The sequence below is a fragment of the Symphodus melops genome (assembly GCF_947650265.1).
Source record: "Symphodus melops genome assembly, chromosome: 8".
Taxonomy (NCBI): domain Eukaryota; kingdom Metazoa; phylum Chordata; class Actinopteri; order Labriformes; family Labridae; genus Symphodus; species Symphodus melops.
This window is the reverse complement of record NC_136698.1, coordinates 6,392,753-6,536,931: the sequence shown is the minus strand read 5'-3', so window position 1 is coordinate 6,536,931 and position 144,179 is coordinate 6,392,753. Positions and strand designations below refer to the sequence as shown.

Sequence of the window (144,179 nt, the reverse complement as noted above, 5' to 3'; positions counted from 1 at the left end):
AAAAGAAATTATGAAAAAAAGACAGTTAGGCAGCAATATTTTGTGACAATGATTCCATGATAAAATATGTTCAGATACTGAGTCATACTATCTCAACAATCCCAACTAAGCAGAGTAGTTCAGAGGGTTAAGTGTATATAAATATTATAATAATACATTTTATTTGTATTACATAATATGTATAATAATGAATACAAAACTCAAAGTGCTTCAGACTCTAAACAAAAGTAAACAACCACAAGGGGGTAAAACAACAATGAGAGCCTCAAACAACAAGTGAGAGTGTGCAGAAACAAAAGAGAGAAGTTTGGTTTGGTTTTTATTCTGACTTTAAGATAGCTAAAGTTAGAATTTGTATCACAGCTGCAAGTATCACGATTTGGTTCTGTGTTTCGTCTTGTTTTAGTTTTCATTCTTTCCTTAGTTTGTTTCCTAGTGTTGATTGTTTCCCTTGTGTGTTTTCATGTTTTATAGTGTTGTTTACTTTAGTCTTGAGTGTGTTTCCCTGTGTCCTCCTGTGTTGCATGTAAGTTTATTTCCTGTGTTGTGTTTTAAATCTTGTCTTTAGTGTTTCCTGTTTTATTTTGTAATATCTGGTTTAGGTGGTGTTGTCAGTGTTGGGTTTTACTTTTCACTTATCCTTAAGTGTTCTGGTCTTGTGTTCTTTGTTCCTTGTGTTTCCCGGCTGTCTGATTGCCCTGATTGTGCTCACCTGTGTCATTAGTCTCACCTGTGTCTAATTACCTCATGTCTATTTAGTCTCTGTCTTTGTTACGCTCTGTGTTGGTTCATTGTCTTTTGTCTGTGTTAGATGTTTCCCTGCTTTCCCCTCTCTCTGGATTTAACTTATTTTGCTCCTTGTGGTGTTTTTTTGGACAGTTTGGATTTATTATGTTATTATTTATTAAGTTTTTGTTTTGCCTTTTGTTTAATAAATATTTGTTCGCTGCACTTGGTTCCTCCTATACACTTACAAAAAAAGACGAAGTCTATTGTCTTCAAAGCTGCATTCTGACATAAATGATCAAATCCAGTCAAATCTCATCCTGCTAAACATGCGAGCTGAGTGGATGTCAGAGTGAGTGTCATCTCATCAGACACTGACCCAGGGGAGGCGGTAAAAGATATTATGAAAAATCTTCCAGCTGATGATGTGGTTTACTTTTGATTGTCATATAGAGACATCAGTCTGTTTCATGACCAGCTGACTCTCCTCACAGGAGCTTCGGCTGAAAGAAAACCTGTAGAGCAGAGGAACCTGACTGCAAAGGGTATCAATGATTCAGAACAAAGCTTAGTTTTACAAGCATGAAAAACATAATTGAGGCTCTAAATGTGACGGTGAAATGAGGGTTTGCATTTGGGGAGACTCAGTGGGACTGACACAAATTAACATTTTTTTTTCGAGAGAACAATAACACGTCCTTACTTTGTAAAAAAAAAAAACGTTTAGGGGAAAATAAAGATGTCTTGATGAATGGCAAGGCAAGTTTATTTATAGCGCACATTTTAACAAGGCAATTCAAAAATGTATAAGTAAAAATAATTAAAAAAAAATTTTGACCCACCTAGAATAATCTATGACTTTTTGGATCATGGAAGTCTCTCAAACAGCCTTGCAGATCTCAGAAAGCTGTTGAGACTCTTTAAGCTGTCCTTGGTCTCGAGACAAAGCTGAACTGTATCAGGTCTGACTGACATCAGCAAGAGTAAATTACATTACACAATAAGTAATTACGGAAATTCTATAACACTTTTGTACACTGCGATAGTATACTCAAATAAAAGAGGAGAGATCAGAGAGGCCAACATCTGAAGCAACAACCTTGGAGATGTCCAAGCCCTTGGAGATGATTAAGTCCATAGTGTGTAATTTTGTTAGGTAAACAAGGACATGGAGGTGTACATGTAAAACTCTCCTCTAAAAACATATTGGACTTTAGGATCTTACTTGAATAATTTGCTCAAACTCTAATGTCCTTGTTTTGTTATTATAAATAAGAAAAAAATGCCAAAATGTGTGTATATTTGATCATTGCACTTAAAAAAGGAAAATAAAAAATCATATTACTGTTGTACTATTCCACGCTCTCTCTGCCCCCTAGTGTTCAGATATTTCTAAGTGCAGCTTTAATACAACATATGCTCCGTTTGATATTGTTTCTGAAAGAGCATGTTTGTAGATTTTAACTCACTCACTTTTGAAAATCCCATGACCTGCTCATAAAGACAGTCATGCTGCATGTTTTCTTAGAGGTTATTTCTTCATTCTGTAGCAGCTGAGTTTGATATTTGTTTGACTGTAACTTTCCCCTGTGATTTCAGTGACGGGTGGTTTGTCTAAATACCTGAATTAGAGAGAAACCCAGAAAAGAGGCAGAAGGAGAGAGAGGTAATTAGAATCCAGTGATTAATGTTCTAATGAGTTTATTCTCAGAGGGGATTAACATGAAGGCTAATAGCTGCTGTGCTAAAAACATCCCAAAAAACGGAGACACAGGAGACACAAACAAGCACAGGATTTACCCGTCCGAGAGAAGATACACATTAGTTTGTTGTTGTTGTTTTAGAGTTTTTCCTGTTATTTTCCCATCTACTTGGCAACCTTGAAACTACCCTCGCTCAACCACTGACGTTTATCTTCTACTTGCAGCTTTAATGCCTGTTCACTTTTTTGTATGAGTTAAAAATGTTCAAACAACCATCTTTGAGGTTCTTGTCTAATGTGACATGCAGCACGTTGTTTTCTCAGATGTTACAAACTAATCCGATTCAACAAGGCGAAAGGCTGCCTGTTATTATTCAACCAGAAATTATTGTACAGATTAATGACAACAGAATTGCAGGGAGAGAGAGAGTGCAAAGAAGTTGAGCTAGAGGTGAGCGAAACTGATATGAAAGCAAGAGAAGGGGAAACTATATATCCTTGTAACCAATTGGTTTTCATAGTGATAGGAAAAGTGACATTCGGGTTGGCTTAGCCCTTTTTTCTGAAGGAAAAGGAGAGATTAAGACAATCCGCAGCGAGCCACCTTCCCTACGCCAAGGTGCTTAGGGGCCTAGGGAGCAAAGAGGATTGTGGGAGAGAGAGGAGGCTTCTGGGATAGCGCTGCAAGGATCTTAGAGGGCATTAGTTGTAACGTACTCTACCTGAGATAGACAAGAGAGGAGACCACACCAGCAGCACTGGACCCCGTTCTTGACTGGTTTAGTTGTCCTTTCTCTTTCTCTCTCTCTCTCTCTCTCTCTCTCTCTCTCTCTCTCTCTCTCTCTCTCTCTCTCTCTCTCTCTCTCTCTTGGAAACAGAGAGAAACACAAGCATGCATCAATGCAAATACCCTGTACAAACTTTTAAATCTCAACATTTCTGTTTGCAAGCGCTGAGAAGAAGATGCACATTCAACTACACATTTTCACACTCACAGCTGGCTGTTGTGTCTTTGTAGTTTTCCATCAGCTTCTTTGATAAAAGACTAAGGGAAACTACTTATATATAATGCAGTCAGAATTAACATGGTTTTTCCATTTTTTAAATTAAACAATATAGAAAGGATAACTCATATTACGGTGGTTGAGAAACACAGTTGAAAGCCAGTGTACAGACCTAACATGAATTACAAGCAGCTGAAGATCTATTGGCAACAAAAGAAAAGATTGGACAGATTATTCCACCGTCACAATGTGATCACATAAATATACACTTTAGACCTTTAAATGAAATGTCTGCAAATCGACGAATCATATTTTTTTTTATGTACACTATATTCTCCCAAAAGGACTCTATGATATGAAGAAATCTCAGCAGTACACATCAGACTGGTTGGTGTTTTCATCTAAACCAACAATTTACAGTATATCTGTGCAGTCTGCTCTTTTTACTTTACATGCAGAAAAGATCACATTACATCCTGACACTGTGTAATCGCGTTGGATTTACTCACAAATCTGATGCAAATGGTTGACTCAGTATTTTGGTTTAAAACATTTTTTTTTTTTTGCTGTAGGTTGGTGTTTTCGAGCTCTGCAAAAGTTGTTGGAGTGCAGACTAAATCTAATCTGGGTTCTGCTGGCTTGTACCTTTGCCTGAGACATTGAGGAATTAGGGGGGAGATTAAGGTGTGTGTAGTAATCTATAAGGATGTGTTGATTTGTGAGCTGCAAACAGGGATAAGCATGAATGTGTATTTGTGTGTGTGTATGCGCATGTAAGTGTCTGTGTGTGTGATAGAGAGGGAGAGAGAGAGAGAGACTTCAAGATATGACATAAGCAGAAGTTTTACTTAAGGAAGCGATCTTTTTTTTCATTTGAGGTAAGTTGTGTTTCTGACTGCTACTCAGAAACAAACTAAACAAACACACACACACACACACACACACACACACACACACACACACACACACACACACACACACACACACACACACACACACACACAGATACTGTACGTACACATACATGCATATTAAAAACGTGCACAGATGCTCACTAGTCGTTGCCATTCACTCACACTGTGATTTGTCGCGTCCGTTAAGATTTGATGTCACTCTCTTTGTTAATGGGTGATTTATGTGTTAGTTACAACGTCCAGTTTCCTTGTGTGTGTGTGTGTGTGTGTGTGTGTGTGTGTGTGTGCATGTGTGTGTTCAGCCTAAGGGTTAAAGTAATGTAACAGCTGCAGGAGGCCTCAAACCATTCATCCTTCCTGCTTGGCCTCCCCAGTCCAGCATGTTATAGCGAATGAGGCCACTGAAATCAGCTCCTCTTTTTTACCACTTGGTTCAAACAACATTGCAGGTTTAAAGGTTTTCAAAGTGAGCATCGACACTTCTGCTCCCTATGTACTATTGGTTTCAGCGAAGTCAACCAGTGATTCTTACTGTTTTTTTTTACAGCTGCAGAGACATACTCTTTATAAAGGACAAAAACTATCCTACAAAAAGACGTTCACGCTGTCCAGGGTGCTGATTCAGGAGTCGACCAAAAACAAACAAAACCCGGTTTAAGTTATCTGATGTCAATAAAAGAAAATGACCATAAGACTTCAAATCAAAATCAACCTGGCTTGTACTCTTTCCCCGTTGAAGCTTTAAGTCTGTCAATATCTGCTTGGCCAGTTTGGTTTTGTGGAACCAGAAGTGATCATATGTGCTTTTTTTGTGTGTTTTGATGTTTTATTCATTCTTATATGGCTGTAACAGGTGGGCGCAAAAGCTGATCCTCACAGGGGGATAGAGAGAGAGAGAGAGAGAGAGAGAGAGAGGGAGAGAGTATGATGGATTGATGGTGGGCACAGCTGATGCCAACCTGTTTGAAGGAGAGGCAGCTGAAACAGACGGTCCCCTCCCCTTCATTTGTGTAGTGTTTGTGTGTGTGTGTGTGTGTGTGTGTGTGTGTGTGTGTGTGTGTGTGTGAGTGTGTGTGTTGCTGCGCTGCTTTGGCAGGGGTGGGTGGCACAACCATCTGCCTGGTCTGGTTGGCGTGTATTTATGGGTGTGAGGGTGTTGTGTGTGTGTCTGGGGGAAGACAAGCTGAGATAAACGGGTGATTGAGTGTTTGAGGCTGCTGAGGGGAAGTGCATGGACTACTGGCACATGCACACACGCACACACACGGACACATGGTCAGCTGTATGCATGGGACATTAGGCTATAGTTGACCTGTTTGGAGATGGTCTCAACAACATGTTTGTTTAAAGCTTAGTGTGTGTGTGTGTGTGTGTGTGTGTGTGTGTGTGTGAGTGTGTGTGTGTGTGTGTGTGTGAGTGTGTGTGTGTGTGAGTGTGTGTGTGTGTGTGTGTGTGTGTGTGTGTGTGTGAGAGTGAGTGTGTGTGTGTGTGTGTGTGTGTGTGTGTGTGTCAGTCATATTGTTGTACCCTTAAGGCTCCGTATGGAAAATAAATATTCCTTAATTCCATCAACTGTGTTGATACATTAAATCTGTGACCCAACAACGGCAACAGATCGAAAGGAGTAGTTCAAATGTGTGTGGTGTGTTTGTGTGTTTGTTTTCTCCTTGTTTTCTCCTTTGTCAATTTCAAGCAGTGAAATAAAACAAATTCAGAGGTAGTTAAGTGAAACTCAAAAGATTTTCCCAGCAGCAAACCTTGACACTGATTGTGTATTTGTGCAGAGGACGTTTCACTCGAGCTGAAAAAGAGAGAAACCCGACCTCCAGTCCAAGGTAAGAGCTCTGAAAAGTAGAAGAATAAGCAGAAATGTTTCCCCCTGATTTGAAAAAGAAATATACTTGAATTTAAAAAAAATAAATAAAATATGCTGTATTGTTGGTAATGTCTAACTTTCAGGTGTTTGGAATCAACAGAGTGGTGTATTCAGGGAAGGAACTGTTATTCACCTGACTTATCTTCTTCAATGCTATGATTACTCTTGTGTTGAACACACATAACAACAGAAGGATGCAAAGATTCGTAACATTAGTGGGAGAAAAGAATACTTTACTGTAGTCTTTCATAGTGTGCACACTTATATGCCATGTAGAAACAAGGCCCTGATCCCACTGTGATAGGATAACCCTTTAATTCAAGTTGGCACATTTTATAATAACACATAAAAAAAGAAAAACAATAGAGCTACATTTAGGCCAGGTTTTTGATAATGAATATTAAAGGCGTATAACAGTTCAATTAGGTGCTATGTTGCAGTATAAGGTAACGAGCTGAGATTATTATTTCAACATGACCTCCCAATTATTCCATTAGATTCTTTTGAAATATAAGTGAGCGACCCAAAAAAACCTGTCTGCACTTATTTCTTCAAATGATCACTGCACCCAAAACAGCTTGTTTAGCAACTGATTGCTTGTATGTCTTATTCTTATGAAATATGTGTAATATATGAACTGTATGAAGCAGCACTGAAGAAGAAGGAATCGGTTTGTTATAGGTCTCATGTTTGAAACTAGAAGTTGAGAGCTCGCTTAACAGTGACAGGAGAGCAAAAACAACTTGTACCCTCTTTTTATGTCTCTCTCTCATTCTCTCTCTCTCTTTCTCTCTCGTTCTCTCGCTGTCATTCTCTTTCTCTCTTTCTCTCTCGTTCTCTCTCTCTCTCTCTCTTGTTCTTTCTCTCTCTCGTTCTCTCCCTGTTGGAAACACAGAGAAAGAGAGAGAAACAACAGAGCAGTGAGAGCAACAGTATCTGCTGTAATCACACATGTCTGTCTGCAGCCTATTCACTATCTGGTTAACTGAGACGCTGTGTGTGTGTGTGTGTGTGTGTGTGTGTGTGTATTACATACTTTATATCAATATGTAATACATAATAATTGTTTTGATGTATTTTCTTCCTGTATGTCTCATTGCTGTTTACTAAAAAGCATTTTTTATATTCATTGCTGTTTTATACTCAAACTTTAATTTAACAAAACTTGTTTCATAAAAGGGTTTTTTTAAGCTTCTGGCATAGCAGCCAATTACAGAGAGTTGCACGAGGGAGTTTCGATCATTGTGATTCTTAATCTTGTGTTTAGATGAGAGCATATGAAATACAGCTTAATCTTCTGAACTGACTGTATGAAATCACCACTGTCCATAACAGCCCCTTTAAATATGTTTTCTTTTGTCTTTTTCCAACCTGTTCTAAGTCGAAACAGGGATAGGTGCATCATTCTCTGCTTTTACTTGGGTGAAAGAATTGCGATGGTTGTGGGTGACAGTCTATGGTCTTCACTAACCCTGAATAGTTTTTCGTGGATTAATACAGTAATTATTTTCTTTGCCTTAAGTAAGATAAAAAAAATATCCTTCACATTTGTTCTGACAAATTTTGTGTCGTAACTTAAAATATAATTGGGGTAGCTGAAGTTGCTGGAATCTGCTTCCTCCATGCCTCTGCTCATTTCACCTTTCCATCTATTCCTCTTATCCTTCTGCCTCTCTCACTTATCTCCTCCCTCCCTCTCTTCCTCCCTCCCTCTCTTCCCACCTGCCAGCTGTTGCTCAGGGCCTCCTGGCTCTTACAGTTATTTCTCAGACAAAAGAAAGGATAGAACTACAAAAAAAAAAACGAAACGAGTGACAGCTATGAACTCCTTTGTTCCCTGAGCCACTCTGTCTCCCTCCATTACCTTGTTTTAGTCCAGTTTTCTGTCTCTCCTCTCTGTCTCATCCCTGAGGGACTCTTCGCTGTCTCTGGTGTCGTAGTCTTGTCTAACGGTCACTCCAGACTGTCTCGTCTGCACAACTTCCACTACAATGGCCCGCTTTCTAACACAAGGCTTCTGAGGCCTGTTTTTTTTGTTGTTGTTGTGAGCGATATTAAAACAAATGTGGCGAAAGTTTCTACTTTACTGCGCTACTTATCCAAAGGTTTTAATCAAAGCCTTTAAATTGATTTTAATCTGTTAGGGACGGAAATGTAATTTTCTGAATGAATTATTATCACTGCTGTTTTTTTTTTTTCTTCAATGTTTAAGTTTGTTTACTTGCTGTAAGTCGTTTGGATAAAAAAGGGCAGACTTTGCCCCAGCTGGACACAATTTAAAACCTCCATCTCAGATAAAAGAGATATATTTTTCAAAGTTTAATTTGATAAAGTGCATCCTCTCTCCTCCTCGCTCTTTCTTAAGTGAAATTGTTTGAGAGTGTACATCATCACTTTTGACCCATTATGTTGAAATACCTTTAAATACTGTCAATGAAACTTGCTCTCAGTAAGTGCGGGTAAGTGAATCATATTCTTATTCAGAATGAACAAAGTAAGTGTAGAAAAGGCCCAAAGTTAGGGGTATGTCTGATGACCCGAGAAGTGAGCCTGCCCATGTGATGAGTCATAATATGCTAATTAGTGTCACCGCAGTATCAACAGGCAGACGAGAGAGCTTCGGTTGTGCCGTTTTAACTCTATAGAAGCTGTGTGTGCGTAAATGAAAGTGTGAGTATTTACCTCTTGTATAGTTATCACATTGTTACTCATGTTGATGTTGTTGGTTGATGTTGTTGGTTGAGTGAAAGTCGAAGCCTGCGTGCTCGCGGTATGATCGGTCCCGTTAATGATAGCTGATTGCATGCAGGCTAATTTACGTCCCTCTGCTCACTTGACTCTGTGCGTCAGTGTGAGATGTGTCATGTTGGAGGCATGTCCATTATACCCTTATTACGTCGTATTAAGACGGTTATGACTGAGCCGAAAGTGTTTAATGTCAATTGAGTATTGTTATTAATGTTGCGTTCCAACTACGCTAATTTGGTAACCGGATGTAGCAGCTCGTCTGCATGTTTCAAAATAAAAGCATCCTGGTTTTTGTAGTTAGAGGATTTGTATTGTATAGACTGAAATGTTAAAGAGGCCTGTACATTCTGTGTTTATGTTTGATAGTTTAAGTTAGTGTAAAGAGAAATGTGATTTATAATTACTGAATCGCTTGCTGTGTTATATTTCACTGATATTCCTTTATATAGGTAAAGTCATTTATGTTATTCTGTATTATTGATACTGTATTTTGTTATTCTTTCTGTTTATAGAAACCACACACACACCCATTCACGTTCAAATGCATAACTGAAGCAACCAGTTACCACTATTTGTATGTGCTGCTCGGTTGGAAGTAAACAAAGCTGAACAGTGAAATCTCTCTCTGCCTGTCATTCATCATACTCCCTGGAACCGTGGCCTTAAGTGGTGTTCTGGCCGACACTTTGGATGTGAACCTAGTGATTGAGACAGAACTAGCGCCCAGCCTGAACTATTTTCATTATCTCTACTACAGTAAGTAACATGCAGTTTCTCCCCATTAAACAACAATAATACAAATCCATACAAATCTGATGGATTTTCAACTTTTAAAAGGAAAAGAAAGGGGTCAGAGATTGCTCTGAATAAAGACAGAAATAGATCATGAGTAAATAGAAAAATTAATCATACACAATATAAAAAAGAAAAAAAACAAATTAACATTAAAAAGAGTTTCAGGCAAAGTTCAGCAGACATACTTAAAACTCCTCATGTTATTCTGGCGTCATGAAACCCAGATTGTCACAAAGTGCAAGGCTGCAGCGAGTTTTAGCCTTCAATTCAATTCAAATCCTCCAAAGCACAACACTGCACTGTAACAAGAGGAGATCTGATTGGCTGTAAGGAATTTCAGTGTCTTGATATTATCCTTGTTTTTTTTGTTTACAATTTAAATCTATCTGTGCAGTGAAATTTGTCTTACCTCTGATTGTAGAAGACTCCACAGCTACCAAGGCTGCGAAACCTTTGTGTGCTCAGGATGGACAATAAGTTGTCTTCTGATTTATTTTGCCTTCTAAAACTTGTCCTGCCTCAGAAGGATGGACAGTACGTGAGAGACTCTTAAGTTAGATCACAGAAGTATGTAGGAAAGACCTGGTCTCAAACAGTCTCCAGCACTTTTCTTTAAGTGTTAGTTTTGTTCAGTGTCTTGCTTCTGTCATGTTTTGCAGCGTTTGAGCTCCAAAACACCTGAATAAAGCTGCAAATGGCATAATGTTTAATGAAAACAATCTTTGTGCTTTTTTATTCCTTTTTTGATTGACTTTCCAATAAAGTGATCTCATGATAATAAATAGTTCCACTGGACTCAGATATCCATTGAAAATATTGCAATAAACATCTTTCAGGACTTTTTTCAAACTAATCAACACCTGCATGAATCAAAAAGAGAGAACCATGTTTTCAAATTTAAAACGTTAAGTTGCCATGAAATTTGCCTGAATTATTTTTCTGCATAGGCCAAGTGATTTCACTTAGGCGAAATATTCAATCAACAGACAATGACCTTCCTCCATTCCTCAGCTGACACAAGTATTTCATGGTCATGGAGGAATAACAAGAAGCACTGAGTGTGTAAATTACAAGTTCGTATTTTTTTTACCATTTCATACTTATTAGAAGAAAATATGGCAGATTGGAAAAAGTTGTATAACTATGACAAAACAATCTATCTATCTATCTATCTATCTATCTATCTATCTATCTATCTATCTATCTATCTATCTATCTATCTATCTATCTATCTATCTATCTATCTATCTATCTATCTATCTATCATTACAGAGTTCCTCTTATTAACCTGTTGCCCTCGGGGAAGTTAATAATGGAGGAGGAACTAATTCTGAATTTGACACCAAGGATTGCGGGCCTTTAGCTTTACAAAATACCTCCCGCATTAATTATTAAAGGAGCAAATCTAGTATGGGACGGACTGAAACAGGCACAGAATGAAGGATGGACTGACAGGGCATTTGAGTGATACACAAAGAGGCAGAGAGGCAAACACAGGCATGAAGCAGTTTTCCATCAAATTTGAAAGCAAATCTTTGCTTTTCTTCTGCAAGAGAAAATCAATGAACATTTGAATTTATGTATGCATCCATCAGTTTGTTCTTTGTTATCATGAAAACGCAGTACTTACAGAGAAACAGCAGTTTATTTTTCAGTTAGGTGCCATTAAACCTGTGCAGAAGAGATTTTATGTTCTAATGCTGGCTGTTCCCATTGTAGTTGTTTGACTCAACCAATATTGTCAGAGTTCATTTTTCAGTTTTTTGAGTACAAATTAAAAACACAGTTGTGATAATATCTGTTGATTAAGGTCCTGGGTCATACATCTCAACAACATACAGGATTGTGTTTTTTTGTATTTAAAGTAGGCTGGAGTATAAGTGTATTTTTTTTAATTGAAAAAAAAAAGTGCATATGTTGCTTTTACAGTTGTCAGCATTAACGTGTTAATCACATGCTATTTTGTCCCCTTTTGCGCACCATAGATAAGCTGTCACAACGTCTTCCTGCTGCAGCAGTAATGGAAAAGAACGATACCTCTTCTGAAAGGCTGATTTCACTTAAAGAAAAAAAAACTCCCAGACAGCTCAGATGACAAAGTCAAAAGTAATATGCTCCTGATGTCAAACTGAATTAAAGTATCACCAAAGTGCTTTGAGTTTGAGCTTCCACCTACGAGCTCAGCATACAGGTGCAGCTAATCAGATTTGATGTGACATCAGAGAGCAACAGCATCACCAAAACCTAGTTACTTTGGAGTTTGCAAATCGAGCTGTAGATGAAACTGGATTTTTCAGAATAAGTGAGAAAGTTGTCTCAGACCATGACCTCCATGTCAAGGTTTTTTTTTCCAGTCTATAAGTTATTGAATGATGATTTTTGGTATTTAGACATTTGAATTTACAAACTGTTTTAAATTTTTGAAGTCCCCACAATCAGATATTAAAGATTTGGCATCAGATTTGTTGTTTGATGAATCATTGTGACGATCATTAGCTGCTCTCCGGCCAATCTAAAGTAACTCGCTTAAAGTAATATTCTTGAGCTTGTGCTGGGATCAAAGAGTTCATGTTTTTCCTCTATGACTTGAAGTACGTTAGTAAGTAAGAGTCCAACATGGCTGACAATGCTTGTCTTATTTAACCTGTGTGTTTTTGGCTTTTCATGTACAAGTTGTGAAAAAAGCAGGACAGACCAAAGGCTGGATGTTTGGGACTGGTGCGTGAGTACGATGTGGTGCGAGGATTATGGAGCTAATACCAGGTGTTAGAGAGCGATCACTCTGCCCATACACACACGCACACGCACACACACACACACACACACACACTCACAAACAAACATATACACGTCACAGCCCGTCTCCAAGCACCTCAGTTCTCTCCATCAGCACACAGATAAGACAAACAACACACCCACGCACAACTGTGTGACTCACGCCACACAAACACAGGCACGAATACGCACACCTGCGAGCAAAAATGTGTACATCACTGTCATCTCTCTCTCTCTGTCTCTCTCTCGCTCGCTCGCTCGCTCTCTCTCTCTCTCTCTCTCTCTCTCTCTCTCTCTCTCTCTCTCTCTCTCTCACACACACACATTACAGTGCATTTACAGAGCTGGCATGCTGCCTAAGCTGCTAATTACAGCTGTGTGTGTGAACTCTCACTCTCACTGACTGAAAAACCCGACATTAAAGAGCAGAGAGAGAGAGAGAGAGAACCTCGGGGTAGTTCACTATAATCCATATTTAATGGCTTATAATAGGACAGCTTGTGGTTGTGTTCAGCTTGTGTTTTCATTAGGCCGATTAAAGGGATATTTACAGAAACCTACTGTTCTGTAAATAGTTGGTGTATGTGTGTATGTGTGTGTGTGTGTGTGTGTTTGAGGATGTTCCCCTCAAGTTGAACAGTCTTTGACCTCTGTGCCCTTTACTCTGCGATATACAGTCATAAAGAAAGTTATACGAAGCTAAAAGCCCTAAAGCTACAAAGTGCAGCAGACTGAGGAAGGCTTGTGAAAACATACATTATTCTCTGGATTACGCAGAAATAATTCAATTTAACTTCAAATAAATGACGGTTGATTTATAAGAGGCTAGTTCAAATACAGAGCGAGAAGTCGAAAGAGTTACACTGGTGTTTAAACAGGGCACATGGAAAACAGAACAGCAAGCCATGTAATTTGATTTTTATTTTATTTAACATGAAAAATTATACCAGTTGCGATACAAGATCTTTTTTTCAAGAGAGTCCTGACCAAGATGGGAGCATAACGGTTTCAGGCATAGAACAAAGCATCAATCCACCAATCAGCCGTGCTGTTTCCAAAGTCTGTTGTGGCCCAAGGCAAAAAAGCATTAGGGGGCCCTCCAAACCAGCGTTACATATATTACCGAAATACCAAAATATTTGATCTGTTTTTGTCTTCTTGTTTATTGCTTGTGTCAGCGTTTTGCTTTATTTCTCCTCTTTGTTGATCCAGTTGTATTGATTTGTTACCCTGGATGCACAGTTTTATAAAACCGAAAAACAACTTTCGAGTGCAGTCACTGTTCAGAAAAAAATGGGTTACAAAGATCAACAGTTTTTAAAAAAAAGTAAGAAGTATGGAATACAAAAAACAAGCCTCTCTAAGCAGAGTGAAGTCGATTTCAAGAAACAGATGATACAATATAAGCTCAATGTGATTAAAGATGGACGCTTTTGTTCTCTCAAGTTCTTAATACAAAGTGTGGTTAAAGTTCAACATCTCAAAATCCTTTTGTTAAAAACGTGTTGTATAGCTCCATCCTCTCCAGCAAAAGATAAAGGTGTTAATTTGTTTTCCTTCCTTTCTGTGTTCGTCCTTCTGTTGCTTTGGAAAGTTGTGGACAAACTCAGACACTTCTAAGTGATCGACTCTGACTCCGGGTAATTCAGTTTCTCTTCTGTCCAACCTGTATGACCTTCTTCTGAGGAAACATTTTTTAGGAGGAGTCATAAGGAGATGGAATGATGTTGAGAGTAAAAAATGTGAAATAATTCAATGTGAAGCAGAAGAGAGGTTTGTCCTTGGAGTCGGGACACAATAGCTGCTCGGGCCTATTCTGACAACACAGAGCTCTGCAGATATTTTACCTGAAACTCCTGCTGTAAATTATAAATTCACTTAATTTGTGATAAGTTTTGTTATAAATTTTTTACTCCTTTCTTGTCGTAAAATATATTTGTATAATTTATGCTTAAAGTGTATGTTCTTGCCACAGTATGTGCCACATTAAATCCATGACATTGAAAATCAAAGTAAACTTTCTACAAGCCAATTGAGCAGCAAAATAGATGAATATTTCACAAAGTCTCAAATCTATTTCTGCTCTAGGTCTCTTTTTATTTTCTGAACAGGAATTTTTTATGGCCTCATTCTTAGACCTCTGTCACCCATATTTGTTATTCTGTTTGGACTTCAAGTCTGGAATTTTTGTCATAGACAGTTTTTTTTTTAAGTTTGATAAAATAAGACACTAACCTGAGATTTATGTGCCAGATAAATACTTTCCACAATCTCTCTCTAAAAAGCTGATAATTCACCAAGCTTTATTTATGACACCCAAACAAACAATAACAAGTGAAAAGGATAAGTTGTTGTCAAATACCACAATTAGTGACCCATCCATCCATCCATCCATTTTCTACCGCTTATCCGGGGCCGGGTCGCAGGGGCAGCAGTCTAAGCAGAGACACCCAGACTTCCCTCACCCCAGACACCTCCTCCAGCTCTTCGTGAAAATGTATCTGTGACCAATGTTAAAAATATTATTTTGTCCAAGCAACTGTACGGAGCCTAATCAAGCTCAGGTAAGGAAAAGGCTGTTTAAACTCTTTTCCTAGTGTTCACACATCTATGTGCCGTGCTTACAGATTGCAAATTACAGTTTTTTATTTTGTTATTTAACCTTTATTAACAGTGCATGGATTTCCATTACATTTAAGAGAATATTGGTTATGCTGGGAAAAAATACAATACATTTTCCTTCCTCCAAAGTTTGAATTTTGAAAACATTTACACAGTTTTTATTGAATCAAGAGGAAAATATGATAGAGTCCATTTGTGGGGCTAAAAGTTGTGAATCAACTTTAATTTAAGCAACTGTGTAATGCAAGTAAGCATGTTAGAATTTGCATTACATCTCTGACATCAAGTAAAAGAAAAACATGATCTTAGAAACTTTTCTACATTTTTTTTAGTGTTCTCTGTAATTGGTGTGCACAATTGAAGGCTTTTAATAGCTCTGATCAACCAATTATTCCTCCATAAGATAAGTAAAGAAACATAGTATTGTTTAAATAAAAAATGACATCAGATCAAAAATCTCACACACTGCAAACATTTTACACAAAAGATTCCAAGGTCACTTGTTTGTTGAAGAAGAAAGATTTGATCACAGATTATAAATGTCCTAATTATTTTCGCTGGTTTCATAATGTCGCAGAAGATAGGAGACTTCTTGCACTGTAGTTCGAACACTGAATATGCAGTTATGATTTAAAACAGTATAGTTTTGCACACGTAATGCAATCAGAGCACACCTACCGCGCACTGTGTATCCACCCTGAGTGGAAACTTTACTTTCGAGCTGTTCACTCACTCCAGTATTTCCTAATTACTTAGTCAACACTTAAGCTATCTGCATGCATACCTTGGTGTGTGTCCAGGTTTGTGTGTGTGTGTGTGTGCGTGCATGTCTTCCTGTGCCCTGGTGATCCAGCTAAGCTCTCACCTGGCCACAGACACGTGTGGAATTTTCCCTTTATATGAAAAATAGTGTTGAGGAAACATAGCCTGTTTTTGTGTTTGATACATGTTTAAAATGATGGAAATGTGACCAGATGCAAGAAAATCTCAATAAGGGAATTCCAGCATAAAACTCATATTAACTGTTTTGAGGCTGCACCCGTCATGTGTTTTATTTCACAATGTAAAGGGTTACTTTCTTGTAAGAAGAGTGAAGCATTTCCCCAGTGTAAAGTTATGTTTGAAACACTGCAGACTGAAGCCGTTTAGTGATAGTAACAAAGAGCCTGCAGGGGCGCACATAGCCTAGTGGTTAATTCAATCAAATTCTTTGTGTAGCACATTTCATACAAACATAAACCCAATGTGCTTTACAAAAAAAGATAAACAAAAACAACACAATACAAACTTATTTCAAATAAAAAATAAAAACATAAAAATAAAATAATAATATATGAATAAGTGGATTCAAGAGCTCACTTTAAACCAAAACATATTTGTAAAATGATCATGCATCATCCTATACAACACACATACATACACCTGTTTCTATAGAGTTTTCACATAGAGGCCACGCATCAACCAGATGTGCACGCTCACACACATGCAAAGATGAACTAGCAACCAAAGGCACGAGAAAAAAGCAAAGTCTAAAGAATGCTCTTCAAGAACTCAAAGTTTCTAAAGACCTGGCAGATAGTTTGTTCCACAAAACTGTAGCATGGTAACTAAATGCACCTTCAAGTTGGTGCGCTCCTCCCATGTCCAGAGGCCTTATTAAAACAGTCCGACCAGTGGCTCTTTCACTGCGTGTCATTCTCATCTGTCTCTCTTTCCAAAAAGATCAAACATACACAGATAAAATCCCTTGCATCAATAAAAACATGGTTGAAAAACTAGGAGAAAAATACAGTTGGTAAAGGGTTGATAATGAAGTGAGTTTTAGGAGGATTAATAACTGGTCCATGCATAGCCACTAACAAAAAAAGTTTTCAAGGAAGAATGTGCGACTCTTTGATCCAGTAGATGTTGCCCTTGAACACCAGCATCAATCCAAAACAAACTGCTGTTTGGCAACCCTTCCACCATTCTGAACCATTAAGCGCAAGCAGCGAACAAAACCTTCTTTTGTACTGTACGAGCTACGATTGCCCGTGGTCTGCATTGTTATGTTAGCAGGCTAATGTTAGCACAATTTGGTTCACTCATATCTTCAAATTGCACATGAATTGACACTGAATTATGGTTGCTGATGCCAGAATAAAATGCATGGTTGATATTTATAAAGTCATTTGGTGAAAGAAGTCTCCTGATTTTGACAAACTATCTCATTTGAGCAAAACCTCCTACTTAGATCACCTGGGTATCATAAAAACCAAGGTCTGAGTCTAAAACGAGTCATGAGTATTTAAGTTTGTTGGATATAGTTTGAATGGGCTAATGTCTCAGCAGCTGTCATTAAGATGGTATCCTTACACAAAGATCTAGCATTTCTGCAGCAATGTAGATATATTAGACACACCTACAAAATATACATACCTACACACATATTTGAAGGATCAGTTTGAAGTCTGATGCATGTCATTGTCGAGTAAAATAACACCCTTCAGTATTGCAGAGTGTGTGTTCATTAAACTTATAAAGCGGATGTGTCCTCTTTTCTTCCAATCGCCCAGCCTGTGTGTGTGTGCAAGCATGCGTATCCTGAGACTATGCCCGCTCTGTCTGTTTATGAGTGTGTGTGTGTCTGTGTATGTGGGTGGGTGTGTGTGCCCACAATACAGTTAGCTTGAGGTGATGACAGAGGAGGAAGGTAACAGTTTCAGAGTTTTCCAGATGACTGCATTCACTGATGGCTCAAACTGATATAATATCATAATGAGCAGACACACTGTGCTCAGCTGTCAAACCAAGGAGCAGAGACTTTAAAGGAGTACTCTGCCAATCTCTGTGTAACCTCCATATCTGTATTTAAATGACTCCATGTTGTCCTTAAACTTCATGCACATTTTAAACCAGTTTTGTAATGGACCATATTAAAGTGTGTAGTTATCTGCCAAATTAATCTCTGAGCAGAGCTTTTTTTGAGATCTTGTATTTTATTGCCCACCATCATATTTTCATCCAATTTTGACTTTTGTCTTTACTTTGTAAACATTGACACAAAAAAATGAAGAATTAATCAGACATGCATTTTAAATTTGATTCACGCACTTATTCTGTTTTCTGTATTTCCTGTTGGCTTTGTTTATTTTCTGTTGGTTTTATAAAAAAAAACAAAAAAACGTATATTTCTGCCAGATGAAATCATTTCAGCTATTTCATCAAATTCAGTCAGCAGGCAGGATAAGACCCAGTGCAGCAGCAGCAACAACTTTTACATCTAATCAAAGAACATCAACAGAAACACCAACCTACCTGCACCTTTTCACACTCTGCAAGGGGAAATCAGTGTTCCCACTGTGTACCACACACCTGTTGGTGTGTGTGTGTGTGTGTGTGTGTGTGTGTGTGCGTGTGTGTGTGTGTGTGTGTGTGGGTGTGTGTGTGTGTGTGTGTGTGTGTGTGTGCGTGTAACCCTCCTCTGAGCAGTAGGGTTTAACCAAGTGCATTTAGAGATCAGAGGTTTCTCAGGGCGATAATACAGAAAACCCCACCCCCTCCCTCCGAACCAAACCAAACCAAATACACCTGAGAACACTCACACAGGTGTGCACGTGTGTGTCAGTGTGCTTGTGTGTGTGCATGTGCGCATGTGTCAGGCAAGGAAGGGGTGTGGAAGGGACGGGAAAGTGAACACAAACTCTTGCTCTCATATACCGAAAACAAACACACAAGCTCGCTCTCATATCTCATATTCTCTCTCTCTCTCTCTCTCTCTCTCTCTCTCTCTCTCTCTCTCTCTCTCTCTCTCTCTCTCTCTCTGTCTCCCTCACACACACACACTGATCCTGGGCTGCAATGCAAAGGATTACTGCTCTGTGGTGCAGCTTAGCTCCGATGTGAAATGTGAGGAGGCCTTAGATTGAACTTTCAGACTAATTCAATAATTACAGCTGTTATGAGCAAGAAGGCCAGCCAACCTGTCTGTCTCTCCATGTACCTACCTGTCTGTCTGATGACCCTGTCATGTCTGTTCGGTACTTTTATGGCCTACATGTCTGTCTTACCCACCTGTCTGACCTAACTTACTGTTTTTTCTGTACCTCACCTCTCATCTCAATGTCTGTATTTATCTGCACCTGTCTCTCATCAATTTGTCATCTCTGTCTATATCTGTGTACCTGTCTGTCTCACTATTTTGCCTCTAACTTCCTCTTCTGTCTATCTTTGTACTTGTTGATTGTATAGTTATCTGTCTCATTGTCTTAGGTCAGGTTTGTTTCTATAACCTCTACCCGTCTGTCTCACCTCTCATTCTCTGTACCTCTCTTTCTTATTACCTGCCTGTCTGGCCTACCTCTAGTCCTCTGTACTTGCCTGACTTATTTGTTTGCATCGATACCTTTTTGACTCTTCCTGTCTTTCTCTGTCTTTATTTGTGAACCAATATGCCACTTTGTCTTTCCCATTTTAACTTATCTGTTAATGTATCTGTCTGTCTCCATACCTGTCTTTTCTGTCTTTCTTAATAAGCCATATGTTCCTAGATACTGTATGTCTTTATTTGTCTGCTGCGTTATCTTTTTACCTGTCTTCTTGACCAGTAGGTTATTGTACCTGTATGACCCAATGGAGAGAAAGCTGGGTCTGACAAGTATACAGTCTAACAGGTAGGTTACACAGAAAGGAATAGAAAGAGATTGAAACACATCCATTCATAGTTTAGGTCTCCTTATCTAACTGTTGATTCTATCTATGTCTGTTTTCTGACTCTGTATCTGTGTTGCCAACTTCTCTGTCTCATCAACCTGTCTCTCAATATATCTGTTCAATGTATATTACTGACCAACCTATGACTCTATCATCACTGCATGTCCATCTGTCTGAGTTCCTAACCTGCTTATTCCTAAACCACCTGACTAACTTCTGTTCACCTGGCCATCGTCTTTGTGTGTGTGTGTGTGTGTGTGTGTGTGTGTGTGTGTGTGTGTGTGTGTGTGTGTGTGTGTGTGTGTGTGTGTGTGTGTGTGTGTGTGTGTATGTGAGCTGGTAATCAACAGGCCACACTGGATTTAGATGTTGGATGCTAGAATATTAAGTGCACTGTGGATGCAGCTGTAATATAATATGTCGAGCATGCTGAGGGTTTAAGCCCCGCCCCCTTTCAGACCTCAGCTGTTTTTATTTTCTGACAAACTTTGCATGTGGGTTTTTGTGTGATCAGGTTCAAATGACAGTTACAAATTACTGTCCTGGATTTGAAATGCCAAGTCCTTTTACCACACATGCAAAGGAAGCTTAACCCTATCACAGGAAGTCTGTTAAAAAAGAACGACTAATGGCTCAACCTTATCTGATAGAGGAAAGGTCACACACCTGGTGCCATCAAGGAATGTGGGTCCTCAAAAGGGCAGACATTTATATTCCATGCAGTAAAAAAGTTTCTGTTTGTTTAAATTTGGAGCTACTAAAATGTTTCGACAATGAAAAAGTAAACAAGTCAACACATTCCCTGCTTGATAAATATGACTGATGGTCAGTGGGTCTAAGTGTCAATCTACTTATTATGTAACACTTTACTTTGAATTTACTTAATAGTCAAATGAGCAATTATTGATGTTCACTTAGACATTTGCAATACATCTTCCACTCTTCCACACATCTTCTACTCTCCCAAAACAGTAGTTAGTAGTTGATCTGAGGTCATGGAAACCTTGTTCAAAAACAACAACACAAGTAGGATTGAGCTCACATTGTTTGTGTTATTACAGCAGCTTTGTGGTCTGAGCATGTGTGTTTATGTAAGTGATTTCATGTAAGTGTTTATATATGCGTTGCCATTTAATGCATTGAAATGTGTGTGTGAGTGTGTGTGTGTGTGTGTGTGTGTGTGTGTGTGTGTGCGCGCGCACGGAAGTATGTTTGTGTCTGTATGAAATCAGATGAGCTCATTGTAGCACTATGAATGGCAATCATACGGCCCCCTCTCAGCAGCCGTGTGTAGCCTACTGAAACCCAAACAAGAGATAAAGTGTAAGAATACACACACTCACCTGCACACAGACAGACATGCAGTATGATAGGACTATTGTGGAACCTGAACCCCCATGTCTCAGTGCCAGATGATCTCATGTTTTTGGCCCAAATGACAAAGAGTTGTGGGGGGGAGTTTAGGGATGGAAAAAGGGTCAATTATTGATAGATAAACTTAGCGATACATTAACATATTTTCTGATGTTAATGTTTCTATATAAAATGTTAAAGGTAGGGACAGTTATTTCCTCCAGATACACTTTTTAAGATGTCAGCAAAATGAATATTTTATGAGCTCTGAAAAAGAAACAGAAATCCATCATCTGTAGCATTGTAAGCACGCAAAAACTTCGACCAATGTCTGCATGTCTGTTTTATGAACCAATCAAGCCTCCTTCTCCCTGCTCATTCTGAACCCCATGCATGCAAGAGCCCACACTTAAAGCGTGAGCTGAAATCTGCTTCTGGACCAATGGTGCTAGTGCATGTAAGTGAGCAGCGTGGCTTTTAAGGGAGAGGGTAGGTGAAAACGAAGCACTGAGCGAATGCTACTTCCAACATCATGATAGTTTTTGAAAATGACCAACCCTGCCTTTAAGTTGATTACATTCTGCCTGATAGCACACAAATGTTCCCATAAAAGCTACAAAAACCTTTATATCCGTAAATACAAGTAGTTCTCACCATGGCCAAATTAATATGATGCTATCAAATTATGACTAATGCAGGGACTGCAGGTGGAAATTAGCACTAGTGCTACAACCTGGTACAATGCATCTCTCCTTTCTGAGGTTAATGTATATTGTACACTGCCCCTGTTCAAATAAATAAATAAATGAAAAATAAATGAAATGTATAAACAAAATAAACCAATGAATGACTTCAAACGAAAAAAAGCTATTGCTGAAAATAGTGTTTACTAATTTAGTGTGAACTGCTAACTTACCACATGCTATAATAAAGCATCTTAGAGTCAAGATACTGAAGGAAATGTTATGTAGCAAATTAAACCGTGATGTAGCTCAGTTCCCTTTTCTGTGATGAAACCAATAATACAGAAACAAGGACTTTAAGAGCATTTTAAATGTTACTTTACACATTACCTTGCTTGAGCCAGTTGTCATACATCCAATGTTTCTCTTTTTTCCCCCAGAAATGTTAGCATTTATTTGGGTGAGAAGATAAAACACCATTCCGTATTACTTAAATAACTTTTACCTTTACTCTTGTTTGATTAATTTAGGCCTTAGAAGAGGGCAGAGGCTATTTAAAGTCCCACCTGGTAAAACCTCCCAGTTATTTTCCCTGATTCAATCCTCTTCTCAGGGCCGTGTTTGTGACACCTCCCTTTTTCTTGTTACTCCTGTTGCACCTGTTAAGGCAGGAAATCATTCCTGTATGAGGACTACGTTGAGTAAGACCAAGCAAAGCTCTGTCTGACTTAAACTTGAGCAAATATACTCTGACCAACAAGGAAAGTTGCAAACATCTGCGTGGCACAGCAAGGCAGTTAAACTTTGAAATGAAATCAGATATACATTCAGTCATTATAATTATAATAAGCTAAACAATGTTTATGCAGATTCATAGATTAGAATATCTTTAAGGAGAAAATCATCAGGCGACGTCACTTTTTTCTTACATAATGCCACCTATCCTAAAAACCCCAAACGCACACACAAAACACTCACACACACACACACACACACACACACACACACACACACACACTTTGTGACCCTTGCGTGCCCCTCAACCCCTTGCGTTCCCTGTTCACCCCTGCTCTCTGACCTTAAGCTGTAAACAGGTGGACGATGGGACATAAGCAGTTGCCGGGGGAGGGAAAAGGGCAATATTATTTGCTCTAATAAGTTTGATGTCATCAAAAAGTTCTCAACCTTCACTGACTTCTTTTATAAACAAACAAAAAAAAAAACGTGCAAACGAAGATTTGGACACATATTAATGATTCACCAATACAAGTTATACATGCCATGACTTTGATTTTTTAAAGTGTTTAGTGGTGCAAAAATGATTGTCAGGGTATGGTTGATTTCAAAACGTATACAGATTTCAGGTTTTAATAATATTTTGCCTTTAAACAAATCAATATGTTTTGTTTTTCAGTGTACACAATCTTTCCAAACGCCAGCAGCATCTCTCACAGTTGCTTAGAAACCAAACACATTGTACAAAGATATACTCTAAAATTGATCTTATCATCCATCAAATTAGTTTAGAAAGTCTGTTTAGAACATTTGATAAAAGTACATCCAAACTATGAATACTGACAACATTTTAAGTTCAGCCAAACTGTTCTCATAAGGAATGAAAAGAGTGGGGGTGGGACCAGGGGGAAAAGAGTGGAGTGGGAGGCAGGAGGGATACTGGGAGGGATGGAAGGCAGTCACCTGTGGTGTGGGAATGGAACAGTGCTCTCTGCGGGGGTCAGTGGTTTCTCCTGCTCCCCACTCCTCTCCCTTTCCCCCCCTCTCCCCACTTACCTCATCCCCCCTTTTAACTCCCCCTCCTCCCTTTTGGATGCAGCTGCAGGAGAGGAGGGATATGGGAGAGGGAGAAAAGTTGGCAACGAGGGGAATGTGAGTGAGAGAAAAGACAGAAAAGGATGATGAGTGGATCACAGGTGAAATAAACCTGCTTCACTAAGTGTTTGTATGAGAGTAGCGGGATGATTCTTTTTACGTTATTTAACTTAGCGTTTGATTTCATTTTTGAGCAGCTTGCTGGTTGATCATTTACTTTGATATCAGATTAAAAAAAACTACTTCCGTCACTGTGTCTAGGTACACTCCCTGGTAATATCTTTGTCCATGTGTTGAATCAGCATCTTTATTGGCAGCATATTTTTATTTATTTATCCAGAAAAAAAAAGACCTTCGTTAATACAAACATGCTAAATGTGTTTTCTGTCACTGAGAGTCTTTGCAAATGTTTCATGTCAACACATGAAATTATACATGATGACATACTTGTGAGCACTTATGTGTGTGTGTGTGTGCTAATGTGGTTTGTGTGTGTGTGCTGCCCTCTGTCCCCCAGGCAGCTGCTTCCAGATGACCCCCAGCTGTGAACTGTCACTGGACATCTGCATCACACAGACACACACACACATGGACACACACACGGACACATGAGTCAGTGTGCCTGTGCGTGTACATACGAGTATGGTGGCCTCTTTTCTGCTTGGTTGGGATTCTGTCACAAGTATTTGAAGCGTCTCAAAGCCACACACACTGACAGTCCCTGACGCTAACTACAGGAGACGGACAGACAGATGTAACTGTGTGTTAGTGATGTTAACGATCAGGGAAAGAGTTGTGTTACGAGGCCTACAGTGCCCCCTAAATCACGGCCCCCTGTCAGTGGACACATTCATACAAAGCCACAACTAAAAAACTTGATCCCATACAGTATTCATTTTAATAGGTTTCACTGCAGCAGCTATTTACCTTTCAACCATCATTTTGGAGCTTCGCCTGCTCTTTATCTAGAGACTAGATGCTTCCTGTTTCATTCACACTCTGTGTCCTAAATGTGTATGTCTTACTTTTTATTTAATAGGTAAAGCTATAAAATGAAGCTATAGCTTTGCATTCAGTGTACGAACATTGGGACAAAGGAAAAGAGAGAGAAGACGAGGTTGACAGATTGGGCTAAGAAGAGAAAAAAAGTGAAGGAGTAAAGGGACAGATGGACAGAAAAGAAAAAAAAGCTCAGACTTTCTCTTAGATTAAAAGAACTTTGATAAATTAATACAGTACAGGACTGTTGCTTAGCAAGACTTCTTCCTGTTAATAGTTGCCTGTTCCATATATTTTGTTAAGCTGTGTTAGAAAAGTTAGAATCTTGGTTTTATTGTACATTTTGATGCTGTAATTGTATAGCCAGATGAAAGCTTTATGTCTGTTTTTTTCTGTTGATTCCAAATCCTTAGGTTGTACAATTATTATTATTATAATTATTATAAATATTATTATAATTATTATTATCATCCCTTTTCTTAAGTTGAAAAATAACAATTATTTTTTGAGTTAAAGAAAAAATGGTGCTGTTTCTCTTTTGTAAAACAATCATTATTCTAGGTATACTAAAAATTACTCTAAAACTTAACGTGACAAAGCCATCAGTGGGAAACAATGAGGAGAAACAAGCACAGGCAGGCAAACAGACAGCAGACAGACAGGCAAACAGACAGGCAGACAGACCAAGGGACAGGAATTGGGAACTTTCCTTCCCACTCCTCTCTAACTCTTTCTGCTGTGCACACAAGCTGCATGTCTGACAGAGTTTTCCGGCAATCTCCTCTAATCTGTTGAAACAATGTGCGGAGGTGTGTGTTTGTGAGTGTGTGTGTGTGAGGAAGGCTAGGTAGGGTAGAGTAGGGTCCCACACCACTGTGATTGGGGTCAAAGGTGGTCAGGGAACCAGGGAGATGTCATGCACCATTACGTCGAGCTCTGGGACAGAACTAAAACCAGAGTGAGTGAGGCACACCAAGAACTTTTTTAGTCCACTTAACAGCCCCATTTTACACTCATCTGGACACTTACAGGTTCTGCATGACCACACACACACACACACACACACACACACACACACACACACACACACACACACACACACACACACACACACGTACACGCACACACAAATACAATTACTGTATTTTGAATATTAATTCATTTAAAATGTAAAGAATAGCTTGCACTGTACTAATGTGCTTGATCTCAAGCAAACAAAGTGAAACATTGATTTTAAATCATATCTTAATCATTCTTGAAGAACTTCAACAGTCTCAATAAAACAATAGAAGCTATGTTTTTGGAGTATTTCGTGACAGTCTCCTTTCATTACCGGGAAAAAACATTCACAAGCAAAAGCTATGAAGTAAAACTATTTGCAAAAACTACTGTTTCATTGTTTTCTGTCAAATCTCAATCTGACACCCTCCTGATAATGTAAGTGGTAATGCCAAGTGGAAACCTCCATTCTTGAATAAAAACAGTTTTTATAGCACAAATTAACATATTGACAGCCTGATATGGCTGGTACCAAAATAAGTCTGATTAGTTATTGTCATCACTAGTACACACTGCACAGGTCATGCATTTTTCCATGTTAGTTTTGAAAACGATACGTGTTATCCAGGCGTGTAGCTGACATGACTGATGGGTGGGCGTGATGCAGTTCGTCAAGAGGCTTAAACCCGCTCCACCACTGAGCCGATAAGCATTTTTGGTGAGTCTGAATAGTAGCTGACAAAAGCTAAAAATATTAACATTTGACATGCAAAAACATTAAATCAAATATAGTAAAATAAATATGGCTTTGTTTTTGCAAACAGGTTCTGCATTGGTGCAAAAATATAAAAGTAAAAATGATAAGTTGATGCAACAGAGAAGCTGTAAAATGCATGATGAGCATGACACCTTTGAGGTAAGCAAACAAAAACATCACATCTGTGCGGAGTAATAAGGAGAACCAATAACTTCAATCGAGTTTTTTTTTTTTTTTTTTTTTTTAAAAGATGTTTAACAGTGACTCGCCTAATGCCAATTTCAGCAGCTGCTGTTCTGGACTGAAAACAAGTAAAAACACTTACGCTTCCTTCCCCATTATATCTGTACCTTTTTTTTTTTTTTTTTTTGGACTTCAGCAGTAGACTAGATCTCTGTGAAGGTGAAGTCAGAATACCAGAAATACCAACTAGGAATTTCTGACTTCCTTTCTGACGCAAGTTTCAGCCACGCACTGCACTGTACCTTGAAAATGACCAGCGAAGAATGTTGATTTGAAAAGGTTGTAATGGGTTTTTCCTTCCTATTCTGAGGCAACTTTCCACCTTCTACATACAGACTGTTTCCCTGACAGAAGCTGCTCTTAGCTGTCTGCAGCCTATTCATCACTCGTACAGGCCCGGCTGACTTCATATCTGCGAGCTATAGAGAGAGACACGTGATGATGGAGCACTCTGTTGACCTGGACAGCAGTGAGTGTGTGAGTGTGATTAAGGGGAAGCACAATGAGCTTCTGTTTTGTCTTTCATCCTGTCTGGTCAATTCAAGATATGATCGATATGACTGGATTTACTATTAAACTACAAATACTGTATGAGTGTTGGATTTGTTTGCTTCACTGTTGCTCCAAATTATAATGTGATAAATGACTCCATTCAAACAAGATGTCCCTAACTGCCTCCTGAAGTGTTGTACAACTAGACAAACGCTTTATTAAAGTGACTTAATCATCATGTTGTATTTTTAAAGTTCATTCTGTTTCAGTCATTGCAATGCTCTGAACCAATAAATAAAATGTTTTCTTTAAAACATTGCTATGAGTTGAAGACAAAGGAGTGGAAGACCTGCAGGGTTTTTGAGTTAACATATGCAGGTGCTCTTCTGGTACTCTGGGTTTTCTGTGGTTTATTCATCTCTTGAAGGAATTGCATGGGTAAAAATGAAAAAATACAAACTATAATTTGTTCTTCAAAAACAAACCAAGGCCGCTTGTAGGATTTCTGTAGGATTATTGTAACTCCCTACAAACTAGCCCAAGCTAACTATGACTGTTTGGCACCTGTCTGTCCAACAGAAATCCGGCCAATTCCACGTTCGTAGTTGAAAACCAATCCAAGTTTCAGCAGTCACCAGGAATCCAGTCCATGACTCATATTTGCAATTAACATTTGACAAACTGAAATGGGCAAAACAACTTGAGACCGTTCTTGGACTGTACTCCTCCAGGCTCAGGAAAGCCAATGTCCCAGCATTGAGTAAACTTGATCTTTTAGTTATTTATGTGTTATGTTCTTTCTCTGTTAAAAATAAAATGAAGCATTACCAATGCTAACATTTTCTACTTGCAACATACCTTCCAACTGTTTAACAACATTGCCCTGTTAAGAAACTTGTTGATAAGGGGACACAAAGGCAACTTGAGAAAGGTTGACGTTGAGAAGCTGGGATTTCCATCAGTTCTGTGTGGACTGGGTGGTGGTGGTGCAAGCTGCTACTAAACAAGCAGTTCATGTTTATTCCCAGCATAATGGAAAAAAACCTGCCTAACCTGTCCAGTACTCCCTCTGCTATGCCAGTGCCTGCGTGTGTGTGGGCTACTTACCTCATTGGGTGCTGTCGGAAAAAACATCCGAACATTCATCAAAACAGTGAAGCACAGATGAAGATAAGGCCGTTGTGTTTTTGTATGACAAGTCTGTTTCGGAGTGCGTGTTCCCCTTAGAGCGGCAGAGGAGAGTTTTATGTGAGTGTGTGAGACGCAGTGTGAGGTATATTAAGTGTTTTGGAAAGAAACAAGACAGGACATAGAGACAAATAGCAGATTTCGGCAAGAAATATTCTGCCTCCTCGACAAACATCTGGCTCTGATTGATGCCCTCTTGAAGGCCCCTGATAGAAAACTCTGTAGTGGTGTGTGTGATTGTCAAACAAATCTTTCATTGCATCTGGTTTCCCCTGATGTCTGATAACACATTTAAGGGCTGTATAGCCTAAACTGATTTCATGAACGTTGTAGGTGGGCAAAGCATTCTGCCGATAGAAACCAAAACGTGGAAGACGCTTCCCTAGTTAAGGTATTGTTAAAGTCTGGGGTAGACGAAAGGGTGCAAATGATACATGTTTTACAAGAGATTTTGCAGCATATAACCTACATTTACTTTCATTTGCCCTGAAATAAGATGCTTCTAGTAAGTGAACTGTGATCTGAGGTTATATTGGTTCAAGGGTTAAATTTTCTTCATGTGCCTAAAAATATACATTGTGTTGTGCAGATAGGGGATTCAGCATTGCACTGATTGCAACAACCCAATACAGCAATATGAATTCAGAGTTATAATATAATATAATAATATAATAAATATCCAGGGTGTTGGTGGGCATCCCTTATACAGAGCCTGCAGTCTTTAAAGCAGATAGCCCGGGTTCAAATCAGAAATTTGGCTCTGTTGCTATATGTTCCCTCTCTCTCTCTCTCTCTCTCTCTCTCTCTCTCTCTCTCTCTCTCTCTCTCTCTCTCTCTCTCTCTCTCTCTCTCTCTCTCTCTCTCTCTCTCTCTCTCTCTCTCTCTCTCTCTCTCTCTCTCTCTCTCTCTCTCTCTCTCTCTCTCTCTCTCTCTCTCTCTCTCTCCTGTTTGGTGGCCCTGAAGGTCAACTGTCTACTATACATTTGACCTGCTGCAGATAACCTTTCACAAGCCGGAAAGGGTTGGCCCATACTTCTGTGATTGGACAAAATCCAAGGCCTCAGCAACAGTTATACATCATTTCTTGTTTACTATAGGCAACTGTTGTGTCCCTGCTGGAAGAACTGTGACCAAAACATGGAAGAGGAACTTGAGCTTATAAGAGAATATTTTAACAAGGGCAATACATATGATGTCTTGTTATTGTCAAAATAGCAAACCCATGAATTTCCAGATCCCAACAGAAGGCAAAGGGGTCACTCATCATTTCCATGAACAATATGTACATGAGTGCTTCAGAGAAGAGGTGCAGATATGTGTGTTTCTATTAACAGAGCTTATTCTGTGTCTGTTTGGAACTACTTGGTAAACAGACCCATGACATGTGTTCATGGCCTGGGCTCTGATAATATAGATAGAGGTCAGGTCTCTGAATGGTGATCTCATTAGAAGACCTCTGGGAACTTTTGTGTTTTAGTGCAAGAAATATGGCACATCTTACACAGTACACACACAGTGTTGCTCTTTGACAATCACAGGCAAATCTACACTGCTTATATACTGTATTATGGCAGAGCAAAGGAATAACACGCATAGGATGGAATCGAGCGGGATTTTAAATATCCACATGAATTCTCTCCCCTTCTTTTAATTAAAGCTAAACTTATAAGTGAGAGTGTTTAAATGTTTGACGAAGGACGGGTTCTCCACTTGGAAGTGTTTAATTTTGTTCCCCGAGTCTTTCATCTCTCCCTCTTAGCGACATTTTAATATGTTACACATTAACTGTACAGATGGTGTCGGAGGCGACAGACCAACGTGTGTGGCAGAGGCGTATAATTGTGCCGTCGCTCGACTCGGCAGTTTGTTTTTCAAGCTAGGAGATGATTAGAGCCGATAAGACGAACCTCTAAATATAAAGTTGTGGAATCATTAAAACCATGTAAATATTCTCCTCCAATCCCTTTACACTAATCCTCCCCATGACCAATGAAACCATTCATTAGAAAATCATCAGCTTTGCTACATTCCAGGATTTTGACTTTGTGTGTGCATGCGCGTGTGTATGAAGGCATATTATTTCCTCGGTGTGTGAACTGCTTACTTATGTAAATAACTATGCCACTTGTATTCATGTATAACTGACAACATCTAATCCTAGGGAGAACATTTTCACATTGTTCCTGGTCCACTCAGCTCATTGGTTTACATGATGCTACCTGACTGACATTTTGTTGCAGAACTTCAAAGTCAGCTTATAATGAAACCTATTTAGATGTTTTTTTTTCAGATTGGATATGTGTCTTTAACTTCAGTGTGTTTAGCAGTGTAAAGGCCAGACACAGCTGAAACTGTAGACACTACCTGAGCACATATGTTTTCTCTCCTCACAGTTTATGTACATTTATGCTATATAAGCATAATTCTAATGTTAGAATTAAATCTTGTTTGGGGATTATTGTATACAGAGGGGAGGGGGACAGCGGGTGTGTATTGTAACTATGTCCTGCTTGTCTTGTATACTGCTACTGGATGCCTTGAATTTCCCTCGGGATCAATAAAGTATCTATCTATCTATCTATCTATCTATCTATCTATCTATCTATCTATCTATCTATCTATCTATCTATCTATCTATCTATCTATCTATCTATCTATCTATCTATCTATCTATCTATCTATCTATCTATCTATCTATCTATCTATCTATCTATCTATCTATCTATCATCTGATGGGTCACTTGTCTGCACATTTTGTTTGCATTTTACGTTTACCATTATAAACATACTGTTGCTTTGAGTACAGCTACATTTCAGCTTAATTATGAAGGTTAGAATATCATGTAACTATAAAATATGTCAAACTTTGAGTCATTGACTAGTTTTGTTCTTTTCTTATTTAGATTTCTTTTAAAACGTGGTACAACTAAAGGGAAATGATAAGAATTTAAAAGGACATTTAAAAATCATTGAAACAAGTATAAATCAAAGACAGAAGCTAAAATATAAATTGGCCGTTTAACAATATACAGATGATGTGATTATTTAATAAAAGGCAGCTGTAAGCTGGTGAGACTCTTACTGTGGTTTAAAAGGACTAAGAGTTTCAGCAGAGCTGCAGCTTTCTGGGAGTTTGTTCCAGATATACGAAGTATAAAACGTGAAAGCTGCTTCTTCATGTTGGTTCAAGGGACACACCTGGCACATCTGGCCAATACGACCTGGTCTGGCTGTTGATCACTAACTTACTATGTATGTAACGAAAAAAATAAAACACTGACCAAAATGCAGTCTTCACTTTCTCATCTCTGTGCTGAACTCAACTTTATTAAAAACCAAAAAACTTTAAAAAAAAAATCAAAGTCTGAGTGAATTTCCTCCCTTCATTTAATTTTTTTCCCCACTGTAACATACCACTATCATTTTGCACAATTGTGTTTGCAGTGTTTCAAGCAGAGACATTATGTCTGTAACATTGAGGATTACTTTTTGAGGGTGTTTTCTGTCATATTATTTACAAAAAGTGATTGTCCTCCTTCAGGGCAAAGCCAGTACCATGGATTCCTTAGAGTTAACCAACACTTTGGGTTTGGAGCCTAAGGTAGGTCTGGTGCTCAACAACATCAGAAACAAACACAAGCTATACCTGCCAGTAAGATGGAGGAGCGGGCCTCCATTTCAGGCTGGGCGGTGGGTATCGGTGAACCTTCCCCCAGGTGTGTGTGAGAGTAACACAGCGCTGAGGCTCCCTGCTTGGCAGCCAGTTTGAGGAAAGATTATCTTGACAAATTGGATAAACATCTTGTGTGTGACAGGATGCTGATGGAGGGTCCGCCTGCCCAAATACACACACACACACACACACACACACACACATACACACACACACCTGGGGTTGCTGGTTTGTTTAGCCACAGACCGAGTGTGTATTTGCGTGTGTGAACCCAGCCTAAAGGCAGGTAACAACAGGTCTCCCTCCTCAAACAGAGCATGCAGGTTCTCAGGTGTGTCTGCCTGCTCTGCCTCGAATATCTGACTCTACATTGTGCGTGTGTGTGTGTGTGTGTGTGTGTGTGTGTGTGTGTGTTTGCGCAGTGGTACTCTGTAGAGAGGTTAAAGTGACTTCATTGGTGTTTTCCTCTTACGTAAGTTGAATAAATATTTTTATAATAACCTGAGATTATGTTGTAAAACACATCACTAAGGTGTGTTTTTGCCTCCTCTGAAATGATTACAAACTCTGTCTTGTTAATACCCTGTGTGGTGTATATGTCATAGCATCTATCATTAGGGAATGTAAGCTTAAGTTAGCTTGAAGTCTCCTGTAGTTTTTTAATGTCATATGTCCCTAGCTGTGTTAGGGTTTCCATGAAGGAGAAGAGGTGGAGTTTTAAGCGACAGCTGACAAAGCAACAGAGACCGACACTTTAATGAATGACAGTTTACTGCAAATATGTCAAAGTTACGTCTGATTGAATGTATTTACAGTTTTTAAAAAAACGAGCTGAACAGGGCATGCTGACGAGTAGAAAAGAGGTCAAAGCAGCTTTGTAATGCGAACAAAGATCCCAGCAGTCACACACCAGTCATGTGATCTAAAACTTCTACTCTACTCTACTGTGTTCACACATCAGCTCACGTCACAAGGATATTTGGCTCTGGGCTAGCTGAAAATAGTCTGGGTAAAAAATGAATCTCAACCTGAAACTTTTTGAACATTTGGTATAAAAACAGCTGTTATGTCTGGATGATGGTCACTTAGGGTTAGCCTATAAAAGCGTGCAAGTCTGTGTGCACTATAAAGCTAGAATGATTGCTTTTGCTTTTTAGAGCAATGTTGGCAGTGCCCACAAGTTACAGGGTGCAATATAAAAATCTTTTATGGTTCAAATTTCTGTTTCTTTGCTAAAGTGAAAAACACCATAATGCTGAATAAAATAAACATACTGTGCATTCACAATGTATTTGTTTTATGTTTTCCATTTATATTTTATATTTTTTAACTTTTTCATGAATTTCATTTATCCACACAGCATTTTTGTTATCCATCTAAGACTTCCACACTCACCAAGTATACTTTTTTTTTAAAATGGCGTGAGGTTTATAGGACTTTGACGTCAACTGAAGATTCACACAAATGTTATTACATTTTAGATGGATTATCCTATCTTCATGACGTGGTCCAACGTGAACAACTTGTATTTTATCCTTGATAGTAAACTTGACTGCTTGAATGTTTTCTCTGTACTTTATCCCTTCCATGTGGTGTGTGGGATATAGTTTAACCAGTCACACCCTAAGAGATCGGTTGTTCGCATGATGTTAAGTATTCTTAAATGCACATGAAGTATACAGACATTGGTGTAATGGTTCATTTACCCCCTCCCACACTCTTTCTCCTTGACGGGTTCAATCCTTTTTTAAACCAGGATTTGGTGATTCGTTATCGCTCTCCCTCTCTTCTTCTATCTTTCTGTCGTTCTTTGCTCTGCGGGGGGTTTGAAGCTCGAACATTTGTAGGATATTTTGTGTTAATTAAACCAACGGCGTAGCTCCAAGTATCAGCAGAAGAACAGGGAGATTACTGTGGTTCACAGAGGGACACTAAAACACTGTTGTATGTGTGTGTGTGTGTGTGTGTGTGTGGTTGGGGGGGGCACAGAGAGGTCACAAGCTTCACTGTTAGCAAAGCAGTTTCATGTCTGATGCTCTTATAGTCCTACTTCCCATATTAGGCATGTAGCGAGTGCTCTTATCCAGAGTGACATTAAATAAGTTAAAGTCAACACTGCGTCCCCCCACCAGGCCTAAAGCAGAGTTTTTAAAAACTACAAAGCTGAGTTTGACCAGCAGGGCGGTGCTCTGACTGGAGGACTCTTTGAAGTCAACACTTACAACCTTTTCATTAAAATAAATCTTTTTACTTTGATAGCTTTATCATTTGAACAGCTAACAATTTAGATTTTAAACGAGGTCATTAGTATGAAATGTAACAGTATCGGTTGCATGAATAACAAAAAGTGTTCTCATGATGGGTTACAATTATATTTATTTATATGTTAAACCAACTCTGTGCATTACTTGTTTATTTTTTATTTAACCAGGGGAAAAGTCACTGAGATTAAACTAGTAACATTTATTTTTGATTAAGCCTAAGGCAGTTGGCACCAGGATTTCTCAAGCCAATATATTATAATTGTTTACCTCTCAGTATGGATCTTTTCCCCTCCAACAAACAAACCACTGTAAAGATTTATAATGTCAGTGCAACTAATACAACTTTATTATTCTGTAGACTAAACACAACTGCCTAAAATATGCTCTGATGTGAAATACAAAATAGGCAATACAAACTTATAAACGATTGAAATAAAGTTAGTGTTATTTGTAAGGGCAATGTCAACATGAATGCTGCTACTGTCAAATTGAAACAACCTCTTTCTGGCTGCCGGTTTAGAGGGAAAATTCAAAAAAAATAAATAAATAAAAAAAAAAACCTATACAAATATTAAGCTACTGCATTGCACTTGTTTCTTTTTAAGAGTTTAGATTTTATGCCCAGTTGAAAAAGAGCGTATTATACATTTTATCAGATATATTAAGTTTAATTTACATGACTACAGAATAATTTATTGCAGTGTATCAAGCCTAGATGTTTGCATTGGCAAAATTGAAGTCATTCTTCATTAGGGTATGTTGTTCATTGCCACATTTTAGTTTGTTTTTTTCTGTTAAGAGTTAATTTTCTGAAATAATACAAAATCTAATTGAAAAATCTCATCTTCTTGTGGAGGGAGCAAAGGGCCATGTCTCCACTTCAGTCTACAAACCTATATCATCTCTGCAGCTCCTTTTTCACTTTGCTATACATGTGATTCTATGACACTCACCACAATTGAGCAATCAAATGTCACTGTCTCATATCAAGGCCAAATTGGGCGTATTGTGTGATGTTGTGGAAATGCCAGTGGTGGAGTGGGGAGGTTACAGAGTGCTGGTGATAGTCGCAACATCCCATAGAAAGAAACTCTGTTCAAAGAAGACAGTGCTAGCCAAGGGTTTTTGTCGATCAATGGTCTATGTAGTTCCTTTACACACAAACACTCAAATCTTGTACATATTCACTTGTACCCTCACATAATCTCTCTCTCTCTCTCTCTCTCTCTCTCTGTCTCTCTCTCTCTCTCTCTCTCTCTCTCCCTCCCTCTCTCTCTCTCTCTCTCTTGCTAAATAACACCACTGTTGTCAAAACGTTCTCAGTACAATGATGCCAGTCTGTGATTTGCTAAAAATACTCCAAACAAATAACCTACTCTGTCTCGTCTGTGCGTTTTTGTGTGTGTTGGATGTGTGTTAAAGTGTGTAGAGAAGTCAAAGAGGCCACAAATCAACCAACAAAGAGCTCATGGTGGAAAAAAGAGAGTGAGGAGAGGATAGAAGTGACAAGTAGAAACAAAATAAGAGAGACAGAGAGGATAATGAATGAATTGAGTCACAATGATAAAGAACAAATGTACACTTAATATGTATAAAAGAACTTTTTAGTGTATTTGATTATAATAATACATTTTATTTGTATAGCACTTTACATTCGTCAATCTCAAAGTGCTTACAGAGTTTCAAATAATAACGCAATTATGATTATGTACTGTACGTATATTACACATGAATCTATTAAAGAATTACAGTCTGGTTTGAAGCATGCAACACACAGGTTAAGTTAAAGGATGAATGTGCAACTTTTTGATCCAGTAGATGTCGCCCTTGAGCACCAGCAGAACCACAAACCAAAAATAAATACTTGAGCTACATTGAGCTAATACAATTGCCTGTGGCCTGCATTGTAATGTTAACACACTTAGCTCGTAGCTTCACTTTGCATGTAAATTGACAAGGAAAGACCGGAGTCTAAAAACGCATACATGACATTCAAATAAGCAGTGAGCATGTTGTTCTCCTTCTCTTGAGTCCTTGACTAAAACAGCTTTCATTCGCAAAGGCGGTGCCAGCTGTCCCATCAATGTACACCTGACGTAAACACGGGTCCAAAAACACAAACAGCTGGACTCACGTTTCTAGCGCATTGTCGACAGTCATGACTCAGAGAGATATTTACAGAAGATATACTTGTTTTCTGCTGTATTTATGTTTAACATTTCACATTTCTTCCTTTAGATGTTTTGTTTATAAAATGTCCTGCTGTATTCATTTAGCGCTCACACGTACAAACCATAATTACCACTTTTACCATAATTACCACTAACATTTATAGTTAGTGAAAGAGCTCACTTAACACATGAATAACTTTTGGACGAGTCGCCACCTTCAAAAAAAAATCAGCCTCTCATTATAACTAAATGCATCATTGTACATCAGCTATCTGCAATGCATTCTGGCCTTTTAAAGCTCGTGTAAATTGAGCTTTGCTGGTTTGTTTGTACTGGCTAACTTCTTGTGTCCCTTATGAGACTAAATGATAGCTCTTGTGATCTTTTACCTGAGAGTCTGACACCAAATCCTTGAGTTTTCCTCTTTTTATTTGATTGAAGCATTTTCTCCCCTTAAATTTCCACAAAAATAATAACATGACCCCAGAAGTGTTCTTCACTAGGATCAGCTCTTGGAGGAAAGTGTTTCACGATTCAGTTTATATAAACGGCCTGTATATTGTCTGTATAAATTGGATTTCTGTACATTAAGTTTAGCAGGACTTTGGTATTGGCTCTGTTTTCCCCCAGTGGTGCTGCAGGGCTCATTTACAGCTTATAGACAGGAAATGACCATAATCCCCCGAGCTTCCTTTAATCTGCAAACTCTTTCTGTTCTTCATGCTTCAAATGATCAGGCAGTACACTCACATACACACTCATGCCCACACCTACACACACATGCACACACATGCTGATGGCTCAGTGGTCAATGGTAAAAGAGAGCACATCCAAGGTGATTAAGCTGTCTCTCCAAAATAACAAGAAATAATCCTGAACACTTGACATGACACCCTGAGGGAATGTCAAAATGGACTTTAACGTGTTTCCATATGTCACTCTTTGGGTCTGTTCACACCTCGTTAAACGTGGGTTCAGGTTGATTAAATCAGAAATGGACAACTGTTTAGCTTAACATTCAATTGGAAATACAATGCAAATCAAGTGATAGAAAAACTAGACTCACAGTCTCCGTTCAATAAAGGGTTCAAGTTGCCCCTGTATGTCTCTTCCTTTCTAAAAAAAAAAGTATGGAGGAAAAAGGTTACGCCAAGTTGTTCCAAGTTGTTTAACATGGATGAGCAAAGATTGAGGGTAACCAGCTACAAAGTTGTTGTATCTGATCTCTGATGAGTACACACCTGACCCCGCACAGACAAAAATTTTACTAATAGACTTTGCAAACTTTCAAGTTTGTTGAATTGATGTCCTTCCACATAAGTACACGACAAGTTTAATAAGGATAACTGCACGAATGTGGCCCTGAGGGATCATGGGTGCTTTTAAATCTTTTCTTGAGGGTTTCCACTTCTGATAAGATCACTCAGGACACAAAGCAGTTCTGGGTGTAAACACAGCCTTTAGCATCTCAACCACTGTGTATGTGCATTATTTCCCAGGATTTGAGGAGATGCCTTCCTGTTTATTAGGTGAGCTGGAGCAGTTTGTATAAAATATTGTTTGGCTTTCAGTGATGTCCTTTGAACCCAAAAACAAACTGCTGATTGGTGACCCTGTTCCAGCACATTTTTCGGATGCAAGCTGTCTCACCTTGGTGATGATATGGAGGATGCTGTTAGGGCCAACTACACTTAGCTCTGAGTGCTGCCAAGGTACATGGCGTCCTCCTGTGAAATGCTTTCCCCCTCCATTTCTAAGTGGTTAATGTGCTGTCTGTCACCAAGGTAACACAACACCAACCAAAATGATGTTTCAGATTTTTTGGCCACATATAAACATCCATTTTGACAAAATAAATACAAATATTTGCAGTGAAGCAGTTTAGTCCCCCCCACCCCCCACTGAGACACAAGGTCGTAACTTACACACATCTCGCTGTTATGATGAGCAATGTGACACCAACACTTCTCTCAGATGTTCAGCATTTTCACACCTTAGCCGATATGTCTTTTATGGACAAGTGTGCTTTTAAATTACGATAAATGTCACTCTGCTGGCACAAATTCAACATCATTTGTGAAAATCCACTTTTTGTGTCAAAGCACTCAAACTCTTGGCTGTGCTCCCAGTATGAGCTGCACTGTGATGGAGGTATGCTGCTCTGCCATCTACAATTTATCATTTCATAAGCCCCACTCTTTGTCTTCATTTTTTTTTATTTTATTTTTGCTACAGGTAGATGAAAGACATTTCACTGAGTCTCAGAAAGTTTGGTGGAAAAAATCTTAAAGGAAATAATGAAAAAGTCCAAAGTTTATTGTTCTCCCTCAGCTAAGAGCCCCTTTAAGATGTGGTCATATTGAGCGATTCTGCAGTCTGGGTTTACATTCAGCGCTCATATGGAGGGCCAATACAGTCAAAAGTTGAGCGAGCAAATAGAGAGGCGGAAAGTAAGATTGTGGAGGTCAAGGTGGTTAATGGGTGTGAAGAGTTGTGTAACCAATGTTTGCTTGAACTTTTCATTTAACCTTAGCCAAATGTTTTCTTCGTGCATACCAAGAAGAAAGCTGTTATGAGTACGTTTGCAGAGGGGTGAAGGTTCTGCTCCCCTCTCTGGATGAAAGTGTTTGTCCTGTATTCCCCTTCAGGCTCTGAGTTTACCTGTTCATCCTGCAACAAGGTGACAAGTGAAACCATCGTTTATAAGAAGGAACACTTTTTGAAATGTGTCTTTTACTGTGATGTACTTCCTTTTGTAACACTCAACCTTCACCATATTAGAATTTAAACACCAATTGAGTTTACAAAACTGTTTCATTTGTACAATATTGTCTGAACAATTATTTAGATATATGCAAGCATTCCAGAAAAGCCAGCCCTAAGATTTTAGGTCTGGTCTTGAAAGTACACAGTGTGTCTGCCTCCTGGACTTAAAGTCATGAAATTAACTGGTAGATTATTGTTTGCATGTCGTTGTAGACAGTAGACACTAATAGACACAAATGTGACAACATTGTCTCCAAAGGATAACAATAATCATTGACAAATAAAGGTGGCACCAATGTGAGATGTATTTTTGATATTGCTTGTGGATCAATTATTTTTAAAAATGTGATAAATAAGCTTTAGAAGAATCGAGACTGGAGCTGGAAGGAGACGGGAGGAGAAACAGAGAGACACGTCTGTGGATTGTTTCCTGTTGTGATGAGCAGAAAAGGACTCTTGTCTGCTGTTGTCTATCACACTGAGACTGTTTTGTGTCTGTGCCCATCTCTGCCATCTACTCCAGTCACTGTCTGCACTTCATCAGGACTCTGTTCTATTGCTCATTCAGCAGAGGAGGGAAGAGGAGATGACACGGCACGGTGTGATTGAACTGCATTCTTTTACGTTCAGTTACGAAAAGGAAAGAGAAGCAGTGACACAAGGTTATTCAGAGCAGATGAGATGGGACAAATGATGAAAAGGAAGGATATGTGGAAAGATAAGATGAGATGGGAAGAGATTAAAGAGGCAGAAATTGTTTGGGGTACAGACAATACATTTGAACATACATACATGCAAACATGAAGAGATCAAGAAATAGATATTTCTGTTGAACGAGTCCCTCTGCATGACTTGTAGAAATCTCACACTAAATGTACATTTTCAGTTTGTTGTTTCACATTTAATAATAACTCCCGGATAACTTCCCACAGAGTCCTCGGTTAAGTTCACATCGCTTTAAATTGTGTTTAAAATATTATTACTGCACTGTCAAGAAAATCAAAGTGTGAGCCAATCATTCGTGTTTTACTGCTTGGGTTTATGCCCGATAAAGTCATTAGCAGAAAAGAAAGTGTGTCATGCATGTCTGTCGTCATTGTTTTGGGATTTGTAGAAATAGAGGCCGAGCGTGTGACACTTATTCACTCCCTCACTGTTTGTCTCTGAAAGAAGAAAGTGATGACTTACACACACTCTCGCACATTGTTCAGCCATATGAGTAGGCACATTTGTCTGTGTGTGTGTGTGTGTGTGTGTGTGTGTGTGTGTGTGTGTGTATAACTGATCTGACTAAGTCTCTTGCTCTGCTTAAATCTTGCTTTTTTTCCATAATTTAAACCTCAGATCCCTTGAAAATGTCATGATATAATGACAAAAATATATTGTTTAGGGTAAAAGTATTTGAATCACTCAAATATGTATCATTATATATCCTGCACTGTAAAAAAAACCCAATAAAACTCAAATATTGAAATCATAATACAAGTTATTTTTGTCTAAAAGCATAAAAATTCTGTAACAATGTTGGGTCTTTGTCGATACCATAACAAAGAGAAAGTGAAGTGTCTTGAGATAACTTGTTATGAATCAGTACAAGTAAAGATTGATTGAACTTTGGAGCAGGTGTCAAACATGACGCAGTGATGGAGGTGTTTATTTGTGTTTAAATGGTTGTTAAATTTTATCCATGTGTGAAGAGAAGAACAAATTATTTCTCTGAACTACTATAAAACCGTCTGTCTGCCTGCCTGCCTCCTGACAATCTAACAGATAGTTAGCAGGAGTCTTCTTCAAGGGTGATATCCAATATTTGGGTTTTATGCTTTCCTGCTAGACACAGAGAGAAAGAGAGAGAGGTGAATGAGGTAGAGAGATGCCTTCTCGCTGACCTTATAGCTGAACTGTAATGATGTTAAACCATTTTTCTTTCACTTTCTCATTCTAGTGTGTGTGAGAGTGTGTGTGTGTGTGTGTGTGTGTGTGTGTGTGTGTGTGTGTGTGTGTGTGTGTGAGTGTGTAAGAGAGAGAGAGAGAGGGGGGAGATGAAGAGAGTATTCCAGAGGGCTTAAGGGCATTTCACAACGTTAAAGGGGTAGGTTTTCAATTACAGCTTGTGTGTGTGTGTGTGTGTGTGTGTGTGTGTGTGTGTGTGTGTGTGTTCACATGCTCTGTGTGTGACAAACCTCCGAGCCACCTACATCCCTCTGTAACAAGCTGCCATGCGCGCAGTAACACACACTTTTCATGACAGCAGAACTGACAGGATAATATGCGTCACTGTTTTTTTTTTTTTGTAACACTACATGAGACATGAGGATGTTGGTGTGATTACAGTAAATACAGGAGATCACAGAGAAATACATTTCATGTTGTAATCTGTGACACGGTAAAGCTGAGGGGAAAAACAGGTGCAATCGGAAACATTTTGACAATGCCAGCTGTTACACTTTTAGTTTAATTTCATATTTAACTGTTTTGTATGTCAAGCATTGTCCTTTTTATGTATTTCAATTGACAACACAGAAACCACACATCATCAGTTCTGCCTCAAACATGCTCATGAGTGCAGCCAGATTGTGAGCAGCTAGGCAGCTACATACAGTAAATACACACGTCAATGGAAACTATATGGACAGATTACAGAGAAACAGGATCTTGACTTTAAGTTATGATTTTTTGTCCAATAATTTCAAATATTACTTACTTTACGGATGCACTCTGCTTTTTGTGTCCGCTGTCATGTGTCTCCCAATAAAGGCATAGAAGGATCCCTCCCCCCCATAAAAAAAAAGAAGTCTCTTAAATAGATTACTTGTAGGCCTGCCCAAACTTTAAAACTCCTTTGAGAAAATTGGACCTTGTTTCTGATTCAACCCATGCAGCTTCTCAACATTTGGCCTAAATATAACCATGCCCTGCAAAAGGAAAACCTTCATTTCATATTTTTACATTTCAATCTGAGGTCAATTATTTATTTTACAAGTGCATAAAAACCTCATTGAGGAGTCTCCATGTATTTGAGGGTTTGTGAACAGAGAGGAGGACAGGATACCTTCCTGATGGAGATTAGATACTGGTGGTGGATACAGGATGTGAACTCAACTCAGAAGATGGATGAGATGTACTTGAGATGAAAGGCTTGAAAGAGTCACGAGGAATCCTCACTGAAATGGCAAACTGACAGCAGCAGGACAATGGGTTAAAGGGAGAGCTGCACTTTGATTGGATGATTGGGGTCATGGTAAAACCTGTTTGGTTAATAATTTAAAAAAAGGGAGAGGAGAGAGAGAGAGAGAGAGAGAGAGAGAGAGAGAGAGAGAGAGAGAGAGAGAGAGAGAAATGAATGAGGGAACTTTATATCGCTGGAAGTAGAAGTAGATCTAGAAGCATTAACAGAGTGAGAGTCAGTTAGCTTAGTTTAGCTTAGCATAAGGACTGGACACAGCAGGAAACGATTCAACTAGGTTTTTTTTATTTCTCAAATATGTACCTGTTGCCGCACATACAATCTTCTCTGACCCTTTGTCTCGTCTTTGATTGGCTTTTTTTTGTTTTTTTTAACAGTGATGAAGTTTCTCTGTAGGCAGGTCTGCCACTGTACCACTGTTCAATCTTCTGATCTTCTGAAAATGTTTGTCTATATATATATATATATATATATATATATATATATATATATATATTACATCTATAACTGTAAGGCTAAATGTGAAACTGTTTCTCAGAACCACTGTGATTTAGCAATCCTGTCAAGTTAGAAAAAATGTCAAGGCCTTACATTGACCTATTTCTATTATTATTTATTTAGTAAATTATCCTGGTTACTAACATCACATTATGAAGTTAAATTTAAATAACTGAAATTAAAAACAATCAAATTCAGATAGAAAACAAAGATCTGCCACAAAAATTGGTTTGGGCCTAATTTGTTTTGAGTCCACATGACAGCCATTGTCACACTGTGTGTTTGTGTTCACTTCACTTACTGATTAATCCGTCATCCATCAATATCAACTCCTCTCCGCCCTGTAAACAAAGATACCAGTGACTGATCACCCTGATCTTTGTCAATAGTTAGGACCTGATCAATAAGGTTAAACACACTCATAGTTCTAGAGTGTGAGCAAACTGACGTGTGTGTGTGTGTGTGTGTGTGTGTGTGTGTGTGTGTGTGTGTGTGTGCATGGAGAGTGTGTAACGAGTGTGTAAAAAAGGGTGGGGGGGAGAAGGCGGCTGGCGGTGCTGATCTGATGTAACAGAGTCAGTTTCATCACTCGAGGCATCAGGGATGAGGAGGAGGAGGAAGACAAGAAGACACAGAAGGGAAGCGACATGAAGGGTCTAAAATGACTCTCTCTCTCTCTCACACACACACACACACACACACACACACACACACACACACACACACACACAGACATTGGGTGTCAGCTTCCATTGGTAGCCTGTGTGGCTGTGAGTTATAACCGCAGATATGCGATCATTTACATTCACTGCTGCAGATAGCCAGGGGCTACTGTTCTCACTGTGTGTGTGTGTGTGTGTGTGTGTGTGTGTGTGTGTGTGTGTGTTTCAATACTCTTCCTTGTATATTGGTGTGTCTCAATCACACAAAGAGGAACCCAATGAGAAACTTTTATTCAGATTTGTAACATTTGATATTCACAGAAATCACAGACACACAGCAGAAAAAAGTTGTGATCTTTGTTTTTATTTCATTTTAAACAGACAGCATCACACTTCATTTCTGAGATTTTAAGTGTAATTGATGCTTTAAAACAAATGGGAAAAGGAAAAATCAAAAGACGGAGTCGGAAATCCCAAAAAGCACATACATGACACAAGGTTTCCAACCATGTTACTGTCAGATTTTTCTGTTTGAACCTTTTCCCCCCAAAACCACCCCCCTGAGAGCTTTCATTTCAATTCAGTTCAGGTCATTCCAGTTCAGATCCGTTCAGCTCGATTCACTTTAATTCAGTTAGCCTCACTTGGACATGGCTCAAACTTCTGACAGCAAGCTCTCGTTTACTCTCCAGCCCTTGTACTCTTTCCTGACTCCATGTTACACCATCAGCATCTCCTACAGGGAGACAGAGAAGCAGCATCAGTGTGATGTTTGAGAGAAAGACACAAGGACAGACAAAACTCAGGTGAGTGTAGAAATAAACTACATCTGTAGGAGGTCTACCTTTAAGGAAATATCAGTTGAAAGTATTTTTTTTTCTTTCAACCTTTTTTTGCTTAAAAAACATAAAAAGTATTTGTGGAGCCTATGAAAAATATTTATGTCATGTAAAAAAAAAAGAAAAAAATGAAAACAAATGTACATGTGGATACAGTAAAGGAAGGATGTCTTCAAATCAAACCCTTGCCCTCACACACGTAGAAATTCAATCATGTCTCTGCTGCTGCCCGAGGGGGACAAAGTGTGGAAGCCCCACTATAGTGGAAAATCACCTTTTCCATGTTATTTTACACAGCAGCGCACACACATGCACACCCTCACACAGACACACATGGGGTCGGTATACATTAACACGAGGAACCAAGAGATCTGATTTCCTTTTAACTCTTTGTGGTGCCGATCTCACACCGTCATGGCGTACGCTGCTGGAGGAGTCAGAGGGGAAAGTGATTTTTATACAGGCGTGAAAAAAATCTGTGACTCAAAGAGCTAATGTGATCCTGCGACAATGGTGGTTTTAGGTGCTGGCAGATTTCTGAGTGTATCATGGTGATAACTGACAATGACAGACAATACTTTCAAATGCCAACATTTGGCAGCTACTCTGATTATTTTTCACCAGGTGTGATATTACCGGGTTGCTAAACAATTTTTAAAATCAAATTAAATCTGAAGACCCAAAGTAAATAAGTCAATATAATGTATGCCCAGAAGATGAAACTGTAAGGAATGCAGCACAAACGTGACGTACTTTACTATTTATTCCTGAAAAATGATCCCAAAAAAAAAAAGGCAGAAATGATCAGTACACAGGACCAGGGAGGATTTTTTTCTGATTAAATATATTTATACATTGTGACAGGATAAGATTAATAAGTATTCTGGAACCTAAACGTATGTTTTCTAAGTTTTGCCAACAGCCCTGAATCCCAACAGAGTTCAATATACTATAAAAGAATACAACTCTATTTCTAGATTCAAAGAGGCCACACCTGATCTGATCTCCTTTTTTTTAAATACAATTTAGCACTCATACAATACGCTTGGTTCCTGTAGATATCTACAAGAGGCAGCTGTGGCTCAGTTGGTAGAGTCGTCTGTTTCTGATGCTCTAGCAGCCTATGTCATCAGTGTGAGAATGGGTAGCTGTGACACTCCTTTGAGTAGTCAGGAGACTGGAAAAGCGTTATACAAGCTCAAGTCCATTTACAATTTAAGACTGACCTTATCTGGTTTTTGGAGGAAGTGTGAGAAAACCAACACAGATTTAAATAGCCTCTTATAAGTCAGTCATGTAATGTAATCAGTAATCTTCTGACGCTGATGATCATATTGTGTTTAGGTTATGGATCGATTTGATGTTCTTTTTAATTCAGACTAGTCAACAAGTCTAAAGTTGAGGAACCACTCAGAAAACTCTGAGCATGAAAATTCAGCAAAATGTATTAACGCAACTAAACATGTGAGTCAGCCATGGGGCGCTAACACGGCCCGCCTTCGGTCCTCCTTACACGTTAATGTCCACATGGCTGTGCTGGTTACTCGTCGCTTCAGTTGAGTGGCTATATTCCAGTTTAACCTTACAAGGCCTGCATACAATTTTATTTCCATTGTCCATATCAAAATACTGCCAAACCGTTCAATGCAACAAGCATTATGGCAGTGAACCCGAGCTACAGTCCCATCAAGTGACGGTGCAACATATTATTAATATACAGCATAAATCATACACTTAACAGACTCGTAATTCTGCTGCTGACCAGCGAAGGTGTCACTGATTAATCGTAGAAATCGTAAAAGAAGAAATGGTGGAAGTATCTTGAGAGGGGAAAAGTCTTAAAGTTTCATGAAACAAGCTACATTCAAAGCCTATTTGAAGAACGTTTTATTACTTTGTTTACCCTCCATACTGTCCATCTAAATGGGTGCCTTGTTCAACTTCTGGAGACACAATGTATAAGCACAAAAGAGAGGTTGACTGCTGGATATGATACAAAACTAAATCCCCGTTCTGCTGCTGTAACGGACATTTCCGAGGTCTGTGGTGTAATTCAAAGTGTCAAAGAGGAGGGATGTGAAAGTGTCGAGCATCTCGCCAAATCACTCCGGATTAAACACTCTCTCCAGAGTGTGTTTAGGAAATTAAAGGCCAGGGATTTTTTTCCTCATAATTGTCTATTTTATCATTTTATTACAGCTAGCTTTCCTCTGATGGGCTCCCTTTATGATTTATCAAATACAATTACTGCGTGACTTATTTCAGGAGCCTCTCCATGCTAAGGACCATTAATGTGTGTGCATAAGGAGGAGTGTGTGTCAACGTGTGTGAGAGCTCTGCTGTTTTTAAATAGCATGAAGTAATTGGAAAAACAAGAAAAGAGGCAGAAAAGCTAAATTGTCTTTGTTGGATTACATCCCCCATCCCCTAGTTCTTGTTTTTACGCTCCTTTTCCTCTGAGTTGTTTGGAAATATTCCAGCAGTTTCCAGTTAAAAAGGTAAAATAAGGGGAAAAACGCGTCAACGGTTTGAAAGACGCTAATATGGAATATTTTAATTTTTCTTCTGCTTACTGTATATATTTTAAGAGAATAAGAAAAGGGGGTGTAACAAGAGCGAGGGATAAAAAATGAAAGACCCAGAGAAGGAGGGGGAGAGAGAGAGAGGTTAATTCCATACCTTCCCCTCCCTGTTAATGAAGTGTAGGAGGCGTCGTCCTGGTCAGTGCAGCTAATTGAACAGTGGAGATTACAGCAGCCGCCGCTCCTCTGTGAAAAGAAGGCAGTGTTCATTAGTGGTTGCCATATAATATTCATTCTCTGTAGAATTATGTAGATACTAATCTATGCAGAGAGCCACTGGGATGATTTTAAAGCTCTCAACATGTACTGTGGTAGCAATACCTCAAACAATTATCATTAGAAAAATGACAAGTTTTAGGCTGCTCTCTGCCTGTGTCTTTAATTTCCTTCAAGAGTCTTTTGATGATTACATTATTTGACTTACAGTGAGCTTGTCATTTTTATTCTTTGATGCTTATATATTTTAATGTGCCTAAGACTTGAGTGAAGGTCTGGAGATCAAATCATAACTAACCAATAGCTGTTATCCGCCATGAAAAAAACCAATGGCTGTGTTTAGAACTGTGTGGTGTTTTTTCTGTTTGTTTTTAACTCTAAAGCTCGTTCACTATTAATGTATAGGTTGACTTATGAAGATCTGGTAAAAGCTGTGAAAAAAAAAAACAGTTTCAGGGAGAGCAGTATCTACCGTACGTTGTGACACAATAGTCGTTATCATATCGCATCATATCGTATGGTATGGTATGTTGTTTCGTTTCCGATAGTATTGTATCATATCCTATCAAACCGTATGACCTAGCAGCTTCCCACGACCCACATTCATGATGTGTTTTGTAGTGAGCTCAAATGGCCATGGTCAGTGTAACACTGTGCCTGTGCACGCGTCTAACTTTTCAATTTAACTCAACTTAAACATACTAACATTATGCTCTCAACACTGACTACAGGGTAGTCATTGCTAAAGTATGAGTAAAAATTGATTCTACAATTCATATTTTAAGACTCTCTCTTTCAGAAGCAACTTGCTTTGGGGCATATACTTGGTCACATTGTTTGTTATTATCTTTACATCTTCCTGTCATTTTGTTTGTGTCACACTCCTCTGCCTTTCCTCCTCCATTTGCTCAGCAAAGATGGCCTGTCAAAAGCACGACTGTGCGTCACTTTTGCCAAATGTTTGCAAACGTTGGATTAATACTGAGTACCGAAGATAAAAGTTTTATTTACTCGTGAAATTCTATTTTTTTGTAAGTTGGCACTATCTAAATAAATTGATTGGCAGTGATGTTGTGCGATAAATTTGAAGACCTCATTGATCCTCTGAAGTGAAACGGTGGGGCACAAACAGAAGAGGGACATTTCATTCAGTCATGTTGACAACGTGAAACTTGTTTGTCAACGGAAGTCTTGGACGGCACAAAATCTCCCAGCCCTTCAAGGTGTCAATGAACGGTATGTAATGTCTTGGAAAGCTCTTCATATTCTATTATGTCCTTTTCTCTGAATGCCATTATGGTAGAAGAGTGATTGTGGAATAAGAATGATTGCTTCAGTGACTGTCAATCCTATTTAAAGGACGCTGACTTAGTGATGAGTGAGTGGGCTCAGAGCCTCATTAAGAACAGTGGGTCAGTACTTAACTGAATAAAGTGATACAGTGGGAATCAAAGGGTATATTTTCATAAAAAGGTTTGCCAGTTTTGAATATAGAAGCATGCTAAAACATCATTACACGATTAAAAGGGGCACCTTAGCAAATGGTGGCGTTTCGTTGTTTTTATGGATTTAATTAGAATCTGTGCTACACACCACGTTGCCCTATTAACTATCTGAGAAGGGTTTTGGTGGAGTACAGGGCATGTAATAAAGGCTGAGAGCAATATGCTAAAGTATTTACACTGCAAGAAAATAAGAAAAAGGTATATCTTTACGCCAAACAGAACCAGCTTCCTTTCATTCGTTCTGATTTTTTGTAATGTAGTCAGGAGACTCGATAACAGGTGCTCAGAAGCCAGGATGGGACAGAGAACAAGCAGAAGTGACCCTGACTCATTCATCCAATTTCCTGAAGCTGCACTTGCTGCAAATAGAACTCAGTGTAAACGCAGCACGTCTTCATCAGGACAAAAACAAAACTCCTCTCTTCTTCTGTCACTTTTCTAACCCCAGCGAACCCTCTTCCATCCCCCCCTACGTCTGCCTATCCAGCTCAGTGGGACCCTCTCTCTCGCTCTCTCTCTCTCCCTGTCTCTCTACCTCTCTCGCCCCCCTCCCTTGGGGCAGAAGTAAACCACGCCTTGAGGCCCTGCACCCATTGTGTGTCCTCTGCTACTTCTGTTTGGGGCCTTTGTGTGCCGCTAATCAGCCGTGGGGCCATGCTCAGCCCCGAGTGTGTGTGTGTGTGTGTGTGTGTGTGTGTGTGTGTGTCTGTGTCTGTGTGTGTGTGTGTGTGTGTGTGTGTGTGTGTTTGTGTGTATGTCCCTTGCCCTCATTACGTAGCCACACTGGGAGGCCAGCATGGGAAGTTTCTGCTGCACTCTACACCTCCCTTCATCCCTCCATCTCCCCCTCTCTTTTCTTTCCTTCCCTTGAGCTGTCCATCACTCGCTTCCTCCCCCCTCCTCATCCCCCCACCGCGAGACTTTAAGCTACACTGGCTGTGATTTTGAAATAAAAATACATCTGTTAGCTCAAATTGAGCATCCTCAGGTCCACATTTTATGTGAACATTAGAGTTGGTTCTTAACTGTTTGGGTTGCTAATGTGTGCTTTGCATGCAGAACTTTAAATGGTATTTACTCATTTAAGAAAAAAAAAAACAGCCCTCACATTTCAACTGATGCTCTCTCTTTGCTTTTAAACATGCCTCTGTTTGATGCATCTTGTACTTAGAGTCAACAAAGTCATCAATTTCTACACAGTATCTGCAGGACTTTCAGACAGTTTTGGCTTACTGGAGCAAACAAAACATGTAGAAAGAAAAGAACAGAACCATGCACACATGTATGAAGGGCAGGATTCAAAAGTAATTTCTCTTATTCGATAAGTAAAGAGTGTTTTCTCTATGTAGCGTTTCTCACCTTTGACAAATGTTACTTAAGAAAGTGCTGAACCAGTTTAGATACTCTCCAGTCTCTTTAATATTCAGAGGATGAATCATTTTACGATGAGTGTTCTCTCTCGTGACAAAACTCATATTGTTACTTGAAAATGCGTCACATGGTTTTGTGTGAGCTTGTGCTGTTTGTTTAGTGCATTTCATCCCGTGTGTTTTGTGCACTTGGTTAATTTAATTTATTTTAAAGTTCAAGTATTCTGAGTTCAGTGATATTTCTGTGACAAGAAACTACATTGTTGTGTTGTGCACTGTTGTGTGTTTCCGTGCAAATTTGGTGCTGACGTCCAGTCAGATTGAGTTAAAAAGCGTTTCCACTTGGCAAAACAAAAAAAGCCTGCCTCAGCAAAAAGTCGAGGGGAAAAAAACCTCACTGTTCACAACTGCGATTTGACTTACTGTAGTATCTAAATGAAAAGAAAACATTATCTTGATCATTTAATGATGACTGAACAAAGTGAACTCTATTGCTCCCCTCACCCTTCTGTTCCCCTATAAGTCCCCCTCCACTTCACCTCCTTCTCATCTGTCCATCCCCTCCTTTTCACCCTCTCACTATCCAAGCTTCCCCTCCTCCTTCCCACATACATGATGTATCACCTGTCCGTGTGTGCGCGTTCGTTTGTGTGTGTGTGTGTGTGTCTGTGTGTATCTGTATTCGTACCCGATGGGGTTTTTAGCCACTGGAGCTCTTTGACAAGCATTGTCTGTTCATTGCTCATCTTAACACACACACACACACACACGCACACAGCCACACGCACACACACACACACACACACACACACACACACACACACTCTCTATCTCCCTCTCTTCAGTCAACAGCTACACTCCTATCTCAAGTTTCAGTGTGGGACTGAGAACATCCCTCTCACTCTTTTCTTCCCTCATCTCTGTGAGTTATCACACACTGTTCAACCTCTTCCTCTGTGCAAAAACTTGGCTCTGTGTCATCAGGTTTGTCAGCTTACTGACCCATATTCATGTCACAGCACATAATGAGGATGTTCTCGTGCCTATTACTCTCTATACAAAAAGCTGAAATAGATTGTTCAGGGAAACACAAACAATGACATGGATGCATATATTCAATACCCCAAAGTTGATCGTTATTATTTTGGGGAACAGTCAGCTTCATGAGATACATACCTTACCTTATTGATCTGTATAACTGCAAATAATGAACATAATGAAGTTTTTTTTTTCTTTTTTCTTGACCTGACATCAATATGAAGCTCAGACCCTGTACTTTAAAGCTGTAGGTGTTAGTTCTCTTATAAAGGGTAAGGGTTGTTGTTGATTTAGTTAAGGGGGAAGCTAAACTTTCCGTACAACTCCAGTGAAACTGCTGATGGAGCAAATATCCACTTGTTGGACAAAACCTACGGACTCTTAAAGTCTGGCTCGAGTTAGCATCCTAAAATGACTTCAGAGATTATTGTGTCGATTATAAGATGCTTCACATACAATGAAGAAAACAGAACCACATCATTCACAAAACAAAATACACATGAGTAGAACATTTTAACAGTTTTAAGGGCATTAAAAATCATACATCTTTGATCATACAAATGTAACAATTAGGTCTGGTAAGAACTGATTCATCTGCATAAAACACAACAATATAAAAGCAGCTATAAGCTTTGGTAAAGTCCGGTACACACCTGGAACATACTCGACTTCCTGCTTATAATTAATTGACCCTTGCACCTTAGACTTCGGCCACTGTAAGTGTACATGTTTATACGGAAAGATCAAGGTGGCAAAAAAAGACCAATCTCAGGGCAGGATTGACATGAATTCACATTGTTCATTAAACAAATGTTAGCTTTATAGCTTCAATAACATGCAAACTTCATGTACAACCAGAGAACTGTGTTTTTGTTTACCACTCTTTGTATATGTAAATGTTCCTTAAAAAAAGCTTTAGGTCTTGGGTGTATGTTATCAAACTCATATGACCCTAACAAGGTTTTTAAAAGGCTGCAGAGGACAGGTCCAATGTTCTTCGACTGAATCTGCACTACATGTATTAAGTCCTGACAGCTAGTCAACATCTTTGTTTCATCACCCTTGAGTAAGCAAGAAGAAATAAAGGGACAGAAGCGTGGAGGAAAAAAAATAGTTTTAGGGTTTTTCTTTAACAGATGTTTTTGCTCATGTAGAAAGAACTGCTCAAAATGTATTTTGTACACACTGATATGTGTCTATTTGATAGATACCTTTAAGTGCAGGAATGGCAACATTTGAATAACGTGTAATAGAGAATAAGAAAGTTAAAGAGTCAAAAAAAATTTGTGTGTGACCACCTTTAGTGGACAGGCTGAGTTCAGATCTGCTTCTAAACTGGAACCAACTATGACGTCCTTATTATGCTACATTTGGTCCAAAGTATTATTTCAGTTTCATCTAATTGTTTTTATGATGTACACAAAATGTTTTTGTGCTCAGACTTGTTGCTGTTGAAAAAGCTTCTCGAACATAACATGGGCTTGAAATCCTTCATTTTTCATAATTTCATGTGTTTTATAGAACTTGTGGTCTGAGCACCATTTAAACATCTCTTTAAATGTTATCATCGCAATACTGAGAGGTCATCGCACCATCAGTGTTGATTAACAGCGTTTGGTTTCTGAACTGTTTCTTCCGTTTCACACCATGTTTGTAGTTTCACTTCTCCGGTTACACACTATCAAGGAGTGCAGAAAGTTTGAGGCTGGAGGAGAAGGAGGAAGATGAAGCAGACACACTGAAGTGAGCAGAAAGAGGCAAAAAAGGACAAGACTCAACTCTCTTACTTCATTCCCTCCAAACTTGTAATGGAGGTTTGATTAGCAAGCATGTAATGTACTTTGCCCCCACTGAGGCAGACCGAGGGGGGAGGAGAGGTGAAAAGAGGCGAGGGATGGAGGGAGAGGTATAGCAGGAAGGAGGAGAACTGTATATAGGCTGCCCTCTCAGCAGGTCTCCTCATCGTCCCCCTCCTCCCTCCTCCACTTTATTCATCAACTCCCTCTGAACAGGACACAAGTCCCCCCCCCCAACCCCCCCAGCCGAAAAAACTCCCATCACCTCCTCTGCCTACACACACATACACATTAAAGCCTAACGCCATCTCTCCACCCCCCCTATAGCTGCACCATGCTGTGTAAGCGGTGGGTGTGGGTGGGGTAGGATGGGGTTGGAGGTCAGAAGCAGGAAGAAGGGTTTTATTTTTTGGTTACCCGCCCCCATTAACAAGCTGCACGTCTGCACGCAGGAAGTTGTTTGTGCACAGAAACAATGCAAGTTTATTCGAATCCAGCAGGAAAACGTCGGCAGTGTGGTCACTCAGCTGCTTTTAGGGTTAAAGGCTAAAGAAAATGTTGAGGTAGCATCCATCAGTGTGTTGATTTTAACTTGCAGAGAAGACAGATACTAACACTCGCCATGTGGGGGACAGAGCCTCAGATCTTAGCTCACACATGTAAACATACGAACTTCCATGTATAGGACCATATGCTTCAGACAATATAGTTAAATGTTGTCTTCTTAAACAGCACAGGTTTTTATAGATAAAAGTTACAGTTTTCAACAAAAGTAAGAATTTACATTTTATTTAAAAGAATCTAGATATGGGTTACCTTTTTTTACTTTTATACTTTGCTTTATTTATTGTTAAGTCTTTGGTACAAATGTTAAATTGCCCTGTGAACTGAAAGTTATTTAATATCCATGGTGTCCACTGCTTTTGCTTTTTTTTTTTAAATGTATGCTGAACAAAATGTAAATTTTTAAAAATGTGATATATAATTCAAGTTATCAAGATCGCTGCTTTTTAAGTTGTTGAGCTTTCAGTTTTCTCATGTTTGACGCCTTAAAACAAGGAGTTGTTTTTAACTCCATCAATGATTTTTAACCTTCCAAACATCACTGATAACCTCCTGTATTCCAAACGTCACAGAGATCCCTTTTCTCCTGATGGTAAAAAAAAAAAAAATCTTTGTAATTCTCATTTTAAATATGAACAATACAAGTGTCATCCCTGTGTGCCTCCCACCAAGCCAGATCAGTGTTTCTCTTTCCCCCTCTGCCTCACTGTGCTGTCGGCTCAGGGTGTGAGCAGAACAACGTTAATGTGTGGAGACACCTGACAAGCCCGCTGGCCTTTAGGGCTCAGCCTAATCACTCTGGACCCAAACCCATCGGGAATTAAACCTGCAAAACCAAACAGTCACTGTGGGAGCTGGCTGGCATCTGCTTAGGCCGCTCAAACGGCTGCTGAGGGAGAGCACGGAGCAGACTGCATGTTGGTTAAAATGCATTTTTAAAGAAGTACAGAAACTGAACCTTATGCACATTTATATTTAAACCTGAGGGGTAAACAAGTTTTAGATTAATGCTCATCGCAGCTGTGATGTCTGATAGTGTGCTTATTTTCTTTTGTAAAACAGAACAAACCCAAATTTGTATCTTGAGAACACAAAAAGAAAAAAGAAAACCAACAAAATGTCACATAAAGAACCAAAGAGCACACATTTCATGCTCTTGTGTGAAAAATGACTGAAATTATTAAATATCAAAATATGTGTGTTACAATTTTCCTTGAATGATTGCAGCTCGAGTTACCATTTTAGGTTTTTTTTTTTTTTTATTGTGTTGTTCTTGAATGTTATTGAAGCAGAATGCATCATGGGAGACTTCCATCTCTGTCGATAATACTAAACAGGAGGTTAGATTTTTGACATTGACGTCTGAGTGGAACACTGCACAGACGCACACAAATCCTCATGAGCAGCTTTATAAAAGAAGAGTTTATAAATCATACTTGAGTTAAATACATGTAGGCTTAGGACAACTTGAAGGAGGTCTGACAGCTGGAGGTCAGGAGTCAGTGAGGATGTCGCTGTAATGTGTTTGAGCTAACATTATAGCCCCCCCTTTTTCCCACCATGGAGTACAGTAGTGCATTAACTTTAAAATTAATGGGGATTTTCCAGTGTTTAAAGTACAGTAGCTTGTTAACTGTGGTATCTGTTAAGCCACGCTAGGCCCCTCTCCTCCCTCTCTCTCTCCCTCTCTCCAGATGCCCTCATTAATTTTAGATTGGCTCTAAATGAGTCCCCTTCATCGGGGCCGAGGTTCTCTAAATTAGATTCATTTATATTTAAATTGTGAAACAGGCGTGGTTAATGAGAGAATCATTATTTTTGGGGTTATTTCAGATGGGCTGATAGTCGGACAGCTCTGTGCTGTGTGAAGTGAAGCCACCAGAGGAGGCACGCATGATGTGGAAAGCACAGGATTCAGGCTTTGAGAGTTTCTTTGACACAAAACGAAGACTATTTATAGGATTTCAAATAAAGGTGTTCACGGTGGGAGAAGATGGATTTATTGTCGGTAAGTTCATTTTTGACAAATTTAAGTTTAAAACAATTTTAACAAAACCGTACTGATAAATTCACACAAGATGTTAAGAAACTAAAAAAACCTGAGAAGGTCCTTCGTCTGAACTTTTAGTACACTACTCCTTTTTTTAAAAGATCCGATTAGATATTTATTGACTGTCATATAACAGTTGTTTGTTTCCTTTATTAGCGCCTAATTTAACACTCTTTAAACCAATGTGTGGTTTTCAGCACATCTGTGTAGTATTCAGCACCACAGTTGCCAAAAACACATTACAAGACACGCATGTTGACTTAACAGGTGTCTCTTTCGACGCATGATGCTCCGACAAAAGCAGCAGGGCGCCTCTCGACATAAACTGCCAAAATTGGAGTGTTGAAAATGTCACATCCAAGAAACAACAAACAGAAAAGACGACGTGAGGTGAAACAACAGCTCCCACCGCTATCGTCTCCATGAACCCATCCATCCTTCTCATAAAAAACACCAATCACACAGGGCTTTACAGCTGCACGTCTCCTTACAAGGCGTCTTACAGCTCTCGGCATCCTATAGCAACCCCCAGCTTCTCCCCGCCAGGAATTTGACTGTTAGGAATCTAAGTGCCAGGCGTTTAAAACCTGAGGAATGCTATTGTTCTGGTCACAGCTGCACTAAGCGCTGGCCTGGCTACTGCTGCCACTGTGTGTGTCTGTGTGTGTGTGTGTGTGTGTGTGTGTGTGTGTGAAAAGTGTGTGGCAGAGAGGGGAAAAGGAGGGAGGAGGAGGAGGAGGAAGGAGGAGGAAGGAGGAAGGAGGGCGGGAGGAGTCGAAGGTGTGAAAAAGGCAACTTTACGCGTTTCCAGTGCTCGGCGGTCCCATGACAAAGCAGCACATAGTTGACAGCGAGTTGACACATTCCTCAGGCTGCACTGCTCTCTCTCTCTTTTTCTTCTTTCAAGATCCTTCAGCATCATGTGTCTCTTTTTGTCACTCCCTCTTATGTTGATATCTGATCAACATTTTGTTGGTTGAGGGTTAATCAATGTTGTTGGAAGTACCTGCCTTAGAACCTCGGATGAACTCGAGCCCTGATGTTAATTCGGGTATATTTACATTGAGGTGCCGGTGCCACACTGTAGAGCTGCTGGTAGGTTGAATATGCACAGGCCTGATTTCATAAAACTCTAAACTGCAGAACACTCTAATATTATGTTAAATAAAATATATGTACAGTTAAGATTGTTATGATGGAGGGTTTAAGAAGGTTAGAATTCGAAACACATACTGTACAATTTTATGGGGTTTCTGTTAAATAGTTTGCATGACATATATATTTACTCTAATTTCTTAACATCAACAGGTAATCAAAAATCAAATTGCATATCTTCTTTTTAAAATTTTTCTCTTGTGGTTACTTTAGAAATGAATTTTAAAAAGTTGACTTTTTTCTTGTTACACAAAAAACTTATTACGAGGAATAACTCAAGTGTTAGCGCTGTACCTGCAGAAACAATCCGCTAGCTTGAATCTAATGTGGTGTAAATGTAAATGAAAAGATAATCCTCTGTTGAGTACACATTTTTGTTACATTGTGCTCTTAATTGAAACAGTACAAACGTACTATAATGAAAAAACTTTACTCTTCCTCACTTCAGAGGTCACGGCATAAAAATGGGCTACAGTGTATCTCCATGACATCAGTACAAAACTCAAACCTGTGAAGATGTTTCAAATGCCCGTTTAAAATAGAAACATTTCTTGGCATGCTGTGTGGGAGGAAGTTGAATCTCAGCTTCCTATTTATGACGGTTACTGAGTGTGATGTACCTCTGCTCCACTGACACGCGTGTACATGCAAGGACACAGAGTATGTTCTCTGTCGTCTGTAGATTTAAAGGACTTTGCTTCATGTGTATCTGTTAAGTATATGATACATGCAGCACGAGGGGGAGGAGGAGCAACAGTAGTGAGGTTGCAGGGTTCCCCCCTTTCTCTCTCTCTCTCTCTCTCTCTCTCTTTCTTTCTAGTAATTACCATCCAGCTGCTCGGAGGAACAATGCCTGGCTCTCTTCCAGACGGCTGACTTCATACACTCTGTGCCACGCTCAATTTGGAGCGCAGCGGAAGCTGGGCATGACTGGCACCCTCGAGGGCATTGCTGTGTCTCTCTATGGGACTCTGTGTGTGTGTGTGTGTGTGTGTGTGTGTGTGTGTGTGTGTGTGTGTGTGTGTGTGTGTGTGTGTGCGTATGTATGTGTAATTGGGTGTGTTCCCCAAACCTACCAGTTCCAGTTTGAGCCATCCAGTTCAAGCTTGTCCTGGTCTCCTGAGTTTTCATCGTGCTGTTACTTCCCTGTAAACACACAAATAAACTGAACAGTTAATGATGAATACATGAAGATGAGTGCCTTTTTTTTTACAGTGTAAATGATTTTTGATACTGATTTTTTTCAAAGCGCTGTGGGTTGTTAATCAGGAAGACAATGTATTTGGTCTTTCTTTCGGAAGATCAGGGTTGAAGCAGCAGAACTGACTGATTCAGCAGTCAGACTCTATTTATAGATGATAAGTGCGGCATGCAAGGAAAGAAAATTATCTTCTCAACGTATTTAGTTGAACTTTTGTTAAATTTTCTGGTTTAAAAAAAACACCTGGCCTTTGAGAAAACCAGCTGAGCCTGAATGGTCAGAGTTCACAGTGAATCCTTGCACACCCACAACGGTTCCCATTGCTTCCTAATACTAAGTAGTGTTGCCAGGCAACAGGTTCAGTTCAGGCTAGTAACTCACTGACATTCTCCCCCTAACATGAGGCAATTAAGTTTAGTTTCAGAAAGTTGAAGCCAACTTGTTGTGGTTTTGTAGCGTTGGTTAGACTAATGTGGCAGCAAAATCTACCAGCATTTCAATATGAAGAAGTCCCTCATTATACGGGTCAAAGGAAGCTATTGTTGTCCCCAAATGCATACATTCATACATACATGTTTTTGTGTTTGTATGTGGTTGTGTTTACAGTACCCCCTCCTCTCCCACCCCACTCAAAACTTGGCTGAATAGGGAGCAGCACGGCCCGGCTCTTCCTCCTGGAGCACAAAGGGGACCTGTTTGGGTCCAGTACGCCCAGTTACCCCAATCCCACTGCCCAAAATAAGCAGCACAAACACACAGACACACTATCAACCCTGGTCTGTCTCCAACTGTTTTGGACAGAGGGGCATTTAAAGAGCGAGGACAAACAGCAACAGTTGCTAATTGTTGTGTAACAGTTCAACAGAATATAGACGCTTTTTAAAACAGAGAAGCCTACAGTCATTTCAGATAGTCACTTCATCCAGCTGACATTTCAAGATGTGACACAACTTTCAGATCAGAAACCATCTCACAAAAAGTCACACTGAAATAAATCCAATCCTGTGTTAAATGTGAATTTATCTCTATTTATATATTTCAACACAGCATTGTCTGAGTATTTTTACTCGACTTTTTTCTTGTTCCTGGAAAAAAAACCCGTTTCAAATCTCTGCTGACCCTGCACTTGGGCGTTTACTTATTCAACACAGCAGTGAGATACTCTCTTAGGTCCGTTTCATGGGGACTTGAGTGCCAACTCTCACATTTTCATATTTTTTTTAACCATACCTCTGACATGTTAGCCACGAGTCATCTGTTGCTGTTGGTTTCATTCCAACTCACTCCAGCCCACGTTCTGTTGGGTTAGATTGAGGGCAAGGCATTCACAGCAGAAGGCAATTGATAGATCAGTCTGATTTGACGTCCTGGGCCCTTATGAAGACCATTTCTGTCAAATATTTGTTTCTTTATTAATTTAACTCATCGTATATTCTATGATGATGCTGTCTTCAATCGAGTCACAGTGTTTTCATATTAACTCCACCTTGAACACAATAACTGTAGCGTCATTCCCCATTTGCAAGGCATGCAGCTGAGCAGCGTGGCAGAGGGCCAGGCCAAAGCAAATAGTGGCAGAGGTGTGTTTCTGAATCGACTGCTCACTCACAGGTGTTACACAGTGAGTTGGCAGACACAGTGCTTTGTACAGTCACATGGATGAGTTTTTTTTTAAGACAATGTGAGTGGACAGGACGTCTAAATGACATCTCTGCTTTTAAGACAGTGTTTAATCAGTCTCAGCCTTTAGATGCATACTGGGAAGTTCAGAGTCAGTTTACTTTCCTTAAGCTTTCTTAAAAAGACGTTTTTAGAATTTAAAGATGCCTTTTATTTCAGAGATAGGACAGTGGATAGGGTAAGAATCAGGAGAGAGTGGGGGTGATGTGTGGGAGCCACAGGTCATATTTGCACCAAGGCCTTATGCTTGGAGGACAACAGCCTCTGTACATGGAGCACACGCACTACGAAGCCACCATTTTACTTCTCCAAACAAACCCTTTTACTGTAGGATATATGTGCCCCAACAAACCTAAAAATCAGGTTTGACTGTTCTTTTTGGATCTCCCTTTTTTCACACCTTGGTAAAAGTTTAGTTTCCAGCTCTGTTTTGATGAGAGTTGAACTTTATTGACCGCGCAGCTTTTAATATCACAAAATGAATTTTATCTTAAAGGGATTTTACTTTGATTACTTGATCAAGTAAAAAACCAAAAACAAGAAAATATTGGTGGTATACATTTCTTTTCCTCAAGCAAACTTGTTTTTTAAATGTCATTTAGTCTACGAATCCCACTTTACATCTGAATAGATGTATACACACATGTATGCATATCTGTTCTGTTTTTGTGCATTTGTTCTCAAGCTAATGTGTGTGTGTGTGTGTGTGTGTGTGTGTGTGTGTGTGTGTGTGTGTGTGTGTGTGTTTTAATGTCAGCTGGCCCCTCGACAGGGCCCCCCCAGCCTGTCCAGGGGGATTGTGGGTAGTTGGGAGAGGGTTTTGGATTCTAGCTTTGTTTGTCTCTGTGTGCTGACATCACTGTGCTGATGGCACCAAATCCCTGTTCTACTGCACACAGCACTTTCTATACAAAACACCAACACACACACACATACACGCTACAAGTTATGCCAACTTGGGCAAAAAAAAAGCTCTCTCCCTTTTTAACACACATGCAGACATCCATGTATGCATATCTGGACTCGCTCTCTCTCTCCCACACTCACAAACAGGAGATGCAGTGTGTTTTTCATATTTGTGTGCATGTTGCGTCCTATGTGAAAATTCACTGAACTTTATGGATTAGATATTTGATATTGTACTTCACCTGTTGATAAAAGTTTAGTAACCAGCTGACACCCTGTTTAATAAAAAGACAAAGAGAAAGAAGAACTTGAAGCATATGATGTAGTCTACTCTGGTACTGTTGTTTATATTTGTTATTTTTTGCGTGACATTGCCTGTTTACTACAAACATGGCAACATCTTTTTAGATAGAACAGCTGAGGAAAGAAGAAATGTTGGGAGGTCGAATTTGAACCCACGGCCACTGTGCCAAGGACTAAGGCCTCTGTACATGGGGGGCACGACATGACCACTCCGGTCCCCCAACATTTACATATTTATTATACTGAGTCAAATTATTTTAATCAGACATTTATCATTTTTCATCCTGATATCAATACTTAAGTATTTGACAATACCAGGTAGGTATCCTTCAGATAACACTTCAATAAAGATACAAATGTGGTATTAATATTTAACAGCTGTAGGCTATACTAACCCTGTATGGATGTGTATGAATGATTGCTGTCATTGTTGTAAAGGTTGGCAAGGCAAACATAAGTTAGCTTACAGCCGCTTGATTTTCTGAGTCCAGTTGACGTGAACTCATATTTTTAATATCAAACAGCAATATATAGACCTATGCTGATCTCAATCGGTTCAATTAGCAGAGAAAACACAATGACACTGAATTCATGTTATTACCTTACATTTGTTGAGAAATGTGTGATTAGAAGACCCTGGTTACTGACAATTTGCAGTCTTTGATGTTACGCTCTCTGCTAGCATAGCATTGATCTCTGTAAGCACTCAGTTATTGATATATCCCTTGTTGTGTAGCTTACTGATATAGACAAGAAGAAGCCAGTTGATTTTTGAGGGAGTTCATGAATTATTATAAATACATTACATACATACATTATTGACTGTATCTGAGATATTTTGGATACTTTTATCTGTATCAATATAGTTCTGGTTTTAGCACAACACTGCTTATAGCTAACACAGTATATCACTGCCTCTCCACTGTGGCAGCATTTCATAGCTGTCAGCCATCAAAGTGATTGTTGTCGCCCACACACACACACGTTCTATTTGCTCATAAGCTCAACTATCTGATTCAGTCTTTACATAGCCTAGTTAAACATTAACAGGAGCCTTTCTCCTCCCTCCTGAGCCTTCTTTGGTATGTATGGAGCTCAGAGGAGGGCGGGACGGGTTGTTCGAGTAGACAGCACTTCCTCTCAGGCCCAGAGGAAGTGGGAAGTGACATTTAGATTTTTTTAAAATATTTTACTGAACTGTTAATTTGTAATATTTGTTTTATGCATGCAGAGGAACAAAGTTTTTGCCATTGCTTTACCAACAGTTAACTTATATTTTATTGGAATATATTTATGCGCTGAATTGCCCTGATTTTATACTGTATATAAGAAGATCAACTTCATTGCAAACTGTAAGATCATATGCACCACCAAGCACCCGATTTCAGTGTACAGCTGTGCAATGGCAACATGACACAGCGAAAAGGAGACACACAACAAAGGCACGTCTGTGTGCGCACAAACAGGCAACCTGCTGCTCCTGAGGACCGTGGAAAGCAGTTGGGTTGGACCCGGCACTCAAAGCCACTCAAAACCAATCAGAGCTAATGATAGCTCAGACATTTATACCATCCATCCAAAGCATCCTTCTCTTTCCTTCCTAAACACACTCACACTTGCACAAAGGCACAGATTTAAAACAAAAGTTTGTTAAGGTGTTCCCCACATTGTTTGCAAGTAACTGCCACGAGAGGGAAAGAACAAAAAGTGATCAAATACAGAGAAGGGGTGGGACACGATATCAATTGAGCAATATACTGTCGCCCAGACGACAATTATTGAATCGCTGGATACAAATGATTGATGGTTGATATTTTGAGGAACAAAGAATATATTGAACTCAATGCAATTGGCCGAAAGGAATTTGACAGGAGGATAAAAGAAGAGGCAGAAGACGGCGGCAGGATAATGTCTGATGAATAAGAGATCATACTTGATAAGAGGTAAAACTAACACTCAGTTTTAGTGAATAAATCCTGGAAAAGGTACCCTTAAATTACATTGACAGTTTTTGATTGTCTTATTTTATATCTATCAAGCTAGAGCATTGAGACTTTTCTTGTATCTAAGATGGTTAATTCATTACTTTAAAGACTACAAGTTTTAGATTATAAGATCAGTATTTATTATTTAGTCTCATAATCAAACATTTAAACGGTATATTTGTCAACGCTAGTATTACTAACATGATACACATTTTATTTTTTGATATTGAAGCAAACTTTTTTTTATTGTGTGAAAGGACCTCAGGCTTACTTTTAGGTGCAACGTTCAGAATTCACCAGAAGTTAAAAAAAAAAAAAAAGGAAAAAAAAGAAGATTTTAATAAAAGGTAAAAATGTTGTTGCAGAAACAGTCATGATACCCATCATTATCTTTGGGCTTAAAGCTTTTTCAGGAGTACTAATGTTGTAGTGAAAAAAGATTTTTGCTGGCCCTGCTTTCTCTCTGACTATCTCAGTTTGTGTCCTTCTTCATTTCCCAGAATTCTTCTCATTTAGTATTCAGCAGCTAAACAAGGAAATAATGGATAACATAGTACAGATGGAGTGTGAGAGACGATCAGAAAGTTTTGGGTATGTAAGGACGTAGCTTTTGAAGCGTAAACACACACACAAACACACACACACACGAACACTGTCATACACAGATGCTTCCACGTTCACTAATACCCAAATCCTGTTTTCCCAACAGTTAAAGACTTTTTGTTAAACTTTTAATGACTCCAGGAACACACCCTGTCCTGAGAGTACTACTCCTCAACTGTTTCCCCTTCTCTCACCCTCTCTCTCTCTCTCTCTCTCTCTCTCTCTCTCTCTCTCTCTCTCTCTCTCTCTCTCTCTCTCTCTCTCTCTCTCTCTCTCTCACTCTCACACACACAAACACACACACATACACATGTGGACACAGACAGAAATAGACAAACACACACACACACCTACACACACACACACACGCACACAGGTTCCTGTCAGGGCTAACTAAGCGGAGTGGTGGGCAGGCCAGAATTTGGATTGGCTGGACAGAGGTTGCCGGGGGTTACAGTGGATTTGGTGGACCACCTGCTGAGACTCAGCCGCCAACTGACTGAAATCATTTACATCAGAAACCACCCAGGATAGAGAGAGAGAGAGAGAGAGAGAGAGAGAGAGAGAGAGAGAGAGAGAGGAAGTTAAGAAAGTTTGCACTTTTTTTTTTATTGGAACCATCACCTTAAAAGATAAACTTCTCTCCAGAACTCGTTTTTCTTTTAAATCATTGATATGCACGTCGTCTGCTGTCGATAAATGTGTTATTGACAACAGCACAAAGCGTTTGGTGATGTTTGGAGTATTTATGCTTATAATTCATGACCGGAGACAATTTTTAAGGATTTTTTTTTTTGGTGACAAGTTAGTTTGTATGACAGAAATACATTGTGACTCATCAGAACATTTGCCTAACTATATCCTGTACTTTTATTTTTTTAAATATAACACTTTGCTTTTTAGCATTCAAACCGTACGATGTTGCTAATTGTACTTGGGTAAAAGATTTAAATAAATTAAATCCAAGGTTTTCATAATACCAACATTTAATTTATGTTGTGACAAAAGCTGCCAGAACTCTTCTGCCCCTGTCCTAATTGCACAGATGCATTGGCAACATTATTTAAAATTATGACTAAAGATCTTTTGGATATTATTGATTATTAAAACAGAAGATGTTTATATCATTTTAAAACAAGTGGTATTGAAAAGTATCGCAGTATTGAATTTCACTAGGGATCAATAATCTCTCTCTCTCTCTCTCTCTCTCTCTCTCTCTCTCTATCTATCTATCTATTGACACATTTCACTCTCAATTCAAATTCAAATGGAAAAAGTGTATACATTTTTCATCTTTGAAATGAAATATTTAAACTGTTTTTTTATGAATAACTGTTTCTTTGTTATGGATGGTGTAGTGTTCGGGATGAATGTGATACTCTGAATCAGTGAATAAAGCATCAGTCAGTGAGGTTTAAGCCTCTGATCAGCGTACTAAAGAAATGGAAATGAACATCAGAGTAACTGAACTGCACAAAATCCAATTACAGCACAAAGAAATCCAGAGTCACATATCACTCATAATCAGCTTAATTTCAGTCCCACAAACTGAGAGAAGTTCTGGAAACAACTGTTTTAGATGCAGAGATCTGCAGTGGCCCCTGTCTCTACCCCCTCTTGTATAAGGGCCCCGGCCCATATGGGGGTCCCCTCAACACCCCTACTCCCTCTCTCTCAGCTCCCTGTGTGTGTGTGTGTGTGTGTGTGTGTGTGTGTGTGTGTGTGTGTGTGTGTGTGTGTTACTGTGACCCGCAAACTGACCTCCTCAAACTTCAAACTGAATACTTCTGGCAGTTACCACGACGACAGAGCTCTCCAAGCCTTATCCTACTTACTGAGACGAGACGAGGAGCAGGGAGGAGGTGGAGGAGAGCATGAGCAAGAAAGTAAAGAAAGAAGAGAGGGACAGGGAACGGTGTGGACAGAGAGAGAGAGAGAGAGAGAGAGAGAGAGAGAGAGAGAGAGAGACACTGTTAAAGAGAGGGAGGGGAGAGAGAGGGGGAGGGAGAGGGAGGGCAGCCATGCAGAAAGCGAGAGTTGCTGCTTTTGCATCTCTGTGTTTTTCATGAGTAGACAGTTTACTGGGAGATTATTCTCAGTCTGGTATTTAGCCTTATTGGGACACTGCTGCCAACGCAGACTTCCCTCCCATCATGCACGGCCAAACTGACGCTGTGTATTTGTTTTACGTTTTGTTTTCTACTTTTTGTTGACACTCTGTTTTTATTCAGCACATAAAAATGTCTCATCTGCTGTTTACCTGAATGGTGCAGAATTGATTTCAGGAATTCAAAGATCCAAAAGTGAAAAAGTCTAACGATTTTCTTTAGCATCTTTAACTTAACCCTGCACTTATGGAAACACAAGAAGAGAAGTTATCACCCAAGAAGCATTTCTGTAAGAAATGATCCATCAAAGTAAATTCAAATGCCCAAAATTTCAGGAGACATAGTTTCAGTTTTCCTTCCATTATAACCCAGTTTGGTAGAAGCTCTGATAATACTCCCTACTAATCACTGGTTAGGTTTGGGTATGACATGTCTGTGCACATACTTTTTTTAGGGAGGGCAGTGGATACAGCGATGAACTATAGACTCCGTACATGCAGGACTTTACTATACAATGCTTAACCAGCGCCGCCTACACATGTGTTTTTATAGTTTTAATTGATCTTAATAAATGATCTTCTGTCATTCCAACCACACTTACACACCAACAGTATGCTACATTTAAACTGTGTGTAGGGTGGATGTCATATCAGATAAGGACATTTTAAAACGGATAAAATGATCAATCAATAAATCAGCCAGCGTTGGTCTAATGTACTGACACACAGCTTAGATTTGTCTGCATATTGATTGATTGATTGATTGACATCTACAAAGAACAACTACAAAGAAACAAGGATTTGCATTTGTTCTAACAAGAACTTTAAGGATACCTCTAAAAGAAGATCAACAGCAACAAAAACACATTTACGAGATCAGTTTGACCTTTGATTTAATTTTCCTTGAATGCACATGTCACCTTTTTTTCCCCCTCATAACATGTTATATATTTTTAAACATTGACAGCTTGTCATGTTTTTCTGCTTCTTTTTTTTCCAGTCTGACAAGTTTGAGATTTTTCTAGGCTGCACTTCTCCTCGAGCTGTAAACTACTCAGTATATTACATTTTATTTCTAATAGCTTCCTTAGTAACCTCCCTCCATGCTGTTAAATATCCTGTAGGCCTAGAAAACGTGCCCTGAGGGATTCCAGTGCACTGATTCACACACAGCAAGAGTCCTGAAAACGACTCAAAGTCTGTTGTAAGACACAGAGTTAAAGAGGTCTGTCATTGTTGTGTGTGTAAATGTTTGTGTGTGTGAGCCTCGAGAAGATCAGCTCAGAGAGATGTGATGGAAGGTGACTCAAAATCAATACTCTCCATGTTTGTGTCCCCAGGCTAGCTGTCACTCACTCGCCTGCAGAGACTGAAGTGATTGATCCATCTCTGCTTTAATCTGTGCTCGACAGCCTCACCTGGCTCGTTCCCAAGGCCACACACACAAACTCCATGTACACACAGCAAGCCGACACTCTCAGGACTGCAGGGATGGTAAGCAGCAGTAAATGTTGCCAAAAGTCCCATGAGTCCTGTCCTGTAGTCAGGAGGGACTGCATTTTTCTTTTCATCTGATCTTCTCCGTCCTGTCGTGTCCCATCCTTGAGACTTCTGTTAAGATCTCTTCAAAATCTGATCCTGATCTGCCCTGTTTTTCCCTTTATCTCCTCTTTCAATTGCTTCTCTGTCTCGTCCTTTTCCACCTCATGACCAGCGCGCAAAGTTCTTTCATTTTCTGATTCAGTGTGATCTGCCTACATTTAACACATCCTGCCATATCTTCTTTATTCCCACAACTCAGTGCCCTAAACTGGACCTGCATTCATCCACATAAAATCCAATGGTGCAAAAGTTTATATGCTTTCAAGTGTCATTATCAGTGAGAAACTGATCCCATCATGATACGGTTTGATTGTAGCATCATTTGTTGTAACAGCAAGCAGCTGAGACTTGACAAGTTTCTGCCAACCAGCATTGATGCTCAACAAAGGTGCACTTCATAAATTCAAGCATCAGAATTACATCTTCGATTTTTTAAATTGCCTATACTGCTCAAAGGTTGCAGAGACTTTATGTTTCAGCCTACGATAAAAACATGTTAAGGCTGACTCACAGCATCGCCTCTGATCCCATAACGGCGCTCTGAACACAGAATATGAACTATTCCCTTTAAACCTAAGATATAGGGTCCCACGTTCTGATAAGCTCAGACTGAAACACTCAAACTGAATGTGGTGCTAATTCCCAGATATATTGACGTTTAAGTTAAATACTGTTTGAACACTATGAAGACCTACGTGTGACCTATGTGCTGTTATCTTCGACAAGAATGATAAAATACGTTTAAAATAAGCTTTTTATTTATTGTCGTATTTCAACTTAATCACACTCCTTTAGATTTCATTTTATTATTTATCATTATCTTTTGCTACTAGCTTGTTGCTATCATTTAATCTGTATTTAGAGCTTATAGGAGTATAGATTTACTGTATTGACTTTATAGGATCAAAAATGAACAGTGTAATCTTTCCTGTGGGGTCACAGTGGGACAGAGATGATGATCCCTTTAAATTGTTGGCTGTGAAAATGAACTGCAGGCAGTCCAGGCTAACAGGCCTGAGTCCCCCCCCCCCCAACCCACCCACCAAACCCTTAGGGCTGCGTCGCACATTTAAGCTCCATCAGTCGGTAAATCGGTAAATGATCCCGGCTGTCATTTAATCAATATGAACAGTCAGCAGCTGCCACACATCATCGTCTCCCCTGGGGGTCATTGTCGAGATGTTACATTAAAAAAACATATGTGTGTGTGTGTGTGTGTGTGTGTGTGTGTGTGTGTGTGTTTGTGTGTGTGTGTGTGTGTGTGTGTGTGTGTGTGTGTGTGTGTGTGTGTGTGTGTGTGTGTGTGTGTGTGTGTGTGTGTGTGTGTGTGTGTGTGTCTTCTTTCTTGTTTCATCTGATACATTTTCCTCGGACTTTCATTGTGACATAATGAATGAAGAGCAGATGCTGATTCCTGTCTTATCACTGCTGTGTTCAATCAAATTGAGGCTTTGTTTCATTTAACGTTGTCATAACAAAAATCAGTAAGCTACAGAAAATTAATATCGAATCATTTTACATTTCACAGAATAAATCATTAATCCGGAGAAAAAGCCTCTTCACTGTGAGGATCCATTTTAGTTATTTCTGGTTCATATTGTCAGACCTTTTTATTTAGGACAGTAGGTTTGACTTAACAAGCTTCCTATGATCATTTTGGCCGTTTTAAGGATTGAGATCTTCTTGCAATTTATGACTTGTCATTTCAAACATTAAATTAATCAAACAACCAAAGTGACAGACTGGTTGAGCATCAACATATCCAGTTTAAATTTGACTTCTTTGAATAAATCAGTGAATGTTGACACGTTAACGACTTAGTGCTACACAATCGTCTGTCCTCTTAAATAATTTAGATCAAAGGCTGAGTACACTTCATGAAGGCAGTTGCAGACTTGCTTATGTTGTTTGTCAAAGTATATATTTTGCAAAGCATCTGTTATCTCTTATCCTCCTTTTTATTTTATAACTGTGACAGACAACTGAGCCAATAACGGGAAGCGTTTCAGGATGTTATAATACATGGGGTGGAGGGGGTGTTCCTCTCCTCTCCTCTTTCCTTTCCTCACCTCTCCTAACGTGAGACAGTGAAATCTCATCCAGCCACTCTGCCTGCCCTTATAGCCAGCAGGGAGGGACATGTCATTTTCACTTCTCCCGTGCATGTTTGTGTGTGTGTGTGTGTGTGTGTGTGTGTGTGTGTGTGTGCCTTACAATGACGAGAGCAGGGGGGAGGCAGGTGGGAGGAGCGGGGGGGGGGGGGGGGGGGGGGTGACAGGGCTCTGATCTCTCAGATAGGGAGATAGCCACCTGATTCAAATGGCTCGCTTGTTCCCGGCAGTCACTCGATCGGCGTGTGAACTGACTCCTCTCTTATTTACTATCAAATGCTGCTGAGCTGACCTGCCCAACCCGAGCCAAGCCGAGCCAGGCCAGACCTGTCTCTCTTTCTGCCCTATATTTTCCACGTCTCTCCTTGCCTGCCTTAGACACCCACGCACACATTCAGGTGTACTTAGAGACGGTGTGACTGAAAGTTATGATCTGGCTGCAGTTATGATCATCCAATCTTGTGGCATATGACCTACAATTGATTTTTTTTTGCACATTATTCAATGTGTGTTTAGTAATATTTGATATCTAATAAAAAGCAGTATCTACAGTCACAGCTTTAAGACTATATTTTCTGTTAACATATTGCAGCTAAATAAGGCAGAATGGATCTTTGAGCAAAAGTTTGGCCAACAAAACTTCAGGAAAAATAGAGCTATCAAAATGAAACATACTTTGAAAAAAAAGGATCTCAAAAAACACACTTAGGCTGTATAGAGCCTGTGTAGCACAATTTGAATTAAAACCAGAACTCTGTACTTACAATATGTACAGAAAAAGACGTGTTTGTGTTTATCCCTTTAGATAAAACTCCACTTGTTTTTATGTTGAAGGAAAAAATCTATTTGAAATCCATTACATGTTCTATTTTTGATTAATGGTTTCTTTTTTTTTTTAAATGAAATGTCTGTGATACTGCTGAGTTCTGGTGGATGGATGCCGTTTCTTTATAAGCAGACAGTGTTGTACTTGTGGAGTCTCGGACAGAAAAAAATGTCCTTTGTTAGCATTTTGAATATAAGTTTTTTATATTTGAAAAGTGTTTTACCACTGCAAAGGTATCACTTGTTTGTGCATGACAGTAAATACATTTGAAATCATCCAGTGCATGGAAAGGACATCTCTCAAAATAAACATTTCCTGTAGGTATGTTTCCCTGTTTCTTAATTTCTGAGTTTCTGAGTAATACTGTGTGTAAATCTGAAAGTAACTCAGCTCTGTCATCTGAGAAAGTATACAACTTTAAAACACCATCTGATTAGACTGCACCGGATTAGATCAAATAATATTAGATTGGAGGAAAATTTACCTTTGGTTCCTCCAACAGACTACTGTAGCTCAGAAAGTTAAAAAGAAAACAGAGCATTGTGCTCCAACAAGAATATTTCTGCCTTATAGTAACAGATACCCTCTGATAAGACTTTAGGATCAGTCATCGTTATACAAACGAGAATTTCAAACTTGTGGAACATAAAAAATATTAAACTCTTTCAAATGTGCCTCGGTCTGAGAAAGTGAGAAACAACTTTGGTCTATTTACTGCATCTGTCTGTGTGCCTGTCTGTCTCTAACTGTCCTGTCTGATTATCTCTCCCGGTTGGCCCCGAGGGGACACCCACACACTGAAAGAGGCCACTCTTCCATTCAACAACAGCTTCTGTCAGAGAGAGCGAGGGAGAGAGAGAGAAAGAGAGGGTGCGACAGAGAGAGAGAGAGAGAGAGAGAGCGACAGAGCAAGCGAGAGAGACCTTAGAGTCACCAGCTCCAGAATAGCCTGATAGTGACTGATGCAATCGATCGAAATCTACACTACAGTCAACACCATCGACTGGGAGACATATTCTACGCTTCATAAAAGAAAAATGGCTCTGCAGAGGAGCAGAAAAAAAATGCAGAAATGTCCAGATAGATTCATTTTGAGCAAAAAAAAGGGGGAAAGAGTAAACCAAACAGCTACAAAAAGCTAAAATTTACAAACTTAAATGACACTTTTTTTCATCATGACTTAGAACATACACTAAAGCTGTGCCAGGCAGACTCATGTATAGATATCTAAATATGGAGAGAGAGAGAGAGAGTGCACCAAACTGCTTCAGGGTGCCAAACCAACAACCAGTGCCACAAGGACTGTAGCCTCTGGCAGGCACCCCCTAACACGGGGTTGCCTGCTCTACCTACTGAGCTAAACCAGCGCCCCCAGGTCTACTTTTTTTAAAACCAGTAGAGGTCAGATGAATAATTCAGTAGTGAAAGACATCTGACATTTCCACATGCAGGAATATAATCTGTGGTGATGTTCTGTGTGTCAACATGATTTGTTGTAAGAGCAACAGAAGTGAAGAGTCTGAATACATAAGCAGGTGATTTTTTTTTTTTTTTTTTTTAGCAGATTTGACATTTAGAGGCAGATCTCATCCACTGTTGGAGGATGAATTATGTCTGATGTGCTGATTCTCAATGCAGAGAAAATAAGAGCAGCGGAGGGGGGTGTCCAAAGGATGGCCTACATATATGTATAGTGTGTGTTTGTGTGTGTGAAGCTGAGAGAACTGTCATGTTGATGTCACTGACAAAGCCTTTGAACCACTTCAGCATGTCTATGGCACTTTGTAATGTAAGCCGGCCCTTTAAACACATTAACAGCTTGCCCTGTGGTTTTAAAGCAGCAACACACGAACAGTGACAACTAATGACACATGGAAATGTTATCTCTGAAACACCAAGACCAAACAAATCTAATGAGGCTTTAAGTGTGTATTAAACACGTTAGCTGTGTGACGAAGGAAACACTGAAATAATTGTGTTGGTCTCAAGACTAAAATGTGTCAAATGTTATATTGAACCATAATATAAATACTCCCAGAGTTCAACAAATGTGCAGTGGTACAAAAAAGATGTAACAAAATAGATCAAACTTTCTCAAGTGTTCTCATAGTAGTGGGAACTCCAAAAAGAACTGGTCCAAACTGTGTGTATACGTATGTTGTCGTGCCTGGGGAAAAACAGTTACATATTATTTTGTTTAACTTGAAACTACACAACTTCAAATGAATAATGAGATCACTCATAAACATGATTTGTGGATGTTTGAGTTTAGGATGTAAACTCAGTTGATGCATTGCTCCTACATGACACAAACATACAGCCGTAAGGTTAAGTAAGGTAAACCCTCATATATTCTGTTTGAGTTCAAGTAACAAAGCTCGATGTCGCATAATCCCATTCAGTGGTGTTACTCAGATAAAAAAGTAGATGAATGGGTATATTGAGAGATAGACTGATACTCACACACTTACTAACACAATCACATAACTTTCTACATAACTATTCAGAAGGCTGTGCATGTCCCTGAGGGCTAGAAGTGCATGCCCCCCACCCTCCCCCCAAACCAATTTTGTCACCGTCAACAGTTTCTAAAGGGCTTTTTTTTTTTCGTTTAATGGCAACAAAGCACAAAACAGTACATGTAGCATAAATGATGTTTTCACATTGCAAAAAATGATCACGTTTATTTTACAATTAAAAGTGGGCCATTTACAATATTGGTATTAATATTATATAGCCCTACAACTGTTTATTTTAAAAGTCCTTAATTTTCATGCCAAATAAAATACTGACAGAGCCACACGTTTCAGCAGCCTATCCCAACCATTTTATTTTCCGGAAGTGTGATATTCTAAAATAGGACAACCCCCCTCCTTCCCGCCATCCAATGTGCGAGTGGAGTTGTTGGTCAACAGTTGGGTCGGGGGCCAGGCACAGGGAGGGGAGGCCCGGGAACAATGGAAGGTGCTGTTATAGAGGCTTGAGTTGGTGGAGAGAGAGGGAGAGAGAGAGAGGGAGAGAGAGAGAGAGAGAGAGAGAGAGAGAGAGAGAGAGAGAGAGAGAGAGAGGCTGATGACAGAGTGAAAGAGGTTAGTGTCTATGCTGGGAAATGAGACCAGAGGAGGAGGGATGGGGAGGAGGAGGGATGGGGGTCCTCCTGTGTCTGTTTGCTTGTTAATGATGATTCAGTCCCATCAGCTCAACAGCCTTCTCTAAGGAATCTCTGAATGCACTCAGCCAAAGTGCGTCACAAAACACCTTTAGAACTGTACAAAAACCCGGAGAAGATGCTCTAAAATAAGCAGAAATTTAAAAGCATATACACTAACAGAAATAAAACCAGATTATTTGTTAATGTGAAATATTTCATCAAGCTCACAACCAAAGCGTGAACTTTTCTGTTGTTGGTGGGTTACGAAAAACAGCACTTTTAAGAGGCTTTTTTGTTGTGAGGCTGCCTTTCAAAATTCAACAAGTGACGGTGCCGAAAATCAAAAGTCATGGGCCGTACTTCAAGCAGCCCTAAAGAGGAGGAACCCTAACAAAGCCTATAGTCACTTTAGACGTTTTGTGAATCTACTAACGATTTAATGTATCCAACTGATCATCTCAAATTGCTCTGTCGACCTGCTGCTGAGCACTGTTCCAAATGATGCAGACGCTATGCTGAAAATGGGAATTTGTTACCGTTCCTCGAAGTCTGCAGGGAAAAAAAGCGTCATATTGTGTATTAAAAGCGATTATTTATATTTTCGTGACCACTACAGACTCTGTCCTTTGGTTTCTTTTATTAATTCCAATAATCCAATATGGTTTTCGGTATTTGGTTTGATTCTTTCAGCCTACACTACTGTGCAGATTACCCCCGCCTTTCCTCCTCCTCCTCCTCTAAACCCTCACCAGGCCCGAGGAAGGACATCAATATACACAGTCTCCAAATTTCCGGACAACAAAGGCGCAGCAGAGCGTGCATGCACTTTCACTTGTAGCTGCATCGTGACGGGCCGGTCCCGTATATAAACACATCCTGTCACCTGTTGCTTTAAGCTGGATGCATGAGCTACAGAGCAAAACTTCATCCCGGAAGCAAGTACATTTTTAATAAAAACAAATTGAAAATATACTTTAAAAAGATAGATTAGATCAAAGACGAGTTATTAAAAGCACATACACGCACACACGCACACACGCACACACACACACACACACACACACACACACACACACACACACACACACACACACACACAATAAGTCTACATTGCTTGTGTCCCCTCCTCTCTGTCGCTTATTTATCTTTTCGCTGTCTATATAGCTGATGTGTTGAACCCCCAAATTGGAGCTGCATTGTCCGCTCTCCCCACAGCAGCCAGCATGCAGGCTGAGCAGCCAGCACAGCCAGCCAAGCGTTTGACGTTATTAAATAATAAAGAGATGCTGATCTACGAGCATTGTTGTGGAGGAAAAAAGGCCAATTAGCGTGTCGTTATACTGTCATTATGGCTGTATTAACTCGAATTAGCCATAAGACAATGTGCATATTGGCACTTGCATTTTAGTGTTTATTGACTGTGTGTGCGTGTGCGTGTGTGTGTGTGTGTGTGTGTGTGTGTGTGTGGGGGGGGGGGGGGGGGGGGGGGGATATGAGTGTGTACATTAAAACAAAAGCAAGTGGAAATCCTTGATTTCAACAGCACAAAAGATATGGCCTAATACGGTTTGATTGACATCAGAAACAGACACATTAACCGTTTAGAATAATTCAAATGTATTGAAGTGAATTGCAACTGAGGAGAAAAGTAGCCTAATTGATTTTTTCTTTAATTTAATAGCCATAACGATCTAAAAAGTGGCCTAAATGAGTTATTCTACAACTTTAAGAAAATGTAAACGTAAAGAGTATCTAAAGAGTTCAATGGGCGATGTGCTCTTTTTAGTTTAGTGCTAAACTAAAGGATTTCCCTGCTTGGGAGGCTACAGTACAACAGACCTTATATTGTTGGCTCCCCCCTCCTCCCCCTTTCTCCCCTTTCCTGCACTTTCCCCGGCTCATATGCAAATCGCAAGAAGACGGAATAAGTTATCAGAGGACATGAAAACTTAGGCTCTCACCATCAACCCGTGGAGTTCTCACAATAACATTTATACACTCGACCGGTGTAAGGAAAAAAAAACACTTCTCTGTATTTAGCCTATCTTTGGGTTAGTAGTTGTGGGATGGAGTATGCCTAGTAAACTGGCAAAACAAACAAGAGTATTACATTTAAAAACAATAATATTAATTGTTTGTGCAAGTGAGTCAATACTGTCTATAGTTTATTGTCAGCTACTTGCATACGTGTTTTTCTTAACTGAAAAACGCACAGGATAATATACAATAATAAGTTCTTCAGACAGGCCTAAGGTAAATATAGGCCTCTTTACAAAACAAACTTAGAGCGACATCGTTATTATTTTTTAATGGTTGTGATACGTTCCCTTAATGATGGCGCACACTCTATAAAGCTGTCATCGTCAATGAGCAGAGATGATAAACGGAGCTCAAGCCGCCGGTGACGTGTTGGGGGAGGGAGGGAGGAAGAAGACGAGGAGGGTGGTGGGGTTGAGGGGGTTGCAGAGGCCTCGAGTTTGAGAATGCAGGCCGAGAGCAGCGCGAGGCTGATGGCATGCTGGTCTGTGTCAGTGTGTGGTCCTATTCAATGGAAGTGTGTGTGTGTGTGTGTGTGTGTGTGAGAGAGAGAGAGAGAGAGAGAGAGAGAGAGAGAGAGAGAGAGAGAGAGAGAGAGAGAGAGAGAGAGAGAGAGAGAGAGAGAGAGAGAGAGAGAGAGAGAGAGAGAGAGAGAGATACACCGCCCGCTTCCCTTCCCTGCACCTGCGCTAAATCAGCAGGCTACTGGCTGCCATTCAGTCCCTTTAGGCTCCACACACACACACACACACACACACACACACACACACACACTCACACACACACACTCACACACACACACACACACACACACACACACACACACACACACACACACACACACGTCTGCTCTCTGCTCCAACAGTTTTGCTATTCATTCATTCTAACAGGGTCTTTTCTCTGTGATGAAGGCAGAGACATATTTAAATAAAACTTCGAAACAGCAGAATATAAACGAATAGAATGTGAAATCATAAACACCGGACTGCAGCTGACGAAACATAGTGTAAGCTATATTCAGTCTAAACAAAAATGTATAACAACTTTTATCCTCTGTGATTTAGAAAATTGAAAAGTCTGGCATTGAAGAAGGCTGATTAAAGCGGGCTTATTACCATTATTATTATATTATTACCATTTTTACTTGTTATTTTTTATGTTGCTCAACAGCTTTAACATTTATGTAGAGGATTTTATTATGTCAAATTGAACGACATGTCGATCAGTCTGGAACTGCACATTAAAGTCGTGATATTGAAAGTTTATCGTTAGTGTAAATGGAGAGGCCATTGCTGGCAAAGACTGGTGTAAAATGCAGACCACAAACGCATAGATTCAGAAAACATACATTCAAGTGAAATACACGTAGGCCTATGATTACTGAGGTGGGCCTATTTACAGGCCTCGAAGACTAAAAAACTTAGATGTCCCCTGAATGTATCACTGCTCTGTAACCTAAGCATCAGGTGCAGAGTTAGAAATGGTTTGCTTTAAGACATTTTGAGGATATGGGGCAACTGGAAAAGGCAAATAAGGTAACATGTACCAACGGAAATGGTCAGGCATCATTGGACTGCTTCATGAGGTCGACGTCATACCCCACCTCATTATTATCCGCAACGCGGTGAAAAAGGAAAGTGGCTGTCGTGGGATTACAGGCCACTAAACCCGTTTAGTGTGTGTGTGTGTGCGCGCGCGCGCGGGTGAAGGAGGGGGTGGATCATATGACCCAATTTTATAGAATCATACTGTATAATCTCCACAACAAACACGGGCTTTTGAAACCGGTCTGAATGAATCACGTAGCTGGACTGGTGGTGACATATATTCTTTATAAAATCCTATTAATCAATTAATTGTATTATTTTTCTTTCTATTTTTAATTACAAGCCGTGATTCTGCACGGGTTTAAAAAAAATGTTTCTTGACCTGAAGTGGCCCTTGTCCGTTTCTACATTCATACTTTTTTTATTATGCCTATTGCTATTTTAATATGTAAAATAAAATACAAATCTGCCTAATTGTGGGGTAGATGGAGTGTAACAGGTCTAAAATGTAACGCCCCAATGTTGTGGTTGAGGCCACTTGAAAGCTTACACACGCGCACATTGACACACGCGCCAGGTTATCATTGATAACATCTGAGAGTTTTTTTTTTCCCTTCTTTAAGCGAGGGCAAAAAAGCAGAAGCGCGCGCTTACCACCTGTTGCAGTCCAAATATCCTCGAGCTGCGACAGCCAGACTCTGCACGCGAGGAACAGAAGGGGGGACAGAAGGGGGGATGGATGAGGGGTGTAGGGCGAGATGGATGAAAGGGTTACAGGGACACTTTGACGGGCCTTTCTGCTTCTACACACCTGAACACACCTGGTTATCCGCATGGCATGAGCATTTCAGGGGGAACAGTGTTTTCTTTTTTTTTCCTTTTGTCTTTATGTCAATAAAACAACCATATTCTCGACATTTACAGCACATTTCAAATGGAAGACATTATTTGACAGTGTCAAATCTATCACCATATAACCATATGACTCTAAATGATCTAGGTTAGCCTGCCGGCCTATCTGTTCCGTTTGCATCACGTTTAAAAAGGAACGTCAGAGTTTAAAGGTTTTCTGAGATTGAATCGCATTTTGGAAAGCACAGAGGCTAAATGTGGGTTAATATTTTTCAACTAAGACTGCGAGATGTCAGTGTTTTTAGAGAAAAGATTTACATTTACGTATGTTTATGTCCTCGGTCACCTGGAAAGGGAAAGGATGGCCGTTATGATAAATAAGAAACAACCTCAAACGAAATTTAATAAATGCAGGATGTTTGTCTTTGGTTTAAGATTATTTCTACAAATAAACCAAACAAATTAAATAAATTAAATTGCTAGGCTATCAAACGAGATAAAATTATATTTCTCTAGTTTTAAAAGCAGCCTGGGCCTTATTTCAGCCCCTTGACTGTATCAACAGACAGTCTTTACAGGCGTTACTAATAAGTTACATCTTATTACAACTCTGCATAGAAAATGTTAGTTGATCATCAAATACATCCAGTATTCTCTGCATTCAAAAAAAGCTTTCCAGCACATCAAAGGTGCCGCGCTATGCTAGGAAAAAATAATCATTCTGCGGGGCCTCCGGGCCTTAATGCAGGGGCCCGGTTTTCACATAAAGACATGGGGAGAGGGGGGGGGGGGGGGGGGGGGGGAGAATTTAAAACGTCTACTTGTTCGACCTTTGAAAATCACTTTGTTTATCACCGGTGTTCTCGGCTATTACAAACAATTCAGCTGCTTGGATCAATAATTAATGCAGCAACCAACGATCTTGTGACCTCTTAAAGGTCCAGCTGGAGAGAGAGAGAGCGAGAGAGCGAGAGAGAGAGAGAGAGAGAGAGAGAGAGAAGAGGGATAAATACCGAGGGGCCTCTTCAAATATTCATCCGCCGGTTAATGTGAGCTCCGATCCCCCGGGACCCAGACTGCAAGACACAACTGCCTTAATCTACCTCTCTGTTCACACACACACACACACACACACACACACACACGCACGCACGCAAGCACACACACACACACCTGAGTTAAAACCGTTAATAAAATTCAGAGGCGACAGTTAGCTCATCATAAGGATTATTGTTATGGGAGGGGGGGGGGGGGGGGGGGGGGGGGGGATGTGGACAATTTGGAACCGGTTGTACGTTTTAGGCCATTTCATTTTATGCAGGACGTGTGTGAAATAACCGGAGAGCTTGAACCATGAGAACCGGGGTTAACGGGAAACAGCAGGGCCCATTTGATTAAACATTACATTAAAATGGCCACTCACTCCAGCCTATACGGTGCTATTACTTTGCAGAATAAAAAAAGGAGGTCTCGCTCGCCTGGCTCCTTTCAAGGGGGCTAACCTTCAAGTTAGCCCTAATTGAACATGTGAGATTGTAAGCCAGCTGTGTGATATTTTTTATAGGGAAAAAGAAGCATGGAAAGCACCCAAAAGGCAACACACCTTGTTAAATAAAACACCAAGAGGAGCTGTTTCAACATGAATAAAGAAAGGCCTGCAGCTCATGAGATTAGCTTGTTGTAAATACTCATAAACATCCACAGTTGCCGTCACAGTCATTAAAATAAAAACCACCAAATGACAGAAATCCTCCTGTCAGTTTACATAAATCTAATAACTGTCAGTGGGGATTATACATCTGATTTACGAGTTTATATAGAGCATATGTCCAATTATTCCTCCCTCAGTCCCATTCAATAGCCTGAAATACTAACAAGGTTAGACATAGAATCAGAGGCAGTACAAAAACTGTTACATGCTACTTGGGCCTGCTGAGCAGAAATGCTGAATATTTGTTTCCTTTTTATTAGATAGGCCTATTAATTGTGAAGAGGAGAAATGGGAGTCTATACCTGGGGATGATGGATATTTTGATGGAAAAATCCCTCTCCCTTTTAAGGAGACTTTGGCTTGATGAGGCCATCCACAGGCACTAGAAAATATAAAAGTGATTAACCTCGACAAGCTTAATTATTATCTTTAATCAGTGCAGATAAAGATTTTGTTCTAATTCTTTAATCTAAAATAGTTTAAAATGTACAGTTTACATCTGATTTGAGAAAATCATTTAACAACGAAAAAAAAAATCCACAAACAAGTGACAACTCAACATGATGACTGCATGCACACAGAAAATAACACAGAAATAAAATCAAAACAAACAATTTCAAGTATCCAAATTTCCAAAATTTATTCATTTCAAACTGCATATTGAAAAATAATATACTCAGCTGAAATTGTACCTGTTATAAGGATGGTATTAGTTCCGGTATATATTTACATGGAGTGGTTGGCTTCTGCGTACAGGCCACAATTTTTAAAATACAACTACGGGAATGAATGTTTGGAAATAAAAACTTAAAATATCACAGTAAATATACAGGAATTGTACAAATCAATTAGAAAATAAAGAGCACAAGCGTCATACCTCTAACAGATGAAAAGTGGGAGACGGAAATATAAATTAACAACCTATAATTTAAGCTGTATGAAAGAAAACGTGTCATATCTTCCTTTATTTTATATAAGAAATTAAATGTTTAGTAACCTTAAATGATAAAAAAAAAAAACAGTATTACCTGCTTCGTTTTATGTCCCTTTTCTTTCCAATGTTTGCAGTCATAAAGGAGCATAACTGATCGCTCCTATAAACAGTTCTGCCATTTTCACTTTTTAATATTTTGTGCAGAACTGGTGTTGCCTTTATATATAAAAAAAGAAAAGAAAAATGCAACCTCTTGCAGTTTAACAATTTCATCTGATTGTAATGTTTCTTTGATAAATACTGTACAAAAGATGATTGCAATAATAAAACATTTGATTGCGACTCCCACTTTCATTTTAGTCTTCCAAACTTCATCCACCAGTGAAGAGGGGGTCTCCTATGTTCCTCTAGAGCTTCCGTAGAATAAAATGAAAGAATCATGTGTCCTTTTTCTTGGAGACTTCTATACAACTTTTTCCCACCCCGAAATTTTTCTGTACAAAAATAGTCCAACGTTAATAGTCCACAGTTTCTCTTATAAAAGTTCTTTCTTTCTCTCTCTCTCTCTCTCTCTCTCTCTCTCTGTCTGCTTACATGTGTGTTAACGGCAGCGTGCCGTTGATCGTCGTCCCGGGAACGGTACTCTGGTAGTGCCCGGACATGTGTAGCCGGGTCTGGGCGCTCTGCTCGCTGACCTCCGCCCCGGGCAAGTACATGCTGATCATGTCCCTCAGATCCCCGCTTTGGCAGCCAGGGGCGGCCCGGTGGGATGACGAGGTGACGACGGGCGGGCTGGAGCTGCTGGACTCGGACTTTACCACCGAGGAGGGTCCCATGGAGCCCAAGGCGGTCATCCCCGGCGTTGTTTGCTGGGAGTAGGACATGGAGTAAGTAGGGGAGCCGTTCATATAGGTCTGGGAGCTTGTCATCGTGTTGTACTGCAGCGCGCTCATGTCATAGCGGTGCATGGACTGCATCTGGCCCGCGTTGTGCGCGTTAAGCCCCGGGTGCTGGTAGCTGAGCTGATCCTGCATCATACCGTAACCACCGTTGGTCCAGCCGTTCATGTGTGCCGCGTAGCTGTCCATCCTCTGGTTCACTCCACCGCCCAACCCGGCCCCGACCCCTACACCGACCCCACCTCCCATCCCGTTACCTCCGGGAGTCAGCAGCCCGCCGGGCAAGGTGTACTTGTCCTTCTTCATGAGGGTCTTGGTTTTCCGCCGGGGCCGGTATTTGTAATCCGGATGCTCCTTCATGTGTAGGGCCCGCAGCCTCTTGGCTTCATCGATGAAAGGTCTCTTCTCGCTCTCTGACAGAAGTTTCCACTCTGCGCCCAGCCTCTTGCTTATCTCCGAGTTGTGCATTTTGGGGTTTTCTTGCGCCATCTTCCTCCTCTGGCCCCGGGACCACACCATGAACGCGTTCATGGGTCTTTTGACCCGCTCCGGACTGTTCTTCTGGTTGGCACCGGTGCCGGACGAGTTGGTGTTGCCCGAGCCCCCAGTGTTGGTCTGGGAAGCTGGGGGCTTCAGTTCAGTCTCCATCATGTTATACATCAGGAACCGTTTTTTGGTGGGAGCTCCCGAGCAGAGGAAAAAAAGCAAAGACACGAACTTAACGCGCCGAAGAGGCAGGACAGTGAGGAGGAGCGCGAGGCGGCAGCGAAAAAGTTACCTGTCGATTTTCCTCTGCAACTTTTTCTCTGGACAAAAATAACCCGCACCAAGCCGCGTCTCCACACTCTCTCCCTCACTCTCTCTCTCTTTGCCTCTCACTGAGTGTGTGTCAGAGTGTACGTGTGTGTGTGACAAAGAGCCTTCTCCCAATAGGTCCCTTCTATGTTGTGTCCACAAAACTTCTCCCGTCGTTTCTCCCGGAAAAAAGCATCAACAAACTGTACTTTTTCGCCTCCGTCCGCCTGAGCCTTGACAACTCCAGATAGTTTTTGAACAAGTTAATAGACAACCATTCATGTGACGAGGCTGTCAGCGAATAAATGGCTTCGACCTGGCCAATCAGAAACGGCCTGTACCCCTGACACGCCAATGGGAGGCCTTAATTAGCATAAAGGGGGCGGGGTCTGCTTTGCCCCGAGACACACACACGGACACATATGCACTATCAGGATTCACATATGAGCCAATACAAAGTACATATTTACTATTTCCAGCATTATGGAGAATATTCGCTGGGCTTATTCAGACATGGTGGCACTTTATGACCTGTTTCCAGCTTTGTTTATAGAAATAAGTAGCTACAAAAAGCGAAGTTGTAGGAAAAGTTTTACTAATTATTAAAACTTAGTAAAAAAAAAAATAAAAAAAAAAGTTTCATGTTATTTACAAAAAAGATATTTTTAATGTTGACATTCCTACATATTAGTTTAGTTTTCGTTTACAAGTCTAGCCTTAATTCTAACAGTTGATGTTACGGATAAGATATAGTCAAATAAGGGAAAGTGTTCAATAAATACATCACATTTTGACAGTTATTGTGTCAAATTGCTCTTATTCAAAAGGGGACTGCATTGTTCTGACATTAAGTCCCGGCCGTGACATTGCTGTTGTTCAAAACCAAAAAGTCACTAATTCCTTCCACTTACCACCCCCAATAACATAACAACACTTAAATAAACTTTGTTATTTAACTCAAAGCGATGAATGGCGCTGGTGTGTGAGACGGGGGGGGGGGAAGCCACGGCTGGTTTTTAGCGTTGAAAAGAGGAAAGGTAATCCAAGATGTCCCCCCCCCCTCCCCCAAGTCCCCCTCTTTGTTTAGTGAAGTTGAATGCCAACACACAGAAGGCAGACGGGCTCATCTCAGCACAAATAAGCGCTTTTTGTTTGGGATGTTGTCGCTACATCTGTCCGGACAAAGACCCAACTCCACTCCACTTCCACTGCCACAGTGATGCTGTTGTTGTTGAGGGGCTTTGTAGTGCTGTTTGAGAGGCACGGCCTACAGGGTACACGAGAGGAGGCGAAATAAAGGTAAGGAATATTAAAAGATAAAGTGTGTTTGCACAAAAAGGATGCACCTCTTTCATAATAAGCCTGAACAAGCGTGTCCGCCAATTAGTGAATGAAAACAGTGGCCTCCACCTGCCTCACTTCATTCTGGATCAAACGGAGCACACTGGGATTATTACCAGATGAAAACGGCATCATCTGATTTAAGGACAAAATTGTTCTCTCACATGGTTTTAGTGCTCAAAGTGAACAAAGTTTTCAGCAGGGTTGGAAATGTTGGATCCACTTGTTTCTGTTTTTTTTCCCCCTTGAATATCCATCAATCTGAAGCGGAAGGCGTCCTACTGCGTGACACAAGTGCCGCCTACTGGACAGATAGAGAACTGCAGGAAGGCCAACAAGCCCTAACAGATTTTTACCAGAGAATTAAGAAGGAATGGATGATGGGATGTTTTTAAAAGTCGGTTGAAATGTAAAAAGAGGCACAGTAACACTTAAAATATAAGGACAGGCAAATAAAACATTAGAAAAAGAAACGGTCTGACAAAAACGACCAAAACGAACAGAAAAAACAGGTAGGCCTATTCAGACTGGTTTGGAAATGTCAGCCAGACAACCCCAATTATTAAAGCTAGATCGAGAACACACACCTGAAATAATTCAATTTAAATGCGTGTCTCCAGATTAAATCATAATTGAAAGCGAATAGATCAAGCCTTATTATTTTGTTTTAGTCATTTGATAATAAATGGAGGAGCGGAGCCCTCGTGCTCTCATTATGCCGGCCCTGGCAACCTTACATAAGATTCATCTTGTGCTTAATAGGCTGCGAGAGGCGACACATGCAGCTCGCTCCATTATAATGCAAGGTTGAAATGGGCCGCTCGGCTGCTATCTGCATCTGAGTGTGTTCCCCGCTACCTCTAATCTGCTTATGATAATAAAGGAACAGCGGGGCCCTGCAGCTCACTGAAAGCACACCCCATCCAGCCGGGAATGGCCCTGCATCCACAATCATCCTGAATTAAAGCCGTTGTTTGACAAAAAAACAGGAGAAACACACGGGGCGGCTCTCTGGACCACTTGTAAACCCCCCCCCCCCCCCCCAGCTGAGATGCACAATAAATAATAGCAGAGAAGAACGACGGAATTATACAAATATACTATTTAGAGGTTATGCACACTTAGTTGATGCAAAAATACCACCAAAACGAGCAAAATATAATAAAGTTATTCCAACAAAAACGCTTGTCATTGGGCCTAATGGAAAGTAACATTTGTGATGCGAAATTGTACTGATAGTTTCACATTTCAGTCAATCAAAGTAAAAAAGAGGAAAGTAAAAAAAATAAAATAATACACACCAGATCTATATTTAAGGCAAATTAGTCAATTAACAAATCCGGTTAAACGAAGACAACATGATAATGGCACAATGTGAATGAGAAGAACAGATTAAAGAGGAAACGCAAATAAACGTGTCTTTTCTTGCCACTAGGGGCCGTATCAGGGGCTGGGGACAAACCAGGAAAAACAAGTTATTCTAAAAGTAACAAGTCCGTTCAAATGTGAAATATATACATATTTTTTTGATTTGTGGAAATATAATATTTATTTGTATTTGACGCCACCGAAGAGCTTTCGACAGGTGCTGACGCTATGGTTTGTTATATGATAGTTTCTGTTTTATGTCATGTAAAACAAAGAAACTACAGTAATTAATTATTGATTTGATTTAACGCCTCTATAACGTTAAATAAATCCTATCAAGCTACTCAGCATAAACACTACGAATGAAGTTAAATTGACAAGAAAGTTTTTAACGTATTCAGCTATAATGTAGTCTAATAAATGATCAAGCGTGCTTACAATGAAAACAATGATATTGATACATTGAGTAAATCATAGTCCTTAAAAAAACGAATAAAAACTCATCCATTTTATTAAAAGATATTGAGGGATTTTTGCTGACTAAAACTGTCATATATTTAAAAATGCTTACAATAAACACTTAAAGTGTCAAAAAAATATACAATCAAATTAATAATTATTAATAAATAAATGGCAAACTTGGTGATCACATCTGTAAAGTCTGCGCACACAGTATCCATGTGTTTGTTAAACTGAAGCAGCCAACAAAATCTCAGACAGTCAGTGCAGCTCTTGATGCCATGCGGTGTCATTCCACAACACAGCGTGTTTTACATACACACCGCCTCAAACACACACTTACATACACACCGACACACACACACATACACACACACACACACACACACACACAAACACACCCAGGGCTTCTCCTCTCCACCGCACTCAGACTTACTGCCAGTTTGGGGAGTTGTCTTCCTCTCGTCGTCATTGGCACAAATTAAACAAGATGCCATTTTTCGCTCAACCTCCTCCGTAATTTCCTCTCGCTTCACCCAGGCAAAGGAACACTTAAACTTGCCCGAGAAAAGAGCCCACGAAACCGGCTCTGAAACGTCCAAACCTTGCGGCACCCTCTTCATGTTCAACCCTCAAAAAGTCCCCCGGGTAGTCCGGGTAGTTTGGATCCGTCAGCCGGTGCGCTGTGGCCGGCGTGCAGCTTCATGGAGCCCCGCTCTGCCTGTGTGGAGCTCCGCTGTCTTCTTTCCGCGAGCCCTGCAACAAGAAAAGCCGTTTATGGCGACACACAATGTGAAAAGGGGGCCGATTTAAAAAGGAGAAGAATGCAAGCAAGAACAACAAAAGTCAGTTATAGCAAAGTCTATGCCTCTCCTCTCCTATCTTCCACCCCCTAGCTTAGCCCACATAATGAGCAGGAAAAAGCTTTATATTTTGTTCACTGGGTATTCACAGATAATTTGAAGCCATTGTTTCTGCCACAGATGGTTCTTTTTAATACAATAACGGTGCTCTTTGTGAATAGCGAGCCCACAATAAAAATCTAAAGCGTCCTCCTGAATAACCATTTTGTTCTCTCTTGTATAGGCCGAACAAAAGCGCCAGTGAGGTAATGGCCTGCCTTATTGAAAGCCTCAGAATGGGGATTTGATAAAGATTTTTTTTTCTCTCCTTTTTTCCTTTTTTTTTTTTTTTTTGCACAAAGTACACGGCAATGTCACAGAGAAACTGACACGGCATGAAAAGGAAAAAAGGCTGAAAAAAGTGCTTACTATTTCAGGATAGGGTTGCAACTGTTACTAAAATGTAAACGTCATTATGACTATTATTATTATTATTATTATTATTATTATTAACCTATTATAATTATCATTATTTCTTCTTAACTTTGTGCAAGAGTCAGAGGTAATAGGTTGTTTTTGGGTTCTGCAGCAGAGCAGGTCAGGTGCAGGCGTGTTATGGATTTTACAATGGAGCTTAAATCCAGAATACATTAGCCTCAAAAGGTCTGCTATGGATTTGGCACACAGTCTCATAATTTTGCATAGGGTGAGTCAAAGTTGTGCTTGATAGAATTAAGTATTCAGGCTGCATACCCTTGGTGTCTTTGCAGAAACCCTCCTGTTTCTAAATCTAGCCTGTTCCCTACAATCGTGCAGAAATATTGCATGCCCTTAAAGCTATGATAACACAGTGTGAAATGTCATAAATGCATGGATGTTAATGGGTGAAAATCACGCAGAATAATGTTAAAAGTCAGGTTGAGATGCACGCCTGCAGGTGTTTGCAGAAAACATGTAATAGCTCCTCCAGGATGGATCCTGTGGCCGTGTACGCTTGATGTTATTTGTAATTAACTCATGGCTAATCAATAAAGTGTTTAACAGGAAGCACAATGGACACATAAGGGGATGATCCCAAGCCAAACATATTGGATGTCAGTGATCGTTACAAGGTGAGGACACCCTGTCTGTCACAGGGGCGGCGGGTGAGAGTTTGGAGGGTGGGTAGGGGAGATAGGGCCACAAGATGAGGGAAGGAGAGAAGGCCAGAGGAGAGGATACAGAGGGGATAAAGGAAGGAATAATGGAGGAGAGGAGAGGTGAGGAGAAAAGAGCAAAGAATCCTATTTCAGCTCAGCCATAGCGTAGGTCACAGAGCTACAGATAAACACACACAGGATCAGTTTCCATCTACAACCATTACCCCTCAGCCTTCTAACAATCACAGGTATGAAAACACTAACACACAAACATGGATTATGAACCAGGCCTTTGTCACATGGGAAGGAGACACAAAAAGACTTGTTTGGTTGGGGAGCACAGATGAGACAACATGAAGCTCTTCAGATGCAAAAAAAAAAAAAAAAAGGTGGTTTGTTATATTTGCAAGAGGTCACTTCACTCATCACTTTTTTTTCAATTATCTTTGCAAAAAACATGAATTCCTCAAATGCCGGGACAAAACCTGATGTAGCTAAACAAATAAAAATACACAAAAATCCAGAGCCAAAAAAACCCAAACATTGATCTTAACAAAAGTCCCACCTTGTTTTAACCATCAAGAATTGAGTTCATGAAGTCATTTTCATTCACTGTCAACACTCATGGTCCCACACCAATTTTTTTTTTCTTGCTTCGCTCCACTTGCGCAAAGATTTAAATACCCTGAAAATATGTAGAATTTAGCAGTTTTCAACCTCATTCTAAGAATACATAGTTACCGTACATATGGTTTTCAAACTGCTTATTAAAATAAATCAGAAACTTTGTTTTTGTAGAAAAAAGCTGCATTTTTCTTTAATTTGCTTTGATTTACTTATGGCCTTGCAGTATTTTACATAACAAAATACTTGTGCACAAACTAAGATGTCCTTAAGAAGAGATCATCTATTTTCATGATTTATCTTTAACTGATGGAAAAGGTTAAAGATTAATGAATCACTGACATCAACTTTGTTTCTTCCACTGAATAAGGGAGGGTTTGATTTTTCTGCATTCACCTTCCATACCAGCAAATAACAAACCCTCAACCTATGTTTGAACAACATCACATTCTTTCTATCACATATTGTTGTGTGTTTTTTGAATGCTAAATATCGGGATAATTTCATCCAAGAAATGCAGGATTTACAGTTTTATAAAGATTTCTTTTCATTTGCTGTAAAACACTCGTGACATGTCATCATTTTCTCTTTCTAAAATCCACTCACACACAGACTGATGTCTGGAATTAAGTTGTTTTTCATCCTTACTGGCTGTGACGGCTGAACAAAAAGTCAAAAGAGCAGCACATACAGAAAACAAGAAAGGAATCCTAGGACACAAACAACATAACCAAGGCCTTTGCCATCACTGAGCTCATAGAGGAATTACATCGACACCAAAAAGAAACAGATACAGTTTGTTGACAGATGAAATGCCATGTGGAAATAGAACATCACAGATCTGATAGGACAGTTAGGATAGTAAGTCTGGTGTTTTGGGTGAAAAGAGAAAAATTCGAAAGAGAGAGAAAGCGAGAGGGAGAGGATCATATGCTCTCAGTGTGAAAAGGCTTAGCAGTTCAGAAATATGACTTTGGCTCTTTATCTGATCAATCTGTGCCACATATATTCTAAATCACAGACACACCACTCATATTAGAGAGCCGGAGCGCTTTTAATTACAAAACCATCCACAGGGGCAGAGAGGGAAAGAGAGAGAGTATCACGAGAGCCTGCAGAAAGACCATCATCATCTCTGAATGCTAATGCACTTTTACATAGAATCTGTCTATTGATACACACACACACACACACACACACACACACACACACACACACACACACAAACATCAGCACACACACTCGTGTCAGCTTTTCCATATGCATGAGAGCAGACACATTTACTGCATCTGTTTTGTGTTTTTCTTGCAGCTCGGTCTGAAGGGAGATCCACAGTGGGCTTCTCTTTCTTTTGTGTGTCTGCGCAGTGTGTGTGTGTGTGTGTGTGTGTGTGTGTGTGTGTGTGTGTGTGTGTGTGTGTGGGTTACAGGCATACTGACACAATAATCAGTAAAAGGAAGGGGGATTCTATTGTAGGAGATGTAGCCAACCAACTGTCAATCATGTCTCTCTCTCTCTCTCTCTCTCTCTCTCTCTCTCTCTCTCACACACACACACACACACACTGCTAAACTTGTCCTTGAGCAGAAATAGTATTGCAGAAAGGCTGTTTTGAGGCTCATGCTGGGTCACTGTTAAGGTTCATAAAACTATAAAGGTGTTATCTATTCAGTTCGTGTTCACTCACTCAAACATCCCTTCCTGTCCTGAAATGTGCAGAGAACTTATTTCAGTATTGAGCAGTTTGGTGGAGGTGTTATGACGTTTATGTCACATGACCGGTCAGCTACCATTCCATCGTTGTGCAAAAGCTAAAGCGGCTCCTCTTGGTGCGCGTCAGTCACTTCTTTAACGCTTATTCTTTGATGCTGTAGATGAGTCCAACTACACGTGCCATTGATATCAAGGCAAAAATAATCCTTGGACTTTGCTGCGTCCTTTCTTTGTCATCTTCCCCAAGTTCGACCTGTATGTTAACATGTTTCTGCTCGCAACATTCTGCCATCAAATCCTTATTTCATGCTATTTACGTGACCAAGAATACTTAAAAATTGACATAGGAACAACTAAATGTGGCTGTGTGGATTATGTGACCATGTAGAAGAGCAGGTAAAGGTCTGATTTGGACTCACTCAGCACTTCTCCACCTGATGATGTAATTGATGTGGACAAATAGCCTTTTACCAAAGTCTTCAAAATGCTGGTATGGACATAAATTTGCATATACAAACAGCATTTTCAAATGTATCTGCCGTAGCACGGACATGGTCAGACCCTGAAAAGTGCAGGTCAGACGCAGTAAAGTTGTGGAGGATTAGGGCTTTTAAGATACTAAAATGCTGACCACCATGTGGGGGAGATGTGTGTGTGTGTGTGTGTGTGTGTGTGGGGGGGGGGGGGTATAGGGTCGGTCAGTCCTGTGGCTGTTTGTTCAGCAACCAGGCAGGAAGAAAGACACGTACACACAGCTGCCCCATATTTACAGAACAACCAACTTCACTGGCATCTCATTAATGAAGAATGCAACATAAACAGTTTGAACAGGGCAGTTACAGGAAGTTTCCTTTGGATGCCTCCAGCAGGTCGCCATGCTTTAACAGGTGTCGTTCATGTTACGGAGTTACTTTGGATTTAAGTGTTTGTATCTATAATCCAGCATGACTCTATCATACTAGAGATTTAAATGGTAAACTCAAAAAATTCTACGTAGATTGCAGTGAAATTTGGTACAGCCATTCATGTATCTTCATAATACATTTTTATATCTTTGGTGATATTTTGTTAGTTTTATTAGCTTTCCCATTGGATCCATAATCACATATCAAATTCTAAGCTTTGTGATCAAATACTTTTAAGGTTGAATACATTTACATCTGTCTTTTTTGTGCTTTTAATGCTGAAATGATTAAATACAATAGCATAAAGTATTTCTCAAATCATCAGCATTTCATCATTTCCATGATTAGCTTTGGCAATTTTAGCCTCAGAGACTCAATCAAGCTTTTTAAACTGTCCTCAGTTTACATTGTTCCATACTTAATCCTGCTATTCTGAGTGCGTTGGTGCGTTATAATTACCCTAACTCCACACACACTTAATGGTTGCTATCTTGGCAACATAACAGAGGAGTTGCAGATTGCAGTGTATTTCCACAAAGTGTCACAGGGGGAATACATAATAAACTTCAAGTTACAGAATAATCTTTGTTATTTCTTATTTAAGTTAAAATGATTTGAAGCACAAACTCTCCATTTGAAAGAAAAAGCAAACAAATATTAGGCACTTCATTTCCAGGATATTAACATTGTCTATATTGATTTTAGACTAGAGATGCATCGACTGGGAAAATCATGGCTGATAACGATCTTTTAAAAATCCATTTGTCCGATTGTTGATAGCGATGCTTTTTTTGTGATTTTTTTTGCTGTTAGACTCCCACACTGCCAACAGTTCATCTCATGTTTGACCATGAAAACGAGGGATTTCTTAAAACGCCTCTTCTTTGAATAAGCAGTTACGTGTATGACAGATAAACACCAATATTAACCAGATGCAGCAGTGCATCCCTATTTGAGACCACCCTACATTATCTAAATGGACACATTATGCATTACGTATAGATACAGTGTATTACAGGCAGTAGATGCATTTAAGGAGAGAACACTGGGATACATTTCTGTTCATCTTCGTGTCCTCATCATATCAGTGTGTTCTACATTCAGACATTAGATAAGATATAACTTTATTGATCCCCGATGGGGAAACTTGGGTGCAGCAGCAGCAGCAGCAGTATAGAATCAAAAAGAAAAAGAAAAAAAAATGAATAAAAAAGTAACATAAATACAATTACAAGTAGAAGACTATACATAAAGATATATTGTAGGAATAAACCCCAAAAACACTGACTGGAGAAGCAGTCAAACCAAACATTGAAAGAGCTGAGGTGAAAAATAAAGAGTGAATATGCCATGAGGAGGGATGGATAAGTCAATGAAGAGATAGCATTTTAAATGTTACTTCAATACAAGCTAAATTTTAAGAACCACTTCTTGACAAACTCGTCAAGAAGTGTTGACTGATGGTTACTAATGGCCCAGTCAGATTAGTTGACCAACTACATGACTGACATTAAAAACCAATAAATTACAACCATCATTGAGACAAATACTACATGAAAACATGGCGGTTTGATCACCAGATTTTCAAAGTATTTTACAGACATCATATTAAAATGATGATTTACATAATGGCTAACTGACAGTTGATTGACAGATAATAATGATCAGAACCAATAATAAGTGATTACTCATCAAATCGACGAGCATCAAGAATGTGATTGATGGCTCTTATGTCAGGAGTGTTTAAAAAAACAGATTTAAGCCTAAAACATCTAATCGAAACATCAGATCATCCAGATGAAGCAGCCTCATTTACTGAGCTGATTGGTGGTTATTTCTGATCAAGTCAGATTAGCAGACAGACTCAAAGGACAACTCTTGTGTCAGAGTGACTGCTGTTAATTTGAGCAGGGCCGGTTTCAAGTATCAGACACTGAGAGAGAGCAATCTGGTTATAAGCCAAATAATCAAGATGGATTTGTGGTTCTTAAATATTCAACATAGTATTTAGCATTCGTACACCAGAGCGGATTCGAAAGACAGAACAACACAACTACCCTGAGCAGGTCGAGGGTCCACTCAGATAACTTAATTTGTATATATTTTGAGATCTTTGTGTCAACAGCAATTAAACAAAAGGAGACAATATTTTGGTTTACAACATTCCCCCCCAAAAAAATCTAAAATCGGATTAACCTTGATCAGTGAAAAGATATAAACTTGAATTAAATCATAACAGACTTTTAAAAACTGGCAGTTAGATTGATCAAGCAGCAGTGTGTAACCAAACAGTTATGATTTGTCGAACTGCATTGCAATTACTGAAATTACAGCAGAATGTTTCTCTTTGCTTTTTCTGCTTTGAATTACCCACACATCCAACAGTTTTGAAAAAAATCATTGTTTGTTTGTTGTTTCACTGAAGCGTTTTGAAATGTGTATGCCCTTGCAACAGAGAAGACCATTTGACCAACATATATTTGAAAACATTTTACACAATGACCATCAAAACATTTTAATAATTCAATATGTGGCAAAAAAAGAAAACAATAAAAAGAGGAATACATCTCCCTGATTTGGCAAAAATTAAATGTAAAGATGAGCTGAAATACTATTTTTTCCTATATGCTTAAAACACCTAAAGGTATCACATGTAGAATATCATTGCAATGTTTACATTAAAATATCTAAAAAAAACTAAAAATGAACCAAACCTGTGAGACATATTTTTTTGTTGATAATGTTGACAATAGATTAAATATTCAAAATGTTCTTATGAAAGAGACAAAGCCTAGATTTAATAGCCGTGGTGGCCATGACAGATAACATGTTTATCGTTGCCAAGGAAACACCAGATGTTATTTCAAAGACCGCTGCATAAGGAAGTGGGAGCTGCTACTGAGAGCTGCCGTACTGTTGCTGTCTGTGCTGCCGTGATAAAAAAACATCAGGTAATTTAACCTCGGATAAGTAGGAAGTAAACATATTCTCTTCCTCAGATCTGTTTCGCCCGTTCGTCTCGACTACGGTCAACTCCCCGCAAGTCATCTTTTGTTACTGTTTTGATAGCAGTGAAATTAACATATCGCACTGTACGAAACTTTAAGCTCAAACTTGGATTTTCAATTGACTACCACTGAAATGTGGCAGCACTAAACACAGAGATGTCAAAGCCATGATAAATATTTACATACTACCTCGTGGATATACACCTGAAAAAATGAGACAATATGCTTATTTGCACTTTTTAAACATACTGTAGGCTATAATTTACCCTCTATATTCATTTCTAAGCCTCTTCCTCACACACTCTTTGATTGAGCTTCCATACAGTGTTAAACCCCACAGTCAGTAATATACACAGGCCTCAACACACACACATCCACACACTGCGGGTACATTACACATGTACACATACAAGATATTTCACACTCACTCCATCATACACTCATCTCTCTCCCCTCTCATCTCTCTCCCGGCCACCACTGGTTTTGTTTACAGGCCAATTTGAATGAGAATGAATCTCTCTCGGCTGTTTCTAGAAAGCACTCTAATCCACGCAGGCTGCTGCGAGGCCCCGGCCCTTTGTTTGGGATTACTGCAGCTTAGCGCTAGCTAACAATGAGGAGATGAGCAGCTCACCTCATCGCCGCTAATGAAGTGTGGAGAGTCATTTAGCCGCTAGCTAGCTGCTACAGAGCCGGGATGATACCCTCAAACACGCCTGCACACACACAGATACACACACAACATGTTTGTACTACTATGCATGTGAGGACACAAGCTGGTGATATTTTATTTCTGCACTTCTTATCCCTCTCAGAAATACTCTGAACCTCTTGAACTCAAGTGTTGCCCTTACATTTCCTATTAAGTAGCTTCAAAGTGAGAAAATGAAGCGAGATCATTGCAAACTGCAAAACATCGCCCCAGTTACAGTCAGTATCATGATTTAAAGGTTTCATTTCAACTATTCTGAATAACTTGAGTAATAAAAGTGAACCAAAGGAGTCATTATTTCAGCATTATGAAAATGTTCAATGACTTTTGGCTTTATGGAGCATTGCAAAGAGTCAGCTATACTGTATGTTATAGTTGGTGGAGAAAAAAAACAAGGTTAAAGAACAGTGGACTATTCTTAAGAAGGAAAAAACACAACTCAAATGAGCAACAGTTCTACTGAATGAGTCAAAATGGTGAACAAATCTGTCGTAATAAGTTTATAAAGTGATACTTTGTACAGGATAGAAACTTGTTTAAAGCAGGACAAGTGAGAAGACTGACACGAAAGAAGAAGGAGTTTGGATGGAGAACATATCACACACTATAAGGATGTTACCCATTGGTGTCTGAAGATTTGCTAGTGCCGAACAGTAGTGCTCGCCATTTTGGAAATGCTGACCCTCGGTCAGTTTAGAAAAAGGAAAAGAGGTGGAAGAGACGGCCTAAAGCCACCTGGCAACCAGCGGACACGCCCATCTGTCAGTCATTTCAGCAAGGTCGCTAATCATGAAAATATCTTTCTTTTTGAACTAAGCTATATTTCTGTTGTAAAGATTTAGCAGACAGCCTCAAGAGGACACATGAGGAACTGCAGTTTTTTGCACTTATGCATTGGTTACATTTCTAAAAGCCAGAGATTTCCACATTATTAAAAGTTGAAGAAACAACGTAGCTGCGATTTTCCACACAGCATGAATTCGAACCACGCAAGTTACAAGGTATGTCAGAGACGGATGAAGCTAATGATGGATCATGTTTGGAACCCCCCCCAAAAAGGGGGGGGGGGCAACGAATAGCTACGAATAGCAATAGCTATAAGCACAATTTCAACATGCTCTGATGCTCTGGTTTACAGCTTGTTTATGTTATATCCAGACCAATATCCAATATCAAGACACTAAATTACCTTAACCTCATTGTATATAGTAGATGTGTTTATGTAACAAGCTGTGCATGTTTGTGTCAAGGAAAAGGATCTCTTTAACTATGTGGCTGTGTTACAACAGGATTTTTTAATATGACTTAACCATTAAAATATCTGAAGCTTTTGCTTGAATACCTCAAGGTGTGATATGCATGAATCCATAAAGTGAAAGGTGGATAAATGTTTGCCACTCTGACAACAGTTTCAAGGTTCAAAATACCTTTGCTCACTTTTATAAACTATACTGCTTTTTGGCATCTCGTAACTTTTCATCTTGTGAATATATTATTTAGAGGGAATTTGAGGACTCCAAACAACTTTGTGTAATTCTCATACTGGGACTATTGAAAACCTGATGAAAAGAAAAAGGTATATACATTAAAAAAAAAAAAAAAGGTATTTTAATGTTTTATGTTTTTGATCAGAAAACAAATGAATACATGAACATGCTTTCTGGTCTTTGTGCAAATGTGTGTGTGTGTGTGTGTGTGTGTGTGTGTGTGTGTGTGTGTGTGTGTGTGTGTGTGTGTGTGTGTGCAATGGGGAGGAATATAAGCCATGGTCACCAGGGTGAAGAGGCACCAAGGCAACAGGAGAAGCAAGAAGATTTAAGCCTGGCAGAGACACACAGATAGCACAGGTCCACACTGAGAGTATGTTGGCGTGTCTTCTGACAGACTGACTGAGCTGGCATCTGATTAACACAGACTAACGAGAGGAGAGGATTCTGATGTTTATCCAGGTCTACGGATGATCGTGGCAGGTTCAGACCTCTGTGCTGGACTTGGATGGTTAACAGGGGAATGGCAGAGCCTTGGTAGTGAACCAGGACATTCCCCTGACTTTTAGACGAACACACACACACACACACACACACACACAGACACACACACACACACGTGCAGATTACACATGCACATTGGTACACAGACAGAGAGCTGTGACAAAGTTTGATCTTTGAGGCCCTGACACACCAAGCACACAGCAAAGAACTAATGTCGACGAAGGCCATCTGTGGCGATGCCACACATTGCCTTTTGTCTAAGAGTTGCACTAAAACACACTGCAGCTGATAGCAGACCACAACGTAAGTTCTGCACATTCATGCGTGAGAGGAAATAATTTCCCATGCTAGAAGTAGTTGGTTGTCATGATATGAGAAGACCATTTTCACGCACAACTCATATTATAGCTTGCCTACTAATCGAGAATAATGTCTAATAAAACATTGAAAATGGCACTGGCGTTGTCAGCCCTTGGTCTTTTAGTGGAAAAAGAAGAGGTGAAACCGCACTAATGGGTGAAAGCATGGATAGTACAGCGGCAGACTCAAGAGGCTTTTTTGAGAAAAAAAAAATTAAACTTCTGAACAGCCAATCAGAGAGATTCCTCTTCCTACTGACGCGATTCAACATGTCAACTCAGCCAAAAAAAGCAGACGGGGCAAAAACTACAGCAACCCGCTAACCAGGACCGACGATCTCCTTGGTGTGTCAGGGCCTTTGAGGGTTGGAGGTTAAATGCTGACATGTGTGATTGGTAGTAAATGTAGAGATCTGGCCAAAAAAGCAAAGCAAAATAAGGAACTGGAATTGGAAACATAACTTTGAGTCGTGCTTTCTGTTGACGGTCACAGTTTGGTGACATGTTTACTGCAGGGCTTCCCCCTTAAGAAACATCCACTCCTTACATGCTTGTTAATATTTGCAGACTCGTGTGTCCCACCTTTCTCTCGTCTATTTAGCAGCTGGTCTTACGAAACAAAGTTAACAGGGAAAAGTATTTCTTGTAATTCCTAAAGACCGAACTCTTTCACAACCAGAAAATAATGCGTAAGTAGTGTCATCACAGAAACAAACAGTATTGGTGTAAAGTGGGTCATTCTACGACATATAGACCACAGTCTGAATTGACAAAGACTGAAGGGATAGAGGTGTTTCACGTGCAGTTTGAATGCTTTAAACAAATTCAAGAAGTGAATGCATAAAGTGAAGAAAAATGTCTTTCCTTCAGATGTGAGGTTACGATTTTTGAGTCGAACATGAATTATTTGAGGACGACTCATGTTAACACATTGAACTAGAAGAACATTGAATGTAGGAAATAACATTCCTAAGAAGAATAAACTATTGAAAAGGTCACTTTTGTAAGTCCTGAAAGTTTTATGAATATTAGAACATATTGATTTGGTGAACAAAGGATCAAATGAATGCTGCCATAGAATTAAATAAAATACATAGAAACTTATTATTAACAATCCAAACACTTCCATACAGTACTACCACATGGCCATGTCAGACATACTTTAGATATGTATCAGCATAAAGCTAGGTCAGAGAGTCAATCTTTTCTGACTATCTGAATGAAGGCATTTTAAATGTTTGAGAAGAGAATCCCTTGGAACGTTATTGGACTTTGTATACATCACTATTCAAAGAGCACCTATTCAATTTCAGTTTTTCTCCTGTTCATTTTTAAAAGAGTTTTTTTTTTTTTTTTTAACCAATCTTGTTCCAGTTGTAAAGCACGATGACACTTAACGCTAACAGCTGGCTCCCACCTCGTCTGTTGTTTTAATAACCTTCTTCTATAATCACAAAGTATAGGCTAAGGCTGCCTTTTGTTCAAGTGTAGGCCAGTAGACATTTACTTTAAATATTCACTTTCAAACAGGCCTTTAAAAATGTGTTGGCTTGCCAGTGTGAGTTCAGATTGACTTTTTTAGCCTCACATTTCCTTTGTTTAACTTTCCACGAAGTAAAAAAATGTTGCGCAAGCGATTCCCTTCTTACGTCAGAGAAGAGAAGTTTATGATGGTATTGTGAAAACTCAAGGTGTATTTGCAGGACATGAAGCAAATTCTAACATTTTCATTTCAATGACAGAATACAGAAAAAATCCAGCACACAAAACCTTACTGAAAGAGTGGGTTTGTTTTTTGTGGTATGTAGAGCTGCTCGTGCTCAAACACAGACACACACAGACACACACACTCCTACAGTGTCACCAGCACGCCTAAAAAGTGTTAAACATTCAGAATCACAGAGTCAACAGGCTGTAAAGTGACCGAGTCATAAATGTTCAGTGTTTATGTTCAGGCTGAGAAACCTCACACCTCACTGATAATGTGTGAGTATGTGTGTGTGTGTGTGTGTGTGTGTGTGTGTGTGTGTTTTCAGGAAGGTCTCAAACCCTGTGGTCAAAGTAAGTTGTGATTTAAGGCTCCCTAAACACACACACACACACACACACACACACACACACACACACACACACACACAGACATACTTGTCTAGGTCCTATTTAAACAGCGCCTGTTGAATTTCACAACCAGCTTATAAAGGACGCAGAAATGCCTTGAGGTCCACGGGAAAATAAATCAAAGCTGTTTGCTCGCTCAGTGTGTGTGTGTGTGCGTTTGCGCAATGAGTATCTGCATGTGGTAAGGTAAAGAAAGTGTTACAGAATCGATCAGAAGATTCGCTAAGACTGAGGATGTCATGGCTGCATGTGAAACTGTTTGAACGTTTACATCCACATGTTTCATTCAAAACTGAAATGCAAATGCAGTAAATTATGGACAAGCAAAGAATTCTTTCACTTTCACTGCATGTGTATAATGAGCTCCTGAACGAAAGGCCTCAAAAAGACAGAAATACACCGAGATGAAGGATCAAACACGGGGCCAACAATCATGGAGGAGATGTTTCAATTCATTAAAATAACGACGGCAATTGATTAGTGCAAATAGATGCAGACAGAGACCACATATAAAAACAATACTGATGGACTACATTTGATGTTTAAATAAAGAGAACATTTACTTAATTTGTTTGTTTTGGGCTGTATTAACTATAATATGGCCTTCACCATCATAGTAAATATACAAATATTTGTTTCTCACATTTCAAGTTCGTACTTAATTAAACTTTTCAGGCATTCAAACTATCTGCATGAGGGAATTTGTAGCAGGACTGACTGCGTGTGTCAAGAATCAATGAGGTTGTGTACCAGATCAGAATCAGACCAAGAAAGAGCATTGTTTAAAGGGCCGACTCACAAACAGCTGAAGATTTTTTTTTTAAATTTGAAGATAACATTTTCCCCAACAACTGTTAATTTAGAATTAAAAGCTGACATGGTCATGTTTTCATTTCAGATCAAACAGATGTACAATAATATTTCTATTTGGTTGTCATAGAAATGTGATGTTAAGTGTTTCACATGTAGCAGTACATAATACACGCACAGTTGAGATGATGCTTCAGCTGTACACAGGAGCATATTTGAAAATAGTCTTTATTGTGAAAAACAGATTTTCACTTCACTTCAATACAAATCTAAAAAATAATGTAGTAAAAATATTGATCCCCGTTTCGATACCATGGCAACCAGGATAGAGGTCCGAGGCAATTTTGGGTAATTCATTTTTCTTTCTTATCTCAAATAATTGCAGGCAAACTCCTGCACAGTCTACATTGCACAAATACAATGACAGATATGTATTTGTGCGATAAAGACGTTGCTCTTTTTTTATTTACTCATCGCAGCTTTCGTTGAAATATCATGGAAAATCTTTCTTTTTAAAAAGCGTAGGTACTTTTCAACAGTATTGATCATTGAAATAACTGAGATCGTATCGCTTTAGTACTCGTGGTATCGAAAAGGTTTAAAGCATTAAATATTTAACAACTTATTGAGTATAGTTCTGGAGATATTGACAAAGATGAGTGGAACATTTACCTTTTTTAAAGGTATGTTGTAGTTTTATTATTCATCTGTTTTCTTGTTTTATCCTATAAGCAAAATGTGCAAACATTGACAGACATACGGCTTGTAGCACATGCAACAAATGTTAACATCTGCCTATGTTAATGACTGTGTGTGTGTGTGTGTGTGTGTGTGTGTGTGTGTGTGTGTGTGTGTGTGTGTGTGTGTGTGTGTGCATGCGTGCGTGTCTCACGCCATTGGATGCGTTAAATGATGTTCAAACTTGTGAACCACCGCCGTGTTTGCTTGTGTCAAACCACAAGAAGTACCTTCCAGTGATTATCATAATGTATAAATGTGATTCTGTGTGTGTGTGTGTGTGTGCGTGCGTGTGTGTGTGTGTTTGCCCTCCACCAGCCAGCTCCAAGCTGTCATGTTTTAGCCTCTGCTTTTAGCGGTTTAACATCTGCTTCATTTAGCTGTGCCGTGTCGCTCTGTGATACACACAGCGTTTAATAGAAATCACACGCTGCTTCACCTTCTTCTCTGTGAAATAAAAAACTTTAAAAGACTTTATGCATGTTAAAAATCAAAGTCAAATTAAGTATGATGTCAATTATTTGACTGAAGTTTTCTTGTAAATGTTTGCTTTTGATTTAGAGTCACATGTGTTTTCCATTTCTTTTCTTGTCCTCTGACCATTTTTTGCCAACATAATTAGTATTAAAACAGCAACTCTGCTAAAATTACATACAGAAAACACGGCTTCACTATGAAATGTACAGCATTAAATAGTTTAAGAGTTTCAGACTCTAACGCAGCGAGTCTCCACTGGCTAAAGACTTCAACAATTTCAAAGTACCTAAAAATCAATCTTCCTCACTCACAGACGACCATAAAATCCATTCTTTATGACAGCTTTACACCTATTTGCTCTGATGTCGGAAAACTAGATGACTTCACATCATCAGCCTCAATAGCAAATATTTCTGGGCTCCCGAACCCAAACAATACACACATCTGCTGCCAGGCCAAGTCTCTTTCAGGGAAAACCTCCCTCTCTCTTTCTCTCTGTGCATGTGTCCTTCGCTCGCCCATCCAGGCACTAATGTAAATGAAAAGCATTGGGACCGGGTGTGTTGTTAATGCGTGGACAGGGACAAAAAGCCAGGTCTGGGGGGGTATTGTACTGGCTCTGTGACACACATCCCAACCTCATCATACACACACACACACACACACACTCCCCTCCTGCTCCCCCCTCCCCCCTCCTCCTCTATTGACGGCCCCTCAAAATCAATAAAAATGATCTTGGGAGTCCATCCACCATTTGGCTGCATCATCTTGGAAGTGGCTTCTTTAGGATATAGCGGCCATACTGTACAATGGGCCAGCCGAGCGTTTGTAATTTGCCATTGATTTCCCCCCCTGCACCTCCTGACTCCTTAGCCCCTAGTCACTGAACACAAAACTAACTTCATCATACACAGCGTTAATGCACATGCACAATAACCCTCTTTTCTCCTGCCCTCTGGTAATTTCACTCTTTCTTTATCTTTTTCGCTTTCTCTTTCTTTTCTCCTCCTTTATCTCCTTCGTGCTCCGGCCCCACTCCTGAAATCTCTTCACAGGTCACTGTTCTCTCGCCGCAGTAATGGAGGGATGACTTCTGCAAGTGTTGTTTGTGCCCAAACTGTTTTTTTTTCTTCCATCTATGTACTTCTTTTCTTTTCTTGAGGAGAAAGTAAAGCAAATTGATGTTGACAGCCTCACATTTCTGAACAATTTAGTTCTTAAAAGTTACATTTTGATAATCTTGTTTCTTTTTTTTCAATGAAGCTTTATAAAGCTGCGATGTAAATACAGTATTTTTGACTGCAAAATTGATATCTTCAAGACTTCAAGGACATCCTTTCTTCCCCTTTATAATGTCTAAAATACATGATAAAAACTAGTTCATGCATGTGCTCCGTCTCGATTGGATTATTGTAATTCAGGCTGTCCAAGTAAGTCTCTGACGTGGTACAGGACAACATGGCCGAGTGTGAGTGTGCCCTTCAAGTACAATGGGAGCCTTCAGGTATCTGGCCCCTATCCTAAAGAATCATCTACTAGTCAGGGTCCTGGATTCAAAAACCCTCTGAAGAGGAGGCTTAAAACTTCTGTTTTCAATCAAGCTCTTTGTTAGGGTTGGCTCAGGTGTGAATCTGCTCGGCTTACAGTATTTGCAAGTGTTTTCATCTCTAAGAGATAGCAACAACATAGCTGAACGTACCTATGTATGGTAAGAATGTATAATAATAAAAGCTGTGCAAATATGCATTTTAAAACCGGATTTGAGTTTCCAAGGTGACTAAAATCAAATTTACAAATCACCTTCAAATTACAAAAGATAAAATTAACTAGACAAATCAAGTTGTTAAGTTTGAAAAAGCTTCAAAATCTCAACTAACAAACAAAAAGAAACTTTAGCCACTGAATCTTTTTGATCATACATTTTGCCAAAGTTTATGTAGTGACATTTGATTCATGGTTAAACCTCCACTGACAAGGACCATCTTTTAAAACTTACTGGTGATGTTTTCTGTAGTCATGATGATGCTCCTTCACAAACAGCTAAAGTCATTGAACGCTTCAGTCTGCAGTTGTATAACTCCTGTGCTGACCTTTTTGCACTGGATGATTGCATGTTCATCATAAATGAGGATGCCTGCAAAGATCTGATTGTAAAACGTCATACATGAGGACAAACAAGCACACGCGCGTGAATCTGAAAGCTTGTTGCACACGGATTCCCATGACGCATTCATGAACACACACGTGTTGTTCGGCACACACAGACAGCTGTCAGTCAGTCTTTGAACACAGTGTGTTTTTGTTAAGTCTGACACTCTGCCTCAGCCGCTCTAAGCCTATTACTGTAGCCTTTCTTGCTGTTCTCAAGCATATAGGTGCTATCACTGAAACCTTATTCAATAAGCCTATAGCATATCCTCCAGCCATATCGCACATCAATCCTCCAACGCACACACATCCACACACATGGTATCTGGATCTTTTCCTCTCTGAGTGGTGTCGTCGTTGCTGTTTGTTGAGAGTATCATTTACAGCCAAAGTGTTTGAAGAAAGACACCTCTCCCCATGGCGTGGAGTGGCAGGGTGAGTCTGTGTGTGTGTGTGTGTGTGTGTGTGTGTGTGTGTGTGTGTGTGTGTGTGTGTGCGTGCACAAGAGTCTTCACAGTGGGGCTTTTCTGCTCCTGACACCGTTATCAGGTTTAGTCGAATGTATTTCTTATCGAGGTGGAGGTGTGAAGGAAGGTGGGGGGACGACGACGACCCACAATACTAGCTTATCAAACGTCCTCAGCCGCGATTTGGCCTGTCACTCAAGCAAGACCCCCCCCCCCCCCACACACACACACACACACACACACACACACACACACACAGCAGACAGGCCCTTTTCTGATTGATAGATGGCTTTTGTAACAAAACGAAAGCTGGGATCAACATCCTTGTGGCCCTTTTTACCTTGCGCGCACTTATGTGGTGGCATAACGTGTAGGTGTGTGTGTCTAAGTGTGTATGTTTTTTTTTGTTTTTTTTGAGAGAGAGAGAGAGAGAACATTCCCGAGTAACAAAGGTGGGATTAGGGATGCATTAGTTGGCCGTGGAGCGGGAGGCCTGTCAATAACAGCAGCCAGAATAAACCCCGAAACCTTGATAAGAAGACAAAGGCCGAACCAGATAGCAGCAAGCTGAGAGAGGGAAAGAGAAGGAAAGAGAGGAAGGGATCAATAGAGGATGTGTGGAAGAGAGGAGGATGGGGAGGAGAGATGGATGGATTGTTGGATGGATGGATGGAAAGCTTGAGAAGGGATCAATATCAAGAGAGACAGGAGGAGGGAAAGTTTTCACGAAGATACCTGGAGGGTTGATGGTGAAGGGGGTAAGAGCAGGAGCAAAAGATATTGAAGAAGAGGAGAGGATGCTAAAAGACAGAGTGAAGGTAACATTCAGGGTTTGGCTGTGATGAGTCAGATATATTCAGTCTTTGCAAGTTGTTCTGAAGAGGAGGTTTGTGAAAAGTCGTACTAAGATTAATGCACAACTTTCTGGTGTCTAATCTTCTGAATTGTTGACCTTTTTAACGTCCACAGTAAATCACTCGGACTGTTTTGGTTTAATGTAGGCACACACAAAAACGTTCTTACTCTTGGTCTCCTGCAAGTCTTGCACTGTAAGACCCATCCATTGCATCCGACTGTAATGGTAGAAGATGCTCAGAGTGTCTAATATTGAAAAATGTCAACAAGGAGAGAGACGTTTGTGTTCCTGGGGAACAACAAATGCCATTGTTCTGTAAGACATTAACTCCACGAAGCCATGTGTGTAATGAAACGTACACACTTACATTTCGGCAAAAACTTAACGTACACTAGTTATAAGATGGGAGGAGAAGTGTGGCTGTCTAATCTGAGCTAAAGGGTTTTATGTACAACAAAGGCCGTAACAAGAGTCAATAAAAACCTGGTTTGTGAGCAGTTGATATTTTTTTCGGTTAAAAATGGATCGATCGAAAACAGCTTTGTAATCTCAACATGACAATGATATAGAAACTGTTCGACATAAGAGATCCAACGTCATCTCAAGCCAGAATAACATTGACATCCAGCTGAGGCCTGATGAGCTTTGTTAAGATGGAAAAGGAGCTAAATAACTCGCCTGTATGCTATTTATCATCCTGCCAAAGACATGCCATCTTGAATTGGCGGTTGAAGAGCGACGGGCTCTTAGTCACAACAATCCTACAGAGGCTTGAACCAATGACAGCAGGGCGGCCGGCAGTGGCGGGTTGGGAGGGGCGTGTAATTGTTTCAGCGGCACTCATTAATTAATTTCCCTCTTTCATTTATACTGGAAACACTACATAGGTCTGCGAGGTATAGGTAATGATACAGAAGGAAAGACATGAATACAGAGAGAGAGAGAGAGAGAGAGAGAGAGTGTGTGTGCATCCTCTTCCCGTCAGCGAGGCAGTTAGCTGTCACACAAAGACACAATGAGGCCCCCGCAACAAACAGCCACTTAAAAAACAGCCTGGCAACAGAGAGCAAATTCAATTAGAGAAGTAATTAGTAGATACAGGGCCAGGCAGCGGGCTGCTGCGACGACACAACACAGGAATTAATAGGCGCGGATAGGAGGAGGACGCTGTCATAATTAAGAGGCAATCACCTATGTCAATGAATACCTAAAAAAAAACACGGACCCCAACGCAAAACTATTAATTCAGTGATCAAAAAATATTTCAGGAGATGATTAATACAGCAAATTCATTTTAAAAGACTAATTTCTGGAAAGATAGCAAGACAATTGCACATAATGTACTCTGCCTGGCATTTATATTGCTAATTAATTTTTTTCTTGCTGATAATTTGTGGAAGGCTTGCTCTTCACTGTCTTTCTCTCCTCCTATGTGTGTGTGTTTGTTTGTGTGTGTGTGTGTGTGTGTGTGTGTGTGTGTGTGTGTTTGTGCTTCATCTAGAGCCAATGGAGGCAGTGTTGCAGCAGTAAACAGACCGCCGCGGCTGTCGAACAGAGCGGTGTCCCGAAACGCCTCCTTGCAAAATAATAATAATAAAAATTAAAAAAAACGCTGCCACGCATGGACGAAAAAAACAACATGAGCACAAACAAAAGTTGCCGTTACTTTCCGTCGTCCCTCCGCCCTCCTCTTATTTATCTCCCCCACAACACCACCAACACCATCCACACAGCTCCACAGATACAAAAGAGGCAGCAATTAAATTAGACGATAAGGACGAGAAATAAATCAGCAGGTTATTGATTGATTTGTCTCTCTCCTGGGGTGTGGGGGTGGAGGGTGGTGGTAGCTATCATTTCACACCAACAGCTCCTCTATCGCTAACTAATTACTCTGTTTCTGAAATCCCTCAGATGAGACACCAAGGTTTCACACCACAGATAGAGAGGCTTTGCAACGAGGAAAAAAAAAACACTAAAGGATTAGAGAATCATCAGAGAGTGTAAACAACAAGAGAAACGTTTCTTGTGGGTAGAATCAGTATCGAACATGCGCTAAGTGACGGGATTGTTTGTCTTTCAGCCTGATGTTGCTGTCTGGCCCGTCAGTGTAGAAGTCCCAATGCTGTCATATGTCATTAATCTAAATAATAACCAACAAGCTGCCAAGAGAAGCTGCAGCCAACACATCTGAAAGGAACCAAATGTAAGTTTACTGGACGTACGGCTGCTGCAGCTACTGATGGACACTATAAAGCCTTTCATTTGATACGTTTCATAATGAAGAAACATGTTAAAGGTTATTGCCTTTCTTAAAGGAGGCATTATGAAAGAGTACAAGAAGAATATGAACATTTAAATATCAACCAGAAAACCATCATGAAACAGAAAAAGCTGACATGTATAGATGCAGGAGAAACAAAGAAAACCAAACTTCCCACTATTCAATAAATAGATTTAAAGCCACAGTATATAATGTGTCCATGAGGATAAACTGATCTTGCAAAAAACCAGGAAGGAGATTATTTTCCAGTCATTAATGAACACCTAGACTGAAAGACGAGTATTGCACAAAGACCAAAGAGCTGCTGTCTTTAATTTTTAGGCAGCTTACACACTCTAGGACTTTGGTTTCCAACTTTCCACATTCACATACAGCAGTCAGAGGTTGTTATGAAACACAATCCTGAAGGCAGATAAATCCTACCATCTTAAGCTGTTGTCACGAATGCACTCCTGAGAATTTCTAAAGAATACCCAGACAGTCTGTCCCTGACATTGAATTGAGTGAGTTGCAGTGTTCCTCGCTGCTTGAGGTTTCCCTGTCAGATGGGATTTAAGGGCAAGGCACGATGCATCAGAAATCCAAGATGGCAGATGAAGCAACAGGTTCCAAGACTATAGTGACCGTTTTTGCCTTGCTACATGTAACTGGATGTAATTGGACGTGATTATGAAGCAGCTTCATGACGCAGACTACGCCCACACTAGTTGTTTGATTTAAATAGTAAAACTGTCAGGAGTTTTGTGCATGTGTGAAAGAGTCCTGAAACCTACCAGTGGACTATGAGTTATAGCAACACTCCCATGGAAACTAAGTCTATGCATTATACTTTCAGTTTCTTATTTGGCAGGAAAAAAACTCCAGCATCGACAGGAATGGAAGAATATAAATTATACATCATGAGAGGAGATGTATTAGACCGAAACGAGGACGCCTTCTGTCCCTAAAGATTTGGCTCACTGTTTTACACACTTGTAAACCTCCAGGTCCAGTATTTCTTTATTTATTATTTGATGCTTAATTCACTTCCAGAAACCAAGGCTGATGAAGAGATTGTACAAAAGATTATCGCATTAAGGTTTCCAATTGAGATTCTTTCCTGGAGAAACTTTCACTAACTCTTAAGTGATCCAGAGATAGTTCAAAAAATATTCAGACTAAAGCTGAGATTCTTTCAGACTGCTGTATTCAGCTGGGAAAGCTTGGGTAGAATTATCTTCAATGACACAAAATAGCGTAACATAAGAATAAAACACACACACACTAGTGCTCTGACCTAAAGGATCTTTTCTTTCAGGCTCCTGAAAGAAAATAAAAACTATCGGCCTCCACAGTGTGAATTTCCAGTGCGGAGAGGAATATACCGTCACATTTTATTTCATCTTCGACGATGAAATGAAAAGCCAAGCCGCGTAGAGGTGGGGTGGGTTTCAGGCTGTGATGATGAGCCGAATTTCCACATCCACATCTTTTAAATACAGATTTAGTTTCTCTGGCTCGCTTCAAAAAATGGAGGGAGATCTCCATACGCAGAATTTACATATTCATCTGTGACAGTTGGGGGGTTATTTGGAGCCCCATTTTGGAGTGATGTGAGAAAAAAAATATCCACTTAGCCATATCATCGCCTATGATCGGGACTCATAAGCCCGGCAATAGGCTGAGAGGGGAGGATAACACTAATATGGCCTCAGATTTCTATGCGGGACTAGTTAATGCTATTTACTGAGGAAGGTAGATGATCGACTGGAGAGCAGAGGGGAGAAGGGAGGGAAAGAGATGGACATTAAGTGGCCTTCGGAGTTTGCGGCCGCTGCTTAAAGAGCCAATTACCAGGCTAATGGAGTTAATGCCAGCGATGAGATGGGCTCGGGAGATGAAGAAGAGAGAGGAGAGGATGGCTTGGATGCCTGACACGGAGACAAACCGCAGCCGAGAGAACGATTAGGGTTTGTTAATCTGATGGGCAAATCATTAAGCATCAAACTTACTGTAAGACATCAGGAAAGGGACCGAAAGACGGGGCAAGGACATCTGCCACAAAACACACGCACGGACGAGAGATCTGTCTCAGTTTCATGATCCGTCATGTTCGGCTGCAGATTAAAATTGTGATCTCCGGGCTTATAAACGATTTAGCCAATTACAGACGTTATCTAAAAATGCTTTAATTTGCCATTCAGCGCTGCAACAGGGGCCCTCGCAGTCGTCAATGAGGGTGATTAGAGCCCAGATTGCGGCGTCAAAAGGCCCCAAACATCTGCTGTCAGAGTGACTTGGAGACGTCAACGCAGAAGGAAAAAAAAAAAAAAGAAAAAAAAAAAACTCCTCTTCAGATCCTGGCATCTGATTAGCGAAGAAGAGACCGGCGGCGAGGACGAGGTGGAGGAGGAAGAAGGAGGGGAGAGAAGAAGAGGAAGAGATTGGAAACGAGAGGGAAGAAGAGGTGGAAAGACCTGAGTTGGTCGGCTGCCAGCTAGCTCAGTGTGACAGGGAAGGCCCATCTGTGCGCCCCGATACTCAAGATGGCAGATGTAGAAGCAGATTGATTTTCATTCAGCTGTCATGATACACAAGTGGAGGAAACACACGCACACACGCGCACACACACACAATCGCAATATTTGAGAGCTCTGTCAAGTGCCCGGGCCGCTGTTGGCTGTCGGTCTGCCAAGTTGTTCCTCTCCTTCCTGTCATTTCCTCATTCTCTCTCCCTCCCTCCTCTCTCTCTCTCCTTCCTCCCTCTGTCTCCTTAAACAGGAATCTAAACGCCACATCTGGCGCTCAAATTAAATCATTTACAGTCCATAGAGAGAAGCAGCGTTTAGTGACAATACAGCCGGTGGGGAATCAGTGTGTTTTCTCTTTGCCCTGACACCATCGTCTCCCCTGGCATTTGATTAGATGTCAACTGCTCACATGTGCGAGACGTGTTTTCTTGCTGGGGGGGGGGGGGGGGGGGAGAGAAGCTGATCATCTGGCGGCATTGCCCCTGACACCTGCACTCATGTCTGCTTACATCTGCAGCTTTCTTAACTTCAGCAGACTTGACTCAGATTGAATAAGAATCATGGTAACGTACTTCCTTCATAGATGTCAACAATGGTGTTGTTAATGTTAACCTATAGGAGCCATGAGACTCCACTTTGAATGGGTAAAAGGTGAAAAACAGTGGCACTCATGTCAACAACTTTAGAAAGAATGTGATATTTCGGACAATGTGTCTACAATGGACAGATACTTGACAGTAATTAGAAAGACTTCTAGTCCTCTACCAAAGGTCTGATGGCTGGTCTGGAGGGAATCTAACCTGTGAAAGTCCAGGAGTGGAACTTTGCAATGCAGGCCCGATCTTATTCCAAAGGCTTCAAAACTGATTTTTCAATGGAACTTGGATGTTACTCCTCAGCGTCTCCATCACATGAACCACACTTTTAACTCACTGTACGGCAAACCCATCCGCAGTGTGATGTTGTCGAGTAAACGTCTGTTACAAACAAACACGCACACCTTTTGGTTTTTGTTCAATATTGGATTTACAATAAAACACATATAATCTTTGGGTTAGGGTAGAGTAGGGTTTCCAAAACACCAGATCACTGACAGCAGCTAATACCTCTCAAATGGACATGTGGCCACAGTGGAACACAGGAGAAAAGGCAGCAGGTCGTCATTCTTTTCTTATCATCATGAACCCTCAAGTTAGAGCAGATTACAGGTTAACTTGGATCCATTCAGGAATCAGCTATAGTGGCACAAAGAGCTTTAACTAGAAGTGATTCAGCAGTTTTCCATACCGAACATAACTGGGACCATGACTCTGGGTTCTTAACTGGTTTGAACCAGTAAATACTGTTTGCTCCATTCAAATCCAGAACATAGATGCCACTATTGACCAGATATTTATAACCCAAGGGTCAGATGAGTGTCCCACCTTCACTGAAGGCCAAAGCCTCGGTCCATGAGCTGTTCGAGCCTCAACTTAGTATTCAGTACAGGCTGCCCCGCTAACACAGAGAATATGATGAGGATTTCATGTTAGAAAATGAAGCTTAATTTCAGCTTTTCTTAAAAGAACCCAGGCAGGGCTTTACTCCAAAAACAAGGTACAATAGTACTAAATGCCACTTGAACACAAGTGACAATAATGACCACTGGTCAGCGAATCAAAATACTAATAAAACATTCCACTTGCTGATAATCACATTCAGCTGTTATTAACTGCTGCTCTATCAATGGTGGATTCAGCACTAATAAAATCATAAAATAGTTCTAGTTTCTTTTTTCTCTTATTTCCTAAACAAGTCGTCTCAGAAGTTTCGGGAAGCCCCATAGGCTAGATCCCATTGACTTGTATCTCAATGCCTGGGAACGTTCTGACTCCTCTGAAATCCCTGTAAAATATGAGCCTGCTGGTCATCCATCATTATAGTCGGACAGCGCAGGCCTTTGTGTATACTGGACTGGCCCGGCTGCTGGCGAGACTGTAAAGTGTGTGTGAGAGGGACAGTGTGATACAGAGCGCAGTGTGTGTTTGTGTGTGACAGAGGCGAGCGGTTGACCTGGTGTCAATTAGGAGCCCATATCGTTCCATTCCCCAGGGGCGAGGCCGACTCTGAAACATTAAATCATTTCATTCACTTCAGAGCGATCCTGCTGTTTCCACGCCGCCTGAGCCTAAAAGCTCCCACTGCCCGCTGCTTTGACGACATTTTCACTAAAACTGTGGATCAAAGTCGCTTAAAAATCAGAGGCAACGATGCTGCAGTAACGCCTGATTTAGCAAGCGATGAACACGTTCCTTTGATGAATCACTTATTTGATCACCTTACTCGTGTTCATTTGGTTCATTTGAAGGACAGCAGGAATGCGATGGGCAAACGTGGTTTATTAACCTAACTTTAACACATTTCTCTCTGCAGAGTAATTGACTCAATACAGACTCCACTTTAAAGGCTAAACAAGTTCAATTCATGTATAAAAGAGAATGATTTGTTTTGTCTTCTATAAAGACTGTACGTTTACTGCCTTTTATTGAACGAGTTTAATAAAAATATGTCAAGAATTTGCATTTAGGTTCCCAAATTGATCTACATAGTTTTCATCAGACTGCTATTTTTCAACGCACTACCACTTCTACCAAGGTTTAAATGTTTTCCCATTTACGCAAACATTTTGCCTTCTATTGAGGATCTGTTTTATTTCTATCTGTCAAATAAATGTAGTTGCACTCCATCAGAATGTTTCCTTTTGCTTCCATTAAAGATCCTGTCAAACTGTCCACAAACACAACATTTTATTTCAGAAAGATTTAAGGAAGACTTGAAAAAGATCTTGTTTTTACATGTCAGTTTACTATTTGTTTACTATCATAGGATTTATCTATGGTTCAATTTTTGGGGGGATTTTCTTATGTCATGTCTAGAACTGCCAGGTTCTCAAACTAATAGATGGAGGAGAGGAAGAAGAACTACAAGCTATCATTATGGGAAAGGAAAGTTGGAGGAATTTTGGCCACAGATAAAAACTAACGGGAATGTTTGTCACATGGAAGAAAAGAAGGAAAGCTGTCGAGTCCTGCATATATATATATATAAAGGGGGGTACTAATGGAGTCTCACATGTCTGCTATCACAACAAGGATGAATGCAAAAGTCAGATTTTCAAAAGGAGACAGATATTGTGAGAACAGAGAGTCACTAATGCCAGCTGTTGTATTTACGTGTTGAGCTCGTCTCTTGCCTGTTCAGCAGCTGCTTTTGACTGAAATGTGTCATTTCCAGCTCCTCCAGCACGAGTGACGTCACGTTGTGTACTCCCGACACTTAGAGGGAAAAGTTAATGGAAGCTGTTTTTACACAAGAGCGTCAGTGATGTCACGTACAAACATGAAGCTTTCTCTCACAGAAGTTGTTATAAGCTAACTTCATATTTACACTTCAATCATACTTCCGTCAAGGAGGATGAGGTTTGAATTGACACACAAACACACAACGCATTTAGGAAGTATCACACACACTTAGGCCTTGTTAACTTCCTGCAAATTCTCAAACTGATTGAGTAATAAATCCCATATTTCCGTTCGTTGTTTGTTGGTGGCGGACTCCAAATGAGCTTTTCTATAAAATCCTCTCTGACAAAATGTGACAAACTATTGTTGTTCTTTGTCTCCATATCACTCTAATCCTCTCTCTCTCTCTCTCTCTCTCTCTTTCTCTCTCAGCCTCCATCCATCCATCCATTCTCCCAAACTGCAGGCAGAGGCCTTAGTACTGACCGCGGTGAGCACACACACACACACACACACACACACACACACACACACACACATTAACACACATAAACACAGCTACTGTCTGCTCTGTGGGTCTTACTGGGGGGCTAATCTGTGTGGTTACATTTTGCATATGTTTGTGTCCGTGTTAAACTGGGAGTCGGCCTGGTTGTTCATGTGTTTTGGAAGTGTGTATGTGTGTGTGTGGGAGTGTGTGTGTTTGTGTGTGTGTGTTTCTACAGTAGATGGACTTGGCCGGACATTCAAGAGGGCTATGAGGATTAAGCCATTCTGACTGTGTGTGTGGGTGTTTTGGGGGGTTGAGGAACTTGTTGGCACGTTCACAGGTTGGTTGGGTTCGCTTTAACATGTGCATGCCTGCATCTGTCGTGTGTGTGTGTGTGTGTGTGTGTGTGTGTCCCTTTTTGGCAAATGTTGTAGGTATATACGCTGCAGATCAGTTTGAGCCTTATAAACCTTTTGTTGAGTAATAAAACCATCCTCTCATCTCTTATAACCTCTTTGTTTTACAGTCTATCATGCTTGTGCCAATATGCACAAACACTGACGTTGGATAAATCACTGCAGGGCAACACACATCTATAAACAAAGACTCACGCAAACAGGCTCTGATAGCAATGTTTTCATACTTAATTGTATTACTTTTAGCTCATTTTTTTATTGTGTCCTCATATTTTCCCCATTAAAGCTGTGTTTTGTTCTTGTCTCTGCGAGCGTTTATTTTGCTTTAGACAAACATTTTTATTTAGAGAAATCAGTTGTTTTCCTTTTTAACAAACATAATGAAATAATAACACTTCATCAGCTGCCCTTACTTAAATGTAAATATTATTCAGCTTTTTTTCCCCCTTTAAATCTACACCTGCTTGCACTCAATATCATGTGTTTCTAAAAAATAATTAAAACAGCCCCCTCTTGCTACTGTCTTCCTGTAAATCCGCTGACCTATAACTGCCGTGAGGTCTGAAAAGTACCGATCAGATGCCTCAATGGCTACATGCACGTTCTTTATCCTTGCCATGCATGCACCAGCCTCAAACTTAAAGCCAACCACTGGAGGTATTCTATGCCTTTCGGAGAATGGCACAGAAATCTCAGCTCAAATGATGACTGTCCCGGTTATTTTTAAATACTCGGCTCGCCCTGCAAAACTTGGCGAGAAGCGACAGAGGCAAGCAGAGTAGGCTGCTAGTTTCAATAAAGCAAGCGTAAACATTCAGAAAGTATGTGCTCTTTATGAACTCTTCAGCGATGGGGTAAATTGAGGGACTCGATGGGTCTGAAAAGTGGCGCCATGGTTGCTGTCGCCAAAGGCATTGGCTCGCACAGTTGAAGAGAGACAGCAATGAGAACTATTGCCTCTGTGCATGGGGCTCGCGTCATCATGCTGCTCGGCTATCCCATGCCCTCCGCCATATTTGTTTTTTCACATCCAGTAAATCGACGAAATTCTTCTGAAAAATGTAAAAACAAAACGGCTGGTCTCACATGATTTAAGTCCTTCCTGTGGCTCCCTTCCTGATGCCATTCACCATTCTCTCTCCATGGCTTCCTCGTCTATCCACCAATTAAAAGAGCCCAACTCTAACCCTAAGAAAAGATACAGAAATAATCTATATTTTTGCTAATGGTCGTGCTTGTTTTCATAGCTCCTAGAACCAGCTAAAACTGGAGACTAAAGGACGGACGACCACTGAGAATATAGAGCAAACATTGACCAGGATCTCACGTTGTCTAAAAAGTCAAATGTGACTCTATGGAACAATCTACAAAGCTTTAACATTCATTCATACAGAGCTCTCACATGCTTGTCCTCCAAACCCTTATTACCAGATTATAGCATTCCTCTCCTTAATGGTTTGTTTTAGTGTCATTAAGTTTTATTAGTGCGAACACTGAAGTGTCAGTAAGTCGGTGTCTATTCCCCCGACTTCTCAGAAACATCCCTGAGCTGTGCTTTTTTCCTGTGAAGTTGGTAAACTAACGCTGCGCTGATTAAAGTGGATTTAAAGCTTGTTGCATTTGATCAAAGTCCAGCTGATATCAGAACGGCAGAGCAGCTAAGCTCTCAGAGCCAAATCCATAATAATACTCTTACACCACCCACAACAAAGAGGCAGCCATGGCTGGTAAATAAACGTGGGCTGAAAAATATCATTTAAGGACCCCTCCCATCTGAGTGAAATAATACCGCCGAGTACAAACTGCAGTAATTGGAGGGAGAATACAGTTGATAAGAGATGGGAGAGGGACAGAAAATCCATTCAGCGCCTCTATTTACTATTTAAAGCTTTGAAGAAAAGTGTTGTTTGTCCTTGATTTTGTGTCATAAAGATTAAAGTCATTGGTTTGTAAAATTATTTTACAGCTTTGCATTGATCTCTCAGCGGTACGAAATAAAAGTTTTGAAAAAACCTTCACAGTTTAGTCTGAAGGAACATTTTTGATAACAAGATTCAAGCTTCTTTGCTCGTTTTATTTACGAGGGTTTATCAGCCGAGCTGCATCTTGAAGAGAAGTTTATAAAACGTGCGAGCAACATTTTTAGCTCTATTAATGCGCTGCATCCAACTTGAAGTCCAACGACAGCAGCGCGGCAGAAACTGAAACACACTAATGTCTTAATGTGCAGTAAAAGAGATGCAACCTTTGACAGAAATGCACACACACACACTTTTCTATCCGCTCCACATGAGAAAACTTTTCTCCGTCAGCTTCAAAAGTGTCTAGCCTTCAGCTACACTCCCCTCTATCCTTTCCCTCCACCCATGCTTCCGCCATATCTTAATGTGTTTGATAAAACATCAGGCGTAGAGGGAAGGGCACAAGGCGGATGATGTGCTTTTTTTAGGGGCCAAAACAGGCATCAGCTAAAGGATGGGGATAAAGAACTGAGTCTGCTCCGTCTGTCCGTCCACTCCCTGCATTAAGACGGCGTCCAGCTTCTTTTCACAGACAGCCACTCTCACTGGACCGCTGCATCTCAGGGCCTTTTGTCCCCCCTCCCTCTATCTCCTCATCCAAACCCTCGCCTCCATACCCGCCACTGAGTGTCTGTAATGGCCCAGACGAGGGAAAAAAAAGGGGGGGTGGAGGGGGGGGGACTAAGGAAGTGAGAGAAATGGAGGGTAGAAAAAGAGAGTGAGCGCAAGGAACTGGAGGGCGAAGGAGGGAAGGGAACAAAAGGAGGAGAGAGGAAAGTGAAGGAGAGAGTGGTGGCGGAGGAGAGTGAGGAGACACACTGGGGGGGAGAGGAGGCCAAGTCTTTAGGAGGAAGCCAGGCGGCACTAAGCGTCTCTGTCGCTGCCCAGTCAGGCCTGCTCTCCCGCCGGCCATGAAGACCCTCACCCGTCCTCTCCCCTACCAGCCCGCACCACATCACGTTCTGACCACGCCATGCTCCCCCCCCTCTGTCCACTTCACCCTCCCATCCTCACACGCTCGCGCTTTCATTAGGATTTGGCACACTTGTAAGGACTCTGGATTACTTTAAACCTATTGAACCTGAGGCTGTGTATCACTCTCTTTATTTAAAGGCTTATGGTCACCACATGTCACAGCGAAGAAAGTCACATGTTGTTAGAATAGGAAGTTCGGCTGCTCGGTATTACCATTTTAAGATCCGTATTTTTATGTATGTTCTTTGGAACTTTTTGCAAACTATATTATATTTATAAAAAAACATTTAGAAAAGCATAAGAATTTTTTTTAATTTAGGTTTAGATTCAGTTTGCATACAGAGACTTGTCAGGTTAAAGCTGCAAAACATGTGTATGAACTTTCAGGTGATATTTTTGACATGATTTAGATTTTTATAAAAAAAAAGAAGACCAACCGCCTTATATCTGCACTAATTTGTCCAGTTAAATCTGTTTTCGTTGTTTTACAGTTCAAAACAGGGTGATGTCCTTTCAAGGGTTGAAAAAACACACCTCACCACTTAATTCAGATTATAATAACAGATTTTTACGAAATGACTTCAAAGTAGAGTCGTAAAATGTAAAAACTTTGGAAGGAATTATATACATGAAGTGAATCTGCATGTATAACACCTTGCTGTTTGAGATGTTAGAACAACTTCTGTGAGGAGACAAGACGCTCAATGTTGAGGCAAAAACGGGCAAATAAGGTTCGACAACCCTGATGCTTCCCTTAAACGTGAAGTTTGAACTGCTTAGACCTACTTCTGACATGCTTAACAATTATCACTAACAATGACAAAGTTTTCTTAAATCACTATACCGAGTACCCATTTAATGGAGAATGGTAAATGGTGCTGCTCTTTGGGTATAATGAGAACTACAGTTTCAGACAATTGCACAAACTCCTTGAAATGTTTGTATGCGCTTTTCTTATTTCATCCCAACAAATAAAGAGACGACAAAAGAGCGCAATAAGTTGCAGCATTGTCTTGAAACAGAGGCTCAAAATGAAAGTGGACTAAATTCTGGGAAAGACAATCATCGTTGTGAGACAAACAATCATCTCCTCTGAGGACTCATCTGTTACAAATCATTAGAAGAAAGTAAATATATGAAACTCATAATGACATATTGACGTGGCAGGAACACCAACGTGCCAAATGTTTGTCTTTTAACAACTTTAGTCTTCCTGTTTGGTCCTCACAAGAAATGGAACACACACACACACACACACACACACACACACACACACACACACGCAGCGAGCCAGTGGCCTCAGGACTAATTGCTAGATTGGAGCAGATTTTCTAGTTCAGTTCAGGGCTGTAATTGTGAGGAGAGCAGGGAGGAGTGACAGGGCTTCAAGCTGAGAGGACAAATCACCAGGGGCCGCCGATTAGACCGCACTCATGTTCACATGTCCGTGTGTGTGAGTGTGAGTGTGTGTATGTGTGTGTGTGTGTGTGTGTGTGTGTGTGACAGAGAGAGAGGGAGAGAGCGAGAGAGAGAACATATTAGGGGTGAAGGGGTTAAGCCAACCATCTCTCAATTCTAGGTTTCCGTGGCACTGACCCCAAACTACCCCAGAAACACACACACAAACACACACACACACACACACACACACACACACACACACACACACACACACACACTAGGTTGACCCCTTTAGACCCCCTGGTGTCATTGAGAACAATATCAGGAAATATTTGTACAACCACTCTCAGCCTTAGGTGAGTTTTATGTCTCTCTTAAAGAAAACATATCAAAATATAATACACAATCTTTTTCATGGATTTCATGTGTTGGCATTTATATACACTTTAAGTGAAGGAAGAGAGGCATAGAGTACTCACATCATGTGGATGCAGGATATTCAGAAAGGCTTCCAGCACACTAACTTCATGCAGATACAAAATAATTAATCTCTTAGCTATGATGCTTCATAAATCATTGTGTTTTTTTGGTTGAGAAGTGAATTTCCTTGGCACGAGGTGAGATATCTTCCCAGTTATTTAATGTTTTTTTCATTGCGTTGTGTTTGGAAACAATCTGTGGTCATATATATTCTAATGTGTCACAGTGTATGTGTGCCAACTAGCTTTATTGAACCACATACTGTTATTACTCCACAGTGCAAAGAAAGCTAACATAAACCTTCATTACTTTTCCTGCTCATTCTAAAAAAGCCCTACTTTGATTCTCATTTCATGGGCGATGTACAGCAACAGCTTTTGTTGGTATAAATCAATTCAAAGTGAAGTATAGTAAAGACAGTACTCAACGTAACATAGAGCAAAAGGGCAGAGAAAAAAGGAACGTTCAGCTCCTGAGACTAAAAGTTTCAGGTATTTTTCCAGATGGATTTATTTGTTTTACAAAGACTGTTGCAGTGACCTGAAGCAAGGCATGTGGCTAAACAGAAGCCTGAGTGTTTAATTCCCTGTGGGAATGTTGAGAGGGTAAATATTGCTAGTGTTGGATATACTTTACATACCAGATGAAAATATTACATTTAACCTTGTGTTTCTATCTAATTTCTCTAAAATGAATCTTCATCATGTGACAGCAGGATCACATGCAAAAAGAGGAAAAGGATCTAAATCCCTTCCCTCCCATCTCTCTTCCTACCTGCAGGACTCTCATCGGACACAGCAGGACTGGAAGGAAACACACACAGAGGCACACTAGTGGAGAAATCAGCATGAAAATACCCGCTGACAAAGACAAAACCTCCATGCGGAGACTGCATGGCCTCCTACAGTTGTTCCTCACACACTCCACACCTGCGAGCACACGCGCACACACACACACACACTTAAATATAGCATGTCCAAAAAGATTCAGAGAAAGCATGATAATTAAACAAGGATCAAAAAAGAAGAGACTTTGATGGGGTCATTCATTCAGTCAGCCAGCTTACCTTGCAGTGATGTCACGGTAGTTATTATGACAAGGCCCACAGTCCTGGTGTCTGATTGGACGTCCAAATCAGTGTAACATCCATGGAGGGAAAAGGAAAATCTACTGCTGGCTCATTTCTGGCTATGTTTTGGTTTTAAGATCTATATTTAAAGGGGCTTTAGAGATCTCCCTTACTTATTAACAGTCTCTTCCTTTTTCTATTATTCTGTTCCTGTGCAGTAAAAAGTGATATTTTTGTCTGTTCTAACTACTGCCAAAACTCTACAGTGACTTTTTCTCTTAATTTTCCTTCACTATCACCTCATCGCTGTTCTCGCCTCACCTGTCTTACCCCCCCCCCCCCCCCTCCCCTCCCACGTTAGCTTAGCATTCTTCCTCTAGCTAAGGTACCTTCATCTTGAGCTCCCTGTCCCTCACCTTTCTCATACCCACCCCACCCTCACACCTGCAGGGTTTTTGTTTTTCCTAGCCTCTCCTGACCCATCTTTCCTCTCTAACCACCCCGCCTTGCAGCTCCTCGCCCCGGCCTGAGTCTCTCCCCTGTCTCTGCCTCTCCTCCAGCCTGCCTTCCCCTCTTCTCTGCCTCCCTCAGCCCCAGCCTTCTGCTCAGTGTTCAAGGGGAGAGCCAGCTAGGAATGCTGTGGCTCTAGACGTTTTGTCCAAGCCCTAGGTCTCTTTCACTGAGGCAAGATTAGTTCATACAAAAACTCAACAATACACCACTGAAAGCCATTGTTGATATTCAACATTTTTCACATAGCGGAGCAGAATAGACAATGCGGCAGCCGGGAAAGCCCGAAGCGGACTCGCTGGGTTGATGGCTGATTGTATCTCAGCTGAGCGAAGGCCTTAATCCCTTTTTATACACACGCACACACAAGTACACACACACTCACACACACACTGATGGCAGCCTGGAGACAGTAAAATCAATACCTCTCTCTTTCTCTCTCTGTTTGTCTGTGTGTGTATCAGTGGGTGGGCGAGTGTGATAGTGAGGAAAAGAGAATAGCACTGCTTGTACCTCTGTTTGTGTTAGTGAGAGTGTGTGAAGGACTGTCTTGCTATAAGCAGTCTACGATCTTCAAGTATAAAGGATTTCTTCAGGTTCTCTTTCACACAGACGAGTGACACTTTTTAAAACAAGTTTTCATGAAATACCTTATAAACAATGCAGGAACAGTTTAATGGGTTAAAAATTCCAACAACTCGTATTCTGAAATGTTTCAGCTTTAGTTGTGCATTATTTTTGTGGAGCATCATTCTAAAAAATGTGGGGTTTTTTGTGTTTATTTATTTTATCATTGTTTAATTTTAAATTGCATCTGCGTGTGTGTGTTTCAATTGAAACTGCCCAAACCAAGATTCAGGTTCAGTTGTAAACTTCCTCGTGAATATAATTATTAAGCCTGAGTCCATCTTAAAGAACACATCTGACTCTTAAAGAGAGAATAAAATCTCCTCAAAACTATATATATATCCCAGTGCAGAAGTAAGAATCAGATATTCAGTTTTCAGATTTATGCTGTAAAATGCGGTATATAGCGAGCACCTTGACTTTTCATCTAAAAAGTTGGTTCGTCCTGGTGCGACCAACATACTGAAAAACTGAAACATGCACCGTCATGATCATTTTAATTTCACAATGACAATAAAGGAGCCACCATCACCCTCTGCACACAAACTAAAAATTCACCCCCATTCAATGTGTATTGCAAGCGGCCGCTTCACAGCACAAAAATGTGATTGGCTAAATCTTGGCTGTCTCAGTTGTTACTTTCCTAAAGGTCTTTCAAACAGCCGCACAGTGCACAAACTCTAAGCTGAATCAGCCTAAAGGAATTTACCTTGAAATGCTGAAAGGTGCTGCATAATAAAATTTGCATTCCTGAAAGATTAAGAGTCAAGAAAGCAATATGACTTGGAATAATTGGAAAATTATTATTTTCCAATTATTATATTAAACCAAATTCCTAATTTTCCGTCTCAAGGACAGAACTGAAGATCCTGACTCTGAGTCTGTCTCTGCAGCAGAGCCGTTTAATGACGGCTGCACTGAACACCATGTCATGTAAAACTCATAAATCATGTCAGGCCGGCAGAAACGTTTCATAAAACATGATTTAAAGTGTCGTGTAACATTGCGAGCCGTGGTGTCAGAGTGAGACATGTTAATTGTGCACTAATGATATGTAATGAATGTCATCAGCCCAGAGGCTGCGGCTAACGAGCTAAATGAACTGGCACTAATGGGCCTGTTAGCTTATCATAGCGCTAACATAAGCTAGCATAATGAAGGGTTGGTCCTCAGCTTTCAGCAACTGAGTGGCAAGTTTCCAGAGGTGACATATTAACATGAGATGCGTCTGTTAATGTGATTTTTGACAACAAAAAGAAGAAAAAAAGCCTCTGAATGGTTTTGACAGTTAATCATAAAGAGAGAAAAAATAAGCATGTTTATTTCTATGATTCTCCTGAAGCGCTGTATACTTCTCCTTCCCTACACCTGGACTCCAGATCCAGATCTGGATCCAGCTGCCAGGCTTTCCCAGGACCCCCAAGTCCACTAGGTAGCAGAGGAGAAAAAGAGGAGGACGAGGAGGGAGGCAACAGGGGCCTTCTCTTTCTCTCCCACTTCCTTTTTTTCCTTCCAATTGACCAATTGACAGCTGATTGATGGCTATCTCCTCAGCCCAACAAAGAGCAGCATTAGCATAACTAAAGCAATGTACAGTAGAGTGGGGCAAACAGTAAATTACATGTTACCCCCACTCCTCTCTTCCTCTCACACTCTCTCTCTTCTTCTTTCCCGACTCTCTCCTCTGCTCACTCACTCATTCAGCAGAACGCCACGGCAAGCAAACAAAACAAAGTATGCTTTTTGTCCCTCCTGTGAGCCCTTAAACAGTACAACTTGACAGCTTCTTTTGAAGGAGGCACATAAAAGGACTGACAGAGAGAGTGTAAGGGATAGAGAGATGTTACACAGATACACAAACTCACACACACATACATGGCCAGGTTTGAATAGCACACAAACCTTGAAGGGTTTCCTGTTTTTGGTGTTTTTGTTATTAGTGAGGGGGTGGTGCATTCAGGGTGAAGGGAGACATGGTAGACAAATGATGGGTGTGAACTGTAATGGGAGGAAATACTGTTGATAAAGTCTGTTTTCTAATATAATTGGAGTACCAAGTTTGTCAAGCTTCTCTATCAAAGGATCGTTTTCAGTTTTCTTCCATGTAAGCAGGATAGATTGATAAATTGGTTGGATCATTTCGACAGACAGACGGTCAGCTGAGGTTTCCTTCAAAGAAAGTGCGAGTCATTTTCTTCAATCAGTATTTTAAACTCTCGCTGTGGTTGTGCTTCGTCAAATGGCGTGCCCCCTACTCGACAGGGTCAGTTTCTTCAGCGTAAAGTGCAGCCATGAGCAGCTGGATCCGCAAGTCAAGTCAACTTTATTTATCTAGCACATTTATAAGAGTCACACCAAAGTGCTGTACAGTAAGTTTGGGGGAAAAAAACATCACATTCAAAAATCATAAAGAAATATAAAGCGGGAAGAAAAAAAAAAGGGTCATCAGCAAAGAGTTGAACCTTGCAAAACTCTGCCAGCTATGCAACGCAAAATCCTGGCCTAACACAGCATTTGAGAGTGAAGCACAACTTTGCAACTTGAACTAGTAATGTAAGAGTTGATCTGTTTATTTATTGTACCTCGGTATTGTTGTTTCTGTCTTTTTTGAATGAAAATTCTGGGTCAGAATGAATTTCTTCAGAATGAAATGTATGGACGGATAGACAGACACAGGAGCGACCACAATTAGGCCTCGTCTGCCCTCTCTCTCTCTCTCTCTCTCTCTCTCTTTCTCTCTTTCTCTCTCTCTCTTTGTCTTTTCCCGTCTCTCCTTCTCTTAGGCCAGCAATCTGTTCTCTAATTGTTCATTTGTGGTGTGAATCTTTAAATAGGAGGCCCTAGCCTGGCACTAAGATAATGACTCGCTCTGTGTCGTTAGCTTGTGAGGCTAAATTACCGCTCGGTGCAGAGTTACCATGGAAATAGGCCACAATGAGAGTGATTAGTCTTGTGTCTTTCACACACTGAGACGCTTTGCAGTTCAGCAGGAAATACGGAAACCCTCCCTCATTTCCTCTCTGTGCCTCTGAATCTGTAACTCAACGTTTTCTCAGACTCAGTACCTTTTAAAAACAAAATATCTACTGACGATGTGTCTTTGGAAATAATGAGAATTTCAACTAACAGTAGTGCAATTATAAACAGGTGTTTACAGTTATTTGCATCATCAGCTGTTTGTTACTGTATCCTTGGAGATGAAACATCTCTGTTTATATTATATTTCTGAATTTTAAGAACAGTATCAGTTGAACTTCCAATCGGATTATATTTGCAGAGTTAGTTAAATATCTGAAGCATATTTCTTGCCATGCATTTCTATTAAAACTGTGTCCAGTCGACGTCAGACAGGTGACTTCCTTGGTGCCGTTTGGTTTACAGTATGATGGCGTCTAACCTGATTTTAAAGAAACTTGGTGGAAAAAGGAAGAGTCAACACATTATTTTGGCATGAATTTGATACTGACTCGTGAAGAAACCAATAAAAAATTCCAAATATCTACAAACAAACTGTGGAGCGGATGAAGTGACTAAACTTTCAACAAAATGTAATGGGCAAGGACTATTGGCTAGCATCTTGGGAGACTGCTGTGCTTTGTGTTCACGTTTATTTTTTCCAATTCTTTGTTTCCTTTTGCTCTTTGTCTCCTCTTTTCTTCACATACGATCATCTGTTCCTCTGTTTTCTTGGACTCATGTTTGCCATCTCTGTCGCTCAACACACAACTCTTTCTTTCTGCAGATGTGTTCGCACAGATAGTGTGTGTGTGTGCGCGTGTGTGTATTTGCTGATCCACATTTGAAGATCCTCGGGGTGAGTGTGAGTGGCACACCGCTGATACACAACAGGAGAGTATTCTGCCCACTTCCTCTCCAAGAAGAGGGGACACGGCGAGAGAGGAGAGGAGGGGAGATTATCTGTCTCAGTGTGAGGTTGCCAGTCAATGTGAACATCAGGAGAGGAGAAACTGAAATAGCCATCATTACCTGGTCTGCTGCTGACACCCACCGAGGGGTCTGTGTGTGTGTGTGTGTGTGTGTGTGTGTGTGTGTGTGTTTGAACGTTTGCATGTGTGACTGTGTGTCAGTCCAACCAGTTGTCTTCAGAGGACAAGTGATCAAAATATTTCCCACCAGTGGAGGAGATATGCTAATCAGTAGAGTGATATGGTGGTTTACGCTGGAAAACAAAACATTTCAAAGTGTTTTTTAAATATATTTGAACAAAAAAGTGCTTTCACTATTGAACAAAACTCCTGAGCTGCACATGAATGCAAACAGCAGCATCCTCCTCTCCGACTTTATCCAAACCTTTCCCTGCCAGTTCACTATTTTCCGAGTTACGTTGTGGCGAGCTCATGTGTGAACGCAGCAGGAAATATTGTGGCACGACCGCAGACTGTATTCCCATGAATGGTGCGATCTCACTTCTTTACCTTGTGTGTTCGCCAGTGCGTACATTCTTCTCCGCTGTTTTGTTCAAATTGTGAACATACCAAAATACAGTTAGCATTGATATGAAGGCAAAAAGGCAAAACGTTGACTCATATCGCAGACGCTGTTGCGTCTTCAGAAACTTCTGAGTCGTTCACAGCCCCTCCCTTCTAACAGTGAGTCTCCCTCTCTCAGGCGTTTGTGTGAGCGGCCAACACAGGAGTGCATTTTGTCATTTAGCTCTCAGCGTTAACCCCCTGCTATTTGATGTTGTGCTAGCAGCGAATGTCTGTTTGTGAAATGCTTAGTGCACGTGTCATGCTTTGACATTCAGAGCACACAGTGGAGACTTTTTTTAGGACTGTGCCTAAGCCTAAGTTGTAGCTCTCAACTTCAGGGCTCACCTCGTCATTTTAACTGAGCAGCAGCAAGTAGTAAGTAGCTTGTTTCTTCAGGAGTCAGCGTATTCATTATCACACAAAGAGCTCAAACTGCACTTGCTCTTACAGATGCTGGTCACTCGTTCGTCTGACGCTGCTCGGGTCCCCGACATCAACAGTGTTACCCAAACACAGACTGACCGAACACACAACTGTTCTCTCTCCCTTCACTCGCTCTACCACTCAGACAAATGCTCACTGAGCTTTTCATAAACAGACACACACTAATAATAGAACATCAGAATAGACATGATTGCAGCACATCACAGAGTCAAATAACTTATTCGATCGATGAAAAGTTCAAAATCTAACATTTAATGGTTAGAGTCTAAATGGACAAGGATACAAGTCTTCATACTTGACATGATATGTAATGATTGTTTCTGTGGATCCTGTAGAGCATTAAGATCAATACAAAGCAGCTTCATCTGCTGCTGTTCACAGTTTTTGAAATGAGGGAAGTTTTTTACGTTTTCTAACCTGAAATCACTGCTCTCAGATATTTGTTGTGACCTTTTGTAAGTTGGATGGTGGAATAACACTCAAGTGCAGATTTTAACTCTGGGCAATATGGAGCCAGAACAGTGACAGCTAAATGTTGGCAGGGAAAAATAACATTTGGCATTGAAGAGAAAGCTGAACTAAATAACAAATAGAAAGATAGGTACTGAAACAGGTGTAAGCGCCGAAAAAAAGTTTAAATGAAGAACAAAGAAAATGCCTTAAACCCTCCTGTCCACACCAAAAAGGGGAACACTACTGAAAACCACTCAATGTAAACTAATCTGTGTTTGTAAAATTTAACATTGATTGATTTGTAAAAACATTGAAAAAAGAAAGACAAAGAGAAATCATCTGAAGATTGTCATTGAAAAACACAAAAGAATGTAAAACCTATCAAAATAAAATGTTTTTTTATTTCATTTGTATTTTCTTTGTTCTTCATTGAAAGTTTTTTCAGTGTTTCAATGCCAATCTTTCATTGTGTTAGTTCAGGTGTGCTTTCAATGCCAAATGTTATTTTCAATGCCGACATTTACTTTCACTTTTCATAAACACAAACTTTATTTCTCTTAGCTGTTCATATTTCAGGGGCAACAAATTCCACCTGATCTGTTTATATTATTTTCAGAGTTTCAGAGTTTCATGGTGCATTATAATAATAATAATAATATGAATTACTATACTATATATATATATATATACTATACTATATGCTTACACCTTTACTAACAAATCAGTTCAACTGATCTCATGTTAATTCTGTATATGCAATTCATCTACAAAGAACTTTTTTTAAGGTACAAAAAACAGCTTTCTTCTAATTTCCAGCACAGATATAAACCATTGTTGTCTGATGAAATCCAGGTATTTACAACACGTGTCCTTGTTTGTAAAGAAGAGAAAACAACAGTTATCAAAATCTCAGCTGAGTCTGTAATGACTTCTGTTTCCGGGATTTGGGATAAGCTGATAAAGTCCACTTTCCTCTGTTGTTTATCTGACTGAGACTTCAACATTCAAACATACATGTGGCATATACACATGTTGCTGCAAGAAGTCAAACTTTCCTCCACATACAAGAGCTTCATTAAGAAAACTTTTCAAGCTTTTTGTTTGGTACTGATGGAATTATTCAATTAAGGATAGTTCCTGGTTATTGTCTTACACTTTCTAACAATCTATTACCCACCCAGGCCAACAGCTAATGCTCTTAACACACATTACTAGCAGTAATCCTCATCTCCGAGCTAAAGCCGTTGTGTCTGGACAAGTGAGCAGGACTGCAGCAGTGACAGCAGGTGCTAAAGCCTCAGCTAACCCTTGCTAACACCGCCTGAGCTCAGTAAGACAGGAAATGCTGGGAGGGATGCTTACCTACTTACTGAATTACATACTTACTTACTCACACACATGCATCACACACACTGACTAACTGAACTACACACACACAAATGGTGGGGAAACATAAAACAAAGGCAGCCTGCTGAATGGGGAGATGATCGTTGGTTTACATCTACATGACAGTGCAGCACAGCAGGAAAACGACGGGGCTCTCTGAAACCCCCGGAAGGGCTACTGTTCGCCCTCAGGCCTGTGTGTGTGTGTGTTTGTTGAGATATATTTAAAATTCTAACTACCTTTGCTGTCAGGATTAACACTGAATAAATTACTGGCATTAGCACCTTCTTAGTGCCTGCTAAAAAAGTGATATAAACTGTTTGTAAGCCTCATGAGAGACATTTAAAGGCTAACTAGCGTTTGTTTTTTGTGTACATTTGCACAAATGTGACTTTCAATTGAGTTGAGTGAGATGCTTTTTAGTTCATTAAACATGCTATTAACTCTGATCGCTCTCTTGTTCTAAAGACTGCTCAAGTACTTGACAAGTAGTGACAGTTATTTATAAAGAAGAGCTAATAGTTAGAGTGCACTTTACTGTATTGATTTTCTCTGTCAGAAATGGAGGAAAAGGTGAAATTAAGTGAGTTTCGAACAAAAAGAGTCAAATGATAACCTGTCAGCATGACAGGAAAATCCATGTGACCGTATTACAGACAGAGCTTAACCCAAATGCACCAGAGAGGGAGACACTTCATCAATAACACGATACAAAGAGGGTTAAAAGTGTCACACATATACTGTATTTTCAGTAAGATAAAAATCTCCTTCATGTTAAATGCAAACTTAGCTTAAATATCTTGGTCAAAGTGGTGATGACTGGCTTTTGGCAAGGTATAGTGACACAATGGATCTGCAGGAGCTGCACATCAAAAAGCGCCAAAGCTGTATGGGATTTGTTGCCTTGCTCAAAGGCAACTCAGCAACGTCTAGAACGTTAACTGGCATGTCTCTGTGAGCTGTCACTAAATCTAAAGGTTAGCAGTTTGATTCCCCTTTCCTCAGTCTATTTACTTCCTAAGTCTACATACTGAAGTGTCCTTGAGCAGGACACAGAATGGAATTCACCAGTTTGTGAATGTTACATGCAGTGTAAAAGCCCTTTGAGTTGTCTGAACACAAGAAAAGAACTACGACAGGATACGACACACTTAATTAAATTTACAATAACATTCACAACTTTCTAAAACTTGTCAGATTTTTTGAAAGAGACGAATATCATTTCTTTTTTCTACATGGCATGAAAATAAGAAAGGAATTCAGACAAAGAGAGGGGAAACCACAGATTAAACAGAGAGATTCTGAGGGGACTGTACTTCAAACATCATGTTAAGGTTGGTAAAATGTTATTCCTTAAGTCATAACTTTAGCGACATCCTAGGAGGCAGGTAAATAAATGCAAAGCGTTTATTAAACGCTGTGAGCTGTACATGTCTTTACCGACAACAGAAACAACATGTGATTGTCCCTGGTCAGCAAGGAAAACGTGAAAACAATGGACAAACATGACACCATGCAAATACCTGCAGTCATATATAAAGGTAAAAAAAAAACCCAACCTCCAGCAGAATCCTCCATGCACTCACCCAGCATGCAGAGAAAGTAAGATGTGTGCACGAAATAAACCATTTCTTATCACAGCTTCAGTCTGGGGTTATCACTAGATACTGTCTTTAATTGACGGACAGGTGACAGACTTATTCCCAGAGGTTGTTTCATGGTCCTCTGATCACCAGACTTTTTGTAAAGAATCAGGAGAGGATGTCCTGACCTCCCATTGTTTGAGGTCGGATGGTTTCTTTGAGGTGAAACTATCAATCAACATATTGATTAGCACTAATTAGGATCAATCCCACTGTGTTTAGCTCAGCAGGTGATGCCTGTTGTGTGTGTTTGGGCAGTCATGCATGTATGTGGCTCCTTATGTGTTTGTGTACATTTTTCTGAGTGTGTGTGTGTGTATGTGTGTACGTGTTGGTGTGTGTGTGTGTGTGTGTGTATGTGTGTGTGTGTGTGTGTGTGTGTGTGTGTGTGTGTGAGACAGTGTGTCTTTGTCTCGGCTGTCACCCTGAAGGTTATCTCCTTGGTGGCAGCATCGTCAGGTGACAGCCATATCCCATGATGCCAAGCGAGACGTCAAACTGTCCTTCCAAACGGGGTTCCCTTGGCGACAGGAGTAACACGCACACTGAAACACACACACACACAAAGACGCACCAAACTCCTCTTGTAGGTGAAAGGTATATGTGCGTGCGTGTGTGTGTGTGTGTGTGTGTGTGTGTGTGTGTGTGTAGGTGTGTGTTGTACACCAGAAGGGCTGCTCAGACTTTGATAAGCTATCACATGTCCCAGGTGATGGTCTCTAACAGCACATCAGTCCAAAGGCACTCCCTGACAAACAAATCAAACGCACCCAGACCAGACATCTTAGCAACCCAAACCAAACAAACCCCAAACTGACGATATATATTATACATACATTTACCTCAAACACACTGATAAAAGCAAAGGTTTTTATCTGTGGTTTCTTACCAGAAAAAGAAACTACCTCTGATAAGAACATTTATTTGAAGGACATATGAGGTTTAGTTTACTTGTGTGTTCACCAGCAAAGCCACAGGAGGGCCTCATACTTATTAAACATCACGTGTCAATCAAACAGTAGATCCAGAACTGCTTTTAGACCCTAAAATAACCCATTTAGTTATGCTTATGTTAACCATATTTTACTCTTTCATAGTGTTTTTAGCCTTCAGGTAAAAACTCTTAATAAACACAATACCTAAATATGTGTTCCCATCTCTGTACTTTCTTGAGTTTATCACCATCAAATGCCATCTACTATGGGCAGCTTTCACTTCCTTGATCTTCCTTAACTTTCCCCACCGCTAAAAATTCAATTTCTCTCGTAATACAGCCCACCTGAGGCAGCGATTTATGGATCAAACCAATTTAAGGATCAAACCAACTACAGGTTGATATAAATGGTAAATGGACTTGAGCTTTTATAGCGCTTTTCTAGTCTTCTGACCACTCAAAGCACTTTTACAGCGCATGTCACACCTACCTATTCACACACTGATGGCAGTGGTTGCTACATATACTGACCAACAGTCAGAAGAAACTAAATACTTTCATACACATTCATAGACGCAGCAGGAGGTTCAGTCAATGTGGGGTCTTGCCCAAGGACAAATCAAACACGTTGCTCGATCAAACCCTCGACTTTTCGGTTGAGAGACGACAACTCTACCAACTGAGACACGGCCGTATGGTTCTAGGAGGAGAATTTATTCAACTTTAAATGTTAAACATTGTTTGATCAGTGTTACATTTAACTATACTGAATTTATATGAAGACAATATCAAAAAGCTGTGAGTTTTGGGGCTTGACGCCTCGGCTGTCTCCTTTGAAGATATAATGAAGACTGCAGGAGAAGTTTGTTTGAAAGAATGAATGGCCAATTCTTATGGCCAAATGCTAAAGAAGCGTTTCCTTTAAGTTAAGCTTTATCTTGTGTTTTGTTTTTGTTTGTTTGTTTTTCATTTTAGATTTTTAAAAGTTATTTCTCATGTCATGACTTGTCTTTACCAGGGATACATTTTCTGTCTTTGTTTGAAATCATTATCTGATTATTTTATGACTTGTATGTCTAGGGATTATCAATAAAACTCATTTTTTAAAATATTTTATTTAAGAATTAAGTTTTCTCTTTTTTTTACTCATATGCTGATGTGTGTATTGAATTGTACTTGAATTTCCCTCGGGATCAATAAAGTATCTATCTATCTATCTATCTATCTATTGCATTCAAAGACGACATAAAGTATTCTATACGCTATGATCAAAATCTACCTTGTACCCTTCTGTCTAATAAAGCTACTACTCTTTAAACATAAAATCAGTACTGAACACAACCCATCCAACAATGCTCATCAATAAAACACATTACTTGTTATAAATGTGCAAACACAATAATGAAGTAAAAGGTGTTCCATTACAGAAAATAATTGACTTTGCTTCCTCTTTGATTGTTTCACATCTTAAAATATACACATGATCCAGAACATAACAATCTCTTCCAACTCCTTCAGGTTCAGTATTTACTGCAATGCTACATGATCGAGGTCAAACGCAGAAAAGAATTCACACCAAAAACTATACACACACACACACACACCTACACACAGCATGCCTTGTACAATTACAGAATTACAGCATCTCTGAAATGAGACATGACAGCGAGAGCTTGCTGGCACTGTAGAGAGCAGTTTTCTGCCACACAAAACACACACACAACCACACACACACACAACCACACACACACACACACACAAACACACACACACACAGCCATCCTATAATGAAGTGTTTCCTGTGTGAGTGATGTCAATGACACAGGTTCCATTACCTGGCCTGTCACCACATCGGTCCGGTGACGGCCCGTCACATCCTTTTTGGTTGTCATGGCGAGAGACAACCAAACCCTCCTGATTCAATAATGAAAGGCTTCGATCGGTTTAGATGTTGGAAAATATACAGCATAATGTGTGTTTTTATATGTTCGTAAAGGTTAAGTCAACATATCAGCTAGTTGACATTTTAATGGTTAGCATGTGGCCAAAGTTTAAAAACAAGAAAAGAGCATTTGTTTTATTTGATCAGGATAACTGTTTGGAGAATAGAAATCTCGGAGTGTCCTGGCCAATAGGACAACAGCACAATGACCAAGTTACAGACAGAAAACACAGGGCAGACCATCATATCCTGAGTCAGACTTAAAGAGACCAGCTCTCCCAAACACAGAACATGCTGCAGGAGATCTCAGGCCGCAGGAGCAAACACGCACTTTGGGAACTATGTGTTCCCAAAGTGCGTGTTTGCAAAAAAAAATTTCGACTAGGTTACAGAGCGAAGACAGTGGTGGCTTCAAGTGGTGTTTTGCAGCAAATGAATAACACAATTCATTTCTAACATAAAAACCCAGCAGAAACATTAGCCTCTTTACAAGTGGTTGAAGCTTGAAAGACAGAGAGTCATCGCTGCAGAAACGGAGGTGTTTCAAACAATGTTGTATATGATAGGTGTATGGCAGATGCCTCACTTTCGGGGTACGAAGGATGAAATGGGGCTTTGCTCTTTGAACAAATTTGGATTTCTTAAAAGTGTTAGCAAACAGCAGATCTCACATACACACATAGTATGAAGGATAAATGAGCTTCAGTTAAGAGTTATGGGGGACAAGAAGAATAATTGAGTTCACTGTTTTCTTGGTGTCAGATCTGCTGCTCTGTTTCTCATCATCAAATCTTCCCCTCTGTCCTTCTCTCTCTCCATCTCTCGCTCTCTGTCGCTCCTTGTTTGTTCTGCTAATTAACTTTATTACCCTGATAGCTCCCTACTGCCTCTGATGAAAACAATTAGGCTACCTTCTCTTCTCTCTCTCACTCCTAATGAGAGAGCCTTCATTAGTCCGGAGGCTTTGCGACACTAACTGAATGACTTTAATCCAGCAACTGTAATTGGAGATTTGGAAAACTTTGGAGACGAGAAACTGACACCAGTGAAACACTTTTTGTTTGATGCAGTTTGCTCAACGAAATATGGAGCAGCTGTATTTAAAAAAGAAAAAAAGAAAATGTGCTTTTGCTGATGTTGCCAAGACCATGAACATGTGAAATTAATGTTGGATCTCTCTGCTTAATGTCACAAAGACACATTCTCAACCTGCCCTATTAGTAAAGAGTAAGGAGGAAATATTTGTTGTAATTTGGCTCATGTTATCCTGGTGTCTCTTACGCCTTATGGAGCCATTTAAAATACAAATAGACCACCACAGATATTCGTAAACATTTAAAACATTTTACAATGCATTTTTGCTGATGAAGACGTCATACTTAAAACACATCCTGTGTAAATATCAAGTTTCGGTCAATGTGTAGTATGCATTTCTTATTACATGATCTTTTAGCATCAATTGAAGTATATTTTTAAAAAAATATTTTAAGAAACTTTGAGGAAATAAAACATTTTCCATTAAGTTTTCCATCAAGCTTTATCATCGTAATTTGCATGAAAATAATAATCATCCATGAAACCAAACGACAGTGCCTCACTGTCTATGTCTCCCTCCCTCTCTCTCTTCCTTTTACTGTCATGTCCTCTCTCCCTCTCTCTGCAGAGGCAGACAGGACAGCATTACATTGTCAGTGATAATTTACCTCTCATCTGTCTTCACTAATTATTGTCACATTCATCAGATTCATCAAGGAGAGAGGGGTTCTGGCAAGGATTGCACCGTTTGCTGTTAATACAGTATCAACTGCTTTTATGGCCAAGAAGCTGAGGTGTGTGTGTGCGTTGTGCATGTGTGCGTGTGTGTGTGTGTGTGTGTGTGTTTCTTTGTGTGACAAGAGGGACAACGCTTATTCATCTCTAATTAGACCAAGCTGTGTGATTAATTATACAGTCCGCCTTTTTTTTTTACTCTAAGGGCTGAGGATGATGTTGTTCATTGGAGGAAAAATAAAAATAGAAAAAAAGAAAAAGATGGAGAGGGGAAAAAAGGGGGAAAGAGGAAGAGATGGAAGAGTTACGGTCGGGGTGTCGAGGCTAAAAAAAAAAAGAAAGAGTAAGGAGAGATGGCAGAATCCAAAAGGGGGTGAAGAAGTGAGCGAGCGAAAGCTGAGGTGAAGTGTTTTGTCATGTGCTCTCTGTGTAATTCCCACCTGACAAAGAGGCCCTGAATCAGGGGGGAAATTGCAACTTGTCAGCCAGCAAATAAACTGCCCTGATAACTGATTAATAACGCACACCTGGGACAGCTGCACATACACAAAAATACACACAAACTCAGACAAATGTAGGCACACGCAGAGCCAACACATGGCTTCATACAGATTTGGCGTATACATAAGCATACCCGCTAAAGAGACACAACGTGATGCAGAGAAGTTGTTTTATCTCTGTTTTGCACTTCAGCTATGTCAGAATTAAGTTTTGCCTGACTCGTATCACATCCTCTACTCTCTGTGAGGTCTAACCATCTGACAGACAATACGTATGGTTTAGTATATCGCTCGGCTGATTATGACTTTCCCTCATCACTTCAGGTTGTTAGGCTTGCGAGCGAAACACAGACTGCAACTGCTTTAAATGATCTTTATGGCTTCGATTTCTTTTGGGGAGGTTCCAGATTTAATCCATCAACAAATTATATTTCCAATAATTTAGAGCAAAGCTTAAGTCGCAACGCAGTGCCCATAACAGGTTCGTCCTCGGCTTTTCTTGAGGGATGAATAGTGGAGGCACTGGCCCAAAACCTGTAGAAGAAGAACACGCCTGGCCTGAGGAAACAATATTGTGCTGGATTGATTCAGGAAAACCGTTCCTGAAAGTTTTGTATTCGATTTCTTTATGGTCACTCGAACTTTGTATCAGCCCCCAACCCCAAAAAACAACAACAATAAAAAAACTACATTGGATGAAATGTCACTAAGATTTTCTTTTTTTTTTTTTTTTAAGTCTGAGGTAGAACATAGAAGCTGCAGTACAGCAGCACTTGCGGATAAAAAAAACAAAAAAAAACGTCTGACCATCCCGTCCCCAGAGACAAAAAAAGACAACAATGGGAGCGGGAGAGAATTCAATTACAGACGGATAGAGCTTCTGATAGACTGAGAGGATCAGCTCTGCTCCTTCTTTTCCCTTTTTCCTTTGCTGAGATGATACACAGGCTTAAACACACACACACACACACACACACACACACACACACACACGTCAGTCAATGTTAGCACACACTGACCCACCCAGGAAAAGCCATTTAGAGTGACATCTACTCTTAGTGTTTATTAAACCCTCTCACCTCTCTCTCATTCTGCTCCTGTATTTCTTGCACGCTCCTGGCCTCTGATCCTCGCTGTGATTGGACAACAACAGCCGGACCAGGGCCAGGCCAGGCCAGGCCATGCTCCATGCCCTAAAACCCTCACACCCCTACACACAGCAGGGCCATCTCCCCCAAACAAAACCTCTTCATCAGCAGCACAATAGAGGCTCTCCTGAAAGCCTCTATCATCTTCAGTGACACTGGGTCGACGGTGACGGAGAGGAGGAGGGAGGAGGGGGAGGAAGGGGACAGTGTTGAAAATTGGATCAGAGCTGAGTGTTGTCATTTGGAGTTTTATCAGCCGAACCTAATGCCCAAAAGGTCATCTGACAGAATGGCTGATGAATTAAAGAGAAAAAAAATGCAGTGAGCAGGATTTTCATTTGCAATTTTCAATTTAGCCAGGCAGAGCCTCTCTGATAACGACTACAGATTGTCAGCGATATCGCGCCGCCTGTCGCAAACATCGAGCAGCTGTTGCAAGCGGAGGGCAACTCGTGGTGAGATACAGACAAGAGGAGAGAGTCAGACAGACAGGAAGGACAGGACGGATAGACAGCCAAAGCAAGACAGAGATAAAGTTAGAAATAACAAAGGAGGAGAAATAAAGAGACAGGGGGATATGTGAGGTCCTGAGGTCAAGTCATCAGAAGCAACAAGAGTGTTTCAGTCACTGATAACACATCCGAACAGATCACTCCTATTAGAAGCATAGTTCATTGTACTTGAAAAAAAATAACAACCAACATTGGAGTGGAACATAAACAGATGAGACACAGGTGAAATGTTATATTTATATTCTTAACACATCCTCATCCACTCGGCATCAAATCTGAATGTTTGTGCATGACTCACAAAACGATATGTAAGAACTAGGGCTGTGCAAATAATCAAAATGTCATTATCACGGCATTGGAAAAGAGGAAAAAGCTCAGTGTGATTTCGAGAATTAATAAAGGTTTTAAATAAGATACAACCACTTCGCAGCAATCTGAATTTAACCCATTAATTTTTTGTGTAAACAATGTTGTCTCACTCTGTTTGATGGACACATGAGTGTAATGCATAACTTCAATATTGATGTCCCAGTCTGTAATTTAACTTTGTTGCAGTAAAAAGGTAAAAAAAGTAAATGTTCAGTTTTAATTCCTGCACGCAGATTCTCAATCCTAAAGATTATCTTGGAGCACGGAGACCCCAGTTAACAGTATATGGAGGAAATAACTTAGGACGAATATTTTCAACGATATGAACTACTTTTGTGGATCCTGTGTTCTTTGTGTTTGATTGTATGTAAACAACCGTGTGCAACCTAATGAGAGAGATTCCAGCTGATTCAGGTTTGGTTTCACGTTAGTGAATATGGCTCTTCATGCTCGTCTTGCCAATCAAGAGTAATAACGTGTTTATTCATGTGTATATGAAGGAGAACTGGCAGAAGTATCAACTCTCTAAACGTCAAAGACTCGAGGAACAGGGCTTAAGAGAAGCTGTAATGTGATGAGAACCACGGGGGAACTGAGCACGTGCTAGAACATATGAGAGGAAGTGGAAGCATTGAGGCTCATTCATTACAGTTACTAATAAGCCAGTATCCACTCGTAATAGCTCATAGCTAATATGGAGTCCAAAGACATTAAACATCAAGACTGGAGGTGAACCAATCCTTGAGCCTCTAACGGTAAACCTGATGTTGTGCGTGTGTTGTGAAGCAAGCCTGTGATGCGATACTCAACTGGTGTGTGCATGAGTTTGTTGTTGTTGTCATTAATATTTGCGCCCTTCTTGTTGTCATTATTGACATTTTACCCTTGTTAGTGTTTTGAAAAATCCTAAGAGTCCTGACCTAATATTCAGATTTAACTAAATGCGTACATGTGTTCTTTGGGCCAGGCTGTGCGCAAACAGGAAAACATTTACCTGCAAGAAAAAAAAATAAAGAAAACGTTGATTGTAGAGATTGTAAATGTTCTTCAATGATAATAACACACTAAAGGCATTGCATCTAATGACGCATCTAAATTTGAGTAAAGCTTCATTTGTGCTTCCCACAACCTAACGATAAGATCTGCATGACGATACAGAGTCCAAGATTCGATGCGTATAGTGCTATACATTAATTTTAGATAATGATCAAGTCCTACAACACCTGTTCTTCCTTGCTGGAATAACAGCAAAGGCATATTAAGGATCCTACAACTTGAAACACTTCCCGTCAGGTCCTCACAGAACCTAGAAACACATTTTAATATTTGATTCTCTGAGATATGGCTTTGGTGTTATTATGGCCTGCACCATAGGTCATTGTATTGAAAACTGTCATCACAGTGTTGCAGCTGTATTGATTCTGTAACATCTGCCGTGATACAGTACTGTCAAGGAGCACATGATGATATACTGCCATATCGATTTTTTGAGCACAGTCCTATTGTGGCAGAAGGTTGAATTGAAACTCTACCTGCTGTCGAACTAGAGCTGCAGTTTGACAGGTTTTCAGTCGTCATGTTTTCTAACTGAAACCAGTTTAATCAGTTAAATCATTCCTCCAGCTGTTACCTAATGACCTTTATGTATGTGTTTGTAATGATAATGATGGTGTTGTTTTATCGTGCCACAGATGAGTGACAGAGTTTACAATTTCCCCCTCTGGATGTTCTGTACATTATTAGAGCCTATTGTGTTTTAATTACACACAGCCAAGCGCTTATATATAGCTCAAGACGGCAAGCCAAACCCCTCTGTGGGCTTTGATAGATCACTGCATAAATAAGGATTAAAAATCTAGAGTACTTTCTCGTTTTAACTGTTTGGATGAAATCTGATGAGCTTCATCGTTGTTGTGAACTCGTATTGATCAAGATTTTTAGCTCTTAACAAACAATCTGATCCATTTACACTAAGAAATGTTTCAATAATATTCAATAGCATTGATGCACCAATGTGAATAATCAGGGCTGATGCCAATACTACCAATGTTTGAAATAACAATTAAGCGCATTTACCAATGTTTATTTCAAGATTTCAAATTCCCCTAAGATAGCTTTTATATTGATTGTAAATAATTTACGATACAACATTTTTATATACTATTTTATATTTTAAGTTAATTTAAAACAGCAACCAGGAAAACGAGGATTAAAAATGAATAGAGACAAAAGAGAAATCTAATAAAACATCCGGAAGTCAGAGTTCCTGTGAGGACAAATGTTTCTTCAAACTTTACAAAACACAGCGAGCAATCAAGAAAATGTGTGCCTTCTATAGCACATATACATGTAGGTTTTGTTTAATGATTAGTGAATAAATGCGCACTAATAATCCTGTGTGAGCCATTTCAGGATGCATGATGATCTGCCTGGACACCAAGTTTGTCCCTTTCAAACTAGCATGTACAATCACTGTGCAGAGAACTGAGGGCCTGGAGCCAAGGTCTTCCACAGTCTCAAATAGCTGCTCCCCATCACCGCCTATTCATCCCTTTGCATCCCACCTGACCGAGAGAGAGAGAGAGAGAGAGAGAGAGAGAGAGAGAGGAAGGCTCTTGGCAGCTAATCCAGGTTCTGCTGGGTTCAGTTGAACAGCTGTGTCTAATAAAGTGCTGCCTCAATAATAATAAAAAAAAGATGATGGAGTACTTCACAACAATCCAGCGCAAAAGAGAAAGGCAGCAGAGGAGGAAGAGGGGGATGAATATTGGAGAGATTTGGTTGAAAAGCTTAAATGATGGGGGCCAATTTCTCCTAAACAGGAGGGAGAAGGTACAATGAGTGCACTGATTGGTGGATACTCAGGTTTAGAAGCATGTCTGATTGGCTCGAAGAGGATCCTTCTGTGCCTGTTTAGATCAATCGTGTATCCAAAGTCTTCCCTATCAAAAGTGTGCTACATTAGATTTGGGCGATATGACAAAAAAGGTTATCGCGATAAAAAAAGTCATGATCTGTAGATATCAATATTTATCACGATAGTTGTTTATTATTATTTCTTTCAGATTTAAAAGCTGACCTTTGTCTCCTTTGTGAAAGTTGAAGAAACCAAATGGTTAATTGTTTAATTATTGGTGAATCATTTCACCATTATAAGCTCAGTGCACAGAGTTTGCTGCTGGGCAGTAACACCTAGCAGACTGGGCTGCTGCTCACGAAGGGTTCACACCAAACACCGTTTATATTATTTAAAATAGGCTCCACTAACACTCGTGTGGGACGATTGGTCATTTCTTTCCTTCGCTGTGTTCTAACAGGTTCAAATGGGAGAAAAGGTGTCATTCATTGAGGTGTACTCAATGAATTAGCTGCACAATTAACAGAGCATGTTACTCTGTGTTTTGTCGGACTGTAAATAGCCAAAATATCTCTGAACTCCTGTAGTTGAGCGTTCTTTCTTGTTCTCTTGTCGGCGATGTTCTCCCCTGCCTTGAGCCAGTACACTCAGCGTTTTCTTCTGTGCCGCAAGCGCTTATTTCGGCTGTGTTTTCAATGAGTAAAAGCAAGAAATACTGCAACTTGCCAAAGTCTGAAGGAACTGAAATATTTAAGAAAGATCTTAGAATTTAGCTTTGATTGAATTAAAGCATATCAAAGTAAAAGTGTTTTGACTGTCTCGAAATCGATGGAAAACATGGAACCAAGTGTGCAAAAGAGCTGTTTCATTTAAAGGCTGGACTAGGAAAAGGAAAATCAGCACGACGGCCTTGAGAATATGGATCCACGCTTCCCAACACCTTTGTTCGTCTCAGAGTGCCACAAGAGAGCTCTGCATGTGTATCCGTGAGAGTGTGTGTGTGTGTGTGTGTGGGGGGGGGGGAGATGCTGGGCTGTGTGACAGAGTCTCTCTCTGCATTAATTGCTTAAATTGAAGCGCTGCCACGTCTCTGTGAGAGACGCTTTGATATGATAATGGCAGCCTTCTCAGCACAGGAGAGGCCTGCTTTTTGTGTGTATGTGCATGTGTGTGTACGTGTGTGGATGGTAATTTGGTGGCATGCACCTGCCAGCACGCCACTGTCTCCTGTCGCCATCAACATGGCCAGGGAGACAGGCAGAGACAGGCAAACAGACGGGGAGAGAGGAGGCTCAATGTTGATCAGGTTTCATCAGAAGGAGAATGATGTTGACACAACATGCGTTGTGCATTTCAGCCATAAAAAATTCAATATAAACTTCAACATGTTTAATGATATTATATTAAGAGTCCCTGAACTTGAAATTGCAAATAGCATTATGTTTTCTTTTGGCAGTTTAAGCTGCTACAGATGGCAAAGGGAGCAATGAAGACCCCTTAGTGTTCTCTGACATGTTGAAAGTGTAAAAAGCTATCAACACTCGGTATGTTTACATGATGTGTTAAAGAGTTTAGTTACTCTTACAAAAACTGGACTTTTGAAATACATTTAACATGATAGTCTGACTGAAATCGTAGTCAAACTTCTCAAAGTCAGACTGGCAAACCTCCATATTGCTGTCAGGGTTTAATTTACTCTTGCATAATTGCAACACAGTCTGGCCTATGCATTCTGTGCATGCTTGACAGTTCATGGCTTGGCTTTGACCTGGAAGTTGAAAGGCACAAGTGCTTAAATGAAATGTCAGCTGAAATGTACACAAACATATTTCATAAAAGAAAAATGGATTAACATGAAGACTCACCTCTCAACACTACTCAACACTCAGACTCAACACTATCTGGATGCTGAACTCAAAGGGGGGAAGTCTGCTTACAAGAAGTCAGAGGTTTCATCTCACCACAGTTGGAAACATTTTCAACACATGTGTATCAAAGCTCTGACCTTTTAATAGCTGCCCATCAATTGAACCACTCTGAGGGAGGAGCATCTTTACCTTCATGTCAAGTGTATGACATTCATGTTCAGAAAACTGGACCTCTTTGAGCTGCTTTGATGGAAGTTTATTCATTTTTTTACTTTCATTCCCTTTTGCTTGGTTTTAGATTGAAGATACTTTTGTGATTTGACCAGATGTCTTGTGTTGTTTTGTGTGGACTGGAAGAATAGCTGTTCCAGCAGAAATTACTGGGGAAGTATTTAAGCTCCACTGAAGCAAGAATAAGCTTCAATGGAATGAAATGCATGATGGGAGAAAAGGAAATGTATTCATCTCTGTCTTAAAGTGTAAAAGAGTAATTTTTTGAGTACCATTTCTTTATCTTTATCTATCTGGGACCCTGAGATAATAAAGTGCACTGATAAAGTTGTAGCAACATTTAACTGTGACAAATATAATGTTTCTTTTTAATAAAGTAGACAGGAAACCAACCAACCAGTCATGATGGCTGTGTTAGTTTGGAACCTTGTGGAGCTGCTGTTGAGGATCGTAATACTAAGCATGTAAACATTTCATGACGATTCTTTTTTTTTTTTTTTTTTTTTTAAAGAATAACTGTAAAAAATGAGGCACATAAAGAACCTCCAAATGTGTTATTTCCCCTCTTCTTTCATCTTTTATTTCCAGTCATTCCCACAGTCACTGGCCCAGTCTTGCCCCACTAGTTACCAGCTTCCCTGCTCATCATGCGTCATGGTTACCAGAGCACCAATCAACCTCGAGTTGCCCTAATGATGTCACAGGTCAGCGGGGCTTCCATTAAAACACGGAGAAGGCGCCATGGTTACGCTGAATGTTCTGCTGCCATGGTGGTGGTTGTGGTAGTTGTGGGAGAAGGTTTACGGGAAGGGAAGTGCGTGTGTGTGTCTGTGTGTGTGTGTGTGTGTGTGTGTGTGTGTGTGTGTGTGTGTGTGTGTTTGTGTGAGAGAGAAAAAGAATCAATGATGTCTGGGAGTTGAGTCAGCCATTACCCAGAAGCCACTGCAGCTTCAAGAGGAGAAAGGAAGCACTGTGTCCCAAGATCTGACAAATGCACACATACACATGAGAATGGTCTGATCACACACACACACACACTCTCTAATACACGCGCACGCACACACACACACTTACACAGACCTCCTGGTTGCTTGTTAAGCCAGCTGACCTTTACACAGGCCACCCACAGCTGACCGGTCCTCCATGCGACGAGGTGGGAGGCCAAAACTACTACCCTTTCCCATAGCTCCAACTACATCACATAACATAAACACGTACACATCAGACACTCTGGGAATGGATGTGAATCTCTCCATTATCCCAGTAAAGTCAGGGGTTAGTGTTAAACGTCTTTCAGGCAAGACTTCCTTGTCCATACGGCGTAACGTAAGCGCCAACCCGTTCAGTTGTTGAGTCTCAGTTTGACATTCTGGTAGGTTATACTGCAGCTTAACGCTTTCCTAAATCTAGCATGGTTTTGAGTAACATTCTTCCGACACCCACCCCCTCAAAAGCCACGCCCCTCATTTACATGCATAAGCACCATTTCTCCAGAAGTGGACCTCCGCTCATCGCTTGCATTGTGTACAAACTACGTAGTCTCATGTTTTATTCAGCGGTGAGTAAACACTAAATTCTATCATGATACATGTAAAAAGAAAAACTCACAACGGCCAACGACAAACTCACAGTATTAACGCCGTCAACTGTGACACACTTTGACTGTGGGCTAATGCACGCCAGGGGTAGAGAACGAGCCCCCCCCACACCCCCCACCCCTCAGTGCCTGTGTCATCTTCTCCATGGTGTCCGAGGTGAGAAGCGGTGGGAGTCATCTCAGCACTCCTGAGAGATGACACATTTTCAGTTTTCCATCACACTGAAGGAGAGCGACTGTGACTCATAAAATGTGTTGTGCTGAAACAAAGGTGCTGACTGAGCTATTACAGGCTATTAATAGATACCAGGCTGTGTCATGATGAGTCTGTCCTCTTGTAGGTAGTTTAAACTGTATGTATTTGTTTGTGTGTGTGTGTGTGTGTGTGTGTCTTCATCTTGTGTGTGTGTGTGTGTGTGTGTGTGTGTGTGTGTGTGTGTGTGTGTGTGTGTGTGTGTGTGTGTGTGTGTGTGTGTATGTGTGTGTGTGTTGCCAAAAGCTTCATTCCCATCTCTTCATGTTGAACAATGTGCTTCAGTTAGAGACAGAGCTGCCTTAGAAACTTAGGACCACCCCTCCCAAACACACACACACACACACACAAAATCGCACACACACAAAATCGCACACCCATCAATAACAAGCACAATCATACGAACATACACACTACAACTTCAAAACATTTCTAAACCTGAACGTGGAAATAACATTCAGTTTCTTACAGAAAATGTAGAATTACTGCAAGATTATAACACACAGTACAAACACACACACACACACACACACACACACACCTTTTTCACAATCAGGGCCCCGTCCCATGAATAATAAGTGTCCAACTATGCCAGAGGTCACATCCACGCTCCACTCCCCACAGCTTTCCCAACCGACCCCCTCATTAGGGAAATGTTTGTCCCAGTTGAGAAGGTGGGATGGGTGAGAAACAGCACAGAAAAATAAAACGGCTGGGAGGGGACAGAGGAGTTGTTACAGGAAAAAAAATGAGGATGTCTGAGAGACTAATTGCATTCATGACTTTCTTCCCACAAGTTGTCACTTTAAGTTTCCACAAAACGGTTTTGAATCTTTTCAGTAGTGAGAATTTTTTTTATGAAAATCGTGTCCTCTCCAAATGAAAGGTATTTTCCTGCAGTTAACAAGTGCTATTTATGTCGGGGACTGTGTTTGCACTCCGTCACTTTCATCTCAACACATACACAAACAAACTGACAGTCAGCAGTTTGGGCTCTGTCCTCAGAATTGAGCACGTTGGCTAAAAAGTGTTTACCTTTCAGGAGACGGCGGAGCCGCGAATGCAGGCGTGAAAACATAAAAAGAGAGGAGCATGCATGGATGTGCTGAACTTGTACGCAATCTTAGAGTGGGATTAGATAAAAGAGTCATTGTTAAGTTCATTACTATGGCTACAGTAGTACTTTATAGGTGAGTGACTATGTCATAAAACAGAAATGTTGGGTCAGCACATGTTCTGTGTTTATGCGATATTAAAAAGGGGCAGAAGACACAAAGAAAGAAGAAAGGAAGAGACAATCTCAGCAGAGGTTGGTGAGTTTACATTATCCTCACACACTCGTGAATGTTTAGCTCTGGATTTGGAAAAGAAACATTGTTGCAAACTCTCAGCATTTATGTTTTTATGCATTGGACATTTATGACTTACTTCTAAAAAGTTATGTTTATTCAAACTTTGGTGGCAAAAAGCCAAGCATTCATAAGTTTGAGCTAACGTCAACCCCGTCACCATGTTCATACAGTTGATGGATTAAAACTGTCCCTTCATTTACTTTCATTAAAACGACCTCTGCTCCTGTATAAGTAGATGTTGCTGTTCCACTGGCAGGTTGTCTCCATGGCTGGAGTTAATAAAGCCCCACAAGATGTTATTTTA

The 144,179-nt window shown here is 40.1% G+C and overlaps 1 protein-coding gene and 1 long non-coding RNA gene across 3 annotated transcripts; both read right to left on the bottom strand.

Annotated features, from left to right (window-relative positions):
- Positions 1-43,963: 43,963 nt before the first annotated feature.
- On the bottom strand, positions 43,964-119,321 carry LOC306827644. 2 transcript variants are annotated; one of them, XR_013779654.1, is made up of 6 exons: positions 118,984-119,321; positions 118,692-118,720; positions 85,589-85,908; positions 57,811-57,880; positions 47,138-47,226; positions 43,964-44,355 (listed from the first exon to the last, which is right to left on the bottom strand). It is a non-coding gene; the product is annotated as an uncharacterized lncRNA (long non-coding RNA). The 2 variants fall into 2 exon arrangements; XR_013779655.1 differs by lacking the exon at positions 118,692-118,720.
- Positions 80,836-82,589, bottom strand: sox2 (SRY-box transcription factor 2). The gene has a single exon (XM_079349883.1). The coding sequence runs from the start codon at positions 81,847-81,849 to the stop codon at positions 80,881-80,883; it is 969 nt and encodes a 322-aa protein (XP_079206009.1). The 5' UTR covers positions 81,850-82,589; the 3' UTR covers positions 80,836-80,880.
- Positions 119,322-144,179: the final 24,858 nt, after the last annotated feature.

Excerpts from the sequence above, each read along its gene's own strand:
- sox2 (XM_079349883.1), bottom strand. The coding sequence starts at position 81,849 with ATGTATAACATGATGGAGACTGAACTGAAGCCCCCAGCTTCCCAGACC.